The 144,179-nt window shown below is 35.2% G+C and overlaps 1 protein-coding gene across 6 annotated transcripts; it reads left to right on the top strand.

Moving 5' to 3' along the window:
- Nucleotides 1-51,206: 51,206 nt before the first annotated feature.
- LOC149580194 (uncharacterized) lies at nucleotides 51,207-86,438 on the top strand. 6 transcript variants are annotated; one of them, XM_089789973.1, is made up of 5 exons: nucleotides 51,207-51,619; nucleotides 79,396-81,114; nucleotides 81,214-81,799; nucleotides 81,878-83,808; nucleotides 83,908-86,438. In XM_089789973.1, the coding sequence occupies exons 1-5, from the start codon at nucleotides 51,452-51,454 to the stop codon at nucleotides 85,987-85,989; spliced, it is 6,486 nt and encodes a 2,161-aa protein (XP_089646099.1). In that variant the 5' UTR covers nucleotides 51,207-51,451; the 3' UTR covers nucleotides 85,990-86,438. The 6 variants fall into 6 exon arrangements, with proteins under 6 accessions (XP_089646099.1, XP_089646084.1, XP_089646078.1 ...); XM_089789958.1 differs by having other exon boundaries at nucleotides 81,214-83,808; XM_089789952.1 differs by having other exon boundaries at nucleotides 79,396-81,799.
- Nucleotides 86,439-144,179: the final 57,741 nt, after the last annotated feature.

The raw sequence follows: 144,179 nt of genomic DNA, 5'->3' as shown, positions 1-144,179 counted from the left end.
TGTCATTAGGCATATTGGGTAATCCTTGTATTTCCCTTATAAATCCATAGAAGTTTGGTTACCCACCACACATATCTGCATCAGGTGGTACCAAAGAAACAACAAGTAGATCCTTAAGGAGGCATACGAGACAATTTTGAAGATATGATAGGAAAGAACCAAATGAAAATGGAAATAGAAGAATTAAGGGTGACACTTGAACAAAAGGAAAGAGAAAAGAGGGAACTACAAGAAACAAAGGAAAGGGAAGACATGCATATGAGAAGGGAAAGACTTCAAATGTTGGAGAGGATAGAAGCATTGGAAAAGGAGAGGATAAATCCTAAAAAATAAGAGGTTTGTGAAGAAAAAAATGAGGAAGAAGAAGATTACCATACAAGACAAGAGCATGAGAGACATGGAGATGAAGATGATCCTAAAGAAAGGATGTTTATGAGACCGTAGGTAGTATGAAGTACTAGTGGAAAGAGAAATGCTTATTTTCCATTGTATCAAGGAAAAATGAAAATTGAAGAAGTGCTTGGATGGATAGAGCCACTTGAGAACTATTTTGACTTAGAAGATGTGGATGAAGGAAAAAAGTTCAAGTTGGCCAAGGAAAGGCTAAGGGGAACAACCCTTACATGGTGGACTAATATCCAAAATGAGAGGGTAGCAAAGGGATTGAACAAAATCTCAAGTTGGGAGATGATGACTTGCGAAGAGTGAATTTTAACCATCATTTTTGGAAATTAAAATAAAGATGAGAAGTAATTTAAAGCAAAGGGACATTGATTTTATGTCCTATACTTATCAATTTCACACCCTAAGCATTAGGGGAGGAGTGGAAGATAAAGAAGAAAAGGTGGCCAAGTACTTAAGTGGCTTAAGGTACAATATTCAAGATGAGATAGGATTAAATATTCCAAGAACTCTTGGAGAATGCTTTCAACTTGCTATTAGAATGTAGTTGAAGTTGAAAAGGAAGAATGAAAGGAAAGGTAACAATAGCAGAGGAGGTGGATTGATGAGATGCAAAGGTGGAAGAACCAATTTATTTTTTCATAGTACTAATCATAAGGATAAGGGAAAGGACTTCACATCACACCAAAGAGGAGGCCATAGAGGTAAAATATTTGGAGGAGGAAGAGTCACAAGCATCTTTACAGGTAGTTGTTTCCATTGTAATGAAGTAAGGCACCAATCTTTTAGATGTCATAAATGGAATGAATCAGATAGAGGCGAAGATAAGAGATTTCACTTCATACAAGAAGAGGAAAATCAAGAAGAACCAAGGAAACATACAATCATAAAATTGTTGGTGAATTCCTTATGATAAGGCAAGGAGAAAGACTTCATCAAGAACCAAAGGTAACCATTTTCAAGACCAATTTATTAAGCCAAGGCAAATTATTAAAATTTATTATAGATTTAGGAGCACATGACAATTTGGTTTCAATTGATATGGTGACTAAATTAGGGTTAATAATAGTAGATCATCCTAATCCTTACAAGGTCACTTGGGTGAGTCAAATGCAGCATACGAAGGTTAGTCAAAGAACTCTTGTTGGTTTTTCAATTGGCCCCTATCAAGATCAAGTAATGTGTGATGTTATTCCTATGACTTGTGGGCATAGAATTTTGGGGAGACCATGACAACATCTAAGGAGAATAATTCATAATAGATATACAAATAAATACATAGTCCATAAAGATGGTAGAAAATTTGAGTTAAGTTCATTACCTTGTGGTGAACCTAAATATAATATTGTGATATTTTTGGAGATAAAATGCAGATGAATATGAAGGGATTGATGAAGGATGATACATGTTGGATAAAGGATCAAATGAGACAACAAAATCATAATTTTGCAGAGGTAAAGATTAGAAATATGGGGCATCAACAATTGAGTGCAAATAACATCAAAATCGGTGACATAGAGTGCTCTATAATGCTAAAAGTCAAACGTGATGATAAGCCTTCAGTTGAGAAGGGTATGCCAAACCTAAATGATAGAGAGAAGGTAGAAAACAAGAAGGAGAAACAACTTAGAGAAGGAAGTCCCATGAAAGGGATATCAAATCATATTTTTATATCTGATTTTGGTTCTAAGTTTTGTGTAGGTTATAAAATACAACATGTTACATTGGGAGACTTTATCTCCCATGTAAGGGACAAGAAGAAAGGAGGACAATTACAAACCCAAGGCATGACAAATTCTTGGGGCAAGAATTCTTTCATTCATGGGGAGTATGGTGCAAGAGCACCAAGACCTTCAACTAGGATCAAGGAGACAAGGAGAAAGAATATAATGACCTATGGAGTTCATAAAATCAAATGGAGTCTATCGGAGCCAATAACGACCTTTGGAGCAAATTATACCAATTTATAGGTTAATGGTCCTAAGAGTCATGATAAGGACCCTAGGACTAATTGTTGAGTTAAGTGGGGTGAATAGTACCCAAGTGATCTAAAATAGTTTAAGATGATTTAGAATAATGATATAAAGTCATTTATTAAATTTTTATAGGTTAGAAGCCCCTGAAAGTTGATAAAATGTAAGTTACAAACTAAAAAAATCTGAATTATAACAGTTACCTTGATTTAGGAGGGAAAGCCTATTTTATTTTTATTATGTATTTTTTACAACTTATAACCTTTTGGATTGAGTTTGGGAAGTTTAAATTCATTTTTAAATTCCATTTTACATATGGAAAAACCATAATAATGAATATATACATGACTATATGGCTGGAAGTGGAGTTTTTGCGATAAAATCAAAGGTTTTCTCATGAGTTTGAAATGTTGTTGATTCGTATTGATTGATCTTTGCATTTGGATGGATGAATAATAATAATATAGTAATATTTTAAGTCTCTACATGTTTTTTTGATCTGTTAATACATTAGAACCTAATCTATACTAATTGGAGTAAGGAAATCAAGGTTTTAATTAACCAATTTTGGTAGAACTTTGGATTGGGGTCCATTGCTTGAATTAATTTCTGATTATCAAGGGATGTGCCACTAGTAAAATTTACATTAATGTACTAAACTCATTTCATGCAAGAAAAATAATAATTGTAGGGGTACCCTATGAGTTTTGTGGAGTAAAGTGAATGAAACATGAGGCTAGCCTATAGCAGCAAGAGACTTGATTGAAGGAGCCTATATTTTTATGATTGGAGAACTTACAATACATGAAGAAAATTCTGTATGATCAACCAATCGATCCCAAAAGTGATTGGGGCTAGTTGAATGAAGAAATTCTAATTTTGGGGCCAATTTGAGGAGGGTTTTGGAGTTTTCATAGAAAATAAAGTCACATACCAAAATTTACTATAAAATCCTTTAATTGGGACCAAAAATGAGCAATTTGGAGTTTGAGGACAACCAAATACCTAGAAGCCTAAAAATTATTAAAGCACTTAAATTTAGGAAAAAACAAGTGATTAAAGTCATTTGGGGCATTGGGTAAGTGATAGTTTGGTCTTTGACCTCTTGGAGCCATTTAGGTGTCATTAGGCCTATTGTGTATATAAATCCATAGAAGCTTGGTAACCTACCAGACATCTCTACATCATGCATCATGAAAGTAAATTAAAATCATCACAAATAAAATAAAATTCTAAGAAAATTTTTTTGTTGTTGTGATTTTATGTTTATAAAATATAACTACACAAACACAAATGCAATGCATGTAAAGAAAAGATTTAACTACCAAGATCAAAAAAAGGAGGGGTTCATGTTAGGTTCACCAAAATATTTAAGGAGAAAATGACATCAAAATTTTGTTGATGTAAACTAGATGAGTTCATTAGTTAAACACTTTCACCCTAAGCCATTCAATACAAGAGAAAGAGATGCTACTAAACATAACTCTCAATATAACTCAAGTTAGATTGGAAAACTGAAATATTGTGATGGGATACCAATACTAAACCCAAACCATATCAAGGAAGTACATAAGAAAATCCTCTTTCATGTAATGTTTTAATTAATTTCCTTGAATGCTTAATGGAATGATAAAGACAAACAAGATCTAGATCTAATGCATAAGTGATGTATGAACTTAAGAGCATGTAAATGACATATATAATCTATGAAGTGACAAATAAAATGATAATACCATACCTAAAAGTATTGGAGAATAAATCTAACTAAATATGCAATTTTGTAAACAACCTCTATCCAAAATTGAAACTGATTTGAAATAGCAATGAGGGATCTAGAAGAAGAAAAAACCATAAAGCTTAGAGTCCTAGGTACATAATGACCTACTTGACCTATGGAGATACAAGTTGACTTTTAGGGTATAGGTCAAACTATTCAACTTGTATCTGGATCTCAAAACTCAATTTGGATTTGGAAAGTTTCCTAAAAAGGTTATCGAAATCTAATTTCCAATCTTTGCTCCCAAAACTTGCAAATCTATAACAAAGGTATGTGTATGGGAGGCTATGTAGGGGTTTTCCTTAGTCAACTCCCTATTTTGGTGATTTTCACCTCCATGAATAAATGTTAGAAATATTTTTGTGAGTATATGTAGTGTTAGAATGTAAAGACTTGGGATATGCTAAGAATCTGATTCCATTAGTGAAACCCTAGCATGTAAGTGTGCATGAAAATGTATAAAATATGAAGAGATAAAGATATGATCTAAAAATAACATAGAAATAATACCAAGACCACAAGCATAAAGTAATATATCCATCCCCATGATCCCTTTGTAGCTCCATGGTGTTCTTGAAATGCTTGTTGAATGCTTAAATCGAAGAATGTGAAAGAAGACCTTTGGTAATGAATAAATAAGATCAAGCCCTTTTCTTCCACCTTGAAACTTCTTTATGTAACATTGGGATCTCCACACATGCTTGTAACTTACTTACATCCATGCAAAATGAGGCCAATGATGTATTTTTATAGTGGATTTCTAAGATTACCCTTGCAGGAGCTAATTGTAATGAGCGAGAAACCTTTAAAATTTGAAATAGAATTAGGGCCCATAATTCCAAACTCTATTAGTACATGTCACCTTGGTTGAATTATACCCCAAGAAGCTTAAATTATGGTAAAATTCCCCAGGATCTCATAGCTCCAAAAGGTTCAAGTGTAATTATTTCATTGATTGAGAAATCATGATTAGAGTTAGGAAAAGGAACCTCCAAAGAGGAGGATGCATAGAAATTATATCCTACCTTAATTTTTTCATAAGAGGAAAAGGTAAACAAGGATGATGAGTTAGGTCCTACCTCAATTTGACGAGAGAGAGAGAGAGAGAGAGAGAGAGAGAGAGAGAGAGAGAGAGAGAGAGAGAGAGAGAGAGAGAGAGAGAGAGAGAGAGAGCTCCAAGTGCAAGGGTACAATGCAAACACACTAAAGAGGAGCTAAAATACCCTAAATTGAGGTGCTTCCAATTTAGGATGGTATACAAACAAAAATATGTATTGAAAGAAGATTGAGTATAGTTGTTTGTGGAATAAAAAATGCAGATTAAGTAGGGTCTTAGGCCCGTCAATATCAATATTACATCTAAATCTATAAGTAGGAGGAATGTTAAATGCTTGACCTCATTGGAGGGGAGAGTGGAAGTCAATATGGATAGGGTGACCAATGAGAACCCTAGTGATGTCAGCTATGGGTTTATTCTTAGGGATCACCATGGGATGTTAATTTTTTCTATGCACTGAGACATTAGAATAGGTATTAACAATTTTGTGGAGATGATTTCTTTGGAGAGAGCTCTAAATGTATACATGGAAAGAGGGATCAATGTAATTGAAATTGGAAGGGACTCACAAATTGTCACCAACATAGTCAAGAATGAGAGTGTTATTAATTGGAGAATAATTTGACACCTGAAGAATGTGATAAAATACCTAGAAAACATTCCCAATTACACATTGATGTATGTGAAGAATCTAATCAAGTTGTGGATCTACTAGAAAAATAAGAATTCACACAAAGATCAAGGAGAAAATCTTGGAAAAACCTAGAAAAATTGTGAATTCACATACAATACTCAAGGACAATTCCCCTTCATTAGAACACATCAATTGAGTAGGTATCGGTTGAAATGTTTGACATCTCTAAGCATTTTTTTTTTGCCCAAAAGTCTTTGTCTAAAGGTAGGGACTGGATGGATGTTTGTACAACCTAAAAAACATTATGAGTTATTGGGTTTGGAAATATGGTTAAGCATGATTTGATTTGATTTAGAAGAGATCAGACATAAAGTTGGGGAAAGACAACTGATTTTCTCTTGAACAGAATGAAAACATGGGATGACTTTCCTCTTTGAAGGTTCTAAATATTGGTCGTATAAGAAATGGTGTATGAAACATAGATAGTTAGGACTCTTATAGCATTGGGAAATTTGGCTTATATCAAAGCTTGTTTGGATGCACTTCAATGCAATGGAAATTATCCCCTCTTAACAACATTTATCTTTTTAAAAATGCAACTTGTTATAAAATGTATAAAATATAAAATAAAAAATTGAAAATTATTGTATAATAACTCTACATTATATCATTCTAAAATCAATTATACTCATTTTAACTTAATTATTTTTATGGTGAAGATGATTCATTTATGAAATAAGTGGGTTGTTTATTAAAATCCATGGTTGTGAATCATAAAGAAGGGTGCACCATGATATAAATAATCTTTGACCATCCATTTTTTATTTATTCTACTGTAACTACTTGAATGCAACTCAAAACCTACCCAAACATTCTTATAGAAAATAAAAAACATTCAAGTAGACCAAATCAATTAAAATAAGATAGATCTAAACTCTATGCTCAAGTTTCATATTGATACAAACATTTCCCATCCTATACATCACTAAAAGGTGGAGTTGGAATGCATAGAGAAAGTGATTTACTATATTACTAACAATAGTTACCAATAAGCTACATGAGTGATATAGAGTGTCATAAAGAGCAATCAACTAAATGACTAACTATGCACATGAATTTTGGTGAAGGGTGCTTCCCTTAATACCAAAAACACATAACATTAACAAGAAATAATAGAAAATGTGAGAATATGTACACATCATCCATTCTCCATTCTTCTTTGTTGCTAATATGATTGGTACAACACATGGACTTGGACTCTCTCGAATCAACCCCTTCTACAATAACTCATGAACTTGTTTGTTCAACTCTTCACTTTCTACTAGTGTCATTCTGTGTGTTGCTTTGTTTAGAAAAATGGCTTCTGGAACCAAATCCATCTGGTGATTGATCTTCCTCATTCAGAGAAATCCATCAGGTACATTATCTAATGCAATATTAGAAAACTCTCCCAACATATCTACAACTTCTGTCACTACCTCCTCTAATTCTTCTTTACTATCTTTTGGAATTATAGAAAAACACATATGCTCATGCTTCATACCTTTGAGAAACTCTTTTCTATCAACAAAACATATTCTAGCAGCATTGCATACCTTTTTTTCTTTCTCCTTCCATGGCTTCACTTATGTTTCATTCCATCCTTAGTCAGAGTGTAGGTATTTTCTTGTCATCATGTACAACATGCCTAATAGACTGCCATGACCTACCCAACAACATATGACATATGAAATGTCCCTTTTCTTATTTTTTATGATATTCCCAACCCCTAATCAGATCTTTAAGATCAAAGAACTAATATCACAAAGATCCACCAAATTTCTCAAGAAACCCCAAATCGGGTATGCCAGAAATTGTGCCAAAAGCTTCACAGCTTCACCTATTATTAATAAATCTGAAAGTGGACATTTTAAAAAAAATTTCAACAGCACAACAGCCTAAAAAATGACATTTCTAGATCCATATAGCCTTTACACAACATTTTTCAAATGTAGGACAAAAACTATGCTCATCGGGCTCCTGAAATTAACACAAAAATGCCCGGAAACACCACAAAAACACTAATAATCTATCTCAGAAGTTTAATCATGTCCCAATACATATATTCAGCTCTATTTTAACACCTTAAAGTCTGAAATACAGTAGCAACCCAAACTGATATGAAATACTCAACTGAAAACACCAAACTCGTACAAAAAACACACCCAAAAACCCACAAATCTGCATTGTTCAACACAAAGGCAAACTCTGTATGAGCATGCACATGGAATGGCTTCAAACTCCCATTCTTGGGTCTCCCTAGAAACCTAAAAACTCCCGTTCTTGGGTCTCCTTCTCCACAGGTTTGGCAACCTCTGAAGAATAACAAAGAATGAGCAAAAATCAAGTTCTGCAATCAGCCCAATATGCCTCCAAACCCCTTAAAAGAGGGCATAACTGTAACTCACATCCAAGAGAGGTTAATGAAACATATTTTAATAATAATTTTCATTTATTAGTCCAACAGTTTCCAAAGATTAACCCCCTTTTTCTGAAACTTCACTTTCTTGGGCCTGCTTGCCTTAGCAAAGATTATTATTTTTTAATTATTTGAAAAGGGGACATGACAAGTCCTCCCCTCCCAAACATTGCTTGTCCTCAAGCAATGGCTGAATAATAAACCAATCAATCCACCTAGATCCCAAATGTAGTCATGAACTATACTACTACCAATTAACACAGGCTCCTGCAATATCCTCTGCAATATGACCAAGAGGAATCCATAATCAAACTGACAATTATAGCTCAACCAAACTCCAAAATCACAACTTCCACAGTCAGAAACCCATGAGACACAAACTCTTAGAACATCAAAATCCAAGTAAAGTGGACTACCAACACAGTAAATACCATCAATGCATTCCACTAGCCTATACGGAATGTACAATCCAACTCTGCAACAATGGTGAATGCTCCCAAATGAAACTGTACCAAGTATGGAGAATCCACACACTATACAACGCCTGCAGTCAACACAACTCTGTAGATCACCAACCACTATCTCATAACCATAACTACCATGCACCCCTGATGGTGAAAAGCCATCACAAGATAAATAGCAAGAATTGGAACCCAAACCAAATTTTCCTTCCATCAACTCCTCAACAAAAGGATAAAATGCTAACTGATGTACATACCTTGCAATATAAAGTTGATAAAAAAAACCAACCTGAGTCAACAGCTCACCATGAACAAGTGATACAACCCACTATGACTGATCACCAGCTAAGTCAAGAGATGTCATAGCCAAAGGAGTAGAATCAATAACAACACCCACTGAAGCATCACTCTTAAACTCCTGCTCTAAGTCATGTATTATCAAGCTATCAACTATAGAACCTATCACCATGTCATGCCCATCACAACTCTCATCCTGAGATGTCAAACTATCCCATAACTGATGACAAGCACTAGGAACCAAAGTACATCTTTGTATCATCATCTCATCAGTATGGTCATCAAAGGTAAATGGATGAGCGTACCTCATAGTGTAATGCCGATAGAATGTGCCAATCTCAGTCAGTGGCTGAGACTGTAATCCAGATGAAACTAACTGCAATTGATCATTAACCATGTTGGAACTGACTACTACCTCCAAAGATATCACCAAGGGAGTAGTATTACTAGCAGGAACCATGCCAATTGCCAACTCACCAACATCACACATGATCTTTGATACATCTCTAGTCTTCATGCCATCAGTACTAGAGGCCACCACCATGTCAGGCATACAACAATCTGCTACAACACCCAACTCAACTGAACTTGACTCTAGTGGGAATGAACCTGACATGCCAATGTTAGTATCAAAGATGTATGCATCCCCATCTCCACTATCTCTGACAATCTCGGCCATGGACATCCTCGGATCACCAAACACCATAGCTTGTGACTATATAGAATCAGGTAAAGACTGTAGTCGCTCTAACTCCATGGTCACCTTAACCAAATGAAACTGTGACTCCTTGAAAGCCAACTGTGTACTCTCAAGAATCTCAGAAGTCACCTCAAGCTGCTCAGTAAGCTCACTCACCTCATCTTCCTTGGCCAACAATGCATCATATGTTGTACTGCCCCACTCCATAAGATAATCTCTATCGGCTACCAACTGCATATAATTCTGTCTCAAAATTCGAATAGCCTCCCATAAAGAGTGGAACTCTGTCAAGGAAACATAACTGCCTCCCTGCTCATCACTAGTAGGAGAACACCATCCATAAACTGCTAACAACTGACGAGCAGCATCAAAATGCTGGGAAGTGATAGCAATGTCTCGGTCACTAACTCTCAACTGATTAGACACATGATGGCACTGGCTTGACTGTCTCCTACAAACCTCCTCTGATGCATTGTCTAAAGGAGTATCCTCAAAGTTACTAGTCTCTAGAGTATTACCATCCATATCTTGTGAATCAAATCTAAAGCTCATATCAACATATGGAGTATCAAAAACATTAGCATTGCTGTCCAACTCCTCTATACCCAAGGAAACTAAGTCTTCAAAACTGCCCACTGCATCCTCCTGGATGTCATCAATGCCAATATGATCCTGGGACTCATCTATACACACTGCCAAATATGAAATATCATCAACACATTCCAGCAAGTATGGTCGACTGGATATATGAACAAAGCCCAACATTGGTGTATAAAAACTAATACCAACATCAGACAAGATACTGGCACAAGAAAAGACAACACCGTGTAATCTGCTAATCAAAGCCATGATAGCACCCAAACAAACACTACTACCAAAAAGTGTTAAAGATCTCTAGTCAACTGAATCCCAAATGCCAATATAACAATCTCGAGTCCATATCCATAAACTAGAATCAACTGGTAACTCAAGCAAACTCCTCACCTAGTAATATGACCAATACCAACTAACTCCACATACCTGTCATGATGAGATAATGAAGTCACAATACTATCTTTGTTCACCTTCAGCTGGCTGGACAAATCATGTGAAGTACTGCCAACCTCAACCTCATGTGATGAAGCATCTAATTGTGCCTGGTACTCATTCTTAGCAAAGTCATGAATGCTCAATGTCTACTCATCTCTACCACGTATCTCACCATCCTACACAAAAACATCCTCATAATCATCATCTAAACCCACTACACTGTAGTCACTGCTTGTTGTAACTATACCATCCTGAATACCTGTGGCATCACCCTTTGACGACCTGTAAAAAATTGTCTCAATTTGAGTATCAAGTTGACTGTTACTATCAATCTGTATAATATCCTTTCCCACCACCTCCTGTGGCAGAGTAGAATCTGAGACCTCTACCTGGCTATCAGCTAGTTTCTCAAACTCCTCATGCAAGTTCTTGGGAATTGTGTCATTTGTCCTGTGAGAAAATCTACCAAATAGAAATCTAGTCAACTTATCCACCTTAGCTGGGTCGGACAACATGTCATTCATTATACGGTGGTGCTCAACCAACTGTTCAGACATGTCATGGCTTATTTTCATAAGTTTATCTCGAATGTCTAAATAACCATCCTTTCTACTATTTTGACTCTAGATATCAATTGTCCAAGATTGTGTCCTCTGAGACTCTGTACTATACCTATCCATTCTGGATAAAGTAGAGTGTAACCCCAATAGGATATAACTTCTTCAAACACCAAGAACTAACATGCAAATGATTAGAAGTAGCATGCAACCATAGATTTTGACATGCAACTGATTAGAAGCAACATGCAACCACCAGATTCACCAAGAACTAACATGCAAATGATTAGAAGTAACATGCAATCATAAATTTTGACATGCAGCTGATTAGAAGCAACATGCAATCATAAATTATGATATGCAAGATCTGGGTAGTTGTCAAAACTGACATGCAAGATCTGGGTAGTTGTCAAAACTGACATGCAAACTTCTACAACCACTAAATTCACTAAGAACTAACATGAAAATGATTAGAAGTAGCATGCAACCATAAATTTTGACATGCATCTGATTAGAAGCAACATGCAATCATAAATTATGACATGCAAGATCTAGGTAGTTGTCAAAACTGACATGCAAGATCTGGGTAGTTGTCAAAACTGACATGCAAGCTTCTACAAACCCTCAGGCTGGAAAGATCATGGCTCTGATACCACTGAAATGTCCCTTTTTTGATTTTTTATGATATTCCCAACCCCTAATCAGATCTTTAAGATCAAAGAACTAATATCACAAAGATCCACCAAATTTCTCAAGAAACCCCAAATCGGGTATGCCAGAAATTGTGCCAAAAGCTTCACAGCTTCACCTATTATTAATAAATCTGAAAGTGGAAATTTTTACAAAAATTTCAGCAGAACAACAGCCTACAAAATGACATTTCCAGATCCATATAGCCTTTACACAACATTTTTCAAATGTAGGACAAAAACTATGCTCATCGGGCTCCTGAAATTAACACAAAAATGCCCGGAAACACCACAAAAACACTAATAATCTATCTCAGAAGTTTAATCACGTCCCAATACATATATTCAGCTCTATTTTAACACCTTAAAGTCTGAAATACAGCAGCAACCCAAATTGATATGAAATACTCAACTGAAAACACCAAACTCATACAAAAAACACACCCAAAAACTCACAAATCTGCACTGTTCAGCACAAAGGCAAACTCTGTATGAGCATGCACATGGAATGGCTTCAAACTCCCATCCTTAGCCTTCCTATAAACCTAAAAACTCCCGTTCTTGGGTCTCCCTGGAAACCTGCAAACTCCCGTTCTTGGGTCTGCTTCTCCACAGGTTTGGCAACCTCTGAAGAATAACAAAGAATGAGCAAAAATCAAGTTCTGTAATCAGCCCAATATGCCTCCAAACCCCTTAAAAGAGGGCATAACTATAACTCATGTCCAAGAGAGGTTAATGAAACATATTTTAATAATAATTTTCATTTATTAGTCCTACGGTTTCCAAAGATTAACCCCCTTTTTCTGAAACTTCACTTTCTTGGGCCTGCCTGCCTTAGCAAAGATTATTATTTTTTAATTATTTGAAAAGGGGACATGACAAAATATGTCCATAGGTATGATATCACATAGTACCTCATCCTGGTAGCTTCCAATCTTGAACTTCACTAAGCATTTCTCATTGACTATGACCTTATGGTCATCTTGTACCTAGACAATATGGTATGGACACAATTATTTTTGCATCTTCAGCTTCAGCTTTGTGACCATCATTTATGATACCATATTGTTCGTACTTCCACCATCAATAATCACATCACAACACTTATCTTCACATTTTCTCTTGGTGTGAAACAAACCCCTTCTTTGATCAGGTTCATTCTCACCACTTAGCAAGACTTGACTAGGACTTCTCCTTTTTCAACTTCTTCCAAAATGTGATGATCTGACATCTTCATCAAAATGAACAACTCTAGTTTGGCTTTCTATTCTTTCATTTGTCCTTCATTAGCATTGGAAATATTCAAATGCTCTATACCCTTTTTCTCCATAGTGAAAACATTTCCCACTGAAGCCTCCTCTTCCAGATCCTTGTCCTCTACCTCTTCCTCTATGATCTCTATTGTTTTGATCATGGACATGATTAGAATTGTTTCCCTTCTGGTTCTGACTACTACTTCCAGCCTCATCCTTGTTCTTCTAATTATCATTATGGCCTCCATAAGATCATCCACCAGATCTTCCACCATGACCTCTTCCACTATTCTTGTTGTCAAATTTCTTGCTTAGTTTCTCCTCAACTCTTAGGAAAAACTGGTATGCCTCCTCAATGTTGTTCATTCGAACCACACTTAGCTCATCCTAAATACTTGGCCTTAACCCATTAAGATAATGGGCCACTTTCTCCTTATTAGCTTTTGCATGGCTGGTTCTAATGAGAACTCAGTAGAACTCTTTGGTATACTCTTGAAAAAAAATTCCCACTTGCTTCAACCCTTTCATTTTCTTTAACAAATCAAGCTCATAATCTACGAGAATAAGTTATCACTTTAGTTTAGCTATCATATGATCCCATGTGGTGATTTTGTCCTTTCCCTTTCTATTTCGCTCCAACTAAACCTCCTGCCACCATAACTTTGCATGTCCCTTAAATTTCACCTTTGCAAACTTAACCCTATTAGGATCCTCAATATCTTCATACTCAAAGTATTCCTCTAGTTCATTGATCCAATCGATTAGCTCCTTTGGGTTAAGATTTCTTGAAAATGTGGGAACCTCAAACTTAGGTTTTTTTTTACAATCTTGGAAATGGCTTTAAAAAACTTCTTTTCCTCTAGGTTTAGAATTGCCTGTGCTTTGACATTTTCTCCTTCTTCATCCTCATCCTCACTTTCATCTCTTATGGGAAGATTTATTCCTTTGCATATTTTTTCTTCCAATGCTTTCATTTTTCTTTGGCTTTAGAGCCCTCCAAAGACAAATGAAAGCATTGGAAGAAAAAATCCAAAGACAAATGCAAGCATTGGAAGAACAAATGCACAAAGGAATAAATCTTCCCATAAGAGATGAAAGTGAGGATGAGGATGAAGAAGAAGAAAATGTTGAAGCAAAGGCAATTCTAAACCTAGAGGAAGAGAGGCTTTTTAAAGCCATCTCCAAGATTGTAAAAAAACCTAAGTTTGAGTTTCTCACATTTTTTAGAAATCTTAACCCAGAGAAGCTGATTGATTCTAGAACTCTTCCACCACGCTCTCTTCGTGAAGGCATTTTTCGTGCTTTCGCTGAAATCCTAGTGCAAACTGCCTCACAATTGGTGATCTATCTACATGCTTAGCTTAAACCACGGTCCTAGTGCGAATTGCCTCACATTCGAAAATTTGTCCACACACTCAAGAACTCTAGCTCTAATACCACTTGATGAAGGGTGCTCCCCTTAATACCACAAGCACATAAAAGAAACAAGAAACAACAGCAAATGTGAGAACAAAATATGGACTTCTTATTATTGCCACAAATGTGGAATTATAGAATTCAAAAGTACAATACGCTAACCCACATGGGCACCTTCATTACAATAATTTGCAAGGCAATGCTATGAACTACATCTACAGTTGTTCTAGACAATGTTTGGGCCTTTCTTAAATATGCAATTTTATACCACCCGAGAAGGTTCTAGACATCCAAACTTAATACTTAGAGTCGACAGACCCTAATAATACCTATAAAGTTAGCCAAATACATTTTTGACAAGTAGAAATTTTGGGTAGCCCAACTTTGGAAGGCCATAACTCTCGAATTGTTTCTTTGATTGGCTATTATAACCACTTTTCAGAAATGCCAGCTCCTAATCTACAGACTTGAAATTGTACAAGCACCCTTTCACTAAGTTTTCAGACCTCATATAGGGCCTCTAAGGCCTTCAAAACTGAGCTCAAAGATTTTTCTCCAAAATTTTCCACTGAAAATCTATAATAACATCTCTGTTACTTAAGATGGAGTAATGAGATTTTTATGGTAGGCTTATAATTCTAAAATGAACCTTCATATAGAAAATCATAACATTTCGAGCTCGTATGACAAACTTACTAAAAATAGTAAGCTCCTAGAAATACTAATCACCTTGTCTACTAGTCTTTATTCAAATGGAAAAAAGATTGAAAAGAAAATATTTTTGGGTAATGCAAGATTGCTCTTACACCTAGGATGCTCTTGCATCAAATGCTCTGTGTTTGTTTTAATCTAATTACAAGCATCAACTATTCTACCTAGTAATAACTACTCTATGCATCACTAATAAACACAAAAGTTGATGTAATGTTCCTCTTGTTAGCCTATGTAAACTAGTTGAAGGTAAAAGATGATTAAAAATAAGAAAATATTCAATTTTATCTATGTTTTATCTACTAAGATTTGTTTAATCAAGAAACTATAATGAGATCCTCTTAGATGATCATAGAATTTTAAGGACTCATAGAAGAAAATAACTAACATGTTCTAGAAACACACCTTAATAACTTTGTATGGTCATGTAGGATCCTCATCCTTAACTCATCCTAGATGGCTTGGGGTGCAATGTGAACCCTTTACAATAGATTTAATCCTTATTAACCCTTTCAAGCAGATCATATGGCTCATTGTGAGAGATACACTCAATCAGTCTACCACCACTTATATACTTATCTCTTAATTTCCATTTATCTAAGGTGTTGACTATCTCAAATAAGTTAGCATACCATACCCACATAATGACATGTAATACTACATTGTGAGCTTTGTTTTATTTATTAATTACCTATTTCTAGTAGAAATTGTCCTTTACCTATAGTCTCTTAAATAACTAAGCAACAATGGTATCTATCATCAGTATGAAACTAACCCTCCAACCCAAATGCTCCTATACAAATTTGTGGATCATTACCCTAGAACAATGAGGTATCTCTTGCTTCCATGCAACTAACAACATCCATCTACTAACTAGGTGGAATGAATCACAACCCACTGACACAATATGCTCCTTGATTAAATTGTCAATCTTGAGCATTGATGAGCTTATTTATGATTGAGTCATTTATTTTATTTTATGAACATATTAGATAGAGTAAATCAACCATGCTATTTTAGGAATACAATCCTCTATCTATGTCATTATAAGGTCCCATCTCTATCCATTATCATAAAAGTTGATATCAATGCATGACTTAACATTATAAGTTAAAAGAGAATCCTAATATGGAGGTAGGTAGTTTCCAAGCCTACCTAATAAAGGCTAGTATTATAGAACATTCACCAAGAAAATACATGTTACTCATTTTGATATGCTATTATATTGCTACCCTTTGAATGACCTAAAAGAAATCATAATTATTCTATATTTATTTAGAGAATAGGTTGACACCAAAAGTTGTATAGGAGTAGAATATGACTTATCCAAAGATTCTCCCCGTTGAGTTAACCGAGACTTCCTTTATTATTTTTATAGATACACACTCCCATGATAGATTCACATATAACAATATATTAAACCATTGTGATGAAATAACTATTCTCATTACTTACATAGTCTTAAAGTTGATTGTCACACTCCTTAGTGTGCAATTTTCAACTCAACAAGCTTGTATTATTAGTTCATGTAATGTCATAAATTGTACAACCTTACTAAGGTGTCTAATTCCATGCTTACTTGGCACTCATTTTTTGTATGTCTCATTCCTCTATGCGCTTTAGGATCTTTATTGATTTGAATTAACATTATTAGTTCTCTCTTAATTAAATATCTTCATTATCACACTAGGACCCTTAATTATAGGCATGCCTTGTAATTATTTTCTCTTCTCATCAATAACCATAAATTCAAGCTCTCATCTATAATTTTTACATCTAAGGCAATAAATCAATCATTAAGGCATTAAAGATTATGAGTATTTGCAGATCTAAATATCTTGTGTAGGCATCCATGATCTTCCCATCCCAAAGTCGACATCAAGTAAAATTCAATAATTATCATGAGCTCAAAAAGATTTATGGAAGTATAAAAACTTTAGAAATGTCAGATTTCCATAATCTATTATAAAAGTCAGAATTTTTTTCATTTCAATGGTGAAAGAAGAATGTATAAAGAAATTATGAAAAATAATTTCTTTTATTATTTTAAACTTCACCAATGCTTTTAAACCGAACACCTATTAACTTATCCTTGCACCTCCTTGAGTAAAACTAAGAGTAATTCAGGATTGACTTTGGGAAAGGAATAATAAGAATATTTCACTGTGAACTCTTATTCGGTCCCACAAACTTTGCAGTGCTAATTTAGAAAGTTCATTCATTGATAAGTGCTACTCATGAAACATGGGTCATCGAGTTTGACTCAAAATCACACAGTTAAATCTTGATATTCATATCACAAGTTCATTCATTATCATATAAAGAAATTATTAAAAACACTTTCTTTTATTATTTTAAACTTCACCAATGCTTTTAAATCAAACACGTATTAACTTATCCTTGCACCTCCTTGAATAATTTAATTTTAAAAAAAGTTCATTTATTATTAGCCAATAGGCTTTCCCATTGGGATTACCTGCAATCAAAATTTGTCTCACACTGGAAATATGACTGCCGACAAATGATATCAGGGTGGCCGAGAATAGTCTACTATCATTATAAAATCTGCTAAAATCTGCAATGCAATCTGTTCAATCTCATCAACTGAGATACAACTCGATTTTATTTATGGGCGTCATAAGTACCAAATTGCATAACACAATCTTAATTTAAAAACAAAGTGCCACCAAATGCAAATAGGTGCCCACCGGTGAAGAGACTAGCCAGTGTTGCCTGAAAGTAACGCTCATCGGGATGAAAGTCAGTTTGGTTTGTAGATTAAATGGTCGTCGAATTATGATGAAACGGCCGGTGATAATTTATAGTTTCAGTGAGAGGCAATTTTCTATTTATTTATTGTCCTTTTTATAGTGGATTATAGCTACGATCAGCTGGGCATCACGGTTGCAACATTCCATTGCTCTTTCTTCAGCTGAAGCTGAATACTTAGCTCTTTCTGAAGGTGCAAGGGAAATGATTTGGCTTCAGCGGTTACTTGGTGACTTGAAAGTTCGTCAAAATGAATATAATCTATTTTGTGACAGCCATAGTGCGATCTTCATGGCACATAATCAGTCATCCCAACTATGGCTGTCCTTTTTTTGATCGCAGTTGATCGCACTATGTACTTAATATTATACTATGATCAATACATATGCTTTAGACAAATTTGCAACTTCTACATTGACAACTTAAATTATGTGCAATGAGGAAAGATATCCATACCAATATTTGAATTATAGAACTTGAAGAAGTGATGAAGCATTTGGAGTATCACATTATATGTTTAAGCATACCATGCATGCTACTAGACAACCATAAGTAGTTGGAATAACTCTCCCAACTATGTATTATTCTCATCTTGATTATCAAATGGAACTCACACTATTTTTATTTAATCATTAGCATTGGACAAAAACTAGGATAGAGATATAGATAGAGATAAATAGCAATATACAACAATAACAACATAAACATATATGCAAAGGAAAAAAGGATAGATAATATAGAGGAAGAGGAAGAGAGATAAAATAGTAAGATAGAGTGATACCAACATAAGTTGTGTGTGAGAAGAAAGAATTAAATATAATTATTTTTCTTAATAAAATAAATAGTCAAATAAAATCATGTTTATAATAAAAAATTAAAATATATTATATTTTAATTAATGAAACTAAGAATTTAATTTTTATATTAGAACTCACATTTCTATAAGAAAAAATGAAATGTATTGGATTATAAAAATATTTTATAAGTAAAACTAATTGTTTAATTTTAAACAATTAGAGAAGGTTTATTATTTAATGTTTTGTATTTCCAAAATTGTCATAAAATTAAGTAATTTTTAATTATGAAATAATATCTATATAATTTAATATGTCCATTTGTAAATAATAAATAGGTGTAATACATATAAATTTGATGTTGATGAATAAATATGATATAATAAATAAGAAATAAAATATAACTATTTTATTTTAATACATAGTTTATAAAAACCTAATAATAATTTATATATCCTTTAGAATTGAATTATTTCTATTTTGTGGTTATTTCTTTAGTATGTTTTCTGATATAAAATATAATTATTAATTTAATATTAAAATATATATTTAAATTTTAAATGTATTTAAACTAAATGATAAATTGTTTAAATAAAAAATATTAATAATAATAAATAATATAATTTGAAAATTGTAACACTAGACACTATTATAAAATATAATTAAAAAATAATATTGTTTAAATTATTTTTATAAAAGTAAAATAATAGTAATAATTTAACTACTTTTAATAAAAAAGCAAAGTTTTAAAAAAATTAGAAATTCAAATACAAAGATATAGCATATTGAAATTATATTAAAAAGACATATATATATATATATATATATATATATATATATATATATTGAAATTATATTAAAAAGACATATTTATTAGTTTTATATATATATAATTTGAACTTATGCATTACATGAAGTTTTAGGAACAAGTTATATCAAATAGTAAAAAATAAACATCAATGTAAAACTAATAGTAAATATATTTAAAATAACAAATTAAAAATATTTAATAGATTGTGATAATTAATATTGATTAGACATGTTGTGTGAGGTGGAAGATAAAATAATTGAAAAAATAAAATCTTATCAACTTGTCACAAATGTGGAAAAGATAAAGTTATAATTAATACATTTATTAATGCAAGATGAATTTGATAGAAAATATTTGTATTTTTTGTTGAAGAAAATTAATTTTCTCCCCCACCAAAAATAGTATGGACCAATAGAATGGATGAAAAATGTGATTTATAAATTAATGGAAAATTAGAAAAAGATATAAACATTTGAAATCTCATATAATTTTTTAAATTCTTAGATTTGATTGTTGAGTGTTAATGAAATATTTGGATTGATATGAATGCATAAGTATTCCTACCTTGGCAAGAACTAATAATAACTCTTTAGTTACACCAATATCTTCAATAGGGTGAACTCTGCCTCATTGCATGTTCAATGCATTGTGTCCAAAAAAATCAAAAATCAAAAAATTATAAAAATGAACAATTTCACAATTTGTTGTCTAAAGATTTATTTGAATTTTTTTTTGGAATTTTCAGAGGTAAAACTCTTGACGACATCTTTCAACTTTGGGAAGGAGAGTGTGATGTGTTAAAAAGACAACCCAAAATTGAGAGTTGAAATGTATTTTAAAAGAATACAAACATTTGAAGAGCAATGATAAAGTATTTGTCGACTAATTCCTAAGGAATTCTACATGCATGAACACATCGATAACAATTAACCTGGCCATATTTGACTCCCATGTGTTGCTTATAGGAGGACCTAACCCTATTATGATAGAAAAGTTGAAATAAGGCCCATCTTGATGAAGTTATGATTGGGTTCCTACATTTGTCACAATTGTCTGTCCACTGGGTTTTCACTTGTAGATTGGGTGGCACTCATGGTTTGGGAGTTGAGGCTCAAAAGGTTGTAGCACATGAATCATACTGCTTGTCAAAATAGAGTTGTCTTACATGCATAAATATCATGAGATTGCAAAAAATCACCACCCCTGCCAACGTCACGACTCTGTAGTTTACTTAGAAAACTTCAGTCATTTGTGCCTACGCGTATGTATGGAAACAGGATGTTCAGTAAAAATTAAAGAGTTGGCTCTAATATTTTTCTTAATATTCTCTTTGTTTCTCTAATTAACATTTTTTATTCAATATTAAATCTGAATTGATTCTAAGATTATATTTAAATATCTTATGTTTAAATATATTATATATTTTATATTATATAGAATATAAAAGTAAATGATAATATATGTATAAATTAATCAAAGAGTTTGATATAATCTGACTTCTTTGATTTTTACCTGTTGGAGTTGAGGAAAGCCAACTCCGAAGATGCCCAAGATCACCTGCATGCGAGAACCTATCAAAGAGAAGCCAAGAAGAGGAAGAGCATGGAGCAAGGGAAAAACCCTAAACGGACATGAGAGACCACATATGCAAACACAAGAAGAATATGTATTTACAATGAGAAGTGATGTTATGTGATGTTAATACAAAGAGGAAGCCCGCTTATAAAGAGCTCATGGAAGCTTGTAGAACAAGCTGGAAGGTGGTAGAAGATAAGCTTGATAACTAGAAGGGAACAAACTCCTGTGTTGTCAACAACTAACCACTACATGCATTAAATATAAAAGTATTAAATAACTGCATTTACCTAAGTAAGCTTAAGTAAATAGAATAAATAATTAATTATTTAATCTAACACCCCCCTTTAAGGGCAACTTAGGGAAATGCCTTAAGCTCACAAAACTAAGATGAATGCATAATGGGTCCCGGCAACGAGGCCATGTTAGGTACCCAAGTACAATGAAAGAAGAATGCAACCTTTGTAAACGGGGAAAGAGAGAAAACCACGTGGGAAAAACCCTCCCCCAAAAAGAGGTAAGAACCTAGTGAAGCACTAAAGAAGTCTCCAACTAGGAAAATTATCCCCTAAAACAGGAACGAGGAGTGATCATGTAAAGAGCAGCATCACTGAAGCATGAAGAAGCCGCAAATCTGCCAAACTACTGATCTGAAGAACCTCCATGGAAGAAGAAGGCACGAACCGAGCATGTCTATATGGTAGATGATCCATCTCACCGAAATGCATAGGTAACCAGCCACTACAATCGCCTTGTATATGGGATCAACCACTAAATACATAGTTCACACTATTGAACCATCGAACCATGGATGCATTAGAACAACAACATAACCCCCCCTTAATGTAGACGGGGTGTGATGACAGGCAACTGAGAAGGTGAGCCAAAGTCTCCTGCAGACGAACCAAGAACGAGGAGAGAGGAAAAGAGGTAAAAACACCGATAAAGACACGGTCAAATGGACTCTGCATGGGGCTAATGTTGTGGAAGGGACACTCACTTGACAAAGGGAGAATGCCTAAAACATCAAACAATAATCCCCCCATGGTGCTTTATGAAAAAAGTGCATGTACAACTGACTCAAAATAATGTTCATGACTCCCGGAATGCAAAAGTGGCACTTTATCTCAATGCGAAATAAAAAAGTACTTCAAAATAATAGCTACAATGATCAAAACTAAAAACAAGCTACAACAAAGGAAAGTACAGCCGAAAAGAAGAGAATCCATGCCAGAAAAATGATCCTCGGCCCTAAAACACTCAAGATATCTACCATATAGAAAAAATGCTAAAACTATGATAGAAAGAGTAGAGGCCAAAAACAAAGAAAAAGGACTACATTTCTGAAAATTAAACAGAACCATCTTTCCAGAAATATAAAGTTTTCAAAAAATGGGCATGGGACGCAAAAGATATGCATGTCGGAGTCAAAAATAGGACTTCATACTTCAACTGAAAAAAAAGGAATTGAAAAAGAATCAAAACTTAAAAATACCTACACCATAAGCTCCGTCTCGGAACCAGCTTTTTGGCGCTTCTTTCAGATCGGAAAAATACCTCCGTATGCAAAAGTTATGGCCAAAAAACCACAAGTAGGTCCAAAAGCAAATCAGGAGAGGTGCATGCAAGGTCTAGGATGCTGATGACATCAGCAAACTGCTGGTTTAAAATTGATGGCCAAACTGTCATCGCAAAAAAAAAAGGGTGCCACGTGGCATGTACGGATGATGATGTGGCAGGGTCCACGTGGCACCTCTGCCACATGTCTCATGCGGAGGGCAGCTAACTGTACTCCAAAGCTGATGCAGGCTGCTGACGGGGTGGACACCTGTCGACTAGGCAGGTTGAACTATCGCTAATGTGGACTGCAGATGCTGACTAGGCGGTGCAGAGGTGACGAGCGGCGACTTTCGACGGCGGTGGCGAAACTGCAGCGGCACCGCTGCGGTGGGCGGTGTAGGGGCGGCCGGCCGACGGCGGTTCAGCCGACTGTGATGGCCGGCGAGCGGTGCGTGGGTCGCCGCCCGGGGGCGCGCTGGTGACGGCCCGTTTATATAATTTTTTTTTGATTTTTTTCGACCCTACGTCCGTACAGTCCGTACGACAGCGACCTGGAGGCTTCAAAAAATTTTCAAAAATGCCCTGTGTCCAAAATCGACAAGTTTTATATGAATCCTGACTGCAAATGGCTTTTCGGATCCAATGGTGATGTTCGTTTGGGCCCAAAGTGCTCCAAAAAAATTTTGATCCCCTGATTTGAAGAAAAAATGTACAAACAAACTAGGGTTTGTGACTCCAAATCACAACTTCAAAATTTATTCAACGAGGCAGCAGCAGGAAGGCTTTGATACCATGTTGGAGTTGAGGAAAACCAACTCCGAAGACGCCCAAGATCACTTGCATGTGAGAACCTGTCAAAGAGAAGCCATGCGAGAACCTGTCAAAGAGAAGCCAAGAAGAGGAAGAGCATGGAGCAAGGGAAAAACCCTAAACGGACATGAGAGACCACATATGCAAACACAAGAAGAATATGTATTTACAATGAGAAGTGATGTTATGTGATGTTAATACAAAGAGGGAGCCCGCTTATAAAGAGCTCATGGAAGCTTGTAGAACAAGCTAGAAGGTGGTAGAAGATAAGCTTGACAACTAGAAGGGAACAAACTCCCGTGTTGTCAACAACTAACCACTACATGCATTAAATATAAAAGTATTAAATAACTGAATTTACCTAAGTAAGCTTAAGTAAATAGAATAAATAATAAATAATTAATTATTTACTCTAACATTACCTTTTAGATCTTTAATGGCAAACATAACATCGAATTTGGAAATAAATGCATAGTCACTAAGAAAGAAAAGGGGAAATCCCCTTCTATGGGATCTGACTCATCAGAGGAGGCATATATGAATCCTGCCCTTACGTGACTAGGACATTGACCAATTGACCTCATTTACGACAATTTATGGTTCCTTTATTTGTTTTAGAAATCATTGTGTCTGCTGATGGATTTTGGGAGATCACTTGTACAAATTGCCAAAGGTTCAAGGTCACCAAATTCAAAGCGGTGGTAAAAATATACGACACCTATTTAGCTGTAGTCTCGATGTTGTATATGGCAAAAAACAATATGAGCTCTAGAAATTTTTGTTCGTTGAGGTTCATCATCCTATTATGCCCTTTCAATATGATTTGAAGACTCAAATCTTGGTAATGGAAATTCAACTTTATCATTTTTTCCCTTATGATATGTAGGATTGTTGTATTTTTATATTTTTTGAAGAGACACTAATGCCCAACTCATTAGATACCTATCAATGGAGGAAATCTATGTTGTTTTCAGGTACAGGAGCAAGGAAGAATGAGGCTCAACTTATGCCTTAGATATGTGCTTCATAGGGTTTAAATGGTGTTTCCCTTATATTCCTTGCAACAAATTTTCTTGAATTTTTTAACAATACAAAATACAGATCTAAGGCAATTTAAGTTACAAGAACTGTCAAGGTATTTTCAAGAGTTGGGCTAACAAATTATTGTTGGAATTGGAGGGAAGAGTAGGTCGAGAGAATTTGTAGTTTAAGGATTTGTTGATTTTCCTTCATGTTCCAAGAATCAGATGAAGAAACTATTACACCTCGTAATTTTCTTTGCCTATTTTCATTTTTAGATCTTTTTGATGCATGGGAGCATTTTCAAAAGGTATAGAATGGTGGAAAACAAATCCCTGACTACAGTTGCTATCATGGTATCTTCATCATATATTTCTCAACTGATAATATTTCACTAAAGTTTTAGAGATCATATTACTTTGACTGACTATTTTTTATATTTGTAGGACCAGAAAACGAGCTAAAAGCATAACATACTATGAGCAAATCAAAAACTCAATAATCATATGTTAGCACCCACTAGTCTACCATGAAAGCCAAACTAAACAAAAGAAAGCAAACATAATCAAAAACTCCCTTTTCCGTTTGTAGCTCCCATGTCCTTCTTTCTTCTCCAAATGATTGTAGCTCCAAAGTTGCCTATAGTGCACACAAAATTGAAGCAAAAGCCTATGATAGTGATAATGCCATGAGAACACTTGAAGTGTGATTTTATGTGAGAGAGAGAATGCAAAATGCAAATTAGTAGAGACTCAAAAACTCAAAGATTCAAGGACTCAAGACTTAAGCATTCTCCATTCCAAGATTTTAGCATTCAGATTTGAAATGAGAGGAAGGGTGTCCATTTTATAATTTTTATGTAGGGTGAGAGCATTGGATTTGTCACCCATAGACATGTGATGTGGCAAGAGATTCCTATGACGCATATGACAGAATATGCCAAATGTAAGATTCCATGACACGTAAGAGTCAAATTTGGCTAAATGTGGAAGAGAATCTATGACACGTCATAAGATTCCTCAACCCACTTAAAGCCAAGAATCTATGACAAATAAGACAAATAGGGACATGCGTAAGAGGTAATAATAATTCCTATGACGCATATGACAGAATATGCCAAAAGTAAGATTCTATGACACACGAGAGTCAAATTTGGAAGAGAATCTATGACGCGTCATAAGATTCCTCAACCCACTTAAAGCCAAGAATCTATGACGAATAAGCCAAATAGGGACATGCATAAGAGATAAGAATATTTGATTATGACAAATCTCAGCCAAGTGTCAAAGGAGAATCCACGAGGTGTCACATCCAAGTGTCATGATGATGGAATATTTGAATTAAAAATCCTCTTATTCCACAAAATAAGAATTAGTAGAAAATGGAATTAATGATGGAAAATGGAACTTAGGAAATTAAGAATTTCCATGGTTTGCAGATGATAAACCAATTAATTAATAAAATTAATTAATTGAGGATGATAATTAGGAAGAATAATTAGTGAGAATAATAGAATTAAATTATGGGTTATTTAATCCTATAGAGAAAATTAGCAGATGATTGGCCAAATTGATTAAATGAATGCGACCATATCCTTTGATGAAAATGTGACAATGATGGATATCGAATAAGATGATGAAAAGGTAGACCGAAACCATGGTCAAATTAATTGATAGATCGAAATTGATAACATGCCAAGGACACATGACATAAATAAATTGATATGTAACATTTAACCAACATTGTAAATGCTACAGGATTGAAATTGATTGATAAGGTTCAATCATAATAACATCGACGGACATTGTCAATGTTATTAAAATGGTTGATGATGTCATGATTTGATATTGAAAGCCTCAACAGTGTCAAAGATTGAATGACATGAATGATATTTTGACCTAGTATTGAGAGCCATGATAGTACTAAGGTTAGATTGATAAGATTGATAAGTTGATAGGTTTCCAAGACACTGAAAGCCACAACAATGCCTAGGAGCGGATAAATGATGATTGATTTGGGATGTTTGATATGTTTTGGGTTGATTAGGACCGAGTTTGAGTGATTTTGAGTTGATTTGGGGTGATTTCAAGTTGATTTGATATGATTCCGAGTTGATTTGATATGATTCTAAGTTGATATGAAATTGATACGAAAGGGGATACAAATGACAAAATATGGTCAATCTGGCCGAAAGATCGAAGTTAGTAGAATGAGAAAATGGGACAAATTAGCATGAAGAAGTGATGAAGTCATAGATGCGAACCATTTTTTAGCGTCTACATTTTGCCCCTCTTTGATACAATGTGATTTAGAGCGTTGTATCAAAGAATAACTGATGAGAAAGCCACAACATGCCCCAGTAGGGATGATATATATGGGTGCCCCCTCGAAAAATTAACTAAGATAAGCATATGATAAGTCAATTTATCAACAACAAGAAGAAAAAACCATAGCAATTGACGGAATGAAAATCAGAGCTAAAATGTGAAAGTTATGAGGCCTAAAGTGTAGACTCGAAACTGTGCGTGCATGCCCAAAATGATGGAAAGATGTCATAACATGAGGGAAATCACCAAAAATGGTCATAATTGGTCAAATATGATGAGACAAATGTCAGACTGAGGTTGAACCAGGTGGAAAGCCACAGAAAGTTGATTGACAGTGCAGGATGATGCAAGAATGCATGAATGCGAGATGAAGATGATTTGGTGAATCAGAAGACATGATCATGGTGATGAAGAATGAGATGAAAAAGAAAGATGAGATGAGGAGATTTTAGTATGATGGAAAGAATTTTGCTTCTAGAAAGTGCACTATATGTCAAATGGAGCTTTATTTTGATATGGAAAATGGAATGCAACGCATCATGGCATAAAGGGCCAAAGCGCAAATGCAAGCCTTTTGCGTAAACAAGCATAATGCAAACAGAGAATGACCTTGTCCTTCCTGAGGCATATGTGCATTCCCTAGACTCTCAAAGGTACATTGTAATAGACAAAAATGGAAAAAGATGACCACGAACCATCCTGGCCACTCTCATAGATCAATTTATATCATCGAGTAGCATAGGGACATGATCAAAGAAAAAACAAAGCAAAAATAAATCACTCACTAAACAGCGTGAGCCAACAACTATTCTTGTCCATTATTACGTTCTTGTTAATGTTTTAGGTGTGTAGATAGTGTTCAACATGTTGATAATGTGATAGTTCTGGTTGTGGGTTCAGTTGATAAGTTCATAGTGACTGGTTGGATTGATTGTTGGTTCATGTTGCTCAAATATTGTGATTGGCATTGAAGTGTAGTGCTTTGATTTTCAGTCTGCAAAGTGCAAGGGTGAACGCAAAAGGGATGGTTATCCATAGTGAATATGTACAAGGTTTATTGCAAATTTTTGACGAGTTTTGTGATTTTTAGGGTTTTTGAGGATATTTGATTTTTTTGCGTAACTGATTTCTTCAGGTTATTTTATGATTTTTAGGTTTTTTTAGGACATTTTACAATTTTTAGTGATTTTTTTAGGATTGTATTTGAATTTTTAGGATTTTTTCAGGACATTATGTGATTTTTATAGATTTTCTCAGGACATTTTATGATTTTTAGGGATTTTTTCAGGATTGTATAAGCATAAACAAGTGTTAGCTCCAATCTATTATGCGATAGGTCTAATGGATAAAAAACACTTAGAGATATGCCCCTAGTTCAAATTCAAACTGATGCACCATGTAGGTAATATGCCCCCAGACAAGATGCAAGCTATGTACAAAGGCCAATGATAGAGTGTGTGTGCAAACTGGTGATGCTTAGGCAAGGTAACAAAGGACATTAACCAGTTCGTGAGCCATGATAAGGGACCAAGGATGTCTTGCAATATGAAGGATATGGTCAAGGAATGATAGAGGGGGAAAAGACTAGGTGGAATCTTGATAGATGGAGGAGCAATAACTGATTACACATGGCGCCTGTTTGCCAGGTTTTCACCATGGTACTTGCCCAAAGTGCCTGTTTGTCAGGTTTTCACTTTTGGACAAAATTTTTCTCTTGACTCAAATTTTCGTGCCAAGATGCTTGTTTGCCAGGTTTTCATCAAGGCATCCATTTTTTCATGAATTTTTTCACTTTTTTTCTTTTCTTTTTTCATGACTTTTTACTATTTTTTTTGATATTTTTTCAGGACTTTTAGATGAAATCAAGAATGTCACTGACAAATGCTGAGAAGATATCTGTTGTTGGTGCTGCTAGCTAATGAGCTCTGGATCCATGACTGACCATAACTTTGGAGGATTTGTTCAAAGTTTGTACCTAAAATCAAACCACTAGAAAGGCCTTGAGAGATACCATCGCATACCATATGTAAGACAATGTCTATCTCTTGTGAATCAAGGCATCTAAGGATAATTGGGTCAATAGATGTATCATGTGGGATGTCACTGATGATGACATATGCAAAGGCTTGTTGGATAAAGGATTGATTTTGATTATAGGACAAATTAGGTAGCTGGATTGGGGGATAAACAAAGGGATATAAGGGAGGGTTGGGAGGGTTGAGACCAATGACCTTCCACATGAATGTTGATTGAGAGAGCTCCAAAAGACTTTATGGCATGTTGAACACTGGAACACTGATATTCATGGCATCATATTTTTCATTTTGTATCAGTGGGAGCTGCTTAGATTTTGATTTTTGATAGTCTAATGGCGCCTTTTGATTTTCACCAAGAGACCTATGCTTGCTATCTTTTTCTCTTTTTGCTTTGTAACTAAAAGTGGAGTTGGCTCCCCAAAATATGCCCATGTGTTCACTTTAGGAGAAACTGCTTCTTTATGATCTTCAGTCATAATGCCTTCAAAGTCTATTATGAGAGTGTCATCATTGTCGAATCGATCAAAAATTGGTGGTCCACATTGGTCCCAATCCAAAGGTTTAGGATAACTTGAGGAGATGTCATCATCAATGTTGAGTGGGCTTCGGTTGAAGGTAGATATACGGGTAACGGATTCAACTGGGTCATTGGGGTTATGCTTAGAGGCTATGGGATTGTTGGTTTCAAGTGGGATATCCTCATATGCCTTTTCATCATTTGAAACATCCATAGTCTTACATGTAGGTATTGTGGTACTAGGAGGACCTATTTGTAATGGTTTAAATCCAAGCCCCAAACTAGGAGGTTGTCCTTCTGTAGTGATAGGTTCAATGATTCCTTGTTTCTGAGATCCAAGACCAATATAGCCATCATAGCCTTGTTTCTGCATGATGGTAAACCCAAGTCCATACTTGCTAGGAGATATCAAAGTGGGTTCTCATTCTTCTTTTGCTTCCTCAATACATATAGATGTATTCTCATTGATAGAAGTATCATTCTTTGTACTGATGGGAGAAAGTGGTGACTCCCTAATGTGAGAGACTTGAGACATAAAGTACTCTCCACACCCATTGTCTTCAATCTTCATCTTTTCCTTGGCTTTATTGAGCATTATATCGACATCCACATACTTAGAGGGATTTGTGGGTTGTGCTTCATTGTTTGTTGGGATTTGGAATTCAGTAGCATCTCTTAGATTAGCACAAAACAGATCTAGATCACCAGGGATGGTAACCTCTATGTTGTGATAGGAAAACTTCAAACATTGATGATATGTAGAAGGGATTGCTTTCTTAGCATGAAGCCAAGGGCATCCTAGTATCATGTTGCAATTCATTTCAATGTCTAGGACATGGAACAATGTGTCTTCAATAGCTGGACCAACTCTGACAGATAATGTGATGATGCCCTTAGAGAAGCGTTCACCATCATCATAAGCTTTTATTGTGATTCTTCGAGAGGGATCCACATCATCTTCAGAATAACCCAAATTGTTGACAACCTTAAGAGTATAGATGTTCAATCCTGCTCCTCCATCTATTAAGACACATCTGACTTTGGCATTATGGATGAAGACTTCGAGATAAAGGAGATCATTATGGTTAGATTTGTCCTTAGGAATATCTCGGGGTGAAAAAGTGATATGTTATGATGCAGATAGGTTCCCAACCATGGCTTGGAACTGGGCAACATCAATGTTATCTGCGACTACTGATTCTTTAAGGGCTTTCTCAAGATCTTCTGGTGTTGGGGGGATGCATGCAGGAGGTCCAAAATGGATATTTGTGCAGGGGTTTTGCCGAGTTGTTCAACAAGGCTATAATCAGATGAAGTAGGAGTAGTAGGTCTACTTGGAGGTGCAGGTCTAGTAAGAGCAGTAGGTCTAGATGGGGCTCCATGTAGGGTGATCTTGCTATAGTGTGTAGTGATAGCACAACGAGGGTCTTCAGCCTTCAATGTGAATGTGGATATGTGGAAGTCAGACTCATTAAAGCAATTGATGGTGTAGTCATAGCTGGTGTGTGTGTAATTCACATTACCTTCTAAGTTTGAGTTTGAACTTGAGGGTTTCTCTTTGTCATGATTACCCAAGGGATCTTTGAAAATAGTATGATCAGAGTTGGATGCTAATAGTGATGGATCAACTGTGATTACACCATCATCAATAAGGTCTTGTATTGCATGTTTCAATTGGAAGCATGATGAAGTTTTGTGTCCTTTGGTGCGATGGTAATCACAATACTTTTTGTCATCCCACCAATTAGCTTTAGTCAATGGTTCATCTTTGATTGGGGGTAATTGTAGGAAGTTATTACTCAGTAACTATTGCAATGCAGTCTCAAGAGGTATCCCCAATGGTGTGAATTTTCTATCCTTGGTTCTAGGATTTCTTCGAGGTTTATCTTGTGTGGGAGTCTCAGTTTTCTATTGTGGAGCTGATGTTTGATTAGAGGTTTGTGAATTTGTAGGGTTTACACCTTTCAAAGTCAGTTGAGGTTGTGTTGTGCTAATCGTGCGGGCATCCACAATGCCATCATTAGTCACATTCTTGTTTTTGGAGAAAAATTTTGCCTTGTCATTAGACGAGTTGGTGTTTGTGTTTTCTTTGTTTATCTTGAGGATTCCTTTACGGATAAGAGCATCTTCAATACTAGCCCCTTTTTTCATTAGTTTAGAAATGGTGCTTGGACTCTTGATTTTGAGTTCATACATTAAGTCCGAGACTAAGTTTTCAATGCACAAGTTTACTTGTTGTTCCTTAGGAATGTCTAGTGAGCATTGACTAACCAATCTTCTCCAACGCAGTAAGAATGTGATGAATGATTCTCCAGTCTTCTGTTTAGTTGAGCACAAATCAGAAAGTGTCACCTCATTTGTAATGTTAAAGGCAAAGTGGGAGATAAACTTGCCTGCTAGTTCTAACCAAGATTTGATATTACCAGGAAGTTTGGAGTACCATTCAAGTGCGGGCCCACCTAGAGAACGAGGGAACAATCTCATAAGGTAAGTGGGTTCATCACTGAGTTCAGTAAATGAAGCACAAAATTCTCTGATGTGGTCAATAGGGTTGCCTTTTCCTTGGTATTTTTCAAACCTTGGAGCTTCAAAGTGTTTTGGGAATGGAGGCATATATAGACTTTTATCGAATGGATTAGGACGTAGGTCCCTTTCTATATATAGAGCTTGTTTCTTTTGGACTCCCAATGCCTTGACTTGTTTCGAAAGTTGTTTGAATTGTTGTAATAGTTCTTCATTGGGGTTTTGCATGATAAGTCTTTTGTGTCTATGAGTAGATCGTTTGTTGTGGCGAGAACTATGTCTACTTGGTTCTGACATTTCTGTGTCTGATGAGTCTGATGAAGTGTCGTTAGGTGGTGGAGGTATGTTGGCACCTCGAAGACAGAAAGGTCCGTGTTGTTGGGGAACTCATTGTGGTATTTGATGTGGCATTTGTTGTGGGATTGACTATGATTGTTGTACCATGTTTTTTTTTGTGTCGTGTGTTGTGGTTGTTGTTGGGATACCTCTGTTGGTTGTATGTGAGACCATGTGCGTGCTTGTTGTTCTAGAGGTATCCATTGAGGTTGTTGTGGCACATGTTGTTGTTGTAACAAATGTTGCTGGTATGCGATTTGTTGCTCAAGGCATCTTTGGTATTCCAATTGTTGCTTGAGTTGCTCTTGTTGTTTAGCAAACATCATTTGTTGTTGTTGGAATTGTTTTTGATAAATTGTGTGTAAGTCAAGTGGGTCCACATGGGATTGCGTGTTAGGAATGTTGGATGTTTGCCCCACTTGTGGTTGTTGTTGTTGCATTTGATGTTGTTGTTCATATGTGGGATGTGTGTCATGCGGATGTATACTTGGTTGTGCCTTGGAAGTGTTGAGTCCTTGTACCATTGTAGGTTGTTGTTGTCGTGGGGGTTGACTAAGTCCTTGAGAATTGAACGTCATGTTTGTATTGTTGTTTTGGTACCTTTGTATTTTAGATGTTCCTGCTTGCAACACCATATTGACTTGACTATGAGATGCATTTCTATTAGGAATGGGTGTAATATCAATAAGACTTTTCCGTTGTGTGTCCATAGGGATGGTTGCGCTTGATGTTTCACATATTGTATTTATGAGAGGCTCCATAGTGTTTGATGTCGTAGCACTGGGTAAAGTTAGGAGCAAAGGTGTACTTTGTTGATTTGCCTCCAAAGAAGGTATGTCTAGCATCCCTAGAGCATGGGTCCCTTTAGGTGCATCTTGTTGTTGCATCATGTGACTAAAATCAATTCTTAATGTCCTTTTGAGGTGTTTAGGGATTGGTGGTATTTCATCAAACAAGGGGTTGACATTGATGTGTTCAAATGTACTTTGGAGGATTTCAATTGTTGGTTCTTGATGGGATCTTATAGGTGCCATTATTGTGTTTGAAAACTCCAAAGGTTGTTTTCCCTTGTCTAAGTCCAAATTTATCATGGGTTGGATGTTTTCAATTGTTGTGTTGGTTTTATTTTTGGACCTAGGACCTTCCAAGTTTGGGTTAAATTTGACAATTTCTTGAGCTGCCAAATGTTTGAAGTTCTTGTGAAAACTTTTGTCTTGACATGCCCTAGCCATTTCTTCATCAGTGTCAGAGTCATCACTTAAGTGTACAATACCTTGTTGTATGTTTGATGTGTTAGGTTGGCTGAATTCAAATGAACGTGATTGTTCATCTTCAGGTGAGGTTGGTACACTTCTTTCTCCTGGTGGCATTGGCACGAATATAGGTTCAAAGTCAGGACTCCATTGAACCATCCCATGTGTGTGGGAAGTGTTTGGAGGAAATCTCATGGTAGGTGTATTGTTCAAGGTTTGTTGTTCCATAGCTTGAAGATCTTGTGGATACATGTTCAAGGGGTCTGCTAGTAATGGTTGTAATGCCTTGATTTGGTCTTCGTCAAAAGTTTGTTGGATTTTCTTGCTCTTTCTTTGTCTTGGATGAGGTTTTGGTTGTGCTTGTGCCTTAGAAAAAAAAGGTTGATAGAGTTCTTTAGGTCTCTGAGCTGATTGTGTCCTAGTAAGTGCTGGCATGATACCTAAGTGTAATGGACACCCCTGGATGTCCCATAAAACTAAACCAAATTGCTGAAAGGAATTATGTCAAACAGTTTGCATTCAACTTCTTAAAACCCCTTATAACTCCAAAAATCAAACGTTTATTTGTTTGTTGTGTTTCATCCATGGAATTGGTATCATACAACATAAACAAGAAAGAAACTACAATAATATGCAAAGTGGAAATGAACGGATGCTAATAAAATGTTATTTTCAGAATTCATAAAACTAAATACATGACAGATTTATCAACTCACTAATTACTTCAGCAATATTTTCATAATACTCCAGCCCATGCTTATGAACCTGTTGCTACAATACTTTGTCCTCCAATCAGTGCACTACCTTCATAATACCATTCCCTCCAAGCGGCATAAGCGTCGGACAAGTAGTGAAGAAGATATGAGCAAAATATCAAATCTGCCTGTAGTCGGAAATGCAACTAAACTGCCTGATAATGAAGCTGATAACAAAGAATTCCAAAGGCCAAACCCCAAGGGAATGACGTCTAGAATGTTACAAAAGAGGATAAACGTCCTCAAATGCCAAGAACGGAGCTGCAACTCATACACTAATTTCTTCTCATATTCAACCTGTCTAATGAAGCCACAAATGCTTCCTTTTATTCTATTCCCACGGGTCCCCTCAACTCATATGGGCAATGTGGGATAAAAGATGTGTAATATAAAACATATATTAAAATACCCCTTATGTCTCCCTTGGGTACACATCACCATAAAATAAATATTAAAGTAACACTTTAATATTTTACAATTAAATTAGACGTTACTTTAATAAAACTTCAGGCATTAAAATGTATTAGCAATCGGACTCCGAATAATGCGAGTGATAGCTCATCGGAAAGCTCTCACCGAGGAGTATCGAATCCAATCCCCAAAATTGACCTGCACTATGTCCTGCCGACTTACTAAAAATAGTAAGTATGCCTGAAACTGAGTAAATCAACTTCGTTTTGGCCCAAACTGGAAATGACTAGGCCAAAACACTCCAAGATCCCATTAAACCCTTCGTTAGCCCTCGGGACCATGTAGAACAAGGCTAACGTGCACACACTTGGTCAACTGCTAAAATGGGGACATTACAGTCCGCCCCCCTTGAAATTGCTTGTCCTCAAGCAATCTCAGTCCAGCCTGCTGAATAACCTGCTCACTCTCCCATGTAGAATCTTCCTCCGGCAGGTCTTTCCATTTGACCAAATACTCCTTCACTATCCTGTTTCTAAGCTTCCTCTCTCTGGTATCCACAATAGCCTCAGGTACTAACACAAGCTTCCCCTCCTCATCCAAAGGGGGTAAATCTGCAGAAGGCACTACACTCTGACCAATGGCTTTCTTAAGCCTAGACACATGAAACACATTGTGCACTCGATTGCCCTCTGGAAGCTCAAGCTCATAGGCGACTTTGCCCACTTTGCGAATCACCCTGTAGGGACCATAAAATCTAGGTTTCAACTTTTCAGCTCCGCTCTTCTTGAGCGATGACTGTCTATATGGTTGTAGCCTCAAGTAAACCATATCCCCTACCTCGAAGCTACGCTCTATTCGGTGCTGATCAGCATACAATTTCTGTTGATTCTGGGCCTGTTGTATATTCTCTTTGAGCACTTTCAGGATGTCCTGACTATCCTACAATAAGTTTTTGGCTTTGGGCACTCTACTGTCCCCCAAAACTAAATCCATGAAGCTAGGTGCTTCATAACCATAGAGTGCCATGAAAGGAGTCATCTTGATGGACATATGTTAAGTGGTGTTATAACAATACTCTCCCATATGCAACCATCTGATCCAAGCCTTTTGTTGTGTAGTTACATAGTTCCTCAAATATCCTTCCGCCCATTTATTCACAATCTCTGTTTTCCCATCTGTTTGCGGATGATAACTAGTGCTAGGTGTAAGATCTGTACCACACAACCTAAACAACTCTTGCCAAAAAACACTCATAAACTTACTATCCCGGTCGCTGACAATGAATCTGGGCAGCCCATGTAACCTGAATATCTCTTTAAAGAAAAGATCTGCCACCTGTGCTGCTGTGTAAGTGGACGGAATAGGAAAGAAGTGAGCAAACTTCGTCAAGCGGTCCACCACCACATAGATGCAATCCCTTCCCTGCACTCGTGGTAAACCAGTGATAAAGTCCATCGAAATACTTTCCCATTTCCTATCAGGAATGGGCAAGGGCTGTAATAAACCTGCAGGAAATGTGTGTTCTCCCTTATTCTATTGACAAACCATACACTCCCTGACATACCTCTAAACATCATCCTTGAGCCCTTTCCATGAAAACCGCTCTCGGATCTGCCTGTAGGTCTTGAAGACCCCCGGATGTCCTGTTGTGGGTGCATCATGAAATGCCTTCAATATCGCCTCTCTCAAATGTGATGACAGAATCAAATAAACCCTATCCTGAACTCTGATCAATCCATCTATCACCTCATAGCGATCATCCTGTATGGTACCTGAAATCAATCCAGAAGCCCAAGCATCTCTGACATACTCTGCTATAATCCGATCTCTCCAATCTCCTGAAATCTCTGCCAAAGCACATAAGTGAGGTCTCCGAGATAAGGCATCAGCCACCACATTTTTCTTACCTTTGACAAACTCTATGTCAAAGTCATAAGCCTGCAATTTAGTCACCCATTTTTGTTGCCGGTCATTAAGATCACACTGGCTCATGAAGTATTTAATACTGTTGTGATCAGTCTTGATCACAAAACGTCCACGTACCAAATATGATCAAAATTTGGCCAATGCATGCATTATGGCCAACATCTCCCGGTCATAGATAGAATAACTTTTCTCAACTCCTCGGAGCTTCCTACTCTCGAATGCAATGGGATGCTTCTCCTGCATCAATACTACTCCAATCCCATCACCTGATGCATCACAATGAAGCTCAAAAGGCTTTGTGAAATCCGGTAGAGCTAGAACTGGACATGAAGACATTACCTGCTTGAAATGCTCAAAACACCTCTGTGCTGCCCCTGTCCACACAAAGGCTCCTTTCCTGGTAAGATCTGTCAAGGGTGTAGCAATCTGTGAGAATCCCTTAACAAACCTTCTATAAAAACCACATAAACCAAAGAATCCCTTAAGCTGTGTAAGGTTTGTGGGAGTAGGCCACTCTACAATAGCTCTAATCTTTTCGGGATCAACCCGAACGCCATCTGCACTAATGATATTCCCCAGGTAAAGGAGCTCAGTCATGCCAAACTCACATTTAGATTCCTTGGCATACAATGACTCTCTCTCCAGAATAGATAACACCTCCTCCAGATGATGTAAGTGCTCCTCCCAGGTCTTACTGAAGACCAAGATGTCATCAAAGAAGATCAAGACAAATCTCCTCAGCTGCTTCCTGAATACCTGGTTCATACAATTTTGAAATGTAGCAGGTGCATTGGTTAGACCAAATGGCATAACCATGAACTCAAAGTGGCCATAGTGACATCGGAAGGTTGTTTTCTCAATGTCCTTTGCTCTCATCTTGATCTGATGGTATCCGGATCGCAAATCAATTTTGGTGAAGAAGCATGCCCCATGCAACTCATCAATCAGCTCATCAATCCTAGGAATGGGATACCTGTTTTTAATTTTTTTCTTATTCAGTGCCCTGTAATCGATGCACATGCGCATTGTCCCATCCTTCTTCTTTACCAATACTACTGCTGAAGCAAAAGGGCTCTTACTGGGCCTGATATGCCCCATCTCCAACAAATCCTTAATCGCCTTCTCTATCTCATCCTTGTGTTTCTTAGGATGACGATACGGAGTAATCATAACTGGTTTGGCTCCCTCCTCGAGCTCAATAACATGTTCCATCCCTCTGTCAGGAGGAACCCCATGAGGAATATCGCTAAATACTTTAGCGTGTCTATCAAGTATCTTCTGGACATCTAGTGGATGACTCTTTTCTTGTGGCTCTGGTGAAGTTGGCATAATGTGCCACTCTGCTTCCCACTCTATGTCATCATGACGAAAAAGTCTCTGCATTCTCCTCAAGGACACTATTCTGCAACCTCCATCTGAAAGCCCTCTAAGTACCACAGTTCTCCCCTCATGCTGGAATCTCATCTCCAATTTCGCTAGATTGAGTGTGAACTCAACTAGTGAAGCCATCCATGTCATGCCGAGGATGACATCATAATCTCCCATGTCCACAACATAGAACTCATCTTCCAACTCGTAGCCATCTCCAAACCTGATGCGAAGATTAGATATCTTCCGAGTGCATAATAACTTATCACCGTTAGCCACCATGACTCTAAACCCATCATGCTCCTCTGTCTGTAACCCTCTCCTAGCTACCAACTGTGCATCTATGAAGTTATGTGTAGCCCCAGTGTCAATAAGAGATATCACTTTCTGCCCTTGGATAGTACCCCTGACCTTAAATGTGATTGCCTTTTGGGCCCCTGTCAAGCGTGCCAACGATCTATCATCCTTAGGAATGTTGCTCTCCTCTATAGTGTTACCCTCATCTGAATCGGAGTGCTGATCCTCCCCTTCTGACTCTGACTCTTCTGCTGAAAAATACTCCATTTGATTTGCCTTAGCCTTGAGAGAGCATTTATGAGATAAGTCCCAAGCCTCTCTACAATGGAAGCACAGCTTCTTCTTTCGAAGTTCATTCAAGGTTTCATTGTCTAGTCCTTTTGATCCTTCTTTGGGTTTGCTATACTCTTTCTAAAATGATTTTTTGTCTTTGTCCTTGCGGTAGGAAGAATCTGTTGAATGGTTTTTTCCTTTGTATACCGAAGGGGCTAAATCTCGTGCCTTTTTAGTTGCTTCAGCTAACGTGAGTGGATCATGTCCCTTCACCCAACCTCGTAATGGATCAGCAAGACCATCACAAAATAACACCACCAATCTCCTAGGAGAGATATCAGTAACAAGTACAGACAAGCGCTGAAACTCGGCAATGTAAGCATCTACAGAACCTGACTGTTTTAACTGTGCTAGCTCCTTGAAATGTAACTCGGGATCCTTAGTGTCAAATCTCCCAATCAATGTTTCGGTGAATTCCTCATAGGATGTAATCTGATTATGCCCCAAATTCACCATGCCATGATGCCACCATTCATGTGCAACGCCATCCAAGTGCATAGCCACATACTTGATAGCCTCCTCCTCAGGCATAGGATTAAGCTGCAAGTATGTATCTACCTTCTGCACCCAAACTCGTGCAGTCATCTTCCCTGAAGCATCATAATAAGGTAAAGAAAGTTTTCCAACTTTCTTCCTCAGCTCAAAGTTTTGATTCCTCCCTCCTGCTTTAGGCATGTGTCTCATCCTCAAGTCCATATAATCTCTAAGAGAAATATCTGCCTAAAACTCTGGTCCACTAGCCTCCCAGTCCCTCCTGAACTGATCCTGTAACTCGGTAATCTACAGTTCGTTTACTGGATGAACCGGATATCTGGGTGGAAAAGTGGGTAGAAGAGGTCTCGAGCTCACAGTCTGTGCTAGGCGTGCAACGTGTCTAAAGTTATCAGCCTCATTCCCATTGTTGCCGTGTCCATTATTACCATTAATGTTATTCTCAGGACCATTTTTGTTGCCTTGGCCTTCATGGTTATTGTTTCCCCCGTTGTTATTGTTTCCCTCGTTGTTATTGTTTCTATTGTTGGCATCACCTGGATTAATATTGACACCCATCTGTCTAGCCATGAGCTACAACATCATGTCCATTCGCCTATTCTGCTCCTGCTGCATACGCTGCCCCTGCTCTAATGTATCCAGTAACTGTCGGAACAGTACCTCCCCTTGATCTGGACCAGCATTTCTACCTCCGCCTAATCCTGTATTCCTGTCATCTCGATCACCCATATTATTGTCCTGATCACAAAATATCTCCTCTGTGTCTGTATGGTTGAATTCAATGTCCCCCTGCACGGATGTACTAGACTGTTTGCTTTGCAAGTCTGAAATCCTATTTTGTCTTGCTCTGGTATCGCGGAAATTATAAGACCCCTGTCGCATGCTCAAACATAAATGCTTAGCCTGTGTTTTTTTCACTTACTTTTTCCCTCTATCCGGCTGTTCCAAATTCCCTATAAGACCTCCACAGGATGGCAAGACTTATAGCTCTGATACCACTGTAATGGACACCCCTGGATGTCCCATAAAACTAAACCAAATTGCTGAAAGGAATTATGTCAAACAGTTTGCATTCAACTTCTTAAAACCCCTTATAACTCCAAAAATCAAACGTTTATTTGTTTGTTGTGTTTCGTCCATGGAATTGGTATCATACAACATAAACAAGAAAGAAACTACAATAATATGCAAAGTGGAAATGAACGGCTGCTAATAAAATGTTATTTTCAGAATTCATAAAACTAAATACATGACAGATTTATCAACTCACTAATTACTTCAGCAATATTGTCATAATACTCCAGCCCATGCTTATGAACTTGCTGCTACAATACTTTGTCCTCCAATCAGTGCACTACCTTCATAATACCATTCCCTCCAAGCGGCATAAGCGTCGGACAAGTAGTGAAGAAGATATGAGCAAAATATCAAATCTGCCTGTAGTCGGAAATGCAACTAAACTGCCTGATAATGAAGCTGATAACAAAGAATTCCAAAGGCCAAACCCCAAGGGAATGACGTCTAGAATGTTACAAAAGAGGATAAACGTCCTCAAATGCCAAGAATGGAGCTGCAACTCATACACCAATTTCTTCTCATATTCAACCTGTCTAATGAAGCCACAAATGCTTCCTTTTATTCTATTCCCACGGGTCCCCTCAACTCATATGGGCAATGTGGGATAAAAGATGTGTAATATAAAACATATATTAAAATACCCCTTATGTCTCCCTTGGGTACACATCACCATAAAATAAATATTAAAGTAACACTTTAATATTTTACAATTAAATTAGACGTTACTTTAATAAAACTTCAGGCATTAAAATGTATTAGCAATCGGACTCCGAATAATGCGAGTGATAGCTCATCGGAAAGCTCTCACCGAGGAGTATCGAATCCAATCCCCAAAATTGACCTGCACTGTGTCCTGCCGACTTACTAAAAATAGTAAGTATGCCTGAAACTGAGTAAATCAACTTCGTTTTGGCCCAAACTGGAAATGACTAGGCCAAAACACTCCAAGATCCCATTAAACCCTTCGTTAGCCCTCAGGACCATGTAGAACAAGGCTAATGCGCACACACTTGGTCAACTGCTAAAATGGGGACATTACACTAAGAGTGCAAATGCAATGGAATTTTTGAGTGTTTTGGGTGATTTTAGAGTGGTGGGTATGCAAGATATGAGTGTTTTTGGGATTTTTAATTGTTTAGGAATGTTATGAAATGTGAGGAAATGTTAGATGAATTATGGTTTTGATGTGCAAAGTGAAAATGTCCTAGGGATATTATGCAAATGCAAAATGCAAGGTGACGTTTTGAAGTTTGACTACAGGGAATGAAAATGACTCTAAGGTATGCAAAATGACAATTAGAGTTATGTTTTGGACTTGTTAAGGATGCTAAAGGTTGAGGTATGCAAGGCATATCATGCAAAGGATGATGTTCTAGGGTTCGTAATGACGTTTGGGACATGCAAAATGAGGGTAAATGCTCAAGAAGGCAATTTGGTTGATGGACAATTTGATAGGGTTTGGTAGCGAAAATGATGCTAAGGATTTTGATCAATGCAATATTAAGGCGATATACCACTAGGGTAGGTCAAAATGAAATTTTGGGGAGATGATTATACTATGACAAGGGTATATGGAAAGTTTTGAACTTAGATAAAACCTTTTGAAAGTATTTTGCCTAAGAGTTTAACCTTGTGATAAAGGACTTTGGATCTTGACCAAAAACTGATAAAAAATGAAAAGATCAAATTGATAAAAGATGAAAAGGTCAAATATATCAAGACATAGATAAATTTTGACCAAAGAAAATGATAAGCAAAGATAAAAGGACTAGTCAAGATCCATTATCTGTCAACACTAGGAGATACTCTAAGACTTATACTTTTTCTAGATTTTTGACTAAATTCAAAGGTTTTGGGGGTTCAAATTGATGTTTTGAGGACTCAAAATGATGGTGATGCTGAGAGGATACATGATACGAACAATGCCTATGATCCAAAAGGGGATTTTGGGTGCAAGATGCAGTTTTGGGTCAAGTGCAGAACAGGGAGGTCTAGAGGCTCCTAGATGCAGTTTTGGGGTCCTAAAGTGCAGTTCGGAGGCCCAAAATGGTCATGCGGGTACCCAAGTGCACCCTAATAGTGTCAAGTGCACCTTAATAGTACCAACTATGTCATTGACACACTTGGAGCCAGTTTGGGCACAGTTGGTAGTTTCTAGGCATAGTTGGTAAGCTAGGAAGAATGTTTGTTGATTCTGAGGGGTATGGTTATCAAACTGACATGCCAGGAAGCCAGGATGCTAGGGTTGATGTTAGGATGGGTTGGGAGATGAAAAATGAAGGTTATGACATATAGAATGATGTCTTAAGTGAAGGTGATGACGATTAGGTGCTGTAGAATGCAGATCTGGGCAAGCTAGTGCAAGGGGAGCTAACCAGGTACCTAAGGACACTGTTGAAGCCCCAAAATGTTATCTGGAACCCAAAACTAGATCTCAGGACCACCAAGTGCACCCAGACAGTGCAGACTATGTCAATGATGTAGTTGGGGCCCAGTTGGGCACAATTGGTAGTTTTTGGGCGCAGTTGGTAAGCTAGGCTGAAACTGAGGCAATTATGGAAGCTATGGTTTCAAGATTGATGTCACAGACAAGTAGATGGTAGAGGACAATGTTAGGGCCAGTTTGGATGCTCAAAATGATGATTAGGACACCCAAAATGATGGATAAAGTGGTCAAGATGATGGATAAGTATGCAAAGATGCAAGGTGGTGAATGCAAAGTGCTGATTCTAAGATGGGAATGCAAAAACTAAGGAAACTAAAACTGAACCTAAATGGATGCAATATGAAAAGTAATAGATACTAAATGAGGACTAAAAGTTGCAATATGAAGTCTATATGATGCAAGAATGAAGCCTGGACTAGGGTGAATGCAAGTGAAATCTATGCAAATATGAGATCTACGTTTTGCCAAGCACATTTAAGAGCACAAGTCGCCATGTTTTCCAAGGTTCGAGTGTGTTGAATCAATGTTTGCAAAGTTTGATAAGGTTGAAATGTTTTGGCAATGTGTGAGGTTTTGACAAGTTCAAATGATATCCAAGGTGTAAATTTAACAGTTTGGCTTTTATCTTGATTATGTTTTACACACACGCAAGACACATTAAGACAAGAATAGCTGTTGTAAAAGTTAACAAACACACCACAACCTAGGCTTTTAGGACTATATCCATTGAATTTCTACTTGAACCGAAGTTCAGCCGTGCTTATCTAGAGTGGACAACCTAGGATCTTGGCACCACAGGCTCCCCCTTACAGCGCACTCACTTCTCGGGGCTACCAAGATCCGCTTCCCAAGGGGCATGATTTCCCAAGGGACTGTTGCCTCTACTAAGGACCACGAGAATGTAGGATGTCTTCACGAGCATGGGTGACCCCTTGAGCCAGTGGATAGAAAGGATTTTGGCCACTAAAACATGGTTTTTAGTAAGGGCATTCCATTCGGCAAGTTAATGATAAAATTTCGCAGAAGGTCTCCCAGCCCCAAGAACTGGGGTTTGACGCACCACAAGGGTACTGGAGGAGAGCTCTCACGTAGCAATACCACTGACATAGCTTTCACTGTAATCAAATTTTATATAGTGGTTGGAATGTTGACCTAGCTTTGGCCCGTTACAGCTCTAAGGTCGTCCCCTGGCATACCCAATATCGAGTATCTTGGTCCAAGGCAGGCCTCCTATAGAAGTTACACAAATTTCTCTTACACCCAAGATCCACGAATGGCGAGGGGAGAGGATACGTCCAATGCAACTCCTAGGGATCTAACACCATAGACACGCCAGGCATAAAAGAAAAAGGTTCTTTTTAAGCACCAAACAAAATGTTATCTAATCTAGGAAATCCACACACATAGTTTTGAAAGACACACAAAGTCTTTGACAACATCCTACAAACAAAGCATTAGTAGTTTATGATCATGTCTTCATCCCACGATTGTCACATGCTACAAATAGACCATCAATAACACAAAAATCATCTAATTTATGTCCTAGAGAGTGAGAGGAACTTGAAATGCCGATTTTGATTGATGCATGTGCTTACTATGAACCTAGGTGTGTTCCGACAGTGCAAATTGCTCCCCAGAAGGCCAAAATGGCTTTGTACATCCCTAAGTGTGCCCAGACAGTGCAGACTGCATCAATGATGTAGTTGGGGCCCAGTTGGGCACAGATGGTAGTTTTAGAGTGCAGTTGGGAAGTCAGGTGCAAGGTGTGGGGAAATGGGTGCCTAATCAAGACCCAAAAACTGAAATTTTCAGAGGTACACTCCCAAGTGCGCCCAAACAGTGTAGACTGCATCAATGACACAGTTAGGGCCCAGATGGATGCAATTGGTAAGTTGGAAACAACAGAAAGAGGCTTTGGTGTCTTCTGGGCTCCTAAAACTACTCCTAGGGGTCCCAAGTGCACCCTGATAGAGCAGAGTGCGCCCTAGGACAACAAGCTAACAGAATGTATGAAACAACAGCATATAAGCATTTTACTGGACCCCCTAGTTAATCTAGGTGTGAAAAGGAAGAGTAGATAGTCGTTATACCCTTCCAAGTGAGCTCCTTCCTTGCACCTACAAGCACAAACAAGAAAACCCAAGTTAGATATGCATGTTCACGTTGGGTTCACCAAATGTAGGACCAGAAAATGGGCTAAAAGCATAACATACTATGAGCAAATCAAAAACTCAATAATCATACGTTAGCACCCACTAGTCTACCATGAAAGCCAAACTAAACAAAAGAAAGAAAACATAATCAAAAACTCCCTTTTCCGTTTGTAGCTCCCATGTCCTTCTTTCTTCTCCAAATGATTGTAGCTCCAAAGTTGCCTATAGTGCACACAAAATTGAAGCAAAAGCCTACGATAGTGATAATGCCATGAGAATACTTGAAGTGTGATTTTATGTGAGAGAGAGAATGCAAAATGCAAATTAGTAGAGACTCAAAAACTCAAAGATTCAAGGACTCAAGACTTAAGCATTCTCCATTCCAAGATTTCAGCATTCAGATTTGAAATGAGAGGAAGGGTGTCCATTTTATAATTTTCATGTAGGGTGAGAGCATTGGATTTGTCACCCATAGACATGCGATGTGGCAAGAGATTCCTATGACGCATATGACAGAATATGCCAAATGTAAGATTCCATGACACATGAGAGTCAAATTTGGCTAAATGTGGAAGAGAATCTATGACGCGTCATAAGATTTCTCAACCCACTTAAAGCTAAGAATCTATGACGAATAAGCCAAATAGGGACATGCGTAAGAGGTAATAATAATTCCTATGACGCATATGACAGAATATGCCAAAAGCAAGATTCTATGACACACGAGAGTCAAATTTGGAAGAGAATCTATGACGCGTCATAAGATTCCTCAACCCACTTAAAGCCAAGAATCTATGACGAATAAGCCAAATAGGGACATGCATAAGAGATAAGAATATTTGATTATGACAAATCTCAGCCAAGTGTCAAAGGAGAATCCATGAGGTGTCACATCCAAGTGTCATGATGATGGAATAATTTATGGAATATTTGAATTAAAAATCCTCTTATTCCACAAAATAAGAATTAGTAGAAAATGGAATTAATGATGGAAAATGGAACTTAGGAAATTAAGAATTTCCATGGTTTGTAGATGATAAACCAATTAATTAATAAAATTAATTAATTGAGGATGATAATTAGGAAGAATAATTAGTGAGAATAATAGAATTAAATTATGGGTTATTTAATCCTATAGAGAAAATTAGTAGATGATTGGCCAAATTGATTAAATGAATGTGACCGTATCCTTTGATGAAAATGTGACAATGATGGATATTGAATAAGATGATGAAAAGGTAGACCAAAACCATGGTCAAATTAATTGATAGATCGAAATTGATAACATGCCAAGGACACATGACATGAATAAATTGATATGTAACATTTAACCGACATTGTAAATGCTACAGGATTGAAATTGACTGATAAGGTTCGATCATAATAACATCGACGGACATTGTCAATGTTATTAAAATGGTTGATGATGTCATGATTTGACATTGAAAGCCTCAACAATGTCAAAGATTGAATGACATGAATGAATTTTGACCTAGTACTGAGAGCCATGACAGTACTAAGGTGAGATTGATAAGATTGATAGGTTTCCAAGACACTGAAAGCCACAAAAATTCCTAGGAGTAGATAAATGATGATTGATTTGGGATGTTTGATATGTTTTGGGTTGATTAGGACCGATTTTGAGTGATTCCGAGTTGATTTGGGGTGATTTTGAGTTGATTTGATATGATTTCGAGTTGATTTGATATGATTCTGAGTTGATATGAAATTGATATGAAAGGGGATACAAATGACAAAATATGGTCAATTTGGCCAAAAGATCGAAGTTAGTAGAATGAGAAAATGGGACAAATTAGCATGAAGAAGTGATGAAGTCATAGATGTGAACCATTTTTGAGCATCTACAATATTGTACCTGGAGTTTCCTCTAGTTAGTGGACACCTTCTTTAGTAGCAATGTTACTGGACAATATATATTTCTTAAACTAATAATATGCATATTTGTTAGACAATTAGCATTCACGATGCTCTTTGTATTTTGGAAATAAGTATGTTCTTGTCTTCATTATTTTTCACTGCACTTACCAAAAATTATGGCTCATATTCATTTTTAGTCTTGAAGTGATACTAGAGGAGTTTTGCATTTCAAAATGTGTGAGTTCCTAAACCATTTGAAAGAAAAGGGATTTATATATGATCTCCAAAATAGGCATAGGTAACATCTAAGATCACATTTCTTTAGGTGATACATTATTTTCCTAATTTATATACCTACCTATGCTTGTTGTCACCAAATTGTAGATTTTTTTGCTCTATTTTGGCATAGATAGTGAGGATGTAGGCCAAGGTTTCCTATCCTATAATCATGGAATAACTCTTGTAGCTTTGATGGCAATAACTAGACTGTTATTTAAAGGCACATTCTAAAAAAATTAATACAATTTGTAAGATTTTATTGCTCCATATGCCCATATTAAATGTGGATCACGAAGTGGTTCAAATCAAAAATATATTTTTCAAAAAACAACATTTTTTTCTCCAAATTGTTCAATGTTTCACTTGTAAACAAAGATCGTATGATGGGTTGAAATCTAGAGGTTATTTGTATGGACTTAAAGGCTTTTTGAAGTAAATGAGTGATTAAGCTTTAATGTAATTATCAAACTCTTTTAATAAAACAACTAATATTTAGCTTGTAACTTTTGAAAGCTATGTGCTTATATTTTGTAAGTTTATATGATCAATTTTTGTATTCACTATCTCATTTTGGTACTAAACTTGTGTTCTTATATTGGTTTTTTGTTTTATATTTCAAATGTTTTTTTCATGCTAAGCCAACAAGATGTATTACTTCATAGTGAAGTAAGGCATATTAGGATAATAGATGTACTAAAAAATGGTTTATTTACCTCTATATATAAAGATAATCAATACTATTTTTTCTCTTTTTGCATTCTAGATAATGTACTTAAATGTACAAGATTCTAAAAAGTATTTCATCCAAATAATTCCACATGTCTTGTAAAAGAATTTGCATGTACTACGTTCACTATAGAGAAGAAATAAGAGTGTTGTGAAATCCAACACACTCAACACTTAAAAAACACATCCATTGCCTTCCCACTTATACGCTTCTAAACATTCCTCAAATCAGTGAGCCTATAAATCATTCAAATACATCTTCTTGAGTAGAGGCTCAAAATTCCAATTTCGACTACCTTCATGGACACTAATTTTTCCTCTAACATGATAGCTAGATAACTAAGAAATTTAGACCTAGAATAGATGCACTATCAAAGTTAAAAATATTTAGCACATTTAGTGAGCACTACCTTAGTATATGGATTTTTTTTTTAAATTATCAAATAATAGTCTTTCTTGTAGGAGATGGCTTGTTAAGAAAGGAATACAAAACTTCTCTATGGCAAAAAAATTGGACTAATTTGAGCAACCAAATGTGTTGAGGGTTCTCATACAAGTTGAAGGTATAATCATTGTGTAAGTTAATCCAACATTGAAACTAAACCTTGGCTATGGTGAGAAATAAAAATCTAGTGGTCATACAATCAACTTCCCCCAAGATGTAAAAATAATTTTAATTTTTTTTTCTATCTAAGATTGATTATCTCAATGTATTAGTAGTTTGTGGGGGAATCATTATCTATAAACATCTTTGAAAGCTACTCCAATATAAACATTTTTGAGAAATTGACAAATATATAGTCCTAAACAAAGGAAAAATAATTAGTAGTTTGAAGGAACTTGATACACACAAATATAATGTATGGCATAATCATTACATAGACTAAGTTAAAGATGTATTTAAAGAGGATAATGATTTAGGGGAGATGGATAGCTAAAACACCATACAAATGAAAGAGTCAGAGTAGTCTTGAATGGGTCTTGCCAGTAGTATCAACTTAAATTATCTTAAGCATTGCAAAAGCAGGATTTTGACAACAATAATAGACAGTAAGAACACAATCTTCTTTCACATTTTCATGAAGTTGTAGTTAAATTTATAGATAGAAACAATATATTCACCCCACCACCGCAAACTTGTACAACCACAACTATAGGTTATCACCTTAACAATAATTGGCATTTTTCTTATTATAGGCCACCTAAGAAGTATTATTTCAACATATCCTTTCGACATGATCATAGAAGGAACAATAGGAATTTGAAACTTATATCTAATAATATAAACTTCAATGAGATTGACATGTTGGAAAAAACATGATTTTGAAAACAGTAATAGATAGTAATAACACAATGTTCTTTTACATTTGCATGAAGTTCTCCTTCAATTTATACATAGAAATGTGATTTTCACCCTCACAGAACCCAAACTATAGGTTATCAAGTCAACAATAATTGACACTTACTCTAATTAAAAGCCAGTTGAGAGCTATGTTTTGAACACAACCTTTGTGAGATTTCATATAAGGACCAATAAGAACCTAAAAGTTTATTAATTAGTTGGATTAAAAATGAACTTTGAAACTATATACTAGAAAGACAAAATCTAGTTGTTCTTGCTGCAAGAATCACAATTTTTTTTAGTAAAACATCAACCATATGTATAATTAAATTTAAAATCATAGACATCTTCATCATACTTTTCTCTTTAGGTCATCCTAAAAAAATGTGGCATTGAAATGCAAGCTAAAGATGACCTCAAAAAAATATAGCTTATGTGCATGATTACAAGTTTGCATAACATGTCTATGACTTTATATTTTATGATTTTAATGTAATCCTTCTAATCAAAAAACCATAAGGAGAATTCATTTGGACATCTACATAATTCAGTTGGTGGTAAAAAATAAATCTAGTACTATACAATCATTCTAAGAGCATTTTCCATTGATATTCAAAGGGGATGATAAAGATATGTTGTTTTTATGACTCAATAAATCTTTGTGCCACATGGAATCTCTAATCCTAAACTATTTTATACAAGAATTATGTCGGATACAAGATGAAGATGGAATTGATTGAGGTTCGTATAATTCTTGTTTAGGAATTGAAGAGGAAAAGTGTGAAGCCAAAGAGTCCGTACAAGATGGAGTGACTACAGTTGAGGAATTGTGCAATTATATTCAATGAATTTGGAAAGCAAAAACCCTCACATGACTAATTGCATGATATTGCAAATGTTTTATCTAAGAAGAGAATTAGCAATGTTTTATCTACATATTAAGATAATAAAATAATAGTTCAATCAAATATGATTATTCATAATGAATAATAGTTCAATCAACATGGAATTTAATGATCTAACAATTTAGTCATCCAATCAAATCATCATGAAATTCTTAGGTTTGGTATTAAGATTATGTATCTAAGAGAAAATTGACTTTATTAAATTTCTCATATTTAAAAAATAATGGATCAAAATTAGGTATAGGGTTTCCTCTACCCAAATGTGTTTCCATATATAGGTTTTTCTTTCCTATTGAAATACTTTTTTAATTTTTAATTTTTAATTTACTAAATATTTTGAATTAAAATATTCAAAATTATAAATTCACTCCATTATACTATATTTAAAATATATTGCTTACATATTAAACTTTTCTTATTGTTCTTATATCTTATATCGTATACTTATCAGTGCAATTGAATTTTTTTTACAATTTGTGATTAAGTTTAGTTTTCTTCAATTTATGTACTTAAATATGTGTATGTTATTTTATTATTTTATTACGTGTTCTATAAGAAACTTTTTATGTTTTCCGTCAAATTGTTGCATTTCATCTTTCTTGTATTAATTGTTGTTCAAAAAGTAATATTCATTTTGTACTTACTTTATTTTATGTCCATCTCATTTGTGTTTACATATACAACATTTTCTAAAACTAGGATTTAATGTGTCTGTCACAACACAAATAGACTCTAATTATTTTTGTATTTATAGTTTAAAAAAATTCAAAAAATGTATTATTCAAATCAACTCTTGAATTGTGATGTACAATGTTTGAAGCTCTAACGAGATTAGTCATGTGTATATGCGCTATTTTATATAAAAATTTGATTTTATGTTATCAATTTTGAAATCTTTTCATTAATTTTGCATCTCTTAAAATTTTCTTTTCTAATAAAATCTATAGGCATACCCCTTCCACGTCTCTCCTTGCACCTCTCTCTGGTGCAAGTGCTAGTCATATTCCTACTAGATATCTCTTTAGCCTTTTCCATTTGCTACCTTTTAGTGGGACCAAAAAAAAAAATCGAATAGACTCAACCATTGCCTTTATTTACACAGTATGGGAACCGAGGGAAGGAGGTTCTAGCCCATCTCTTTGTTTTCCAATATCAATGGACTCTGAATAAAATAGGACCATTTCAAACAATACCGTGTCATGTTGTTACTTGAATGTCCGTCTCATATATGATCATAATTTCCTTTCTCAGTGAGCATCTATAGCTTTTTCGAAATTCATGCAATTGCTCAACGCAGGCACAATCATATTCATACTCAATGGGGCTGTCTACTTATGCTCCTGTGGCTTCTGGTCCAATTTTACCTGATTCCAACTGGTGGATGCAAAGGGATTTTACAAGAAGATATCATGCACAAGTATTCCAACAGGAGTTGGACTTTAGAGTCAGACTTTCTCATTTATATGCTGCTTCATCAAGACAAGAGGTTCTGTATCTTTTTCTTTATTTTCTAGTGGTCTATTTTCATTAACGCAAAGGGGCTGTTGTGATTAGTGTACTAGTTTTAACCGTTATAAGAAAAGTTCTCAGCGTATTATCTATTCTTCATACTTTTTTTTCACTTATATTCGGTTTTGTATGCTTACAACACCAAAGTTGCAAATCCCACCTTGGTTTTGCAATGGCAGTGAAATTGGGCTATGACGCTTTCTGAAATTTCTCAGCTGTTACTGTTTGGTAGAGTTAGAAGAATCTTGCATTAACACGGCCCTAAGAGACATTTTTAGCTACCATGCATTTTATTATTACCAGAGAAGGGTGCCGTTACACTTACAAATTTCATTAGATGTAAATTTCTTGGAAAATAATCAATATATTTTGCTAATGCGTAGGGGTCAGATCTTAGTCCAAAAGATGGGCTCAGGTAACCGTGGTTCCCCAAGATTACACTCTATTGCAGGAGAAATTTCGAAAGTCAAGTAGTCTTGCATGGGCATACCCAAGAGAAGAATTTTTCCTATTGGATCGAGAGAGGGCTCAAACACGTTAAGAAAACGCTGTGATACTGCATGCCAATGTAACCTCCGATATGCATTTCCCTCTTTCTAGCCACAACAGGGAAATTACCCTCTGAAACATGGGTTCACCTGTTTTTTTAACTGGTAAAGGTTATAGGTTGGCTTTAATTATGGCGTGGTGCAAGTATGAACCGCCACATTAAGATTTATAAAGATTGAATACTCTTTGGATGTAGCCATAATCTATAGGCCACATTATCAGTCCCAATTGAACTACATAATCATTGTTTCCACAACCTCACTGCATGTCTGCTGGAGTGATGGGCTGCTTTAATTGGCGAGGTAGGTTTGAACCTAGGTGACGGGTCCAACTCATACAGATGAATTAGCATTACACTGCAATTGCTTGAGCTGTTAGATTCTATCTTAGCATATTAAAAGATTGCTGTTTCACGCAAAATCACCTACAACTGCATTATTGGAACAGTAGTGCCATTGACGTGACCCCTAGGTGCACAGATATACAGAAAGACACCCAAAGATGATACCAAGAATGTCAGAGGTCTATATTGATTAATTGGTCTCTGTGGCTTGTTACTGCATACCTATTTTATTTTGACAATGTGAGGGGTAATCATGCTGACATATCGTACAGTAAATGATATGTGCAAATGAAACTTCAAGTATGATGAATCTATTGTAATTTTTGAGCCAAAAAGGTATATTGCATAGAATAGAATAAAAGACTTATTGTTCATGAGGTCATGAATAAGCTATGGGACAGTGGATTCCGTTGTTTTAACATTATGAAGTGCCAGCCTTCTGCCATATAGTTTAATAACAAGCTCTTGCATTAGCTTCAGCCATTCTTTGTTACATAGATCTTAAAAAGAAGTTGTTGGTTGAACTATTTCTATAGCTGGCCCTGATGTCATTGTATGGTTTACAGTGTAGAACAAAGTGCCTTTCAGTTTCTACAACCCTGTCAACAAGGTAAAAATCCTCTCTTCCCAAGTTTCTTATGGCTTTCTCCACCTCCCTGTTTCATATTGAAGATGATGTGAGTTACTCCTGAGCTGCTTAATGACAAATTTTGATCTCCACTGGGTTTTGGCCTCTATAAGGTGGTTCGTACTGGGATTACACTCATATGTTTCTTCTTTCTCCCAATATTTTTTACCCTCACTACCTTGTGAAATTTCTTCACAGTGGAAGCCTTAATTTCTTTACTATTCATGGACTACCTAACAAAACTGCTAATAGGCCTCTTTTTGATGTCAGAGAATTGAAATATGGTTTGTGACAGTGAGTTTCTGAAATAAGGTTAAGTCTTAACTAGCCCTGGCTTTTTTTGCACATTTGGGTTATTTACGTGCTATTATATTTTAGTGTGATTACACATTGAAGCAAAATTACTGTTGGTTTTGTTAAATAAATAGCTTGAATCTTAAATTTATTCTTCCTAGTCAACTACACTCTTGTAAACTATCAGTCAGATATAAATCTGTGGATTCACTTCGCAGGGAATAATCCTTTTTAATCCCATACTGTATGTGAATCAGAACCTTATTTTTCACTTTGACAACTCATATGCTCCATTCATAATTCATGGGTGTTCCTCTTTAAATTGACGTGGAAGCTCAGAAGACTTTAAATTTTGCATAATGATATTTTTGTTAATGACACCTCACATGCACTATTGATAATTCATGGATGTTCCTGTTTAAATGGATATTGAAGCACTGAAAGACTTAGGAAGTTTGGAAATGAGTTTTTTGTTGATGAAATATATATTGACTCGGAAGAGTAGTTATAGTGAAGGAGTACAGATATATTAATCTTGCCAACCATTTACAAAATAGTCTATTATAACATAAATACTAATTTTTTAGCAGCTAAGTTTTAGTAATAGCAGAAATAGTTTTTACATTTAAGATGAAGATTTTATAATGTTTCTGGACGTCAAAGGGGAAGTTTTTTGGGAGGAAGATTATGGAACAATTTTCAATAAATATTTTTGATATATTTCAAATTCTAGAAATGATATCATTTTTGAAATCTCACTATATTTTGGAAGTTAGTTAGATTTTTATCTTGGACCAGAATCGGAGACTTATATAAATATTAATTCTAACTTTGGACTCTTATCTTTGGGGAAAGTAGTCGTGATTAGATTCCAGCTTAGTTTATAATGGCCTTTTAACTATTTCTACAATGCCCCTTTCTCGGATCACCTTGAACTTTGCCCTAAATTCACACATCTAAATGAGATAAAGAGCATAACATAGCTAGATATACAATCCTTGTTTAAGAATGAAATTCATGAAATACATTCCTATTCTAGGGTTAAGAAATATATAAATTTGCATAGCAAATCTAAATGATCATGTGTGAGTTCAACTTTAACAAGGGTTGTGCTGGAAGACATGAATAGGTGCCCCAAATATCCTCTATCCTAGGTCCAAGAGGATATTCCTTAACCTCATGTGAGTTCTTAACCATCCTTATGAGGTGGCGAATGTAGTAAGGTCTATAAGCCATTCTCCTCCATCTGTCATTCTCATTACCTCTTATGATTGAGGATTGCTTCTAGTTCACTTCAACAGCGGATCTATAGGTTGAGGGTACCCCTAAAGTGTTCCTCAACCCTAGGCCCGAGAGAAAGACCTTGTCCTCTTTGGCATCATGATCCTTCACCATCTTTATGAGGTGGTATACCTAGTAAGGGATCTTTCGCCATTCCCCCTCATTGCACTCCCTTCCTTCCCTCCTCATGATTAGCCAGTACAGAAATTTATGTTGATAAATATATAGATATTTAGATTTAAGCATTCTTTGATTGCATATAATCTGGCACACATACACACACATATATAACTAACATAAATACATGAGTATAAATACTTCTTTATACCACACTAATTCAAAAGATTGTCACATGCTCTATATACAATTGTTTCTGCTGTTAGCTCAATTGTTTTTGAATGAATTCATTTGATTTGATGACCGTTAAGGGTTTGTCCAAATCTGTGTTCTGTTGGCCACCTTTATAAACTTAGAGAAGCTTTACATTTAGAAACAAACTTATTTATATCATTTTTTTAGCTGAGGTAAAAGAATTTTTTTTCGAAGTATCCACAGAAGCCATTTGAATATACTTCACCATTCAATTTTCCCCTCATAGACCTTGTGGGAATATAAAGTTGGGGTACTTTAAATAGAAGTTCATCTGCCAGTAAGTATTTACTAGAGAATTTGTTTCTTGTTACAGTTGGATTGTTAAGAGCATTTCTAATTTAGCTGGAATAGGGGTCAGTTTCATATTTTGCATTAAGTTCTTCAAGGGACAATTAGGCAATACCTTCTACTTAAATCATTAGACATCATTGTTAGAAGTTGTAATCTTTCCTTGGTGTGTTTATAAACCAAGGTTAGACTTCCTTTATTCATTATTATAATATATTAGGATATAAGCCAAGGTATCCTAATATATATTTTTTTTGTCCTTTTTCCACTACATCTTATTTTGTCATCTAGTGGAACATGTGAGGACAAATATATATTGTAATTTCTAATTTTAGATTATTCCTCCTTAAGAGGAATCTCACACTTGGCCTCACACACTTATGAATGGTGGCATTCATAGACATGGGAGTTACATTCTAACTCCTCTCTCTCATCTCTATTTAAGAGATGACCCTCTTCTCTCATTTAAACAATGAGGTTTCTTCCTCTTCTCAATTATTGTATGAGCATTGCTCTCTATCTCTCTCTCTCTTTCTTCTTAGGCTTTTCATGCCTCATTCATAATGTCACAAGGGGTTTTCTTTGCTTTCCCCTTTCCAAATATCTTGTCTCATGGTGTTGGAACTTGAAGCTTTCTCTCTCCTATTTTATGGTAATATCTTTTCATGCATTTACTCACTTAGATTCTTTCCTGGTATTGCTTATTTACAGATTTCTTTTTCCATTTCTAACAATCATGTTAGTTTTGCTACTCACACACTACAAATTTATAAATTTGTAAAAAGGACACAATTGGCATGCTCATGCGATAATTTAGCTTGACAGTTGATGTATTTGGGTACTTGACTTGTAGCCATCATGATGAATTTATTATGCAATAATTAGTGCCTCCACTGTATAATGTTTGAACGATAGCATACAATTCTTCATCATAAGTACCTTACCTCTTCTTTGTTCATTTAGTTTTTCACTTTAGTAGGCAATTGTGTTGCCTTCTTGACACAACACCCCACCAATGGCTACAGCTAAAGCAACATACTTGATGGTAAATATCTTCTCAAAGTCTAATAAAGCAAGCATTGGAGCATCTGTCATTTCTTTTAAGCTGATCAAAACTTATCTCAACGGTTTGAGTCCAAGAAAAGGACTTTCTTTTGTGCAATCAATTGATAGAACACATCTACTGTAATTTTAAATGAATATCTTATTAAAAAATGGTTAAACTATGAGAACTCCTGGCCTCTGTAATATCTTGAGGGATAGACCATCCAAGCATAGTCTTGATATTATTGACATCCATGCTCACCCTTTTCACTGAAATCATGCTTCCAAGGAAAACCGACTTGTCTCTACCTATATTCCACCAAGATTCTGGGGCGAGGACAACAGGGGCTGGCAGGATATGTTTTCTGGTATGGCGTTACTCTTGGTACACTTGTTAGGAGACAACAGGGGACATTTGTTGAAAACTAGAGAATTTCTAAAAATATAGAGAAATTTCAAATATGCATATCATAATATTGTTAAAGCATTCATCATTGATATTGTAGAAGCTTAATAATTAAAAATGATTTGTCGTTGTAGAATCTCTCATTGTCAATGTGCATACATATTATTCAAATTAAAAAACAAAGATACTCAAAGGCTCCAAGTTTCACCCATGAAATAACATGAATTGTAAACAATAAACATGGAACTACAAAAATATAATAATATATTGCCGTCCATAATATATATTGCAAGTCTAGTAGTCTAAATCAAGTAGATTTGATGTCATAACCTTCTCTTTTAACTGCTGTTCACTCCTTGATTAGCTCTTCCTTTTTCTCTTTCTGCTCTTCTTGCAATGTGAAAATGATTATTTCACTTCTTTCTGGTCATTTTGTGCTTAGGCTAGACTTTGGTATTGTTTAATGTGCTTTGGTGTCCTTGTTGGCACAACCAGTCTTTTTTTCAAATTGAAAAATGCATTTAAAAAAAAAAACTGGCCTACCAAATGTTGTCTGGGCTGTAGGAGACAGGTAGGGGAGGCCTGGGAGTCTCCTAACCATCTTGAAGACTTCTGACCATCCCTACATCCCCGACCATTCTCGGAGCTGTCCTGGAAATGTTTCCTGAATTTTGCACAAGTTGGGGATGGGCAGGTTACTTCAAAATGCTTTCCCTATGTCCTTGTAACATCCTTGGTATGGGAACGGGGGTAAAAGCATAGGAGACACATCCCCATGGAGCCGAGGTCTCTATGAACTTCACTTTTTTTAAAGATTTAAGGACAACTTAAGTTATTGTTTCGGGTTTGAAGAACTGGTTCACCTGTTTGTGGAAAAATTGAAATGGGATTTAGGTTTGTTATTACAAATACATGTAATATATATGTTTGTGTGTGTGCGCGCACGCACGCAAAGCCTATAAGCATTTATTAAGATTATAATGTCACATAGTATCATATAAGCTACAAAAACATTGTAAATTTGTAATCATAGCATCATGATCATATCGTCATAGCATCATATACTTCAAGTTCAACGTCAAAATATTAAAATAATAATATTGAGATCAAATATCATCGTTTCAACTTTCAACAATTGGAACTTTATACTAAATTTCAACCATCTAAGGGATTAGTTGATTAAAAAATAGTGCCAATGCCAATGAGATCAGTTGCAGAAATAATCCTCTCACTGTCCAAGTCCTCAAATGCAGCAACTTCAAGCTAAGAAGTGGTAGCATCCATGCCCGTATGCTGTGGATGTATATCCCACATCTTCCTCTCCTTTGTATTCATTCTACTTGTGTGAAAGAAGATGCAAGTTAGAATGCACTTAGTACTAAGTAACTTTTCTCTTTTTGGTTGGAATCTATTGCACTTTATTGAGTGTATGAAATAATATGTGCTCCAATTTCTTTTTTGCTTCAATTGAACTAGCAACCTATGAAGACGAGAAAGTGAACAATTAAATTATTAAAGTAATAAAATCACTAGCAATCCATGAAGACGAAGTAATTTTTTTTTGGATCAGTAATGCTATTATTTTAGTAATAAAAGATAGAAGATTACATGTCGAAGATGGTAGCACGGCTACAATAGACATCCATACGTTATTTCCTTACAAACAAAAAGTCACCTTATGTCCCCTAAATCCTGAAGACAAAACACCTACACCACAATTGCATACATTATATGACTTAGACAAGAAGAACAATGAAGCCACCACACCCACAACGCTGGAACCACATGGCAGCCTCCTCTCTAGAGAAATTGGGAAAGCCTTCCCCGCTACCAAGCACCACCACTGGTGGTGCACCACTAGAACCAGCACTACTTGAATGCTCTGCTAACAAGGAAGGAGACATCCACCCCCACTACTACTCAACCCCGCTGCTTAGACGCATCTCCACTCCTTCCACGCAGACAAAGGCAACTGACACCTTACCATTGGTCTCCTATCATCCCCAATAGGAGCTGGATAAAGTAAATTAATTTATAAATAAAACTTACGTGGGATATAATTTTGACTGCAAGGGGCCACAACAATTGGCAGCCAACTATGAGCATCCTTCTTATGCGGATGATGAAGAGCATCAATACTTAGACCTTTTGTATACATAAACTCTATGAACTCATCTATAATCAAATCTCACATATCATCATTAGGAAAGAGTGTAAGGACTGTTGCCTTGTTGTAATGTCCCATTTTAAAATTTAAAAAATTTTTTTTTTTTGGGAGGAATTAATTATAAAGTTATCAATTAAAAAATATATATTACAAGGTAACTTTATAAATTAAATAAAAAGGCTTCTAGAGGTTGCTGGAAGAAGCGGAGAAAAATTAAAAAGGGAGGCCGACCTATCAAGGAAAAAAGAATAAATAGGCATTGAGGGCTCATTGTCTATCATCGAGACTTATTATTGATTTTTGCTTATGTGCGTTGTGGAGCCTAGGGTTTCTGCAAATAGTCACAATTGGCTATTAAGAACGAAAACTCTCAATTGGTACGCAATTTTGAGGGTGTGAGAGATCACCTGAATTATTGCAGCTATGGGAAGGATATTTCAGTCCTTTCATTTGTGCTTAATTGATGATTTGGAGTTTCAGTTGGAGTTGCACTTTCACCATATCATCTTCAGTAGTCAGTCTCCTGTATTTGATCAATCCAGGTTCTTCTTTTCAATCTGTAGTTCCAACAAGTTTTCAAATGTATACAGCCAGTTAGGGTTTCTCTGTAATGTGCTATGTCATAATGTTTTGGTGCTGAAATTTGCCATATCATTTGTAAAAACATTTGGTTTTCATTGAATGAATACATTGGCACTATTATTTCTTTTATTTCAGCAATATATTTTAGCAGTGTGTTAAATCTAGAGTTTGTTTAGTGGCCTATTGGTACGGGCCAGTACACTTGTACATATGGCAGAAGCCTTCCCGACTCATTTAGAAACTGTTTGCTATAGTATTTTGGAGTCAATGAATAGACAAGAAGATGTAGTGGAGTGGTCATCTTGTTCCATCTTTCTACAACAATTGCTTGGAAATGTGTGAAGAAAGTCTCCTCAGGGTCTTGCTCTTTTACGTTCATCTTCTTAAACATTGGGTTGATGCCACAATACATGTGCCCTGTTGGCTCCTGATTTAACAGTTTTGAAAATGACCAAGAAACCAGACCAATGCATCTAAGGCTAGTGAATTCCTATGACGGATACACTCGACTACAGTCTTAGACCAACTATAAGGCATAACTCCTTCACTTCAGGCTCTGCAAGACCTAGGCGGGTTAACCTTGAGGTTTTGATATATGGTACCAGTTTAATTAAAATATAAATCTGAACCTATTAATAGCAGATGCAACCCTTTTAATCTTATGATACTTATGCAATGACATAGAAATGAGATAGCTACAAATCATATCCCATGAATCCATAAGCTAAGTGAGGGTTAATTCTTTTCAGCCCACTACAAAACATGAAAAAACTGAATTGATTTTGATTAAAAGGTTTGTGCAAATGAACTTCATATCAGCTTGCATCTCATTTAGTGATCAGTGCCTTATCCATTGAAACATAGAGTCATTACCAATAGGATGATCTAACTTGATTGCCTTACAATTAAGTTGGTCAACTGAAATCTTCAAATCCCATTCTTACGAAATATCCTCTTCATACACCCAGAAACCCTATCAGAACACTGAAGCATTTACTTGACTTTTTGAATCAAAAGCAACAATAGATGTGATACACAACTCATCCAAGATGTCTTAAATCAAATGAACCTTATTCACTCAATCTCAAAGCTAATGGCATATGAAGAATCAAGAGACAGAATAAGAAAACCCAGATAATACGTATAAATCCCCTTGTATATTCATCCATGGAAAGACTGAATACATAAACTGGTAAAACTGAATGTAACTCAAGATACTTCACATAATCTAGCATCAATCTCCATTTATCTTAGAGTAACAACACATGAAAATGAACTGAAAATCTGCACATAAATGGATGTATGGCCTTCACTGCTAGAGCGTAGCTCAATAGACAGCAAGCAAAATCAACTACAACCTTGGTTTCACAGTAGAACACTGGAATTTTGCTGGTATCACAGAGAAAACTGCCAACCCTTTCAATGGATAAAAGAAAGAAAGATATACACCAAGATGAATTCTCGGATCTGATCTTAGAATGACATGTGTCCACTTGGAATTCCATCCCCTGCAACTGAATAACCTCTCTCTTCTTTCTAACCATCTGATATGATATGGTTTTCATCATCATCCTGTAACTAATTTGAAAATATCTCTGCTGAAATGATGAAAACTTTTGTGTCACAAAAAATCTGAACTACATTATAAAATGCTGGTAAAACTCTGGGTTAACTGATTTAAATGTGACCAAATTTGACCCCAACTGCATTTTCACTGTCTTTTACCCACATTCAGGTCATTTCCATGCCAGAAATTAGTTTTGAACTTCGATACCTGAATGTGGTTGCAAGTTGGGAATCTGGGAGAAAACCTTGAATTACTTGAATAGACTGCTTCCTATGCAAAGACTAGCCTTAGAATCGGAAAGTTTGTCTTCTCCCGATTCCGATGATATATAATATTGCTATATTTGCTTACTGGAAACTCTCTAAAAGTCTGTTTGAAAATCACTCCCTTGTTACAAAACTCTAGCTTGCAAACTCATTTTTCAAAAATTTAAAATGTCCTAAAGTATAAACTTTAGCTTTATACCTGTTTGCAATTAAACATATGCACATACCATCCTTAAAAAAGTAATTAATATTCTTCAATCTTTTGCTCTCTCCCTCACTGGGCCTTCTGGGCGCCACCCGAGCTGCCACGTGGCAGCCCCTGATAGGCCGGCCTATGCCACATACCCCCACAAGGCACTACATCATCACCCTTGGCCCCGACTTTTATGCCACCTCGGAAAGTGGCTCGGGCGCACTGCCACGTGGCACCCGGGCGCATTCTTGCATTGTTTAACGGTCGGGCAACTTTCTAGTGTGGGAATGCCTTGACCACAGGATGCACCACCTGGCGCAATCCTGTGTGTCGCTGCCACATCATCATATAAGTGCCTTCGTTTAAAATTCTTCTCCTTATTCGCACTAGCTGGGCGGCCGGTCGGGCTCCACCTTTCAACATGCGGCTTACAAAAGCCCTTGTCTCAACGACATATGACAAGTTAAGCGCTTTTGCATTTAAACAATTTAAAAACCCTGCCCACTCAATGTGGGATTATACTTGTGAATTGTTTTCTTGCTCTACCTGCCACTGACGCCTCCCTTTCATTGCTGGAAGCTCCTCTGTTGCTGAAGTGGCTTTCTTTCTTTGCTAATGCCTATGTTCACCATGGGCTTCCTCCTCTTAGCCGCCTCCTGTGTTCTTTATTCCTATGGCCTCCTTCATTCTTAGCGTGGTCCTTTTCTTAACTATTGCGTGGGTTTATTTGCTTCCCTCCAGTGTGGCCTTTAATCACATGTTGCATCTGAAGGCGTTCTCTTAATTTTGCTTCTCTTATGGAAACAACTTGTCACTTGCATGGTTACGGGTTCTTTCTTAACACTGCCTTGCATTTGCCATTTACATGGAATCATTCTTGCCATGGACACCATTTGCTGCGGCTTTCATCTTGGTAATTCGCAGGATTATTTCTTTGACATCAGCTTTTGATATTGATACTGCCCTCTTCTTTCTTTTCACATGGATCCCCTGAGATTGCCACGGTGAGTGTTAACTGCAGAGGCAGAGAAGCCATGACACCTCCCATGCGCTTTTGATCATATTGTTTCCCATGCCGCCTCCCAAGCACTTTTGATCATATTGTGGATGCCCTTTGTGTAGTTCCTGTTCATAAAAAGATAGGTCATCATTTATAGCTGTCGCAACTTCATTTGAGATGGTATCTTGCTCTTTCTTTCGTCTCCCTTGCTTCAAATTCTGCCCTTGCCGTTGTCCCTGCCTTCTCTGGCCGCTCCATGGTTTTTTGATGTGCGAGATTCCTTGGACTGCGTGGACTGCTCCTTGATATGGTGCTTGCTCTTCAAACGTCTCACATGATCAGCAAATGAAAAGACGTCTCTTCCTTCAATTTCATTTGACGTGGGATTCCCCTTTTACATATTGTGCACATGGATGACCATCTTCTTGCCCATGCCGTGGGCCTGGCTCCCTCTACGTCAAACTCTCCTCTGCCTTAACGTGGGCTCTACCCTTGTTTGCTTACATGTTCTTTAGTGTAATCACGAAAACCTTTCCCTCAATAACAACTTGATCTTTTGGGCTTTTATCTGGCTTGAGTATGTCACATTCAATAGCTATGGCTCTTGCTATAAAGATGTTATCATCAATCACCATGCGAACCTTGACACCAGTGTTTTGACATAAAATTACAGCTTCTCTTACACTTGGTCTACATGGATCCTTTATACCAACTATAGCTAGAAGTGTTAGATTATCTTTAGGAATTTGCCATGATTCAAGCTGAACCTCATCACTAGGAATGCTTTCAAGATCACGTGTTAAGTATTATATTTTCTGGGCAACTCAGATGTGCAAGACATAACACATGAAGATTTGGACATCTATTAATATTCAATTCTTGTAGCATCTTAAAATTGAATATTCCTGACCCACTAATATTACAACTTTTGATTCTTATATTTTTCAGGCAATTCAAATGGCCAAGATTTGGCTTCTCAAACATTGGGCATTCACTAAGGATCAGTTCTTCAAGTTCTGTAAGATTAGATCTTGAAGCAAACTCAATGGGGCTTTAACTGTGATAGATTTTGTGCCATCATTCAACAGAATCTTAAGAGACAAAGACTCTCTGGTAGAAGTTGTAGGGACAAATACTGAAAGTCTTCTTTGTGTCTTTACAATCATTGACTTCAATTTTGATGTGTTGAACATTACTCAATTTCTTTTCAACTTCATTTTCTGTAATGACCCTTTCCAATAGGCCACTAAACAAAACCCTAAATTTAATACATTGCTTAAGTATATTGCTGAAATAAGGAAATAATAGTGCCAATGTATTCATTCAATGAAAACCAAATGTTTTTACAAATGATATGGCAATTTTCAGCACCGAAACATTATGACATGGCACATTACAGACAAACCCTAACTGGCTGTATACAATTGAGAACTTGTTACAACTACAAACTGAAATGAAGAACCTGGATTGATCTGATACTGGAGACTGACTGCTGAAGATGATTTGGTGAAAGTGCAACTCCACTTGAAACTCCAAACCAGCAATTAAGCACAAGTGAAAGGACTGAAATATCCTTCCCATAGCTGCAATAATATCTTTCACACCCTCAAAATTGCGTACCAATTGAGAGTTTTCGTTCTCAATGGCCAATTGTGACTACTTGCAGAAACTCTAGGCTCCACAACGCACATCAGCAAAAAATCAATAGTAAATCTCGTTTGATAGGCAATGAGCCCTCAATGCCTATTTATTCTTTTTTTCTTCGATAGGTTGGCCTCTTTTTTTAATTATTTCTCTGCTCCTTCCAGCAACCTCTAGAACATTATTTTATTTAATGACTTTATAAGATATATCACTTTATTAAATATAAAGTTACCTTGTAATATTTTTTTTTATTGATAACTTTATAAATAATTAACTCCTCCAAAACATGGACATTACATTTTCTACTTTCTTTTTGACATGAGGTAATATTTCTAAAAAATCTGGACACTCTTTTAAAAAGGTTCCAAAAAGCTCCAACTTTTTTCAATTTGGAGGGAGCCTCTACATTATCCTGTCACAATCTATTGTCATGGCATGGAGCTTTTCAATCCATACATAATTCCATCAATCTAATGTAATTAGTCGGGCCCCAAAATGGGTCCGACAAACAAATTTTTCATTTTCGAACAACTGGATTCTTTGATTGATCCATCGATCATCTCGAACTGATTGAAATCAAATTTGATCATTGACTGATCGTTAAAAACTCATTTCACACCTGTCTGCAGATTGTTGATTTTGTGTTAGGAAGGTCCTTTGACTGGCCTTAAAAACTGATCCAAACACCTGACCAGGCTCTCAAAACCGGCACATTGATTCTTTGTTCTGCATACTTGCACCTTGTTGAATCTCGTCTTATGACGAATTCAGGGTCAAAAGATATTGATCGTCAAAGTTGCCCTCTCAGAACTACCTGCATGAAAACATGTTAGAAAACAATAAACTGCATTCGGATTTGGTTTTGAAAATCGGGTAAACGGACAATTGGGATAACGAAAACTGGGGCGTTGATTCTCTGTCATGAGGAGAACATAAATTTGGGATTTGGACTCATGATGAATAATTGGGCGCTTTTGGCGTATGGTCAAAGTGGGCTACTCAGAATTTGTAGATTGAAAACAATGTCAGAAATTGGTTTTTGCAAATGGAATTGACTTGGGAAAGTGTGCAGACGGATTGGTCATGACTTGAAAATTGGCATACTTAAAGTATTTTCAGAGGACAACATAGTGGTACAATCCATTCAATCACACCTATCACGGATTCAGAGTTATGATGTCACGAACAGGGGTTCCGACAAATCTGCACTTGCTGACACCAGTAAAAAGTTAAAAGTTGCATTTGGAATCACGTTTGAAAACTGATCAAATGGATTCGTCATAAGCTCAAAATTGAAAAGTATCATGTCTCTGACCTCTAAAATGCAACGCAATAGGAATTTTAGCATTTCGGTCAATTGGGTCAAAGTTCTAACAAGTTAAATAGGGCTTCCCAGAATTTTGAACATTTCATATCAGCACGACATTGATAAACAACCAACTTTGAGGGATTCAAAACCTAGTCAAACGGATTCGAAACGACTCGAAATCTGAAACATAGGCTCTTTGGTATGGACACTAAATACTCCCAAAGGGGCAAGTCATGAAACATTACTGGGTGCGAGATATTCAGTTGCGAACACAGCCTTCTGTCATTGTTTGACAGTGAAAATGCAGATTTGACAAATGCTCAAAACAGGACTTCACGCAATGATTCGGAATAGCATTTTAACTTCATGAAATGAGTAGGCATATTGAATGGAAGGTGCTAGAAGCATTAAACACCTCATAAACTTCTCAAGTATAGTCGGGTACATGTGCATTAAAAGCGCTCATAGGGGTTGATTTTCTCAATGGTACTCAAAATTGGGGCTTCAATTTTGAGTCCCAACATGTCCAATGCAAGGCTTATCCATGTTAGTGTAGCGAATTATACTTGTAGAGGGCTCACTAAAACTAAGGAGACAAGTCCATATGTTCTCACCATGATTCATTAAATGTCTGTTGCTTAATTCTTGTTGCCTTCTCAGTGTTGCTTTGCTTCCATATAGATCAATTTTGGCTGATCGCCATATTACAAAGTACTACTTTAACTTTCAAAAGTCATCGTAAGATGATTTTGTTAGATTCAAATTGCGACTTTGCAACCTATAATAGCAATTAAAGCCAGAAGGATTAAAAAATAAAGACAAACTTTAAAGAATATACATGTTACACAAACAAACTATGAAATCAATAAATGTAAAATACTAATTTATATAATTAAATTACAACTTCAAGTTCACTTTCCTTCAGTAGCTGCAAACTTGAAAATAATCTGAAAATTCTTTGAGTCGTGTAGTGGTTGGTGATGAAATCTGGATGTCCTCAGCCTTTGGATACACCTCTTTGTTCCCCTCAATTCTATTTCTAATATTTTGTTGCATGAAATTGAGCAAGTGGAAAAGATATGCTGATATTGTTCTTCAACCAACAAACCGACAACTCTACAATTTTTTGCGTTGCCTGTTATGAACAACATTTTCAAGTCCCATTGTCTCAATGGAAGAGATGATGATATTTGCAATAATTTGTCCATGTTTTATTTGCCTCTCACAATTCGTATTACAAGGTAATTGGTAAATACTTGCTTATTAATAACAGAGACCGAAAGGTCAATTTATACAAAAGGAAGAGACGATGTTTCCTTAGGAAACGATCGTAAAGAATAGAAACATTCTATTCCAGAGAAAGCAAAAAACGAAAGCAAACTAAAGCTAAAGATATTTACAAGATAACCATTAACTAATAATAGACGTCTTATCTATTATTGTAATACCCTCCCTTAATGGTTAATCTATCTAACACACCAAGCTGTCCTCTAAATTTGACAAACTTATCAAGACCAAGAGGCTTGGTGAGAATGTCTGCAGTCTGATCTGAGATAGGAACATACTGCAGATCTATAGTCCCGTCTTCAACCAGCTGTCGTATGTAATGACAATGAACATCCACATGCTTGGTTCGTTCATGGAAGACTGGATTCCGTGCTAACTTGATAACGCCTTCGTTATCAACAAACAGAGTAGTCGGTCCTGCTGGTGACATCTGCATATCCCCAAGCATCCGACGAAGCCAGACAACTTCACATCCTGCCTTAACAGTCCCTCTATATTCAGCCTCTGTAGAAGAGAGAGAAACTGCCTGCTGCTTCTTGCTGGTCCATGTGACTGCACCGGATCCCAAACTGAACACATATCCAGATGTTGACTTTTTATCATCAACAGAGCCCGCCCAATCTGAATCTGTGAACCCACTGAGTTTAGGATTAGAACTCCGAGAATACAGAAGTCCATAATCAGAAGTGCCCTTCACATAACGAAGCACACGCTTTGCTGCCATCCAATGATCAGCCTTAGGAGCTGTCATAAAGCGTGAAATATAGCTGACTGCGAAGCTGATATCAGGCCTAGTAGCAGATAGGTAGATGAGGCTGCCTACTAGTTGCCTATACGTAGTATCATCAACGGAAGGAGAATCAGACTTGGCTGATAACTTGAGACCTTTCTCCATAGGTGTAGATGCAGGTTTGCAATCCTGCATTCGGAATTTGTCTAACAAGGCTCTGGCATATTTGGACTGAGAGATGAATATACCAGAAGACTGTTGCCAAACTTCAACACCTAAGCAATAATGCATGAGCCCAAGGTCAGTCATATCAAAAGACTGGCATAAGTGTTGTTTGATTCCCTGAATCAAAGATGCCGAACTGCCAGTGATGATCAGATCATCCACATAGATAACCAGAAGGATGATGTCACTGTCAGTAGTCTTGATGTACAGATTTGAGTCTGAAGAACTCCTCTTGAAGCCTTGATCACTGAGGTACGTATCAATCTTGATGTACCATGCCCGAGGGGCCTGCTTCAAACCATAGAGAGCTTTTACCAATCTGAGAACCTGATGGTCTTTACCAGCAACCTTGAAACCAGGAGGCTGCGTCATGTAGACCTCTTCATGGAGATCACCATTCAGGAAAGCACTCTTTACGTCCATCTGATGGACCTTCTAGCCAAACTGTGCTGCCATAGCTAGGACTAATCTGATGGTGCTCATCTTTGCGGTAGGAGCAAAGGTCTCCTCATAATCAATGCCCTGACGCTGAGAAAAGCCCTTTGCCACTAAACGAGCTTTGTACTTATCCAAAGTACCATCTGATTTGTATTTGATTTTGTAGACCCATTTGCAGCTAATGGGTTTCTTCCCTGGGGGAAGATCAGAAAGGACCCAAGTGTTGTTCTTCAGCAGGCTCTGGTGTTCAGATTGCATGGCCTGTTCCCACTCTGGAATTCCTTTAGCCTCGGAATATGTTTGAGGTTCAAACACACTGTGAATGTTGGCCACAAGAGCAAAGTTGACAGAATCTATAGTTTTGCTTTTTTTTCGAGTAGTTCTCCCATCAATGAGCTCATCATCATGAAGATCAGCAAGTGTCTTAGCCCACCACTTAGGCCGGAGAGGAGAATGACCAACAGTAGTACTAGGAGATGCTTGATCAGCAGGATCCTGATCAGAAGAATTTGGATCAAACTCAGGTGAAGCATCTTCAAAACGAGCTGATCCTGCAGGAGAAGCCGGAGGTGGCTGTACAGGTATCACTGGCAGGACTGGAGCTGTAGGAGCTACTGGAGCCCTCCCATCAGGTGGACCTAATGGAAGCCGAACTCCCAAATCATGAACCTACATAGGCTGGTCTGCTGGATCAGGAATAGGAGAAACAGGCATGAATGGTCCTCGCTGCTCATCAAAGACTACATCGCGGCTGTATATGAGACGAGATGTCTCAACATCAATAAGGCGGTAGGCTTTGTGAAGACTGCTATATCCAGCAAGCATCAGTTTCTGACTCTTGGCATCCAACTTGGTGCGTGAAGCATCAGGGATCCAAACAAAAGCAAGAGAGCCAAAAACCTTCAGGTGACTGATTCTGGCTTGCGACCTGACCAGGCCTCTTCCGGAGTTTTACCTTTGACCGCCACTGTGGGTGACCGGTTCAACAGATAAACTGCAGTGTTAACTGCTTCTGCCCAAAAACGCTTCGGAACATGTCTGTGTTCGAGCATGGAACGAGCCATCTCGGTGATTGTCCTGTTCCGACGTTCAACTACACTGTTCTGTTGTGGCGTGTGGGGTGTGGTGAACTGGCGTTGGATGCCATGTGTATCCAAGAAGCTGGAGAAAACATTAGAACAAAATTCCCCCCCATTGTCTGATCTAAGAGTAATAATAGATTTCCCAGGCTCTTTTTCAACTAAGGGTTTAAACTTCTGAAATACAATAAATGCATCGGATTTCTTTTTAAGGAAATACACCCACATTTTTCTACTGAAATCATCTACAAACAACAGAAAATACCTGTATCCAAGAACAGAAGGAGTGGCCATAGGGCCGCAGATATCAGCATGAACAAGCTGAAGTACTTGAGAAGCTCGCCAAGAATCGCCACTGGGGAAAGGTGTGCGATGTTGCTTCCCAGCCTGACATGCGTCACAAACTCCAAGGTGTTGGGTTTGAATCTCTGGCAAACCAAGAACAAGCTCATCCCGAGCAAGTTGTGAGAGATAATGCACATTTAAGTGCCCATATCACTGATGCCAAAGTGTGCTGATGGAAGATCGCCGAGCAGCCATAGCTAAGTCCTGAGAATCACCAGAATCAGTAAGTCTGAAAAGACCATGATCCTCAAGACCAACTGCAACAGTAGACTTAGTCGCCCGATCAGTGATGGTGCACTGATGTGAACTAAAGGTGACTGCCAAGTGTGGAGAATGTCGCAGCAACTGACTGACCGAGAGTAGATTTAGTTCCATCCCTGGAACGTAGTACACATCAAGGAATATGAGCTTCCTCCCAACAGACTGAATTTGAATGTTGCCTTTACCAACAACTGTGTACTCTTCTCCACCACCAAAGATAACAGAATCTGAATAAGGCTGGTAGTCAGTAAACCAGTCTCTGCGGTGAGTGAAATGTCGAGAGGCACCTGAATCAATGTACCAGGCAGATGACTGTACATGATCTGCGGATCTTTTAGCCATGAAGGCATAAAAGGCAGATTCCACCTGCTCAGTGTGCTCTGCACTGTTCGCTTTGGGTTGCGAACCTGATTGCTTAGACTGGGCAGCTAAGCGTTTCCGACATGCAACCTTCATGTGACCATACTTGTGGCAATAGTTGCATTGAATGTTCTTCTTTTTGGTACCATTGGATGCTGGAGCAGAAGACTTCTGCTGAGATGGTTGCTGAAACTTGCCCTTATCCTTCTGAAAGGATTTTGCAGCAAAGGCTTGCTCAGTGGAGGTGGAACTGGAGCTGCTACCGAACTGTTGTTTCCACCGATCTTGCTGAAGTAGCAGGGTGTAGAGATCAGTGAACTTTAGATCAACACTAGTAGATGTGATGTTGAGAGTCTCGATAAAATGCTCATAGGAATTTGGTAAACTCTGAAGAGTGATTACCACAATATCCTCTTCCTCCATCTTGCGACCGATGGCAAGTAACTAATCACGGATTTCCTGAATCCGATTCAGGTGTGCCTGGAGCGAGGTGCGCTCATCCATGACAATAGAAAACAGAGTGTTTTTCAAAAAGAAGGCTCTGCTCTTGTCGGAAGTCTCATGAAGACCTTTTAGATGTGTCCAGATTTCGGCCGCTGTCTTGCCGAATGGAATCTGAGAAAGCTGGTCATAAGCTACGGAGAGTTTGAGAAGCATTACTGCCTCTCGATTGTTCAGATCCCATGTATCTTGATCAGGACCCGGAGAAGTCGGACGCTGCTTAACACCCAGAACAAGTTGATCGGTGTTTCGATATTCGAAGATTGCGATGATGCGTTGCTTCCAGGTTCCATAATTGTGACCATTGAATTTGGAATTATGCTCGAGCAGAATATTTGTCAGAGATGCCATGGCACGTTTTTCAATGAAAAACTGTGAAAATCTGTGAAGGCACGTTCTTCGAGGCAAAAATACGGAAGACCCAGAAGAATCAGAGAATGACCCAAAAGAGAGCTCGAAAAACCCAGAAGGAATCTGCTGTCGTTTTTTGAATCCGCTGGCTCGAAAATCGAGGCACAAAAATCGAGGCACCCAGAAAAAACGGATGACAACCCAGTTGAGCTCTCGAAAAACCCACCAAGAATCTGCAAACAGAAAAAATTTTTGACCCCAAAAATTAGGGTTTCGAAAAAAACGGCCCTAGCTGAAAAAAGCTTGAAAAAACTTCAGATTTCTTGATGAAAAAATGGTCGAATCTGCTTCCCAAAGCACGATAATAGACTGAGACGGCTAAGAGCATGAAGATTTGATATAGAAACATGCAGATTTTCACCCCAAAAATGCGAGTCTTCAAAAAATGACCACGATTTCCACGCGATTTGCAGACCCGTAATTCGAAAATTTCTCCAAGCAGAAAAACCCTAGGTGGGTTTTGGAGAAATTAGCTGAAATAATTTTGGAAAAATTTAAACAAATAATTTCAAGAAGAAATTATAAATTTTTCCAAAAAAATTTAAGTATTTAGCTCTGATACCATATTACAAGGTAATTGGTAAATACTTGCTTATTAATAACAGAGACCGAAAGGTCAATTTATACAAAAGGAAGAGACGATGTTTCCTTAGGAAACGATCGTAAAGAATAGAAACATTCTATTCCAGAGAAAGCAAAAAACGAAAGCAAACTAAAGCTAAAGATATTTACAAGATAACCATTAACTAATAATAGACGTCTTATCTATTATTGTAATAATTTGTAGATTTAAAAAAAAATTCTCTCTTTAAGACACACCACCATGATGTGAATCAAGGGACGATTTCTTGCATCCTTCCTTTTATGGTAAAATAATGAATGTTATCAAACAAAGATCATAAATGATCTATATATACAAGTATACACAAGAATGTTTCTATAACGAACAAAGAGAGAGAAATAGAAACATTCTGAAGAGAGAGAAAGTTGCCATCATGAACAGAGAGAGAATATGGAAACATAGAAGAAGAGTGACCATTAGAAATAGAAGTAAATCTACAGAACAGAGAGAAACAAAATTAGAGAGATTTTACTCTAATACCCTTACTTAATGGTCAATCTAATTTTAAAACAAAAAAGTTGTAGGAGAATCCTTAAAAGGTGTAAAAGGCAGACTCAAGCTAATCTGTGAGCCCTGCATGTTTTGCAATTTTTGCCTGCGGTTGAGACCCTCCTTGCTTCCGTTGTTTAGAAGCAATGAGAGTCCTGCATTGTGGGATTACAGACCAAATTTATGGCAATGAGACTGAGATGGGCCTTTATCCTTGTGAAAGGATTGGACTGAATATGCTTGTTCAAAGGAGGTTGAAGGAGCACTGCTTCCAAACTGTTGTTTCCAATGGTCCTGCTATAGAAGTTTGGTGCACAAATCCTAAAATTTGAGGTCAACATTAGTTGCAATAATGTTGATCGTCTTAATAAAGTGCTCATAGGATGGTGGTAGACTTTTTAGAGTAATAACCACCATATCCTCTTCCTCCATTGTACGACCAATGGCCTCAAGCTAATCTCTAATGTCTTTAATCTTTAAAAGATGTTCTTGTAAGTACATTTGCTTATCCATAATAATAGAGAATAGCTAATTCTTTAGAGAGAAGGTTATGCTTTTATTTGTTGTCTCATGGAGATCCTTCATTGTTTTCTAGATCTCTGCAGCTGATCATTAGTAACTGAAAGCTTAGTAAGCTTAATTGCTTCACGATTACGCTCATCAAACTTCTTGAGTAGCATCGACTTTGATAGGACAAGTCTCAGTACGTAGAACAAGTGCCTCAAGGTGACGGTACTTGAAATCGTCATCATTCTCTGCTTCTAGGTGTTGTAGTTCTTTCTGTTGAATCACTAACTGCCTTCCAAGATAAGATTGGTGAGAGATGCCATGACATGTTTTAAAAGAAAACGTGAATATCTAAAAAGGCACAAACTTCGAGGCAAATTGACAAAAGACCTAGAAAAAATTAAAGGACACCTAGAAGAGAGCTTGAAAAACCAAGAAAGAATCTGAGATTAGATTCTTTATTTGCTGGCTTGAAAATCGAGGAACAGAAAATGATGCGCTTAGAAAAACAAACACTGACCCAGTTGAGATATGCAAAAACCCATCAAGAATCTGCAAAAGGTTTTTAAAAATGGCACAAAAAGGAGAGTTTTGAAAGAAACCTTAGCCATTTATGAGAAAACCCCAAAAAAAAGCCAGATGTGATTGTAAAAAAGGTGGGGAAATGCAGGCCTTTGTTGCGAATCAGTTTAAAAAACCTTGGACGACAACAAAAATGGTTGCTTCTAGATAAGAAAGATGCCCAGAAAGCCACAAATTTGTAGAAAAAATAGAAAACTGTTCAGAACAATGAATGCACAAAAGAAAAAAAGGTGCCAAATACAAAATAGATTCCCTTCCAAAAAAAAAACGCTGCTAAGAAACCCTTTTGGGGTTCAAGGAAAAAACAAATTCTTGCAAAAAGAACAAAGAAAAAACAAAATGAACACACCCAAGCAAAGATTTTCAAAAATCTAGTCTAAAAATTTCAAGAAGAAATTAAAGATTTTTAAAACCTAGTTCAAAAAATAACTCAAGAAATTTCAATAATAAAATTATTATTTTTTGAAAAAAATAGCTCTGATACCATACTATGGTAAAATAATGAAGGTGTTATTAAATAGAGATCATAAATGATCTATATATGCAATTATACACAAGAATGTTTCTATAATGAACAAAGAGAGAGAAAACCATTTTGAAGAGAGAAAGAGAAAGTTTCCATAATGAACAAAGAGAATATGGAAACATAGACGAAGAGTTGACCATTAGAAATAGAAGTAAATCTATGAAAGAGAAACAAAATAAGAGCAATTTTACTCTAATATTTCCACCCAACTGAAACAATGGATATACTTGTCTCAGTCCATGAATTCCTTATGGGCAAAAAGACGACTTCAACCCCCTTGATGTCTCTTTTCAATAAGGTGCTGCATACCTTCTCATAACCTGGGCCCTTATACCTTCTTGGAGATTTATTGACACTTTTAAACATCTTCTTGCAATATGGGGAGCAAACAACATTGAAAGACAACCCATTTTCATATATGCATCTTTGTCGGCAATGTCTCGACTCTCATTTTGAAATGATGTTTCTGAAGGCCCCTTTCTTTAGTGTGCAATGGGTGCTTCACTTTTTGTCTTAGACTCAGCTGTAGTAGTAAGAAATGGGTGCTCTTCTATTAGAATATTCAATGGTGGGGGCTGTAATTGCCTTTGAATTTTTTTAGGGGGGGAATTTTTGTCTACATGCTTCTCTCTTCAGCTTCTTTATGCTCCACAATAAATTTTAAGACTCTGTTAGTTACTATAGGAGCTTTACTTTTTCTTGGGCTTTTTTTACTCTTTCTAGGAATCCACATTGTTAGTGTAAATAATTCATTATTATTAAACTTTACTTAAGTTTACTATGGTTAATGCTTTAGCATATTAGTTGTCATGTAGACACCTAGGAATATGCATAGACATATTAGTTGTCTTGTTGACAACACAAGAGTTAGCAACTTATTTGATCACATGGTGTCTACAACATCTCTTTATGAGATACACCTATGTAAACTTATCCTCTCATTATCGCACAAACTCCTGTGCTTAATGGAGGATAATCCACGCTTGGTGGACATGTGCTTAGTTGTGATGTTTATCTCTTTGCTGACTCCTAGTCATTCTAGTTGCCCTTATATACAAGGCACTTCTAGTGTGTATTCATCTCATATCCAATCATGTGATATCCATTCTCATTTGATCATCATTTGTCTCTCTTGTGCTATCTATTGAGCTTCTTGATCTTGGCATTGAATTATTGCCTTAGGAAAATTCTTACATGGTATCAGAGCTATACCAAATTCTTACACACACAAATGGCCTATTGCCCAAAAATATGAACTATTAGTTCTACATGATGTCCCTTGCAATTTCAACGCAACCCTTGATCTTTTGGAAGCAGTGTTACAATAACAACATATTTCCACAAAGGAGTATCAGGATTCAGATCTATTTTCTGTTGTTCATTTGTGCCTAGGAGGAAGAGGTAGATGGGGTAACTACCATGCTAATTCCCATGGCAAGAAATTTATAAACACTTAAAACACAAACAAAAAACAATAGACCTTGTGGACAATTAAAAAGAAATGAAAAAAACCTAAACAGTAACAAAATAAAATAAAAAAGTTACATCTTTCAGCCAATGGAAGCTTGCAAAGGAGTAGGACTGAAACTCAAATACTTGATCAAGCTTCAAAAATCAATCTTTCAACTCCTCCTTGCTCAATCAAACTTTTTCTCAACCATCTATGTAAACCAAATGTTTGCTCCGCCTCGAGGAAACAAACTATTTGCACAAAAAAATGAACCAAGAAAACCAAATTAAGTCTTTTAGAAAGAAATGGAAAAAACTAAAACAATAACAAAATAAAATTAAAAAAATTACATCTTTCAGCTAATGGAAGCCTGTAAAAGAGTAAGAATGAAACTCAAACACTTGATTAAGCTTCAAAAATCAATCTTCCAACTCTGTGCTCAATCAAACTTTTGCTCAACCACCTATGAAAACCAAATGTTTGCTCCGTCTCAAGCGAAAACAAGCTGTTTGCACAAAAAATGAGCTAAGAAAACCAACTGAAGTCTTTTAGAAACATCTTTGTAGGATTGTGGAGTTCAAAAAACAATTAATTTTGAAAAAAAAAAAAAAAACATTTCCATCACGTTTTGCCCCGGTGTTCTCTGTCTAGACAAATTCACTCAATTTTGCTAAGCTACCGATGCATCATGGATGCTGCTAGGAATCTTGCTTCCCTCCTATGGATGCACGCAGGATGCTTGGGAGAGCATCTAGAGAGAATTTGTTGAGCATCCGGGCGCACCACGTGAGCATCCAGCCATTTTGAGTGCCTAGTCACTTAAGTGTCTTATTAAAACATGTATTTACTAGGTTTTTTTATTATATTTTTTCTCCTATTTTCCTCACAACCCTAAAGTGGCCCTAAAAGAGGCCATTCGTTGCCATATTATTGTTATTTCAATTTGATTATGCTAATTGCTACAGAATGATTTATTTTTATATATTTCTTGTATTTCTTTGAATACATAAATTATGTTATATATATATATATTTAAAAAAATATATATTTATTTATGGACGCACCCAAACGCATCCAAAATGCCCCAAAAAATACCCGTGCATCAGTATCCCGCACCTACATCAGCATCAGAACCAGCATCGGTAACTTAGCAATTTTGACTTAGGTTTGAACCTGGTCTGACCTGTTCATGTTGACCACCCTAGGAATGGACCTTGTCCTATTCTACAAGTGGCCGGGCTGGCACCAAGACTGGGATCCAATTCGAACCGGATTGGTACCAGGGGTTGGGAGCCACAACATTGGAACATAGCAAACTTTTTCCTTCTAAGTATATCAAACACAGTTTGCAACTGTATCAAATGTTCTTCCATATTTAAGCTAAAAATTAAAATGTCATCCAAAAAGATTATGATCAATTTTCCAATGTAGAAAATTTGTGGGCAGTTCTGTGAGAAAGATTTGATCATGGCACCAAATCAATATGGTGTGTGATACCTTGCAAAGGAGGTAAACGAGCTGGTAGCTCTGCTAGAGTTATATCAAAGTTCTCTTTGAAAATTCTTGCACTTTCAATGGGGGTTGGATCCTGCCAATTTTCCTTGCTTAAAGTCTTGCTCCTTTTGAGCAGGGTAGATAACAAGCTACTCTCTCAATTTCTGTTCATTTTTTTTAAGTAGCTTATTGGTACAAGTGACAAAGTTGACATTGTAGATAACTATTTTGCTTTCCATGGTTTTTAGAGATGGCCCCGTCCTTCATGTTGTCCTTTATAAAGTATTCTCTCTTTGATGTTGGGTCACAACTTGGTAATATCGCTAAGGTCTACCTAATTGCAAATGATGCATAACACTTAATTTACAAAAGGGCCCAATTTTAAAATCAGCAAGGCAAAGTTTCACCACAAGTACATGATTCTTTTCAACCAAGAAATATTAGAAGGGTTAGACTTTGTGATACAAGCATGCTGCCATTTATTAATCATTTTTGGACATTCAACATCTATGATCAGCTTGCACTCTTTGTCCTTACACTTGCATTCCATTCAGAAGTCCAATCAGCCTCTGAAGTTTCCTTGTCTTTGGATGTCAAATTTTCTCGCTACGTCAATTTCTCCCTAACTCATTTTCGACTACCTTTGTTAGGGTTTCTTCTTCTTCTTCTTGGTACCATTGCCCTTTAGGGGTTTTTGAGGACAGTCTATGGACTTATAGGCTTTTTTAAATATAAAACATCTTAGGGCCCTCAAATCTCTAGAATATTGTCATCCTCACCTCCTACCTCTAATGCCTCTCCTTTCTTGGAAGTTAGCTTTCACGTCTTTTTTCTTCTCTTTCGTCACTAATGACAAGTACACAGAAATTTGCTTTTCTTTTATTATAGTTGGTACCCCTCTCTCTACTGAACATTTTTGCTTTTACAGTTCAGTTTGTTTTTCGCCTTTAAGGCGTATAATATGCCTCATAAACAGTAGGTAATGTCACTAAGGTAAGCTCATCTTGGAGTTGAAACTTAGGGCCATTGACATATGTGGGCAGCTTCTAGCCCTTCATTATTATTTTGTATAGTAGTCAGAATCCAAATCTTCATTCATTTCTCAGTATAAATTTGCACCTACCTATCTTTATGTTTTTTAAGTTTTGAAATCCTTTAAATAATTATTGTTTTGCAATCAGAAGGTAAGAATCAAACTCGTAGATGTTTCAACATCTTAGATCTTAGTCTGATTTATCCCTTTCTCGTCTTCCTCTGGAACTAAGGTTTCCTCATTATAGAGCAACATGAGACTTCAATTTGGATTGCACAATTTTCTCTCTTTAGGATCATTTTCATCAGTGTTTTCCATATTGAAATACTTTTAACTTTTCTAGACTTAGGATAGGAATGAATTTGGGTTGATTTCACTTTTGAAGTATAAATATCAAAATTCACCTTGTAGCCTTGTTTGGTGACAATTTCAATGAGCTTCTCGATGGGGTGTACTGCGCAGGCTGCATTTATTGGGTCTGCCTGTTCCTCTTGTACTCATCTAGATGTAATTTGGCCTCAATGTATTTAAATCTTGAGAGCAATTTATCAACATTTTTTCAAGAGCCTGTATTCCTCTTAGCTCTTATTTTTCAGTTCATGTGGATTCCCCTTAAGGCAATTGCAGATTGCTTTGATACTAAAATGGTGCAAATGAACCTAAGATCCTGCAGATTTAGCATGCATAGTTACATTCTTTGATCCTGCAACTCATGTTTTTCAGATTGGAATGTAGAACCATAGGATAGAACTATGGGTATTCACTAAGTCAGATTTGCTCAGAATAAACAGATCACATACAGTCGCACAGACATATGATTGCACAAACAAATCAGTGGTTTTTGACCGGAGGTGAGGGATGGGTTGGTTAGCAGAGCAGTGTTGATCCCCACCAAGAAGTGCAGAGAATTCCAAGCAGAGAGCCAACTGGGCACCAGCCAATGATAAAGTAGGGAGAGATGCAGGGAAATATATCCAATAGAACATGCAGCTCAGAATGGTAAGGTCCAAAAGTTAGTAGCTAATTTGCAGAAAAGAGTACATTTCCTTTATCAGAGATAAGATAGGATAAATTTATTAATGTCCAACAAGAGACCATGAGGATCTAAGGGACTGAAAACCATCCTTATGGAATGCAGATTGGTGGGAGTTTCTGTATTTAAAGAGTGGTAAAATCAGATTTAATACAATTTTATATTCTCGTAAGGTAGGTCTGGTAATCTGGCATTTTCAGATTTAGAAGTGTTCTAACAATAACTGAGATTCCATGAAATCTGAAGAAATATTCATTGTTATGTTTTTGAAGTCAATGACTACAATTTTGGATGTCTTTCAAAATACTGAAAGCCCTTTTAATGTCAAATTTATGTTGTAGTTCACTTAATTATTTTCAAATGTCAGACATTGAAGCTTAAATTTACGGCTAAACCTTGTTCAACTCAAAATGAAGTATTAATTTGTTGTTTTATGTATTGCGTCAGCTACTGAATCAAGAATTTGGTAAGAACCCAAACCAGATATTTCAGCAAGAGAATAGTAAGAATCTGCAGCAGAATAGTTCAAAGTCTCCTGATTCAGTATTGCTTAAGCAACCAGGATGGTCTTCTTTCTGTGAAGTTGATTCCAAAACAGACGTTTATGAGAAATGCAAGTTTATAGACAAGGAAGGGTTGATATCAAAAGAACCGAAAGAAGACTCAGATAATGGAAGGGAAGAGAAGTCAGAACAACGGAAAACAGAAACAACGCAGCAGCAACAAGAGAGTGACATTAGTAATGATCCTGAGGAACAAGAAAAACCAATGAAAATTGATAACATACCCTTCAATGAATGTCAAAGATTATCAAACTCAAACCAATTAAGTACTCATGAATGTCTTACATGCAATAAGATATTCAAATCTCTGAAAGATTTTGAATCACATCTTGCTGGAAGAAAACATGCCAAGCAGTTGTCACGAAGATTAGTACGTTTTAAAGATTCATCAGAAGTCAAAGACAGTGGTAAGAAATGTGAAAATGGTGGTGATTCTAGATTGCACAAGTATGGTAAGTATCTGCAGCAGAATAGTTCAAAGTCTCCTGATTCAGTATTACCCAAGCAACCAGTATGGTCATCATTCTGTGAGGTTGACTCCAGAACAGAAGCCCTTGAGAATAGCAATTTCATAGACAAGGAAGTGTTGATGTCAAAAGAGCAGAAAGAAGTTTCAGATAATGAAAGTGAAGAGAAGTCAGAGCAACAGAAAACACAAACAGAGCAGCAGCAACGAGAGAGAGACATTAATGACAATCTAAAGAAACAAGAAAAATCAATGAAAAATGATAGTATACCTTTCAGTGAATGTCAAAGATCATTGAACTCAAACCAATTAACAACTGACGTATGTCTCACATGCAATAAGGTATTCAAGTCTCAGAAAGATTTTCAATCACATCTTCCTGGAAGAAAACATATCAAGCAGTCGTCGCAAAGATTAATATGTTTTGAAGATTTATCAGAATCCAAAGATGGTAGCCGGAAATGTGAAAATACTGGTGGCTTTAGATTACAAGAGTATGGTAAGAAGCTGCAGCAGAATATTCCAAAGTTTCCCGATTCAGTATTGCCCATGCAACCAGGATGGTCTTCATTCTGTGAGGTTGACTCCAAAATAGAAGCTCTTGACAAATGCAATTTCATAGACAAGGAAGTGTTGATGTCAAAAGAACTGAAAGAAGGCTCAGATAATGCAAGTGAAGAGAAGTCAGAACATCAGATGACACAAATAGAGCAGCAGCAACAAGACAGAGACATTAGTGACGATCTTGAGAAACAAGAAAAATCAATGAAAAATGATAGAATACCTTTCAGTAAATGTCAAAGATCATCGAATTCAAACCAATTAACTGACGAATGTCTCACATGCAATAAGGTTTTCGAATCTCAGAAAGATTTTGAATCACATCTTGCTGGAGGAAAACATGCCAAGCTGTTGTCACAAAGATTAATACATTTTGAAGATTTATCAGAATTCAAAGATGGTAGTAAGAACTGTGAAAATGCTGGTGACTCTAGATTTCTGATCAACGATAATGTGGAGAAAAGTTTGGAAAAAGAACTTATCGAGATGGTTAAATATGATGGGGATTTGGTTGCTAAAGATGCGAAGGTTTGTCTGGAAGAAAATAGGCAACTGAATGAGCAACAGCAGATGATGGTAGGTGGCATGCTATCCAAGCTATGTAAAAAATCACCGAATTTGAGTGAATTGAGTATTATAAATTGTAAGTTATCTAATATTAAAGGTGACGTGCAGAAAAGTTCAGAAAGCAAACCTGTTTGGAAGGCCAAAGATGATCAGGATCTGGGTGCTAAAATTGAAGAGATTTACATGAAGGAAAATACAGGGCTGATTGATCAACATCATATGAAGGAAGGAAATTTGAAGCAACAGGAAGTGCGAACTGAGCAGCAGATAACAGAAGGTAATTCAAATGAGCAGAGTACACAAATGGAACAGCAGATGGTAGAAGGGGGAGCACTTTCATTGATATCAAACCAATTACAATCTAAGCAATGCATTGCATGCAATAAATTATTCAACTCTCAGGCTGGTTTTGAATCACATCTTGCTGGAAGAAAACATGCCAAGCAGTTATTGAAAAGAATAACACATATTAAAATTCAATCAGATGTTAAAGATGATAGTATGAAATGTGAAAATGCCAGTGAGAAGATATTGAGTGTTGACTCTGGATTAGTTGTCAAGGATAATATGGAGAAAAGATTGGAAAAAGAGCTTGTTGAGAAGGTTAAATATAATGAGGATTTGGCATCTAAAGAGCAGAAAATTGGTATGCAAGAAAATGCAGAACTGAATGAGCAACAACACATAATGATAGGTGCTATACCATTAAAGCTATGTAACAAGTCATCAAATTTGAGCAAATTAAGTATTAAAAATTGTTCTTATGTTACAGGTGATGAGCAGAAAAGTTTTGAAAACAAACCGGCTTGGAAGGACGAAGATGGTAAGGATTGGGGTGTTACAATCAATCAAGTTAACATTGAAGAAATTGCAGACATGATTGATCAACATCAGATGGAGGGAAATTCAAAGCAGCAAAAAGTGCAAATTGAGCAGCAGATGCCAGAAGGTAATTCAAAGAAGCAGAATCCACGAATGGAGCAGCAGATGATGGAAGGGGGAATACCCTCATTGAAATCAAACCAATCAAGAATTGAGAAATGTGTTGCATGCAATACAGTTATCAACTCTCAGGATGCTTTTAAATCACATCTTGCTGGAAGAAAATATGCCAAGTCATCGTTGCAAAGAATAACACACGCTAAAGTTCTATCAGAAGTCAGAGATGGTAGTAATCACTGTGAAAATGCTGGTGAGAAGATATTGATAAGTATTGACTCTGGATTACTGGTCAAGGATAATGTGGAGAAAAGAATGGAAAAAGAACTTGTTGAGAAGGTTAAATATAATGGGGATTTGGTTGGTAAAGAAGATGAGGTTGGTATGAAAGGAAATGCAGAACTGAGTGAGCAACAAGAGATAATGGTAGGTGCTATGCCATTCAAGCCATGTAAATGGTCATCAAATTTGAGTGAATTAAGTATCAAAAAGTGTAAGATATCTTATGTTAAATGTGATGAGCAAAAATGTTCTGAAAACAAACATGTTTGGAAGGCCAAAGTTGATGAGGATTTGGGTGCTAAAATCAATGAGGTTGATATGAAGGGGAAATTAGAGCTGATTGATCAACATCAAATGAAGGAAGGAAACTCAAAGCAGCAAAAAGAGCAAATTGAACAGCAGATAGCAGACAGTGATTCAGAGCAGCAGATGATGGAAAAGAGAACACCCTCATTGAAATCACACCAATTAAGAACTGAGGAATTTCTTACATGCAAAAAGGAATCCAATTCTCAGAAAGATTTTGAATCATATCTTTCTGGAAGAAAACATTCCAAGCAGTTTCTGCAAAGAATAACATGCTGTAAAGCTCAATCAGAAGTCAAAGATGATAGTAAGAAATGTGAAAATGCTTGTGAGAAGTTATTGCTAAGCGTTGACTCTGGGTTAATGGTCATGGATAATCTGGAGAATAGACTGGAAAAAGAACTTGATGAGAAGGTCAAATATTATGGGGATTTGGTTGCTAAAGAGGACAGGGTTGGTATGAAAGGAAATATGGTACTGAATGAACAACAACACATGATGGTAGGTGCCATGCCAGCCAAGGTATGTAAAAAGTCATCAAATTTTAGCAACTTAAGCATTAAAAATTGTTATGTTAAAGGTGATGAGCAGAAAACTGCTGAAAACAAACCTGTTTGGAACCCCAAAGATGATAAGTATTTGGGTGCTAAAATTAAAAAGATTGACATGAAGGAAAATGTAGAACTGATTGATCAAGATCAGATGAAGGAAGGACATTCAAAGCAGAAGAAAGTGCAAATTGAGCAGCAGATGATAGAAGGTAACTCCAAGAAGAAGAATCCACAAATGGATCAGCAGATGATGCAAGGGGGAACATCCTTATTGCAATCAAACCAATTAAGAACTAAGGAATGTGTCTCATGCAATAAAGTATTCAACTCTCAGGGTGATTTTGAATCACATCTTGCTGGAAGAGAAAAAGCCAAGCAGTTGTTGCAAACAATAGATTGTGTTAAAGCTCTATCAGAAGTCAAAGATGATAGTATGAGATGTGAAAATGCTGGTGAGAAGATATTGATTAGCACCAACTCTGGATTACCGGTCAAGGATAATATCGAGAAAAGATTGGAAAAAGAACTTGTTGAGAAGGTTATTTATGATGGGGTTTTGTTTGCTAAAGAGGAGAAGGCTGGTTTAAAAGAAAATGCAGAATTGAATGAGCAACAACAGATAATGGTAGGTTCTTTTCCATCCAAGTTATGTTAAAGTTCATCAAATTTAAATGAATTCAATATTAAGTATTGTAAGATATCTTATTTTAAATGTGATGAACAGAAAAGTTATGAAAACAGACATGTCTGGAAGGCCAAACACGACAAGGATTTGGGTGCTAAACTGAATGAGGTTGATATGAAGGAAAATGCAGAGGTGATTGATCAACATCAGATGAAGGCAGGCAATTCAAAGCAGCAGAATGTGCAAATTGAACAGCAGATGACAGAAGATAATTTAAGGCAGCAGTATCCACATAAGGAGCAGCAGATGATGGAAGGAGGAACACCCTCATTGAAATCAAACCAATTAAGAACTGAGGATTGTGTCACATGCAATAATGTATTCAACTCTCAGAATGATTTTGAAATGCATCTTGCTGGAAGAAAACATGCCAAGGAGTTGTTGCAGACAATAAAATGTGTTGAAGCTCTATCAGAAGTCAAAGATAATAGTAAGAAAAGTGAAAATGCTGGTGAGAAGATATTGATAAGCACTGACTCTGGATTACTGCTCATGGAGAATATGGAGAAAAGATTGGAAAAAGAACTTGTTGAGAAGGTTAAATATGATGGGGTTTTGGTCGATAAAGAGGAGATGGTTGGTGTGAAAGAAACTGGGGAACCAAATGAGCAACCACAGATAATGGTAGGTTCTTTGCCATCCAAGCTATGTAAAAGGTCATCAAATTTAAACAAATTAAGTATTAATAATTGTAAGATATCTTATATCAAATGTGATGAACAGAGAAGTTATGAAAACAAATCTGTCTGGAAGGCGAAAGATGACAAGGATTTGGGTGCGAAAATTAGCAAGGTTGATCTGAAGGAAAGCACAGAGTTCATTGATCAGCATCAGATGAAGGAAGGAAATTCAAAGGAGAAGAAAGTGCAAATTGAGCAGCAACTGATAGAAGGTAATTCAAAGCAGCAAAAACCACAAATGGAGCAGCAAATGATGGAAGAGGGAACACCATTCGAGGAATATAGAGGATCATCGAATTCAAACCCATTAAGACTTAAGGAATGTATGACATACAATATAGCATTAAATATTCAGGGTGTTTGGGAAGCACATCTTTGTGGAAGAAAACAAGAACAATTGAAAGAAATGAAAACAAAAGTTGTTCGGAAACTTGCAGATGACAGTGATTTCAATACTAAAAGTAACAAGGATGGTACGAAAGAAATGGATGAGCATGAGCTAGAGCAGATGAACACTAGGGGAGTGTCATCCGAGGTGTCTAAAATGACGTCAAATGCAAGGCAATTAAACATTGAAGAAAGTAGTATATCTAAAGAAAATGATGATGTTAACAGAAGTGATAAAAACAAACTAGTTTGGAAGGTTAAAGATGACAGGAAATTGGATACTAAAAGAAACAGGGTTGATATGAAGGAAAGTACAGAGCTAAATGAGCAATGCCTGATCAAGGAAGGAGATTCACGGCAGCAGAATCTTCAATCTGAGCAGAAGATGAAAGAAGGAAAATCAAAACAGCAGAAATTGCAAATGGAGCAGCAGACGAAAGGAGTTTCAAAGACACAGAAATTGCAAATGAAGCAAGAGATAATGGAAAATGGTTTAAAGAACAAGCAACATGAAAGTTTTTCAGAACAATTAAAAATAAAAGTTAATGATTATGCAATATGCAATACAGTGTTAAGCTTTCATGGGGATTCTGAAGTAGAACTTGCCAGAAGAAAACAAGTTAAGCAGTTGAAAAATATGGAAAACAAAACTGTTTGGAAGGTTACAGATAAAAGACATTTGTGTTCTAAATCTGACATGTTCCTTCTGAACAAAACAACAAAGCCGAGTGAGAAACAGCATATGAAGGATATGAGGGAAACAGCAGAGCTGAGTGATAAACACCACATGGAGGGTATGAAGGAAACAGCAGAACTGAGTGAGAAACAGAATATGAAGGAAGGTTGTATACCTTCCAAGATCTGTAAAAACTCATCAAATGCAAGCCAATTGAGCAGTAATGAATTTAAGATACCTATAATTAAAGATAAGGTGGACAAGGGTGCCATGAACCATTCTGTTCGGAGGGTGAATGAGCAACAGTGGATGAGGAGAACAAATACAAAGCAACGGAAACTGCAAACAGAGCACCAGCTACAAGAGAAACATAATTGACAATTTTTAGGGAAAAGCAAATTTTCCACGGAATATGAAAAATTAAATAAGTCAAACTAATGAACAATCAAGGGGTGTATGATATGGAAAGTTTCAGATAAATATTGAATTATTCTTTTAGCTAAAAAAACATTTTAAGCAGTTTAAAAATATGGAAAGTAAAACTGTATGGTAGCATAAAGTCAACTGATGTGGGCACGAGAAGCAAGGATGCTGACATGAAATATAACACAGAGATGACTGATGATTCATATTCTCTTTTTATGGATAACTCAAGCAAGACACCTGCTCCACTTTTGATACTGACCGAAGGCAGAACTCAGTATTTCGTATTTCTTAAGTGCCATTTATCATGGTCAAATTAGTTAGTTCGTGGTTCTATATCTAGTCAAAAGCATGAAAGTAACAAATTATTTTTGCTAATCGCCAATTGTCTATAATTTTTCAAATTGTTTCTTTCGGAACATTTTACATGCTTGTTGTTGCTTAGCGTTTGGATTTGTAGATTTGATGACATCTAGAGGATGCTTACTATTGAAAAGATACTTTTGACTGTCAAGATGGATGTCTAAGTAGGAAATTTTTTCTGGCTTTCTTCGGGAATATCTTTTGAAATTGTTGAAAATTGAAGTTATATGCTGGGGGTATTTAGTTTTGGTATATATCATGATAACATCATAGTAATGGAATATATGTAGTGTTATGTCTTGCATTCAAATGTAAAATTGTATGCATTTGGAGCACATGAATTGTTTAAACATTAATCTTTATTAATTAGCAATGACTCATAAGTTAAGCAATCCCCAATGTTGGATTATAAGTTAATCCCCAATTGATAGAAGAGCTATGCATTGAGAATTTGTTGGTGTATCAAATTATTTATAGCTGAAATTGTTAAGGTTCATAGTAATGAGTATATTTATTCCTTTTGTTTGCAGATTGTTTCTACAGATCATGTTATTTTGTTTTTGGGAGTATTTATTGGTTTGATAAGAAGACTTAGAAATCTTTAGAACGATCAGTACAAAATATTATATTGTTTTGTTTATGAGAGAAAATTTAGCCATTCTTATAGGACCTTTATCACCTTTGCCACATGAAACAATGAGCACCCCCGTGGGTTCAAAACAAAATTCACACACAGAAATAATATTGACACGAACTGAATGGTTGAATAGATAAATATTGTGAAGATTTTGAATATAACAATGCAAAGAATGATTCAATCCCATATTTAGCGATGCAAGTATGGGCACTAGGAGGATACCCCAGTAATCATTACAAGTAGGGGCTCATAAATGTGGGAATACAATGATAAATCATTGAAAATTGAAAATTAGGCCTTTTAATTTCCTATTTAGATTCTGAAAGGCCTTCCCAGTTATTATCTTGATTACTGGGCATAATTCTAATTAACTCTTGTTTAACCACTAGATTTGCAAGTAGGTTAGCAGGTTTGTTCCCTTACCTGAAAATGTGAATCAAAGAAATTTTATGCACTATGCAACGGTAGGGCCATAGTCAACTCAAATTTGAGCTTCAAATCACAGCCCTTCTCTATACACTATTTTGTTTTGATTCATCACATTGACAAGCTTTGAGATGCCAATATTTTTTCCATTCTCAGCCTCTCATCCAGGGCAGGAATCTTCACTTCATTGTTATTGTATGCGGGAAGGAATTATGGAGTGAACCTCAACCAAAATCCTAATTTCTCATGAACCAATTGGCCAGCCACAACATTACCCAAGTTACCATGTGAGGTGCCATTAAAATTTAATTTTACTGAGCCATGGGTAGGTTTCCATTAATGAGCTTGCAGTCCATGCTTATTCAGGTCCTTATGTTTTTAATCATACCATTGTTAGGATAAAGAACTTTGCTTCTTTCTTCAGGTCCTTAATGTTCTATTAACACCTTTGTGTGTGGGAGGAAAAGAGAAAAATGTGCATCAATTTTGCAAACCTTATTCATACAATTTTAAAGGAAACCTGCACCAATGATGTGGTACATTTGTGCATCTTATATCTAAATATGTGGGTGAACAAGAGCCAAGTTTAATGTTTCTATCAAACCATTTACAGGACACGCGGCATCATTTCTGAGGTATCTGATTTATTATGGTTCGCATAATCCCAGTCTCACCTTCATATGCTCGATTCGTCAAATTTTCAATTCATAGGCATTATGTATTCCATTATCCCTTTTATAAGAGGTTCGATTGTTTCAAAACTCAAGTGGTTTTAACTCTGGCAGAAAAATTCAATCCAACAAAAGTACTAAGTTGAGATGATAAATGTAATGTTGCAATCTTTTTGTCATTACCACATCCTTTGGTTCTCTATTTTTAAGTCTAGCTTAGAAAACAGTAATTTCAATATGGATAAATGCTTCCTCATTACAGTTAAATTGATTTGCAGGAATATGGAATCATATGTATAAAGGTTTCCTGGTATTCAATTTTACATTTTAAGGGGAACAGAACAGACTCCTCATTTTGGGACTAAGATTATTTATCAAAACCAAAGCAAGCGGTCAATTCATATATGAAACCACGTATATTCTGTTTGAAACCATATCCTTGCTCAGATTTAATTTCCACGTTCCTTAAATTTTTTCCCTTTTCAAATTTTGATAAGCAAACGAAATTCTATATGTAGGAACTGATCTCAGAAGATACCAATATACCATGGGTTCCTTAAGTAGTATACCTTCTAGAGTATAAAGTCTATTTTAAATAAAATCCACAAACTTCCAAATACCAGAAAGTTGCCTAGAGATTACACTTTAGATTCCATTACATGGCAAAAGTTGACTGATTGCTTCAAACTATTCAGGACTAACATCCGCTAAATTAGGGGGAAAATCATAAAATTACGAAAGCTAAAATATTTAAAAAACATTTTGTATTTTTCAAAAAGCTGCTAGCACTATTCTAGCTTAAATTAAACAACGCTTAGAATAATAAACAACCCGCATACATAAAACAGTCTCGTCTTTAGTAAAAAGCACTATTGATGACTTCTCATGTTGCCTTTTTGACTCTTCCTGATTAGAAAGAACCACCTGCAGAATTTACTAATTCAAATATGTGACATACAAACTATGCTATTTTAAATGAACAGGACAAATAAAATTTCTCTTAAAATAATATGCTTATGCATCATAACAGAAATAACAGCATTTGATTTCCTATGGACATGAATATCATTAACTAACTGGAAAGAAGTTAGTAACTAATTTCACATGAATATGATTTAAACTAATATTTTCTATAGAGGTTCAATAAGAAAGGAAATAATAACTTCCATTTAAAAGAAAGAAAAATAATATTACTAAGAAATCTAATATTAAAATTAATCTTTAAAGTAAAATGCATGGAATCTGAACTTGGTTTAATTTGGTTGCGCTTGGTTGCGCTCCCATAGCTTCTGAACATGGCTTCAATTTTCTTGCTATCCAAAACTTGGTGTAGAACCCACAACTATCATAACTAGTCAACCTATAGACATCTTCGCTTTAGAGTGACATTCCTAGCTAAACATTGTCCTACTGATTCTAGCGACTCAGTGCACCTCCTTGGTAAACAGTCTCGTCAAATTCACCACCTGACTCGTTGAGGGTCATAAAGACCTCTACTCAGATTTTAATATCTTGATGGACTCGTTGTCCACAAGTAATCGCGTTTTCTTAAAATCTTTGCCATTACACATTACACATTAACCTACCTAATAGGTTGACCCAAATCTGTTTTTATGTTTTCAAGACGACAAATAACCATTTGGTAGTTGCTGTCTTGAAAACTTGCAGCCTAAGGATTCCGCCCAATCAAATAAGCTCTAAGGGCAAAGAATGGAATATTGCCCATAGTATTATGATCAAATATCACAGTTATGAAGATATGACCAAATTTCTCTAAATCAGATTAAGAAGGGTTTTCTATCTTGCCAAAACTCTATGGTTCTCCTATGCTATTCATTCTGTGATTCGATGAAAGAGGAAAGATTTTCTTGACGGATTTCAGTCAATTGCAGATATAATCAGTCATAGCAGTTACAGTTTCAGTCATATAGCATATAAAAGGATTTGTAAAAGCATCACACAACAAGCATGTATCTATATTCTTATTCTCTTAAATGCACAAAAAACGTATTCATGCAAACACGTAGAAATTATTGATTCAAACTGATGGAAGTAAGGACCTGATTATGAACTTTTCAGCTAAATGCATATGATGCGCACTCCAAAGTAGATCGAATATGAAATCAGTACTTCTTTCTACACATGAATGAATAGACTTTTTAATGATATAAACTTAGTATATAAGCAGTAGTATTCTACAAACTTTTGGCCATAACTAAATATTGTTAATTACTTTATAGCTTGCATATGAAAGTAAACCAACAATGCTGAACAGTAAATATAACTATACACATAGAGAACTCATAACACTATTATTTGTTAATTAGAGAAACCTTTGCCAAAGAAAAACTATGGTGGGGATGATACCCACTAGATGATCTACTAAACAAAAGAATCCTGTCAAAGTCTATGAAGTACATATAGTGTCTCAAGTTCTTGTTAGTGGACTAGGCCTTGTTAGAGGCCTCAACTCTATTAGGAGTTGCTTCAACCTTGTTAGTGTTGGACTAAATGTTCCAATAGTAGTCAATAATAATTATTGCACACGTAGAAAACCTTGTTGAGTTGCTGCCAACACAAGTTTAGTTTAGGTATGATTCAAAAAGTTCTAGTTTGAATTAAGTTCTTATTGTAGATGTGTTTGAGTTAGGTGTCCATAAGTTTCAGTTAGCTATTAAGTTTGTGTATTGTTGATCATAAAGTAGTTTGTTGTCAATCTACTTAGTATTCATTTAGGAATGTTATTGGGTCAAACTATTGTATAAATTTGCATCTATTATTCAATAAAATTAAGTTGGAAGATCTTTCTTTCTCTGTTTTATTTCTGCTATTCTATTTTTCCAATATGGTATGAGAGCTATCTTTCTATTAAGTTTTGTCTGTTAGAGAAGAAGTTGTTAAGAAGATGAGGCCTGGAGAAGAATCACTAGATGATTATGTTTTCACTGAAAATTAATTTGATTTTAAAGAGATCAATGCTTTGAAAAATAAGAAAAGATGTGGTAGAGGCTAAATGTATGCTCAAATAGTTTGAGGTGCTATAGGATCGGAGAAGCTATACTTTTACGAGGGTTATGAAAGCTCGACATCGTACTTTTACGAGGGTTATGAGACATTTCATGTGGAGATGGTGTGTCCAATGGTCTTTTGAAGCTGGATGATAGCTGCATAACTATGAGAAAGTCTTACGCCTCTATGACATATTTTCAAAGTATAATTTCTACATAATGTTTCTTTTAGTTGTCACATTAAGTGAGGGTGTTGGAGTTAATGTTCCAACAATAATCAATAATAATTGTTGCACATGTGACAAACCTTGTTGAGTTGCTGCCAACACAAGTTTAGTTTAGGTATGAGTCAAAGAGTTTTAGTTTGAATCAAGTTCTTATTGTAGATGTGTTTGAGTCAGGTGTCCATAAGTTTCAGTTAGCTGTCAAGTTTGTGTGTGTTGTCAAGCATGAAGTAGTTTGTTCTCAATCTAATTAGCAGTCATTAAGGATTAGTGTTGTTGGGTCAAGTTATTGTATATATTTGCATCGATTATTCATTAAAATTAAGTTGAAAGATCTTTCTTTCTCTGTTTTATTTTTGCTGCTCCATTTTTCCAATAGTTAGAAGTTGGTAGAACAAATACAATGTATGCAAGAAGAGCCCACTGCCCTAACATGCAATTATACAATAAAGTTCTTCACAAGAATAGATATACATACAATACTTTCTCACTGCTGTAATTCACACTTTCTCTGATCATACATCAAGTCTTGCATCACATAAGGCTCATATATCTTTCAAGTTGTTCGTACAATAGTTCGCATATCATATTTCTTCATATTAACTTCACACTCTTTGCACAAGATAAGATCTTTACTTATACCTCGCAAATTAATAGTTCTCCACTTAGTCGGCTTTCATGTCTTCACACACTTGACATAATATAAAATATCTTACCGATTAATATTTATAAAGTCAACTCATCATGACTTAGTAATTATTTTGTTACCAAAAAAATTCCTTAAGCCATTCTGTTATGCTCTGTTGAATACCCGCATTGGTAATTTGACTATAACTTGCACTGTACTAACCATATACATCTATGCACTGAACCACATCATTATGACATTGTCATAAAGCTATCCTCAATTGCACATAAGCTAACTCAAAGTGTGTCATCCGTACACATCATATCCATCTCTGTATTGCTGCAAATTGTTTAACACTTAGACATTTTTCTATCTATGAATGCATAAATGAAATGCTAAATACATGTCATAAATAACAACTCACTAGATATCTAACTAACCATATTGCCAACAACTCGATGATCCTTTCTATATCCTCATCATAAAATGCATGAAACTGAAAGATCCATTCTCTGTTATGAATATATAAATGCATTTAAATATCATGATCAATGCATATGATTGATTGATCATAAAATGTAAATGTATGCAATTAAGTGAACCTTCATTGTTTAGAAGTAAAGGTGCATATGGTCGATCAATACTTTCTCTGGTATAAAGCATGAATGCATCTGTTAGGTAAATGACAATTAGAAGTAAGTTTCATGCCTCCAATCCCATTGAAAGAAAAAAGGGTCATAGGTTGCAGGTTTAACTCCTTGCCTATAGTGGCAAAGAGGACTTACTGTGGCCACCTCATCCAACAACTATCCATAATTCCAACATGACCTAATGGTTGGCAAAGATACAATATATAAACTATTAAAGCATTAGTTCGATTTATGTTTGTGTGTAATACCATGTGTAGAGTCAATTTCTAGCTTCTCAGTAATTGTGGATTCATCCATCTTGCTGTCTTCAAGCACAACGTTATGCACAGATCCTCACATGATTATTTTGTTAGCATTCATTTGTTGATGGTCGTTGAGACATATGTCTATATTTGATTACGTTTTTAAACACTTGATATATATTATTTATTTATTTATATAGATATAGATATACATGTTCAATAATCTAATTTATCTAAATTATAGTTTGAAAGAAAAGATAAAAGTGATCACCAAGGTTTAACCTTTAAATCAACAAGAATGGCTTAAGTGTTGATTTTAATAATGAGAGCAAAAGTAAAGGCAACCATTTAGACATCTAAGACATTTATGCTCCTAGACCTGATTATGGTAAACAATTGTTGTTCCAATTCAGATGGCATTCTTGACCTTCATTGTGTATTAACATCCTTTATGTTGATGATACTATTCCCTAGCTTGCGAGATGAATCTTCTTTATTTTTTGACAAAGATGGATTAGATACCATCACCATTAGAATAATAATTCATTAATATAATTAAATACACATTAATTATTCATTAATAAATCCAACATAATTCTTTCTCAATTTCCCATAAATGAAATTTAAATCCTCATTATTATACTTTATGAAGTCAAATAAATAAATATATTCCATAATCGTCTAACATGTTACTTCATAAGAAATACCTATTATAGTTTGTATGTGTTGAAATCCTACCTGGGGAGATTAAAGTGAAACATGCAAACATTACAAATCTATAAATTTCAAACTACACTAAGCATGTTATCAAAACTTGAACTAACTAGAAAGCTTCCATCAAGAAACCTCATATGAGCTTGAACAACAACACCCAAGTTTTGTCAATTTTCTTTTAAGGAGTGTTGTGGGTGTGCTCTCTCAACACAAGTAATTATCCCATTATGAAAAGAATGATAAGCACAACTAGATGAAGATTAAATGACTCAAGGAGTAGTTATGATACAACTACCCTCAAGCAATAAATGCAAGTGAGATAAGATACATATGAATCTAAGAGTAATGAAATTAGTAGTAAATGTAGCTACCAACTGGATAACCATTAAGCTATGAATGAATGTAATCAACAAAGCAAGAATTAGTAAAATTAAATTCTTTCTTAGCGCGTGACATTTGAGGGTACCATAAAATCATTGTGAATGCTCAAAAAATAAACTAGCATAATAACTCTAATGCAAATGAGAGAGATGATTTACTTGAGACACTAATCCTATTTATAGGATTTTTTAGAGGCCCTTGGGAGGTGGCATCTATGTGGCATCCACATAGGTATCATAAGGGAGACACATACATAAGCCATGCGAATTCCAACTTTTCTCACTAGTGTGACGCATGTGTGAGCAACTTGGGGTGTGATGGGTCAATGTGTACTTCATGTACACATGTAAGAGTGTGTCATAGATCTTGACAAATGAGACATTTTTAGGAATGTGTAAGAAGATGTCATCAAGGTTATAAGAAACTTTGTTTAGACAATTTCAACAATATTTGAAAAGATAGTTCTAAAAAATTTGCTCACACATGTGAGAAACTATATAGGATGAAAATTTGTAGGAATTCAAAAATTAACTTGATTAACCTTTGTTAATTAGTGAGTAGGCTTATTAGCTAGAAAGTGATGGGTGTCAGCTAGGATCTATGTCTTGATTAAAATGAAATTAAATAACATTTAATTGAATTGGGTTTAATAGAATATAAGTATGTGGAGGGAATAAATAAATAAAATTTATCTAAAAGTGATTAATGGAGAAACATGCATTAAATTAAATTTAATACATTAGAGAAAAATATTTATATTATATTTAAATACATTAGGAAGTGAATGTATTTAATTTAATAGGTAGTTGAACATAACAAATATAATTAATTAATAATTAGCTATCTTGTTACAAGAGATATTAACTAAATTAATATAAGTGTCAAGGGAGGATTTTGAGTGTCTACATTTTGCCGCTCTTTGATGCAGTGTCAAAATCATAGTTGTGTCAAATAAAAGAAAATGTAAGATGTCCCAAAGGGGAAATAAATATCTAGGAGTCATGTTGTAGCGACAATAATAGAGGAAGATGCCCCCTCAACAAAATAGGAGGAAAAAATAAATTTTGCGACCATGTCTTTGGGGGCCAAGGAGGGGTCATTTTCACATAGTGCAAAAAAGAGAGTAGAGAAATGGAGGATCCTTGAGATAGATTGCAATTAGGTGAGTGACTACAAACCTTCCAGTTGGCAGTAGACATCAGACCACAAGTGAGTACTCGATCTTCACTTTGTGAATTTAATTAATTTTGTCACATTCTTTTAATGCATTTATTAGGGTAAACAAGGGGAAATGATACAACGCACAAAGGACAATTGATGCAAGATCATTTGTGGAGATGACAATCTTTGTCTACAAAAATGACGATTGCTAAATCATCATCTATGGGATGACAAGTGGAAGGGGCATAAATGGCAATAAAACATGGTCATATGTGTAGACAAAGGTCAATAAAATTTGACCAAGCTAGGAGATGAGAATGAGAGACACAATTATAGATTGTCATGTCTAAGTATTGGCATCTTCAACCAAGATTGGGAGTTTGCGTCAGTTCATCTAGAAAATGTAGTCAATAAACTAACTAGGGGTAAGGACTAATACAAGAGAGGACATGGGTCATGATGTCCCATATTGGGTAGGATTAAAGGACCTAGACTTGGAAGAAAGACTGATATGATTGTGGTTGACTACAGGTGGATATTCTATCTTTTCAGACATGGGAGGTGAACTCAAAGACTATTAGGTTGGAAGATACACTCTTGAGCTTGGAGCACATACACAAGTGGTACAGATTGAGAGTGCATAATGCAATCATGATCTCTCTAGTGGAGAGATGCCACAACACAACCTCTACTTTTCATTTATTGATAGGAGAGACCACCATCACACTTTATGATGTGTGGATGATCTACAAGGTTCCAGTCTAGGTCTTATTCCTGAGTACATACAGAAGGGTTTTGGGCCTTACCTCGAGGCCAATGAATTGCATGGCCAATGACAATGGAAAAGAGACAACAACTAACATAGTTATTGCTCTATTTGGATGTGTTGATCAATGATCACATGATGCTAGATCTTGTAGGGAGAGGATTTCCTATAGGTTGGACTTGAGTCCTAATCATAATGCTACAGAAGGGAGGAGAGAGGTAGTGCTAGGCCTATACCATTATGGGACAACTTTATTATAATTTACATATGTGTGCATACTAGAAGGGCAAGACACTAGGTCTAGGATTGACACTTCTTCTCATATGATCATGAGAGTATATTGTTGTGACCCATCCTATCAGATATCTAGAGACCAAGAAGTTCCATGAGCTATATGTTTATCAATACAAAACATCAATTATATACACATTGATATAATCGGTTGGATTTTGGAGGAGAGTCTTGGATGAGAGGATCAATTTTGACTAGACTCCTTCACAACCTATGAGAGGTGAGGAAATCAGAATCCTATCCAGCAGGAATACTAGGAAGATGGCAGAGAGGATTTTTACTACCTTTTGATGACAAATTGAATGTTAGTTGATTAGTAGGACAACCTACATGATTACCATCTATATTCCTTCGAGGGTCTAGCAACAATTCAGATAGGTATAGTGTCACAATTCATTTCTGCTCATGCCAAATAAATCGACAATTTTATTGCCATATGGAATTTTAGTAAAGTTTTTTTTAAATTAACAAATTTGATGAGAATGAAAATAATATATATTTAAACTTGATTAAATAGAGAATATTGGTTACAATTGTAAATGGGGAAGTAGAAATTAAAAAGATAAGTTACAAATCTAGTTAAAAACTAATCACTACTATTTAACGCTCTTTTGACACCATTTATGTTCTGGTGTTATTTGCTGCGAGGGGGATTTTTTAGTTTGAGTTTTCTAGAAAATTGTCTGTAATAGAACAGTTTTAGGTGTCAAGATGTTGTTCATATCTTTAGTAACCCCAAAGAAAGAAAAACCTCATGTCTTTGCTATTTGGTCATCTTCTAAATTCAGGAAAGAGTCCTATTTTTATTATACAATATACAAAATCTTTCTTGAAGTTTAGCTTCTAAAATCCCCAAGCAACAAAAACATTATAAATTTATACAATGCATGGTTGGATGGGAGGGAAATAGACCTAGGTGGCTAGAGTGGAGAAAGGGGTTTAGGGAAGTGAGTTATGCAAGAAAATTTACAACAACATTTAACACCAAGTTCCTTTCAATGCATTTAAAAATAATAATACGAAAGTCTCTTGCTAGAGTCTGAACAATCTTTTGTTTTATTCATGTTAATTTTAGTGTATTGAACAAAGCATTGTATTAATATGCCGAGCTATCGAGAACATGGCATTTAGGGTGAACTTGCGTACAACTAAATAGTGAACATAGGGCTTGTTGAATAAACGTATCTTGAAATCAAAATTTGGAATACTCATTACATTCAATAATTACTTAGGGTTGAATCGATTAATTGCTTGGAAGAGCGCAAGATTTTAAACACACAACACCCCATGGTTTGTTGTGTATATTCTATTATGGTCTTAGTTGAATTCTTGTTGCCAATCCCACAAAATGTTCATCTATTTTGTTACCTTGTTGGTAGCAAAATACAATCTGACCACGTCAGACCGTAATATCACCTCTTTCTCTCAAACTGGTTGTGGAAATAAATTTTTACATTAGGTGTGACTGGATAGGGATTATTCCATACCTCACTATCCAAGATAGACTTGGAATATTAAAGGGGTGAAGTTAAACACATTAGGGAAGGGATCATAGACGTTGTTGAGTCCAATACTTTATAGCTTTAGAATTCACTACAAAATATACTGGAGGAAGTAGACTTAAACAAATCATATGTCAAATTGTAAGATTTTACTTGATTGTGTACACCACAACTCAAATTAAGTAACTCATATTATGATGTCTGGTTAAAATTAATTTGTATGAAATGCATATAAAAGATGCTAGACTTTTGATTTCATGAAATATAGCACTAACAATTAGTTGATTTCATTCTTCTTCCTTACTATCATGTAAACTAAGATCTAAATGTAACTTTCCAAACTCGCACTACGACTTAATTGGAATATGTGATGTTGGGTCTCTATTTTAGCTAGGAAGTAGGAATATGAACGAACCTTAACATTTTATTTTGGAATATTAGCTATAATATGATTTTGTTACCTTGTGGAATCAGAATGAAATTTCTAAATTTTTGTACTTTACATGTACAATTTATGGAATCTTTGAATACATTGGTTGCAGCATTGGATTCATAGTAAAGATGATTTTCTTATGTGTAGGAAGTACATGTGTATAACATATCTTTTGGTTATAGAAATTAAGTTGTATCAAAATAATGTCTGGTCATTTTTTGACATGCTAGTCCATGTTTGTGTTTATGTTGCTTCTTTGTAATAAGGAAAGTGTTCTAAATGGTAATGATTATTTGCCAAATTTTTTTATTTTGGGATAGTAGGGGAAATTGACCATATGTGGATTTGAGTGCCCATGCACATGTTATGAATGAGGCCAGGATTATTCCCTGGGGCGAATTTGGAAAAATGAATACCCCTCAGTCCTTGGTTCTTAACCAAAGAGACTAGATGAAAATTGTTGAACCTCCATAAAAAATAAATAAAATAATTCATATAGTTAGTTATGCAAGTTTTCATTTAGCCACACATTCTAGTGCTTTTCTATTTTTTCTTGTTTAGACTATCTCATTGTTAGGCTAGGTATCTTTCATGTTAGGAAAGATTCCAAGGAATCTTAACAACTTCGTGGTAGGGTGGTAAAGAACTCCTATAATATTCTCGCACTTGTGTTCTTAGACAGGTTCTAGAGCCTCTCTTAGATTGATCGACATGTTTAGAACATCTGGTATATGGTATGTTTACTTCTTTTAAATTTACTGATAACTAATCAATTCATGTTGACTGGTCAATATTCAATTGACCTTAACACTCTTTGACTTTCACATTTTATGGAGATTGCTGATGTGGCATTGGTTTTGTAGGGGCAGTCTTTAAATATGGTATCATAGCTCTTGGTTCCACACTTGGGCCTTGAGTTCACTATGCTAGACATAAAACTTTAAGTCAACTAGCTTAATTTATGTTGTATGAGTTGGTGACATGGGTTGCATGTTGTATCTCCCAGTTATGATTACTTTGATGTAGAAGGGTAGGATGCTCCTTAGGTGTGTCATGATTTTGGGTTGACCTTGTATTCTTTTAAGATTGTCAAAATGATTTTTTTTTTTGAAATGATTGGAAATCTGCATACCTTATATGGTTATGATTATATTTGATTGAAATTTGTATAATACACACACTAATGTATTACATGTGAAGTACTTAATTATTTGCATGTGTGATGCAAGAAGGGTGTGATCTTCTATTAACTGTTGAGATAGTCAAATGTTGGTTAAATTTTGCACTAGGCTATGAGTGCCTACCAAATCATGACTTGGCTTGTGGTGACAATGATCAATATCTTTTATTGTGTAAATGACATGTGATGCATATGTGGTGCGAGATTTTTTTTAATGCTAGATTCACGTGGTTATTTGAGTAACCTTGTATGGTATCTAGAAAGAACATGGATTTTTTTTGCAAAAGTATAGCATGTTGCATTTTGGATTTAGAAATGTGTGAGATTACAAAAAGAAAAAGAAAGAAATGATTAACAAGATGTATTGCATGTGATGCATGTTGGAGTTTGGTTACATTCTTATCACTCCTTGGGTGCAAGGTGTCATGAAAAATCTACTCCCTCTTGGTGATTAGTGAGAGTCATTGTGCTTTATGTGAATTGGTTTTCATTGATTATGTTTAGTTTTCATGAACTTTGACATGATGAATGACTAGTGTGAAATTTTTATGTTCTTTGAGACCACCTAGCCATGTATTTTCTTGGTGACCTATCTATTGTGAATATTGTTCACTTTTATTTTAATTGGTTTTCTTCACTGTTTTGGACTTTGATTTGAGAGTTATGAATATTTATTTCATAAATTCTTTGATCTTGAGGCAACTAGGGTGTGTGAGTATTTATTTATGATGATAGTCCTATAAGTTGAAAGTGATGAAATCTATCATGTTAGTGTGCAACCTTGATAGGATGTTTAAGGGTTTAGATTGTGAAGAACATGCCATTCTTCCTCTCGCATTAATTTAAAAAAAAATAAATTATGCATATATTTTGGAAAACTCACCTTTCGATGTGGGTGCCAAACGTTGATAGACAAGGAGGGGTAGAAGTGATGAGTTCCTTTTTCATTCTACATGCTAGTGTAATGCTGGTACTTAAAAAGCTTTGGTCAAAGCTATGCACATATGTTTATTTGATATGCTTTCACATGTTTCAACTCCCTACCACATCCATGATTAGGACTACTTGGACATGTGTGGGAAGTAGTATGTTTCATGGTTACCTTTTTCATTTTTGGGACATTTCTTGGTTGGGAATTCTACATGTTAGGTAGGATCCCAAAGAAAATACTTTTTGTATTGTTTGAGCATTTCCAAGTTGGGAATTCTGCAAGTTAGGTAGGATCCCAAGGAAGTGCATTTTGTATTATTTGGGCATTGCATGGTGGTGTATTCTATGTGTTAGGTAGTATCCCAAGAAAGCGTAAGGCTTCATGGTTGGGCAAGAAAGCACCTCAATCATATTTAATGTGATGATTAAATGAAGAGAAGGCCATACATCACAACTTGTGCTTATATGTTGGTTCAACAAACTATGGTGATGAGATGAGATTGAGGGCTTAGGTCAAACAAATGAAAAAAAAGTGGGTCTACTAATATTTACAAGTGGTTGGGGAGTACACCTAGATGGCTTAATTGTGTAGATCATAAGGTAGATGTTATTTTACTTTTATGATATTCTTATTGCTCCATATCTGACATGCAGGTCAACATTTTATATGATGCTCATTGAGGTATGATACTTTAGATTATACTTGATGTATTTATTAAAGAATGCATTTTGATGGATGGATGACATGTAGGTCAGAAGCCTTGAATAATGTCATATGTTACATTCTTAAATGGACAATAATTTGTTAATCCTTGATTAAGATTAATGGAATAATTGTTGATTATTCAAAACTAGGGTTTTTCTTGACTATTTCCATATTTATTGCAATTGATGATGTGCTAATTGCTTAGTAGGACATGGTTCTTACATATGATGAAATAAAGTTTGACATGTAGGTCAACTTCTTGAGTATATTCATTTATGGTATATTCACCTGTTGACAAATTGTGTTTGACAATTGGTCAAAAATTGACTTATGAAATGTAATTATTATTGTATCTATCATATCGACATGTAGGTAGAAAACTAGAATAAAGTTAAATAATTGGAAGGTATTTTATTTATTTCTTGATTTGACCATGTAGTCAACTTTTGAATTTGACTTGACTTTTTGGCCTATGTGGCAAGTGTATGGAAATGTAATCTTTCTATAAGAATGCGAAAAGAGTATGCATAGATTCTTCTTGTATCTAATATTGAGTATATGTTGCATTGATGCTATGTATATGTCATGATCCACCTTGTCCAACTCCTTTATAGGAATTTGTTGACACATTTGACTCAACCAACCTCGTCAATGAATGTCGACCAAAGATTTGGTCATCTTGAGTTGTTTGTTGGACTCCTAGTTGATATGTTGTTTGACATAGGATTAGTGATTTTGTATTTGACTTAGACTTTTGATCAATGTTTCTTTGATACATATGACTATGTGGCCTTTATATCATCCATTTACTTATCATATTGATTAGATGTATGCCATTAATTCTGAGCTATATGATGCATTATGATGTAATTACACTGTATGTCAACTTTTGCAAGCATTTGTATGCATAATGATCAAATTTTGATGAGTACATTGATGATTTTATATGTAGATGTCTTTATATTTCATGATGATTTAAATGATGATGAATTAGATGTAATGTGATTGCATTACTTGATTATGTTTCATGGACATTGACCTATTGATGTGGACACTGACTCACTTAGCGAGTACCACATTTTATATGGTACATATAGTATGTGTGGTTGATTATTTTTATTATTCATGATCAAGGTGTGATTAAAGATGACTTTAAGGGACAACATTGACTCTTGATATTTATAATTAAATACTTATCTTCTTGCACTATTGACATTGGGAATGAGCTAAAAGTATTGTGAGTGTATATGTGTAAGTGTGATAGGAAGTGGGCATGAAGTATGCATACTAGTGGGGTCAAATCCATGTAAGGCCTAGGTATGACAACCAAGCACAAGTATGTGTTTGATATCATGTGATTTTAAGGTAACATGTTACTTAATTTTGAGAATCAATGAGATAAGGAAGTATTTGATTTGATATTCATTGAATATTAAATATTCAATGAATATCAATCAAATACTTCTAGAATATCAAATCAAATCAAATAGAATTTCCATTAATTAATAATTTCCAAAATATTTCTATGTAAGAATTTGAATTCCATTACCATTCTAGACTACCTCTCTTCGACAATATTCTCCCTTTCTTAGAGAGGTAGTCTAGAATGGTAATGGAATTCACACACTTACATAAAAATATTTTGGAAATGATTGATTAATGGAAATGCTTACTTCAAGTGTGTGTTTATCTCTTTTAATAGTGTTACTAGAAAATATGTGACTTTAGTCTTTGAAAGTTGTTTGTTGATTTTAATAGAATGCATTGAAATGAGAAATGTGACTTTATTAAGTATATAGAAGTTAGTACTATCAATTCTTGTGAATAATAGAAGTTAATATTAAAAAATTATGGCATTGTGAGACTCTTGGATATGATTTTATATACCACTGCATCAGGACAATGTGTTTTCTAGGAGGGGAAGGATGTCACAATTCATTTATGCTCATGCCGAATAAATCAACAATTTTATTGCCACATAGAATTTTAGTTAAGTTTTCTTTAATTAATGAATTTGATGAGAATGCAAATAATATATATTTAAACTTGATTAAATAGAGAATATTGGTTACAATTGCAAATGGGGAAGTAGGAAATTAAAAAAATCAGTTACAAATTTGGTTAATAACTAATCACCACTATCTAACACTTTTCTGGCACCATTTATGTTTTGGTATTATTTTGCTACGAGGGGGATTTTTTCAGTTTGAGTTTTCTAGAAAATCATCTGTGGTGGAACAAATATATGAGTCAATATGTTTTTCATATGTTCAGTAAACTCGAAGAAAGAAAAACCTCGTATCTTTGCTATTTGTTCATCTTTAGAATTCAGGGAAGAATTCTAAATTATAGAAAAGATCTTTGCGAAACTTTAGATTTAGAAAGCCCTTAGAAAAAAAACATTATAACTTTCTACAATTCACAGATAGATAGGAGGGAAACAAACCTAGGTGGATGGAGTAAAGAAAGGGGTTAGGGAAGCGAGCTATGCAAGAAAATCTACAACAACATTTAACACCAGGTTCTTTTCAATGCATTAACAAAATATATTCTAAAACTCTCCTACTAGAGTTTGAACAATCTTTTGTTTTATTCATGTTAATTTTAGTGAATTAAGCAAAAGCATTGAATTAATATGTCGAGCTGTTAGGAACATGACATTTAGGGTGAAATACCATACAAGTGAATAGTGAACATAGGCGTTGTTGAATGAATGTATTTTGAAATCAAAATTTTGAATAGTCACTTTTAGTAAACTTGGAATACTCATTACTTTCAATAATTACTTAGGGTTGAATTGATTAATTTCTTGGAAGAGCACAAGCCTTTAAATACACAACACCCCATATTTTGTTGTATATATTCTATTATGGCCTATAATTGAATTTTTGTTACCAACCCCACAAAATGTTCATCTATTTTGTTACCTTGTTGGTAAAAAAGTACAATATAACCACATTAGACCTACAATATCACCTTTCATACAAAATGGTTGTGAAAATAAAATTGTATATTAGGTGTAACTGGATAGGGATTATTTTATACCTTACTATCCAAGATAGACCTAAAATATTAAATGGATGAAGTTAAACACATAAGGGAAGGGATCATATGTTGGACTAACTACTAATGTTCCCCTTCAGGATTCATGACATGGCTTAACCACATCCTGTGTTCTATAAGTCTATTGGTTGTATCTGGCATTGTTAGGTCGATCTTTTGGTTCAACGATAACTCTAGCTTGTAACAAGTGGTATTAGAGCTTGGTCATAGGTTCGAATCTCCTTGGGTAATGTTGAGGGTGGGGGGGATTGTTGGACTAATTGCCAGTGGTCCCCTTTGGGATTTGTGACATGGCTTAACCACCTCCTATGTTCTATAAGTCTATTATGTGTATCAGGCATTGGCAAGTTGATCTTTTGGTGCAACAACAACTCTAGCTTGTAACATCATAGATGTTGTTGAGTCCAATAATTTTGATGAAGGAAACACATTATATTGACAATGAACATTATAACTTTAGACTTTTTTACGAAATCTATTGTAGGAAGTATACTTAAACAAATTATATGACAAATTGTACATTTTTTCTTAATTCTATCACTACCAAATTTGGACCTATTTTTTGACGCGGGTTGGTCAATTTTTCGAGACCAAATGGTTGAAAAATCTTGTCATTAAAATTTTATCAAAATTTTGATGAACATCTATATTGTCTATTTATTGATGAAGGACATCGTCAAAAAAGAGCACAAACTTTGGTAGGCAGAAATGTTGAACATGATTTGATTCGACAAGCATCTACCTCACAAACATTGAAAAATCTATCAAATGACGTCGAAACTTCAATGAAGTCCTAGTTGTTTTTTGATGAGGTTTCCATGTCATCAAAAATAGGATCCATCGAAACATCTACCTAATGACTTCAAAACTTTGACAAAATCTGAGGAGTTTTTTGATGAGGTTGCAGTGTCATCGACGACAAACATCATTGAAAGATCTAAAATAGGATGTCAAACCTTGATTGATCGCATTGCTTGCTTGATCAAAAGTAACAAGAACATTCCTGAAAAACCTTGATTTGCCTACAAATGTATTGTACGAATGCAAGTTTGAAGTAATTAAAACAATGATTTTTTTGTCAACAATACACCCTCCTTTCTAAATGAATTAGCATAACCAATTATGACTGCAACTTGCACTATCCCTATGATAGTTGGAGAGTGATATCCAAGATAAATGCTCTAATAGCCATAATCATTCCATATGATTTTTTGTTTGTGTTTTTAAGATTGCAATTGAATTCCTTATAGCATTTTTGGACTCAAATACACATCACAACTGTTCAAAACCATACTATTGGCTATTTAGCAAGATAGAAGTTTGAAACATAATACCTTTCACTATTTTGACTATTACACAGTTATTCATAACTTTTGAAACAATAAATATTAAGTTGATTTCTCTGATCTAGTTATATATGATCATATGATCTAATAAAATTTTTGTTTTCACAATTTGTAGCTAGATCGAATGATATAATACAAAGTTATTCATTTTTTCCCAAAACTGGTAACTAGAAATCAATTAAATACGTAGTAAATAATTATATGGCATTAAATATCCTTCCTAAAGCACAACTATTTGTTCTCAAACCAAAAGAATCTAAAAGAGACTTCAATACACCATTGATATGCATAACTTAATGAAAATTTAGGGGTAAATTTAGAAGAAATGAGAAAATCTTTTTAAACCCTTAGCTGTGAGTGTTTTACTCACAATTTCAAAAGAAATACTTCAATCCCCTTCTTTGGTCACAGTTGACCTTAAGAACATATTTACATTAAAGCTGATTCAATGCATTTTGATTTCCAGTTTATTGTAGACTAAGTCCTAATATGAATAATAATTCACACGCTAAAACAACTTCACTAAATCTGAAAAAGCAATGTAACAACACCAAAAATTCCATTTGGAGTGCTATTTCTCTTATCAACAATCTTCTTTATTAGAGGTCCAAAAACTACTTATTACATCATAATAAAGAGGCTCTACTCACAACTCTGAGAATTCAACAAAACCTCCAACACACAAAGATTAAACGTTCAAATTTCTCCGAATTCAGAAGCATTAAAAAGTTTCTCAAAACCATATGTTTAGTTTTAGCTTACTATCAAATCTGGATAGCTGATTCTATAAATACATCTTGAACTTTCCAATGTTCATTACATATTCTTACTGTGCTAAAGTCCACTATCTTGCCACTCGCATGAACTTCACTCTGCATTTTGTGAAAAAGTTCTTCATCAACCGCTTGTAAAACTTAGTCAATTTGCAATGTCTTAATATTGATAGACTACCAAATTCTGATTCCATCAATACTGTGAATTTCAAAATGAGAACCTGATACCATCACTTCCCAAACTAATATCACTTTCAAACAATGAAAGAAGTTGATTCTTAAAAATCAGTTTCATTCTACCTGATTTCTTTATCCAAATCAATAGAAATGCAATGCCAACAAATTACACCTATTTCTAATTTACTCCAACACTCAGACCCATTCGTAAGAATCAATCAATTTAATAACCCAACTTAGCACACTTTCACAACCAATGAAACCAATATTATATAATAAAAAAGGGAATCGGTTTCGCAGACCCATATTATGCAATTTGTTTTGGCTTATTTAGAACTGATTCTTACAACCAAAGAAACAACTTCAGGGTCCGTTTGGTTATGGGAATAGGAATAGCTATTCTAGAATAGAAAATGGGGGTATGTATTCCTATTCTTTGTTTGGTTGAGCTAGAATTTGATGGGGAATTCGTGGACCCCAAAATTTAAGTTTTCTAAAATAAATAAAACTAGAATAGGAATACGTATTCCAATTCCACCTATTTGGGTGGAATTGCAAAACCTCATTTTTGGGCCAAAATTGGAATACATATTCCTATTTTATTTTGTATTCCAATTCTGATTTGGTGCATCCAAACAAAGAATTCAAAACTTTAAGAATTTACATATGCCTATTCCGCTTGTATTCGCGTTTCCAAATGGACCCTTAAAGAACAAGAAGTATCTAATTCCATGCAAAATCATGCAGCCCAAAAATATTTATAATGAATTAGTTCAATAGAAAATCTTCTCTATGGTTTCTTAAACTAATATACATTTTCAGCCCACCAAGATTTATTTCTTACATCATATTTTCTAGCCTCTATTAGAAATCAAAACTTCCACTCTAAAACTACTCTGAATTATCTTATCCAACCAATTCCATGGAATAAGACCAAACAAATCTATGGTAAATGCCAAACTACTAAAACTAATACATACTTCCTTCATCAGTCCATTACATTGGGATGCCTTTCTTATTTATTTATTTATTATTTTCATATTTTTCCCAATCCCATATTTTGTAATTCATAATTCATAATAATGCCCAACTTGAAAACTTTTAGATAATCGACAATTTTTCACATTTTTGATCTTCAAATGTTTCCTTATGATTCTTATTGTTCTGATATTTTTTGAGGCGCTCCTGCACCAACTACTTATCAATGGTGAGGATAAATGTGGAATTGATCAACAAAGTAACGAAGTTTCACATTATAAAACCATGTTTTTATTTATCATTCCTCTTCAAGCTTACGCCATGGCTTACCCTCTTCATTCCTCATTCGATTCCTAGCTACTCCAGTACATCCTACCACACCCCATCTATATCCTATAGATGAACACCCTTGACCTATTGATTGAATGAGTTTGCAAACCTTACCATTGAACAAAACAAACCCAATCACTATTAAAACAACAAGCTATTAAATTTATAATGCATAGTAATATTGCTTAATTAAAACGTATTAACAAAATATAAAGTTATAGAAAAAGAATCATAAACTCATAATAATCGCATAATTTAATTTATTTATGTTGGATGTGAGAAAATGAATCTAAATCCTTGATAAGAACATACAAGACTTACTTCCTTGTAAGATCTAGCTACCTCAAGAACACATCACCCTATTTGATCATGCTATATTGAACATATTGTGTTATATTGTTTGCACTAATCCATCTTACTTTAATCTGACCACAAAGCAAAGCTAAATACTTCAAATATAATTTTTTAAGGAAATTGATAAGTTCCACATAAAACTATGCTACTTTTCTGATTCTACCCTATGCTCAATATATGAGGGAAAATTCTTAACTTCTATACTTAGGTGATTGTGAGACTAATAGGATTTTGAAATTTGTAGGGAAGACAATTATTTTTATTTCTCTACAAAATATTTATATTCATGTGGATACGTATGATAAAATATAACAAAAAAAGGTTTCAGACTTGCAAGGTGACATTATTTTCCCATCTTCTAGTGCATGTCCTTTATGTCTTTGGCTTTTCTCCCTCTCATCCAAAATAAGATTCAGCCACACTAAATCGAGAATGCATGTGCAACTGCATTCCATATGCATGGACAACAAGTGGAGCTAAAAAAATGCACCACATTTACATTATTTAAATAGGTTGATAAGTTTTTTTAATTTATAGACCATCGTAAACGTTAGAACTCTAGCTGCTATGGCCAAGAGAATGTCCTCAACAAGGAAACAAATAAAAAGTCATGATTTTCTTGCATACTAAGGACATTACCCTCACATATAAGGGTCACAATTATAATGTTCATGATGGTCTATAACTTAGAATACCTAGTTAATGACCTCCAACAAAAATTTAAACTTGTTCCATTTTTCAGCTCCACCTAATGTTCTATGCATATCAATTGAGATTGCATATTGAACTAGGGCCTCCTTCTGCATTGCTTGAAACCAAGAGATTGACATAATTAACATATAAAACTAGCACCATATTTACTACTACATTCATAATGAAATACAAGTAAGAAAAACCCTTCAATTTACCCTACTCCAAATATTTACCATTAAAAATTTAATGTTGTCAATTTATTTACTACTACATTCCTATTGAAATCACATAGGCAAGACATGTGAATTGTTTTATAGAATGCCTCAAAGAAATGTGGACTCATGACACGTTGTGAGTGTGGGATATGCACAAAATTAATTTGTTGAAAACACTCACACAAGTATATGCACATGCTTGCAAATATATATACATTAGAGGTGAACATGCATGTAAATATAGGTGAAGTTAGAAAGTTGTGATGCCCAAAATTAAGGTGTCAAGGTGTGAACAAACAAGTATTTTATTGTAGGGTTAGGTGTTTTAGACAAGATGATAGTCCTAGACGAATGGCCTACAATAATTAGATTCCTAGGCAGAGTTACAAAGTTGTCATGCAATCATAGGTTAATATTGAGCTTCACTTGGTTTCAAGAATACTTTAATATTCTCTATGAATTAGGTTCAACCACGTGAAGGTGGAACTTAGTTAATGTTGAGATTCACCTAGTTTTGAGCATATGGCTAGTTATGAACAAGCATAAAAGTTGAGGAGATGAACTTCAAAGCAACAATTGAATTTGGTTCAGTGGCCTAATATTCCTTGGTGGAGTGAGAAATAAATTAAGTTGAAGAAAGTTGGATTGGGGACAAAAATAAGACTAACATTTCTAGTTTAGACCAACATGAGCAATGGAGAATTTCAAAAAAGACTGAATGAGTTCCTTTTCTAGTAACATAGATCAATGTAGAGGAATGAAAAATGAAGACCCACCTAGAGAGTTGTGGTTAATAAGTATAACAATGATATCTCTTTGGGTAGGTGCTAATTGGTTTAGTTTGAGCTTCACTTGGTTTCGAGAATCCTTTAATATTCTCTACTTAACAAGGCCAACCACATGAAAGTGGAAGCTCATTTGGCCTCTCCCCCCTATAATAATTTTAATTCCCCATTAACATCTAATTAAATATTTTATTCATTTAAGAACTATAACATTGAATCATTATAATCACATAACATTCATTAACACACCATAAATTCATTAATACGTAACATTCATCAATAATTCATGAACACATCAATCATTATAATCACATAACAATATTCAATAACATGACATAAAATTTATTAATAAGCAACATTCATAAAAAATCATCAACACATTCATCATTAAAAAAGGTTTTTAACAATCATTTCTTCTTTCATTTTTTCTTTGATGTTTGTCGAAGGTAAAGGCTAATAGGCACATCATGACTATCTTTGACATTCTCCTCTAGCTCTTTTGGTTCTGATCTTATGACATGACACTTTCTCTTCTTTTTTGAGCACAAGGCTGATGCACCCCTACAATATCAAATAAATGGGTTTAATTCTAAACATTTTAAAAAAATGTTATAATTATTTCATAAATCAAATGAACACAACAAGGATTTTTCTTTACCTGATAGTGCCACATCATCTACTATCACATTTTTTTCAGCCCCAACCTCAACATGCTCAACTCTAACATCAAACTTGACTCCATCACCATGATGTTTTGCATACTCAAAAATTTTCACAAAAAAGGTTACACCAATTGTGATTTACAATGTTAAATTTTATTAATAATTACATAATTAATTTTCAATAAAAAATAAATATATACCTCTATCACTATAATGCACATCAGGGCCTTCATCATGTGTAGGTCTATGCTAGGATTAGAAGGTCGCAGTGAAATGTCATGCACATTGTTATCATTGTTCAAAATTAACATCAAATAGATTATTTTTTGTGGAGTTCTGAATTTGAGTTATTATTCATTAGGTCTATTTACCTGTGTGTGAACCGATGCACCAAAATATCCTCTTTGGCCACTAGAATCTATGCAGTGGAGGGAACTACTACTTTATAGCCTTGCTTGAAGCCAATTTGTTTGTCATTTTTTGTGGGCCCTAGATTAAACTCAAAGCCCATCATTTTTTGCATAATATCATTAATATTGAATGTATTTCTTGTTTGTAATTTTATATAAAAAATTTGATACAAAATTTCATTTACTACTACTTACAAGTTATGCATGAAGTTTCATATATACACCAGAGCCAAGATGGTGTTGGCCAACCTTATCTTTTCTAGCCTGTGTAGCCTTTGATGTGTCCTGCAGCGTATATATGTAAAGTTGGAAATATGTTGGATTATATAAATATAAAGATCACTAATTTGTGCATAATTACATTAATACTACCACATACCTATTTTTTTTGGGTGGTGGTTTAATCCCTTTATCTTTTAGTCTTGTCTCTTTTGCATCTTCAATGATTCCATTCCACTCCATCTCTATAACCATAACAAGGTGCTCGTACTTTGGGTTGACCTTTCGATCCCTTATGTATTGGTCTCTCACAATATTTAGATGCTTGCAAGCTTTTTGAAGAATTTTGGCTATGTTAAATTTTTTTTTGACCAAAGAGATCCTCTAGAGATTTTATTAGTTGATCTTTTAATTTAGGACCTTGCTCATTCCACCTTTTAACAAAAAAAAAAATTGTTAGATAAAAAACTTAGCTCAAGCTATGTACCTTGAATATATTACAAAAAATGGATGAATGAAAAAATATTCTACCAATTATATGAAGCTACACACCTTTTATGTAGTGTGGTCTCAACTAGCTTCAATGGTAAATCATAAAGAGTTTCATAAAAAACCATTATTTCTTGCAAAATCATGATGGAATCATTAGTCAAAATGAGTTATGAATAAGAAAACTACAATTACACTCTAAACAGTTACATTTTTAAAGTACTCAAAATATTAGGCAATTTTAAAGGAATTATATCTTTTTCGACTGTCAATAATGATGCCTCCAACAATCTAGTAGAACTAACACAGGATGCTTCAGGAAAGGATGGTAAATTATCACCAATATTAGCATCTATTCTATCATGAGAAGGTGTACCTATCACTACAAAAAGTTAATCAATGACATATTATGATCAAATGAACAAGAAAGTACAAGTCAAATCATATTTAACACATAACAAAATATGGAAAAACAAGGATTTACCATCTCTAGTTGCACTAGACGTGGATTTTTGCATGCTCCTTGTTTCCAATTGCATAGTCCACAATCTTAGAGTGGTGGTCAGCCTTAGGGAGGCATATGCACATCATTAGGACCTAAAAAAAATCATATATACAATGTATTGTCTTTTAAAAATATATATTGCAAAAACATGACAACAATAATATACTCCACCTTTCTTATAAAACTGTCAAAAATAATCATGAAGGAAATAATGGTGCATTTTTTACTATTAATGGACTATAATAGATGAGCATGGTATATGGTGATTTTGATGATGTCTCTTGTGGCAGCTAAAAATGAAAATCACATACTTGTAGGAACTGCATTAGTATCCTCATCATCTCCAACAACTCGGTGAGGTCTCAAAAAATTCTATAAGAACACATACATATTTTATTTCATGATCCATAAATTAATATAAAACATAAACCTTTATTGAATTATTGTACTATCTAAAGATTCATTGCTTCTTACTTCTAGACAATGTGCTCTCTAACACAATACATTTCTTGTTGCCTCTATCTCCTTGGTTATATTAGGATCCACCACAAGCAAAATAATTTGTAGATTGATATTTTTTAGGTTGTTTCTACACATACTTATAGGATTAGTAGTATACGTGATGTTATCATCACATAATACTATGTCCTCCATATCAACAACTTTTTTTTCTCTTGTAACTGGTGCTTTCCCCTTTCCCCAAGCATCAAACTATGTCAAAAACATTAGTAAAACAATCAAAACAAGTCCAAAACCTTAAGGAAAATAACATAATAACATGAAATTTTATAAAATTATAATTACAACAATTTTTATACAAAAGGTTTACCTTTGTTGAAGAAAGGGTGGGAGCAACACCCTTGCCTCTATGACTCGATGGATCCATGTCATCTTGCGATAAAGAATATATATAAAAGTATCAGCACAATGAAAGAAATATGACTTAGCAAAAAAATATATTAATAAAATGGCATATTGTATATTGGAGTTATTAATTGGAAGTAATTTGTTTAAATATTACATATATAGTACTTACAAGTCCCATGATAGTAATTTTGTTTGTAACTATGATTCAAATTGTAATCTATTAGTACCTCTTTCCCTGCAATTATTGATTTTATCGTACATACAAAAATATGATTTCCCTCACGTGCCTAAAAAATGCAATTGGGTTGCTTATTAGTTGACCTAGGATGCTTACTATTTATAAAACCTTTAATGTTCCCTATTTCTTTTGGCCTTCCATCAATGTACACATCGAGTCTTTTACTTTGATCATTTTCTTTCCATTGTAGATAATTTTTTGACAGTGCATACCTACACATGCTTTTTAATACCGAACTATCTGCATCAAATTATTGTAATTTTAACAAGGCCCTATACATACTCCATCAATTCATTTTTTTTATAACTTACCTTTATGCCATCCATGGAAAATAGGCCCAAACCATGTAATGATGATGAGGCTATGGGATATATCCTCTCATTAACACAAAAATTAGTTTTAATTAGAGGTAATTCCTTGGGTACCCATTCTTTCTAAAGATGTTTGTACCTTAAGGGAACCTTGATGTCGCCTTTTGTCTCATCATCATAAGAAAATGACCCCCTTTGAGAAAGGAAATGCATACATTTATTGAATTGTATTGTAATCTTTTTATATCTAGTTCATCTCTCTTTGATAGACCTACTACACCTCTCACTATCCTTCTATTCCTTCATTTCTCTCACTCGAGGAAGACAAATCTGAGAGATACCTTTTTGGTGGTACCTATAGCCTAGCAAATGAGAGATACACTTGGAGGAGAAAAATATTTTTCTATAAAATAAGGCTAATATTGATGAAGTTGACCTAAAGTTAATGTTGAAGAAAAGAGAAAGCAAGCATGCAATAAACTTATACCTCTCGATCCATGTCACTATGTAGGATCATCATCAAAGGGGTATAGTTTCTTGCATATGCAAATCATTTATCTAAGTTAGTTACAAATTACATGATACTTATGCTACAAATTAAATAGAACATAACATGAACAATATTCATACATCATAATCATTGCATATTTTTAATTCATTACCTTTACTTTATTTGTGCTAGCTTCACAAGATCCTCAACAAAAGGGATAACAATGTTTGAAGTCCTTATCCTATTTCTACAAAGAGTGACAATTGTAACGCCCTGACAAGGGATCCAAAAGAATTAACCTAAAGTTTTACTAAATTTTTCAAACAAATTTTTTTTTTAAACATGAAAGATAAAACATTCACATCAAACCCATAATAGTAGAAGCAATAACATACATTCATTTAAAAGCATACATAACAGGTTACATTCCTTAATGATCCGAAGATGTTGAGTCACATTTAATCTAATTAAAACTAAGTCTAACAACTACCACATCCACATGAAAGAATAAATGGAAAGTCCAATGTCCATATTACACATTTGTTCTGAATGCCTCTTGGCAATTACATGCAAGATGCTTAGTCATCCACTGTACATGACACAGGGTATGAAAGGCTTAAAATATTAAACATATGTAAAAATAGAGATACATCATCCTCATTGAATCCATGATAAAAATATGATAAAATAAATGAAACCAATAACATACATGATACATCCATCCATAAAGATATAACAACCATCGTAAAAGATAACCATCCATCATAAAACACAATTAACTAAGTGCGCGGTTCCTCCCAACCGTCAATAGCATCATTAGACCATCGTGGGTCCTAGCCATCCCTCTGTGTGTAACATACCAAGTCACCGAAGAGATCATCGATATTATCATAGTAGGAATGTCACTCCTAAGACATACTACAACTTATGTAGAAAGAAATCTAACATACTACAACATATGCATAAAGAAATCTAACATGCAAAAGTTAAGCATAAGATGATCTTACAAATTAGATAAAATCATTTATCACATGCTAATCATCAATATAAAGAAACATACCAGTAAATAACATCCATCATAAGATCCAAGAACTGAATGAAGATAAATACCAACAAAGAATGCTCCAGCCATGGTGTCTTAGATGAATCTCAAATGGTAAGAGTGAAAAAAGCACTACCACCTAACCATGTGGAACCTAAATGGCCCACTCCCACCACGCTGAGGAGATAGTCTCAAGTCCCAAACAAGATATCAAATCACATAACACAAGATAACAAATCACATAACACAAGTACTCTCTAGGTCCAGGAATCCTAGAAGTATACTAACTCAAAGGTTCCAACATATAGATCAACATCTACACCCAAAGGCACAACAATGACATGTAGGAAACCTACTATGTAAGCAGGAAAGTGTCATCGCATGAATCACACTAGAGTTACCCTGGTAGTCTCTCAATAGACTCCGGCCTCCTAGTGATCCCTATGCGGCCACTAGTATCCTCTCATACTGACGAGGCATACTACGGAATTCAAGGTCGCAACCAAGCATTCTCTCTACTCCCATCCTAGTCTATACTAGCACTCAAGGCATGGGCGAGAACATACAATTATCTTATTAGGTTTATTTTAATCCCCATTTAGTGTAAATATTTTCACTTATTAAATAACTTACAATGAGTTACCCTGACAACCACTTAGGGCCTTGGCCCCCATTGAAAGCCACTTCCCAACACTACAAGTAGATAAGCTACCCTAGGCTCATGAAATCACAAATCACAAAATCATCTCAGTCCTATACAAGTGACTGGAAAGCATCATAAAGATAATCTACAATAATCACATCAGTTCTCCACGAGTAATTGAAAAGCATCCAATGATAAATCACAATATCCAACAGTTCTCAACAAGCAACTAGAATAAATCACAATACCCATCGGTTCTCAACGAGCAATTGGAGGGTATATCAAAGTAGTACTAATCAAAGACTCCAAAATGGTCAAGTCAAAACATGTCACAAAATAACATCATCAAGATCAAAATAAACACTTCAGTCCCATCAAGGCGATTGGAAAGTAACCCAATTATAACTGATCGATGAATAAAAAATTGTTAAGTCAAGTATCTCAAATACATACACCTCAACTTCACACAAGAAGACTAGAAAGCAATAACAATAAATGATTTGCACACATCATAGAGCATGCCATCGCATTACCATGGTTGGGTTTAAATAGATCGAGATCAAATAACATCAACATGCCATCACATTCACATAACTCCCAAGCTTTTGGTAGACATCCTAACTGGTCAACACTCTAGGACCACCCAAACCCCAAGCATGGATAGCATAAAGAAAAAGATACAAACACATATTTTAATTTGCTTTCGCAATCACATGGTTAAGCCAAATATGAGGTTTCAGCTTTTGTTTCAAGTATACTTCAAGTGTATAAGATTCTTCGTTTAATCTGCAAGTCAACCCATTCATCTTTTTGAATAAAACATAGAATTATCCCTCCATTATTTTAAAACAATTTTCTAAAATAGTCAGAAGATATTTATTTACTTGTATAAATCATTAAACTAATTCCCATTGACTTTTAATAAAATTATTGCATTATTTTACTAAAATCAATGTTACTAATAATTAAATGAAACTCCATTAATTCCAAGAGCATCTCCCATTATTCAAATCATAAGAATAATACTTATCAAATTTCAAATAATTAGTTTACAATTTCCTTAAAACACTTCAAGGACATTCATTTATTTAAAATAATCTTCATTGATTTTAAGTAAAATCAATCTCATTAATAATTCAATTATTTAATTCCACTAAACACTTATTAATATCTTTTTTCTTTTAATTTGCCCTCGTTAAAAAATCCATTTACTTAAATTGACTAATAATTAATTACACTTCTTCTACTATTAGCTAATCTTAATTAAATTAAATTAAATTAAATTAGATTAGTTAGTAAATCATATAAAAATAATGCATAATAATAAGATTCTATTTTAATTCAAACCCAAACCCGAATCAATTTCCAAATCTTGATTCTACCAAGGAAAGATTGCAATAATATTTTAATTCCCATGACTGGATGAAGCAATATGCATGCCTGAATTCCAAATTACAAAATTGAAGATTCATTCATAGAGAGTTATTCAGACACACATAATAGACACGATGAAGACAGGAATAGAAAGAGCGTAATAAAATATGTAAAATAATCATGAGTACCTACTTGGACAGTGATGCTAATTCGCTATGCCTCAGAAATTTTTAGAGAAGCTCCTCCTCTTAGAACCTTCTCCTTTCTGAAAATTCCTTCCTTCTCCAACATTCACAATTCCTCCAAGAACTGAACCCCCCCAAGTGACTAGGAGTGCTTGTAGAAGCATATGAGGATGTAGAAGCATACTAGGAGAGCCTATATATAAAGGCCTCTAAGATGCATCTAGAATGTGTCTAGAAGGAACTAAGAGATAAGCAGGACAAATAAGCACATATCTTCCACGATAAGAAGATAAACTTGATGAGGTGTCTAGAATGTTGTAGATACCATGTGCTCAAATAATGTGCTAACTCCTAAGTGTAGAAAACACGTGCATAATTAGAGTGCAAACTCCTATGTTGTCAACATGACAACTCATGAGAGTTCACATACTCCTATGTAAATAAATATTAAAATAATGCACATTATTTAATTAATTAAATTTCTTTATTTAATATTCACTTGACTCCTTTTTAAATTAATTTATTAATTTTAAATCTCATGCACTCACTTTATTAAATCCACTTGTTTTATCTTAATATATTTTAATCACATGCGTGCATCATGTGATCTAGAATCTTTTAGTAATTTTAATATCTTTTCCACTTTTAAATTTATTTTTGAAACTTAATTGATAAAAATATTTATTAACTTAAATAATAATATTATTTAGTCATTTATTAAAAAATAACTGTAAATATACTATTAAATTAAATAAATATTGTTACGTTCCAAATTTAAACTTATAACTTTTATCTTCAAATTCAATTCTTTTTATTTAATTAATTGCCCAATTAATTAAATAAAATTAAATATTAAAATATCATAATAATTTTCCATTAAATTAAATCATTAATTAAATCTTTTAATTAGACTTAATTAATAAAAAAAACACCAAAGACTCATAAAGTAAAATACAAAAAACCCATCATAGCAAAACACATACGAAATCAAACCAAAATGGTTAATATCACAAATTACATCATTTGACGCATTCAGAGGGTACTCGACTTAGATACTTGTCCTAATTTTCAATTAGGACAAATGGCTTAAAGGGTTGGGATTTGGACTTGAGAATTTATCTCCCCTCTCTTACCATTGAGATAATGCGATAGGGTACGCTCATCCTAGCAATTCAAGAAAGTCAATACCCGGTACTTGCAACCTGCATAAAATTCACACATGTACATACACAATATATACTAAGCTAAACAGGCAATGGCAGGAAGTGGTGCATCGTGTAGATCCCGACTAGCAGGTGACTATGACTCCCTTCCTTAACCACATCAAAAATGCCATACATAAAGAAAACAAACATGCACACCATACACATGCAAGTATGGGGTAAGTATCCATAAGAAAAGACACAGAATAAACCATCTATCTAATCATCATTAATAACTGAAATCACATGAATAATCATAATGCATACATGAAATATAGAGTACCAAATGATCTCATCATATAATAAACTGAATCTAAAACAATATTTGATAATTTCAAAATAATGTTAGTAATAATCATCAACATAAAACTATCCTAAAAGAGTTCAGCAACAATAGAAAAATGCAAACTAGGGTAGGCACTACAACAATCATGCACAAAAAATATATTAATTAATCAACACGAAGAATTGAGCATCACAACATATATTTGGAACATGTGTATCATAAATCACCAATGCTGTTATCATTAGAATTGAACACAATGAAATAATTATACAATGACATTACACCTAAATACAAAATATATTAATCATGATAACTTATAACAATTTGAACAAATTTTCAATGAATATATCAATACCTCTTACATTTTATTGATCACACCTCATAAATTTTCATTGATCATCTTCTTCATCCATCTCATTATCATGAACATCATCATTATCACCATCATCATCATGATCATCACTATGACCATCATCATCATCATGATTGTCACTATGACCATCATCATCATCGTCGTTGTCATCATCACCATCACCATCACAACCACCATCATCATCACCATCACCGCCATCATCATCATCGTCATCACCACCACCACCACCACCACCACCACCACCGCTACCACCATCATCATCACCACCACCATCATCAATGGCATCACCGTCATCATGAACACCTTTACTATCATCATCATCATCATCCACTAATTGTTGTTCACGATCATCATCTACTTCATCTTCCACTTCTTTGGTATCTTCTTCTTGAATCACATTATACTTTACCCATCTTCCTCTTGGAACGTGTCTAATAAAAAATGCCCAACCTAGTTTATGTGGAATGCCAAAGTAAAACAATTACTCACATTGTCTTGGAAGAACATAGGGCTTATTTTCAACTAGATCTAATGAACTTGTATTAATTATTGTAAATTAATTATCATGTTCAATAAAAATTTTATCAAGATCATTTTGATTCACTCAGAGGCTACACCATTTGACAATGAATATAACTATTTTGAAGGAATTAAGGTCACACTCAATTATATAATCTGAAATGCTGTAGTATCTATTTTCAAAATTTTGAGGATGCATGTCATTTCTAGACAAAATATTAGTGACCTCAAAGACTGCAGTTATCCTAGAATCACAAGTTCTCTTTGTGTCATCCAACTCTTTTAAACAAAATTTGTGTTAATAACCAAGGAATGCCACTCATATTAATCCAATTTTTATTTCTATTTGATTCAATGAAAAAATTCAATGCATGATTGGATTCATGAATGTCATTACAAATTTTGACTATTTTTTCTTTGTCACACCTTCCATCTAATATTTTCCATAGTGTCTCTATTACATTCTTTCCAATATGTATAACATTAAACAAATACACGATTGGGAGGTGCTCATAGTATGAAAACCTACTAAATTATCTATGATAGCTTTTTATTCCTTTTGGAAGTTGCTCATCAATGCCTTGATGACCTTTATGAACATCAAATACATCATTACTAAATAAAAGATAATATCCAAATTTAAATTTCATACAAAAACCTGCATCAGATGGAATAACATTACCTCAATGATTCATTCTTTTTGGTTTCAATGTTGTCTCTTCTTTTGCATTGGAAGATATTTTTTTGGTAATTCGATACTTATGATTTTTTTGGACAAAGTGCCTATGCTCATCAAACACCTTCTTTCTTAAAATTTTTGAATGATGAGATTTCATCTTTGGACCACAAATTGGACATGCAAATTTTTCCTTTTTCTAAAGATGTACAAGATGGTGTATAATTGGATGCCATGTGTTAATTTTGATATTTACAATAATCATGCACAACTTAAACATACAATGGAAATACATTAACACTATTACATACCAAAAATATGCATTAACAATTTTACATACCACAAAAATGTGTTAGCCTAGGAGAATCATGTATTGTCCATACAAGAATTGCATGAAATTGAAATTATCTTTGATCTATTGATCTAGAAATGTCATGCATAGTGACCTCATTCGGTAAATCTATAAAACTCATCAATAAGGGGCTCAATATATATATTCATCTATTTCACTTGGTACTTACCTAGTTGAATGGACATAAACAAAACATAATTATTATGGTCACTTTGATTCGGTGTTTATAAATTAAATTAGATGACTATTAAATAGAAAAATACTTGGTACAATCATTGCCAAACTTATGTGCTCCCTCTTTATGGACATCCAAGGATGAATGTTATTGTTAATAAAAAAAAATAGGCTAGACCGAGTAAACATATCTCATCTCTCGAAATGGATTGACATCGTTTTCTGCTAATAAAAGTTTTAGATTACGAGGTTCTTCTTTAAATAGTGACCACCTATCTTCTATGTCCTTAAATGCATAACCATCCACAAACATTCACATAATTTCATCTTGACTTCTATTGCATGCATGGTAATTCATAAATTATGCCAAGCTAGTGCACCTAAATAATCATTGCAAACACGAAATAATGGGTATGTATTGAAGAACCTTGCAAGGCACTTTTTTTGTTATTTGATCTAATTGATATCTACTAATGTGACAATCTAGGCATTATTTTGCAAATCCATGTTGTTTATGATATATAATATGGTCATTGGGACATGCATGTATCATTTGATACTCCATTCTAATATCTTTCATAATGAATAATAATTCTTGGTAAGAGCGATGTAGAATGTTTGACGGTGGTAAAAAACACTCACCTATCAACCTATGATCTTTTTTTGTTAATATAAAGAACATTAATGGTACACTAACATATAAGATGACAACAATGACAATATACATTAGCATACATGAGATTTCTACATTGGATATACCATTCATAACCTTGAAGTTTTCCAATAACAATACAATGGAGAGAAATGTTGTTTGGGAGTCTTGGTACAGGGGATCATATGCCTGTTCAATTATAGGTATATTGAGGTTCTCTTTGTTAGGAATAAGGTGTCTCAACCTTGTATAATTCCTATTCTTATTATTTGTTTTGTAAAATGTATTTCTTGCAAATAATGTTGATGTGTCGACATCTTGAATTGTGTGTAAGGAGATCATGACTAAAACGGTTATGACGGATTCCTATGACACGTAAGAGCTATGTTAGGAAGATTCAATGACAGGTGAAGACATGTGGAAACTAAGATATTTGAGTACTGTACACTCTACCCCAATAGTGGGGTTCGAGGTTTTGGGGTTCCTATTTTCTCGGAGAATGGTAAAACCCTAATACGGTTTACCTTTGGGAGTAGCCCTAAAGTGAAGCACATGTTATAAGAATTTTTAGGGTTGCAAAGATATACGATGCAAAAAAGGTGTATTGTTGGTACTGCGAGTAGCTACTGGAGTCTTTTGTTGTTGATGTTGAACTTGCATTGCAAGTGTATTGTAACCTTGTGTTGAAGATAATACATTGTGCAAGTTTTGAAGGGGTGGGGTTGTTTTACCGAAAGGTTTTTCCCCACCGAAAAATCCTTGTGTTATGTGTTCCTTTCTCTATCTATTTTCTGTATGCATGTTTGGCTGCAATATTGTTGTTTACATGATATTGAATCTGTAAGTGTAGAAGATTTTAATAGGATTTGCATCATACTTTCCTTATGAGATTAGTGTAGGAAGCTATTTTTGCACCTGAGTTTCCTTACAAGTGGTATCAGAGCTTGATCAACTTTTGATCCTAGTTGTTGGGTAGGGTTTTTTGAGCTAATCTCAAGTTGAGTGGGAGTCTTGTGTAGAGCATCTTGAATCTTATTTGCAAATTGAGATGGCGAGTTCATCATATGGAAGAATGGAGGTGGAAAAATTTAATGGCACTAATTTTGAGTTGTAGAAACTCAAGATGGAAGACATGTTGGAAGATCGTGACCTATGGGAAGTGACTAAAAGCGCTATAAGACCAACAACTATAGCTCAAGCAGATTGGGATATCAAAGACCGTAAAGCTAAGGGTCTCATAAGACTCTATTTAACTGATGCAGTCCTTCTTAATGTTCTAGATGAGAAAACTACATATAGTTTGTGGGAGAGAATTGGGGCCGTGTATCAGGCCAAATATTTGGTGAACAAGTTGTTCATGAGGAAGAAGTTGTATTCTCTATGAATGGAGGAAGGTGGATCCTTAACAGATCATTTAAATGCATTTAATCTACTAGCTGCATAGTTGACATCAGCTGGTGTCAAGTTAGAGGAGGAGGATCGTTGCTACACACTTTTGTGTACTTTACCGGATTCATGGGACCATCTTGTGATGGCTCTCGGAAGCACATTAGTCACCTTCAAAATGGATGATGTTGTGTCTTCGCTACTATCAGAGGAGATGTGGAGAAAGGCTTCCATTTCGAGAAAAGAAGCCCTTGCTGTTCGTGGGAGATCCATGGAAAGAGGAAAGAAAAATGAAAATAAGTTTGACAATAAGGGTAGATTTAAATCCCGTGGGAAGTCAAAGACTTCCAATAAGTCCAAGGAAAAATGTTGGAACTGTGATAAGACTGGGCACTTCTGTAAAGACTATAAAGAGCCGAAGAAGAAGAAGAAAGCCTCAGATTCTGGTTCTGAAAAATCTCAAGAAGATGGCGATGCATTCATCGTAGCTTTGGCAGCTCATGAATCTGATGATGTGTGGTTGGTTAACTTGGGTGCATCTTTTCACATAACCTCTCATCGAAACTAGTTCTCAAGATATGAAGAGTTTGATGGTGGAAAGGTGTACTTGGGTGATGATTCTCACCTAAAGATAGTTGGACGCGGAAGGGTCACTATCAAATTTCTTGATGGACGAGTAAAGGGAATCAATGGAGTTATGCACATTCCAGGTTTGGCACGAAACCTATTATCTATAAGTATGCTGAATGATGTAGGTGTGCAAGTTATTTTTTCTAAAGATGGATGTAAGATGATGAGAGGAGCTATGGTGCTTGCTAAGGGTACTAGGAGAGGTACTTTGTTTTAACTTGATGCACACATTTCTTAGTGTAATAGTTCTCTGTTTCAAAGAAGAGAGTAGCTATCACTTCATCCCCACCATCTGAACGAGCAGTAAAGAAGACTGTGGTTATTGGTTCTGATGGCAATCAAAACACTTTGGAAGGTAAGCTTCTTGCAGAAAAGACAATGTTGTGGCATTTGAGATTTGGTCACATTGGTGAGAAGGGTCTTAGAACCCTGAAAAATAAAAATCTCGTTGAGGGGTTAAATGATTGCAATCTCGAGTTTGACTTCTGTGAACACTGTGTATATGGTAAACAAAATCGTGTTCAATTTTACTCTAGTTCTCACAAATCTTCTGATGTTTTGGATCTTATTCATTCTAATGTATTTGGTCTTGTAAAAGTTCCTTCAATCTCCAAGTCTGTATTTTTTGTATCTTTCATAGATGATTGTAGTAGAAGGACATGGATTTATTTCCTTAAATGTAAGACGCAAGTCTTTAGTCGATTCAAGGAATTTAAAGCTCTTGTAGAGAATCAAACTAGTAAGAAGATTAAGTGTGTGAGAACTGATAATGGTGGTGAGTTTTGCTCAGTAGAGTTTGAACAATTCTGTAAAGAACAAGGTATCGAGAGGCATAAGACAACTCTGTATACCCCACAACAAAATGGAGTTGTAGAAAGAATGATCAGGACACTGATGGAGAATGCTAGGAGTATGCTTAGTGGAGTTGGTTTAGAACAAAGGTTTTGGGCCAAAGCTGTGGCCACTGCTTGCTATCTGGTTAACAGATCTCCTACATAAGCCCTTGTTGGTAAGACACCCATGGAGGTGTGGTTTGGTAAGAAGCCTTCAATTAGAAATCTTCATGTTTTTGGTTGTGAAGCTTATGCACATGTTCCAATGGAGAAAAGATCTAAGTTGGAAAACAAAGCTATTAAATGTATTTTCATTGGGTATAGTGCTGGTGTGAAAGGATACAAGCTTTGAGATCCTGTGACTAGTAAGGTGTTGTATAGTAGAAATGTTATTTTTAGAGAGCTAACATCTTCTCCTATTGTGCTATAACTAGATGAAAAAGAAATGGAAAAAGATGTTGTTCAGGTGCCTCCTACCCCTGAGAAGACTGAACAGAGAGACCATGTTGGGTCTAATGATGAGGAGAGCTCTAGCAGCTCTAATAGTTCAAAAGAAGAGGAAGAAGAACCTCAACCTCAGCCCTTGAGGAGATCCAAGAGAGAAAGAAAGCAACCAGGAAGGTTTGGTTATTCTATGTTAGATTCTAGTTGTTTTTTTGCTTTGATTACTAACACTGATGAGCCTAGATCTATGAAAGAGGCTTTGGGCATGGAAGATGCAGGTTCTTGGATTGAGGCTATGGATGATGAGATGGCTTCATTAGAGAAAAACAAAACATGGGACCTTGTACCTTTTCCTAAAGGGAGAAAATTTGTTGGCTATAAATGGGTGTTCAAGAAGAAATTCTATGCAGATGGTTGTGTTGAAAGGTACAAAGCTGGATTGGTTGCAAAGGGGTATTCATAGGTAGAGGGAATAGATTATGGTGAAATATTCTCTCCTATTGCAAAGTTGACATCCATTAGATTTTTGTTATCTCTTGCTGCATCATATGATTTAGAGATAGAACAGATGGATGTGAAGACAACTTTCCTTCATGGTGATTTGGAGGAAGAGATTTATATGTCATAGCCTGAGCACTACATTGTTAAAGGTAAAGAATCCTTAGTTTGCAGATTAAAGAAATCTCTATATGGTTTGAAGCAATCTCCTAGGATGTGGTACCTTAAATGCCTTTGTGTTGTCAATTGGATTTCTAAGATCGAAATCAGATCATTGCGTTTATTTCAGAATTAAAAATGATCGCCTTCTTATTGTTGCATTATATGTTGATAATATTTTGCTGTTTGGGAAGGGTAAGGGTATGATTTCTGATTTTAAATCTTAGTTATCAGCATAGTTTGAGATGAAAGATCTTGGGGCAGCTAGGTACATCTTGGGTATGGAAATCAGTAGAGACAGGTCTAATAGAAAACTTTGGTTGAGTCAAAGTAAGTATGTGAAGTCTGTGTTGGATAAGTTCAACATGGTAGATTGTAGACCACTATGTATTCCTATTCCTGTGGGAACAAAGTTATCTGTAGATGATTGTCCAAAATCTCCTAGTGAGGTGGAGGACATGAGTAGAGTACCTTATGCTAGTGCAGTTGGCAGTCTTATGTATGCTATGGTCTATACTAGATCAGACATTGCCTAAGCAGTGGGAGTCCTGAGTTGATTTATGGCTAATCCTGGGCGGATAAATTGGGATGCAGTTAAGCAAGTATTCAGATATTTGAGGGGTACATCAGATTACTCCTTATGTTATCATGGTAACTCTTCTGGATCTCTGCATTCAGTTTGTATTCATGGGTTTGTGGATTCAGATTTTGCAGGTGATATTGACTGTAGCAGATCCACTAGTGCTTATGTGTTCACTATGTTTGGTGGTGCCTTCATTTGGATGAGCAAGTGACAACCCGTGGTTGCTTTGTCCACTATAGAAGCTGAGTACATGGCTGCTACTCATGCTTGTAAGGAAGCCATTTGGCTTAAGAGATTGTGTTCTGATGTTGGTGTTGATGCAGAACAAATTACTATTTGGTGTGACAGTTAGAGTGCTATTTGTCTTGCAAAAAATCCAACTTTCCATGCTAGAACGAAGCACATTGATGTGCAGTATCACTTTGTGAGAGATATGGTGGAAGATGGAAAGGTAAATTTGGAAAAGGAAGATATTGTGAAGAATGTTGCAGATGCATTAACGAAACCAGTGGGCATTGAGAAGTTTAGATGGTGTTCAGAGTCTATGGGCCTTTCGGCCTATAGCGATTAGTTCCTATTATGTTCCTCTTGCTCTTACAAGGTGTTCGACAAGTGGGAGAATGTTAGGAATAAGGTGTCTCAACCTTGTATAATTCCTATTCTTATTATTTATTTTGTAAAATGTATTTCTTGAAAATAATGTTGATGTGTCGACATCTTGAATTGTGTGTAAGGAGATCATGACTAAAACGGTTATGACGGATTCCTATGACACTTAAGAGCTATGTTAGGAAGATTCAATGACAGGTGAAGACATGTGGCAACTAAGATATTTGAGTACTATACACTCTACCCCAATAGTGGGGTTCAGGGTTTTGGGGTTCCCATTTTCTCAGAGAATGGTAAAACCCTAATACGGTTTACCTTTGGGAGTAGCCCTAAAGTGAAGTGCATGTTATAAGCATTTTTAGGGTTGCGAAGAGATGCGATGCAAAAAAGGTGTATTGTTGGTACTATGAGTAGCTACTAGAGTCTTCTGTTGTTGATGTTGAACTTGCATTGCAAGTGTATTGTAACCTCGTGTTGAAGATAATACATTGTGCAGGTTCTGAAGGGGTGGGGTTGTTTTACCAAAAGGTTTTTCCCCACTGAAAAATCCTTGTGTTATGTGTTCCTTTCTCTGTCTATTTTTTGTATGCATGTTTGGCTGCAATATTGTTGTTTACATGATATTGAATTTGTAAGTGTAGAAGATTTTAATAGGATTTGCATCATACTTTCCTTATGAGATTAGTGTAGGAGGCTATTTTCGCACCTGAGTTTCCTTACACTCTTCACCATCATCATTAGATGAACTACTATCATCATCTTCATCATCTTGTTTAGTTGTACCAGTAACATCTTCTTCAATCTTGTTCTCTAGCACATTATTAGTTATGCTAATACCAACAACTTCAATTGTGTTCTCTGTCTCAAGATCATCTTCTTCCATGGGAGCATTACCTTTTGATTTTATATTCACCCATCCATGTTCTCCTAGTTGAAAATCCACATTCACCAAACGATAATTTCCCCCCCCCTTTAATGTTATCATGTTTCCTACAATGTCTCCGAGCTATTGAGATTAGAATTCTTCAATTCCTTAAGCCCTTACATTTTTTGAATGGACAATAACATTTTCCATCACATTTTATTTTGAACTATAAGACCTCACCCCGACCCGTCATAGCATAGACATGTTACTAGCATTTTGATATTGGAGACTTAGATGGACAGTGGATCATTTTACCCATTGATTTTGATATTTTAGTGGTGTTTTACATTTATGATTTGTACTATGAACCTAATATTGTGAATGGAATGTTTGAACACATATGGATGCAACTTTATGACTTGATAGTATTAGATTTTAATGCAATGTGAAATGTTTAATTGATTATGATGATTTATGATATGCAAATGGATGTTAAATTGGTTATGATGGTTTATGATATGCAAACAAATGTTTAATTTATTATGATGATTTATGATGTAATAAAGTAATCTAGGATTAGTGTTAGTTTATTATATGGAATTTAGTTTAGATGTAAATTAGTGTCTCTGGATATGGATGCACATGATTCTGAAAATTAATTAGTTATGAATAAAATTTAAAAGTAAAAATTAATATAATAAATAAATAAATAAATAAATAAATAAATAAATATATAAAATGTGAGGATAATGTAGAATACATATGTTATTAGTAAATGATGATGTTAGTAGATAGAGAGGCACCTAAGTGATTAGTATTGAGGTGTTTATTAGTAGTCATGATGTCACAAAGTAGAAGTTAGAAATTTTAACTCATGTATTAAAGAACTTGGAACTTAATCACATTTAAGTTATTAAATTTTGTTAAATCATATTTAAGTTATTGAATCATATTTAATTTAATAAAGCATGCAATAAAGAATTAGTGCGTGATAAAGAGGAATAATTTAAATATAGGGTTTAAGTTATTCCATGGTATTTATTTAGTGTAAACATCACTCTATCATAGTAGAATAGTAAAGTAAGATGAAAGAAGTAAAGTATAAAGGAAAAATATTATTGTAAGATAAAATAGAATAATAATAATAAAATTAAAGTAGAGGTAATCATTTGGGCTAAACATGTTAGGTATCATCATGTAGAAACATAGAAGATAAGCAATTAAGAAATTTGATAAATAGTAATAAATTATTGGAATTGGATCAACAAATCAAAATACATTGTTGTAAACATTCAGCTGGCTGAAGATGGGAAAGAACATAGTGCAAAATTTTCATCAAACTAGTCCTACTATAATAATTAAGGATCATATAGGACATCAAAGGGAACAAGATTTAGTCCTTGACCTAGGACAATTCATAAGCATACCTCACAAAGACAACTACGAAAAACAATAAAAACACTGATGCTTAAATTGTGTTTCATAATCACATAAGTATTGAATCACTTCAAGGATAGGAGGTGGATCTTGGTATACCTAACCATTATGCCCCACAATTAGATAGAACACTTAGACAAGTAAAGATAAATACATCATATTTCTAGTTCACCTTTCAAAAGAATAAAAAGAAAAAAAATTGTTGTTTTGACTAGTTAAATTTAGGGCATGACATTATGGTATCAGAGCAATTGGTTACAACACTAGAGCCTAACCCATTATGCTTAATTCATTAAAACTAAAAATTGTGTGTGTAGGATGCCTGCCATTACCCATAGTGGTTTTTGAAGGGCTAGAGGCCCTAGAGGTGCGTGAGTGGCATTTGGAGGGGCAAGACATGGAATTGTTGAACCTCCACCTGAGTAGCCTCAAGATCTTAATCAACTCTTTACAACCATTCAAAATCTTATTGGTGTAGTGCAAGAGAGGATGCCACCTATAATTCCACAGCTTGAACAACAAGGATTAGGGGAGCAGAGAGCTAATAATAGGGAAAGAAGTAGGAGTCCCCCACCTAGAGATGTAGAAGGACCAGGTGATTAGGAAGTGGCTTCAGTTCATCAGGTTGATCCACCACCACTCTTGGAACCACCAGTAGTAGTTAGAGAACCTAGAGACATAGGGAATGAAGTTATGGATTTGATCTGATTCAAACCACCTCTTTTCACCAGAACCACAGATGGTGCACAGATAGAGGCATAGTTATAGAGTTTAGAGAGGTGCTTTGGGTTGCTGCCATATGAAAGCAATATGAAGGCATGACTTGGCATCCACTTACTATGATACAATGCTTCCAATTGGTGGAAGCAAGAGGAGACCATAGGCAGAGTCAAAGTAGACACACTTACCTAGGAGACATTTTTGGCCAGATTCAGGGACAGGTATCTCTTAGAGCATTTCAGATAGAGTTAGATTGAGGAATTCCATCACCTCCAATAGAGGGGCCTTACTATAGCATAGTATGAGGGCAGGTTCTTAGAGCCCCTTCCTTATGTCGATACATGAAGGATGAGAAACTATGGATCTATAGATTTAGCAAGGGTCTTAACTTGTCTCTTCAGAACTTAGTATGTTTGGCCTTTCCTAACACCTTTAGAGAGGTAGTTGAGGTAGCTTTGGTTGCTAAAGATGTTTGTAATAAAAAAGAGTTTTGAGGATGGACTCATAATCGAGATCCTTCCCAATAGTCAGGAGATTAGAGGCTCCCTTGGAAGGGAAACCCCAACCACACAGGTGGATCTTCTAAGGTCCCACATACACAGTAGGGGTTCCAATGGATAGTAGCCTACATTGGAAGAGTGTACACTGACTCCTTATGAACAACTAGCTTGGATTCAATCACCATCTAGAAGCAGTTATAGTGGACCCATTAAGATGAGGGGGTAGCGACAAGAAAGATCATAGGAAGTTTAGATTCATACTCAGGGGTTGTGTTACACTTGTGTTAATATGGGTTACCTAGAAAGAGAGTGCCCATAGGTTCTGACAGGAGCTAGCCGGTATGGGGCCACTTCAAAGCCCACAATAGGAGACCTGGACAAGGTCCACATGATCTTTGTAGTAAGTGATGACCATCAGATAGTGCACTGAGCTATAGATTTTGAGACTGCAATAAGGGATAGACAAATAGCTAACACGAGAATTCAATCACTTTTTGTTTCAAAAAACCCTCAAACTTCCAGGCAAAGAGCTGAACTAGGTTAGAATCTAGTGTGATTGCATGATGAGGTCATGACTTTATGGCATGATGCAACATAGATGAAATATCAGTACCCATACCCCTTTCGATGAACTCCAGGAGGAGGTTCATGTCTGGGGGGGAGGATGTGAGGCCTCACCCCAACCTATCATAACATAGACATGTTACTAGCATTTTGATATTCAAGACTTAGATGGATAGTGGATTTTTTTACCCATTGATTTTGATATTTTAGTAGTGTTTTACATTTATGATTTGTACTATGAACTTGATATTGTGAACGAAATGTTTGAGTACATATGGATGCAACTTTATGACTAGATAGTATTAGATTTTAATGTGATGCAAAATGTTTAATTGATTATGATGATTTATGATATGTAGATGGATGTTAAATTGGTTATGATGGTTTATGATATGCAGACAAATGTTTAATTGATTATGATGATTTATGATATGCAGATGGATGTTAAATTAGTTATGGTGGTTTATGATATGTAGACAAACGTTTAATTGATTATGATGATTTATGATATATAAATGGATGTTAAATTGATTATGATGGTTTATGATATACAAATTTGATATTCTGAAATCTTGAATGGTTTATTTGAACCGATTAGGAAAGGAAATTTAATTTGAATTATGCTAATAGGGATTTTGTAAATTTTGAAATCTTATGCATTTATGACTTATATTTTATGACCTCCTTGGACTACTGATGCTCAAGTTTAATGTATAGGAAGTGGAACCATGGAAATTTCAAGGGGGAAACAAGTCCAAATCTATGTGAACACAATTTAACCAAATAAAATCTTTGGAAGATTCAAAAGCCTTGTGTATTTTGTTTCATAATGTAAGTTTGCTTGTATGAGGAAATGTTTAATCATAAAGATGCATTAGGGACATGTCATGGTGAAGTGTAATGTATTTTAATGTGTCACTTGACACTTGTAATGGTCCATGTGTTGATGACATGTCACCTAGGGTGTTGGTCATAAGGTCACTTAATCTTAGTTTTTTTCTTTTCTTTCAATAAGAGTTTAAGTACACCCACTTGGGAGAGAGTGTTAGGATGGGTCACCATCAAATTGATTTTCGAATTCAAACTTGTCAAGGATTTTAGGGGGCCTAAATGTGACCCTAAAATGTCATTTTATTGAAATTAGGCCACCCGTATGGTAGTATAACATGTTAGGGGCCTATATTCAACTATTTTAATGCTTATGTAACTTAGGGGACCCCTTAAACAATGCACTCTTGAACAATTTCGAAATTTGGGGTTTCCCGATGAGTGTACCCTCACAATCCCACTTGGTCAACTTTCTTATTTTGAAGGGACAAAAATGTAAGAAATGGGGGGCTTGATGTTCTTACTAAAAAAAGGTTAGTAAAGAGTCTTTTAGAGAGGGTGGTGACAAATTAGTGGGTTGTTTGCTAACTCTCTAAGTTTAGAGATAGTTGGTTTTGGAGGGAGATTAAGGGAGTTCTACTACAACTATCATTGCCTTTAGCTTGGACCAAGGTTGGTGTTTCAAATCATGTTTCATTTTCTTTCTTTTAGTATTGCAAAATAAATCTACAAGTATGGAAAAATTTGTCAATGGAGTATGTATTGTATTGTGAGTCTTTGCTTTGTGTATTTTGGTATTGTGTTGTGGCAATGTGAATGTGTATTGTGTTCTTGAAGATTTCTTGGTTTTCCTTCTTGATTTTTATTGTTTGGATTAGAATGTTGAATGTGATCATGGGTGTGAAGGCTTCACTCACCCTTTTGGGAAGGGAAGAGAAGTCCAGGGTGAAGGGCACAGTTGGGCTTGAAATATAGTTGAGGACCTTGGAGTATGGGCTCCATTGGATGCCATTTTCATTCATATCTTGCTTTGGGGGTGATAAGGGAAAAATGGTGAAGAAAGGAAGTTAATGAAGTACGGGTATCAAGGAAGATATAGTTGTTGGTAGTGTTTTTTGTAGGATGTTTGTGGAAGCCCCGAAAGGGCATGGTATTTTGTTGATTTAAGAAAAACCCTGAAAGGGCATGAAAGTACATCTATAATAATTAAGGATCAGATAGGACATTAGAGGGAACGAGATGTAGTCCTTGACCTAGGAAAATTCATAAGCATACCTCACAAAGACAACTATGGAAACCATTAACAACACCAATGCTGAAATTGTGTTTCACAATCACATAGGTATTGACTCACTTCAAGGATAGGAGGCTGATCTTGGTATACCTAACCGTTATGCCCCATAGTTCGATAGAAAACTTAAACAAGTAAAGATCAATATATCATATTTCTATTCCACCTTTGAAAAGAAAAAGAAGAAGAAGTGTTTTGACGAGTTAAATTTAGGGCATGAAATGAACTAAGACCACAATCTAGCAATTGTCTCTTTATTTTTTTCTGGGTTCATATTGTTAGGTGTGGGATTTCTTCATAGACAAATATTTGAGCTATAAAATTATATCAAATATAAACATACAAGAATTTGTAGTATCTTATATATAATAAAATATAATAAAATAATAAAATATTACAATAAAATCAGTAAGGGTGGAATCTAAACAAATTAAATAAATTATACAGTTTAAATATATATAATAATAAGAAAAGATTTAATTAAAAAAGATTAATTTAGAGACATAGATCACAAGGGCGCAACAAGAGACAAAATAAATATTTATTTTGAATCCTAAATGAATGGATGACTAGAAAATCTAGGTGGAAGCATAGTTTATAACTTGATCAATTAAAATATAATAACTTTTAGTTTCCCTTATATTCCCCCAACTCAATAAAAGCTTCCATTATGTAGCCCTTTAGTTTCTATTTATCATTGATTTATGTGTACGTAAAGAGGAGAGAGTGAAGAGTCTATGGTCAGAACACCACATCAACTTTGAATGGCACTTTAGTAATAACCCTTCCTATATAAATGTTATGTAAAACCTTTCTCATGAGATCTTCATCAGTGGGATGGAACTTGAATCTAGGAGGCAATTGTGCATCACCCTTATCATTATTGTCACCAAAGTTAAGAGCCTCCATTATTGAATTATCCTCCCACATAGGTTAAAGAAACCTTACTATTGTGGTTTCACAATGCATAGCCCATTTTGTGACTCAAAATGGGAACCCCCTAGTTTTTAATTCCCCTACTAGGCATCTAGTCCAAAGCCCTAGTCATTTCCGACCCTCCATGGGGTCTAGGTCAAAACTAGCTTTCAATCAGGCACAATCAAGATGGAGCAAGAAGATAAAAAGTTGTAAAAGGAAGGGGGAAATGTTCATCTTTAAGAGGTGCATAGATGCACACCCTCTGGAGGTGCACACTTTCACACCCTTTTAGGTACGTACATGTGCACCTCACCTAGGTGTACATCTCCCTAGGGCCTATAAAAGACCCTGACCTACCCACCCACCCATTTCTCGCGTTTCTCTTGCCTCCTCATTGAATGATTCCTTTGCAACTCTAGACTCTGCAACACTTTGCTAGTCTAGTCGCCCTACAAGGAAAACAACCAAGGTTAGACATATCATGAGGTATGCGCATGCACACCCCTTATAAGTGTGCATGTGTGCACCTTTAAAAAAATCAAAACCTAAAAAGCATAAAAGAAAAAAAACCTTAAAAAAATGACTAAGGAAACCAAGAGAGGTGCACACATGTGCAACCCCATGAGGTGTGCATGTGCACACCTCTACACACAAAACTTAACATAAATAGCTCCCCCTAGCTTTTTCACACAAGCCTACTACACACCTTGCTAGGGTGCATTGGTGTGTTGGTGTGCAACCTGCACACTTAGCCATTATAAGGGATAATTAAGCACACTAGAAAACCTATAAGGGTGTGCTAGGTGTGATAAATGGCACACCAAGCTATTTGGTTGAAAGTAACTGCATTTTGGTATATTTTGACTAATTTTGACCTATTCTCAAGTCAATCTAGGTTCTTTTTAGGTGTCATTTTTTCCTTTTGATATCTGTAAGACTAATGTTTGCCTCTTTTATGAAAATAAAATATCATCATCATCATCCTCCATGGTTGAGAAAATGACACAATGCCTGTTAATTTCAAGTACCAAGAAGTGTCAAAGAAATCAAGGTTCCAGGATGGGCACGTTGAGATCCAAGACACATAACTAGGCCACATCAATTGGAATGCCTTTCTAAAAATCTACAAAAAACCCAAGGAAAGGTTGGTGATAACATCTACATTGATCCAGTGTAGGCTAGTGAACACAACATATCACCCCACATTAGTTCAATCTATTAAAATAATAATGACCTTGGTAGAGCATTATGTGACTAAGGAGAAGGTAGTGAAAAGCATGACAAAAGACATAGTCCTAGAGCTTCACCCCTAAAACATAGAGAAAGTGTTTCACCTTCCAAGGATGATCAATAACTTCACATCTCATATGATGGATCAAATAGGTGGTGCAAAGAGAATGAGAAAGAATCTAAGGAGTTGGTGCATACCTCATTTTTGATTGATAGGACACCTCTAGGCTGAAGAGTAGGCAATGTGGATATGACTAGAGGGTATATGAAAGATGACATTAGATACTCAATCATCCTCCTTAGAAGAGTAATGTTCCTTCCTATAGTGGGTCACCTTCAAACATGGATGGTTTAGTTCATTAAAACCATAAGGACTACAAAGATGCCAATTGATTGGACCACCATTCTAAGTGATAACTTGGATGAGAAGCTAGTCGCCGTCAAGATTGATCCTCATTTATACATGACATCATACATGGTGTACTTATTAGTAGCTAGAACCAGTGACTACCTAGTTCTGTATAGAAAGGGAAGCATGCAATATGCAAATGCTTGACCCTATGTGGTATACCCACAATTGGTGAAAAAGATACTCCTATTGGAGAGTGTGGAATATAGGGTGATCAATGATGGATTCATTTTTTTCCATTATTTGATTTGTTGAAGGAGATTATGTAAAAAGAATGTTAGTAGAGGCAAAAGAAAAAAAAAAAAAAAAAGAGCCTACTACATTCAATTCAAGACATTCACATATCTTTGGGTAGCTGGTACTCTTCTGTGCCCTAAAAATCTCCCAAGATATCCTTCAAATTAGCTGATACTCTTGGAGATAGCCTACCAACTCACTTCTTCTTATGACAGAGTGATATTTAAAACATTCATCTTCTCTAAATAGACTTAACCATTCAAGCAACGTAAACAAAAACCATAATAAGATGCACATAGAAAATTACACCAGATATGTTAACTAGGGAAACCCTTGATTAGAGGGAAAACCCTGGTGGGAATGATGCCCACAAGATGATGTACTAATATAAATATTCCTTGTTAGAGGATGGACCCTGTTAGGGGTCTATTACAATATTTAGTACATAGAGTCCCTATTAGGAGAATTTGAATCTCTATTAGGAGATTCCAACCTTATTAGGAGTTGTGCCAACCCTATTAGGAGTTTTAGTACAATATATGCAAGAAGAGCCCACTGCCCAAACATGCAATTTCAACTACAAGAAGAGCTCACTGCTTAAACATGCAGTTTACTATTATGTTCTTCTTTCCTTTATTCTGTCAACCAAACCAATCACTGTCAAAACTTGTAGAATAGGTCAAAAACCTTAGATCCAAATATCAAACCTTGGATCACTCAACAAAACCTTGACAATGAAGTTTCCTTCACTTCTGCACTGCTTTTCTCAACTTTGCATTCTACTCTTATTGCTTCTTACAATCTCTATGCATCAATTCAATTCATATCATGCTTGATAAAGGAAAATGTCCTTCCTTTACATTAAGTCCTCAAAATAATTCCCTGAGTTAGCTGTTAGACCTTCTCTATTAATTATTATAGGACCATATTAAGAACACATTACACTTAGCGATAACATTAATCTTCTGCCTTGCAACTTGCATAAATTTTTGTACATGCGATATTATGATAAGAAAACTTAGCCACATCATCATCAACATGTCTTCTTCATGTCCTCAACCTTGAGCATCAGAATATTAATTTTCCTAAGAGATATAACAAGTTTACTAGAACATGCATTTATAAACTCTATCTCAAAATAAACATCACCAAAAGTTACATAATTTCTTCTAGACTTATCATTTATTCTTTTGACATTAACTACATACAATAGATACATAGAAGTATCTCCCATAGCCTTAAATAGTTATAATACTCAACTAGCCATCCACACCAACTTGATCTTTCCATTATTCTTCTATCAGATACTAAAGAAAACTGCTAAGTTGACATTAATGACAAACTTAGTCATGAATGTAACATATCATCATAGTAACATATCTACAATACTCCCCCATAGGAATATCATCAACATTCATGCTTGAAACAATCTCCCCCTTTGGCATTGATGGCAACATACATGAAAAACATCTAGTTCTAAGAGTACCAACAAAAGACTATTCATCTTTTCAAATCCTCTTCATCAATCATTCTCCCCCATTGATATATCTCAATGTACTTTCTTTCAACCTATCATTCCATGTTGTACTTATGCCAAAATTATCCAAATGTTATGCTATACATGTTATTTTTCCATTCTATTTTTCATGTTGAACACCTCCCCCATTGACATCAATGTCAAAGGTTTCAACAGCCAACTTTACTGCATCACACTCTGCAACAACTAATTCTTACTTAGCTCAAGTGTCCAAAGAAACTATTCAAAATAACATTCAACAAGAGTCCTAGATGACTCTGTCCATCTCAGATACTCCCTCATACATGAAGCATCAACATTCAGTCTAGACAACAATTGTGTTCTACTACACTAGACTGCTGCACTCTTGCATCTTTTACTCTAATGTAGGAATGGGGATAACCCCAAGCATACCTCACAAATACTCAAAAGTCTCTTTGGGAAGAGGCTTAGTGAATATATCTATAATTTTCTCTTTAGTGCTCACATACTCCAATCTAATTTTCTTTTTTGCAACTTTCTCTCTCAACATATGATATTTAATAGAAATATGCTTAACCTTAGAATGCAACACTAGATTCTTAAACACATTTACCATGCTTGTGTTTTCACAATGTATGAAAATAGGTTCATTGATTTATATCTTTACATCATTTACCATTTGCTTCATCCAAATGACTTGATTGCAATTTTTTGTTGTTGCAACATACTCTTCTTCCACTACACTTTGTGATGTAAAATACTATTTCTTGCATAGCCAAGAAACCAATCTTCCTCCAAGAAAGAAGGATCAACCACTAGTGCTCTTTCTATCATCCATACTAACTACCCAATCTGCATTAGTATAGGCACTTCGTGTAAATTCATTAGATCTATCATACCACAATCTAAACTTAGATGTTCCCTTTACTACATAGTGTGCTCCTCTGGGATTAGCTTGGAATCTTGCAACAATTCCAACTGCATTTGCTATATCTAGCCTTGTGTGAGTCAGATATTGAAATCCTCCAATCATAGATCTGTACTTTTTTTCTTAATAGTAGATGTCTCATCCTTTGTAGATAACTTGTGTCTAGATACCATAGGTGTTCCAATGGGTTTGCATGTTTCCAAACCAAACCTTTTTAGTAAATCCTTCAAGTACTTAGTTTGAGAAATAAAGATTTCTTCTTTATTCTGTACAATCTACAATTCTAAAAAAGATTTCATTTCTCCTATCATACTCATTTCAAATTCTTTCTTCATCTCCTCAATAAACTTCTCACTTTATTCATCATTTCCTCCAAATATGATATCATCAAAGAATATTACCAAAATCATCAAACCATCATCAGTTTCTTTCTAATATAGATTATCGTCTGCCATACCTTTTCTATATCCAAGCCTTGTCAACTATTTGTCCAACCTTGCATACCAGGTTTTGGGTGCTTGCTTCAAGCCATATAATGCTTTCCTAAATCTACATACTATGTCTTGTCATTTGTCAAAGGACATCCTTCAGGCTTTTGAATGTACACTTCTTTGTCAAGTTCTCCATTCAGAAATACTAACTTGGCATCCATCTAATACACTTTGAATGTTTTCTATGCAACATAGGCTAAGAATAATCTTATTGCTTCTATTCTAGCCACTGGAGCATAAGTCTCCTCATAATCTATCCCTTCTTGCTATGAGTAACTTTTACATAACAATCTTTCTTTGTTTCTTACAACTTCTCCTTGTTCATTCATGTTGTTTTTGAATACCCATTTAGTTCCTACCACATTCCTCTCTGCTAGTTTGGGGACCAATTCCCATGTCTCATTCTTTATTATCTGATCTAATTCCTCATTCATGGCTTATTTCCAATAATTATCTTTACATGACTCATCTACATTCTTAGGCTCAACTTGAGATATCAAACATGGTTCTTCATTTACTCCATTTCTTGTCATCACACCTTTGTCTTTACTTTTGATGATATGCTCAGACAGGTGATTCTTTATCATATTCTTTCCTGAAGTAGGATTTGCTATCTCAACTCTTGGCTCTATTGAAGGTTCGATCTTTGTTCTTGCCTTGGCTCTCCTTCATTCTAAAAATCATTGTTACTCTCGTAGAAGACCTCATCATTCATTGGCTTAGTAAAAAAATCATCATCTAAATTGTAATAAAATATTCTCTCTTGTATCTTGAACTTCTCATCAATTCTCACATTTGCACTTTTCACAATAGTCTTAATTCTCTAATTATAACATCTATAATCCTTACTTTTCAATGAATAACCAAGAAACGTACCTTCATCACTTCTAGCATCAAACATACCAATATCATCATCTCTTTTGATATAACACCTACTACTAAAAATTTTAAAATAATTAATTGTAGGTGAGTGACCAAACCATAGTTCATAAGAGGTCTTTTTTGTGTCTTTCCTAACTTACACTCTATTCATAGTGTAGAATTCTTTATTCACATCTTCTCTCCAAAACATCTTGGATACATCATTCTCTACTAACATAGCTCTTGCAGCTTCTATAACTGACTTGTTCCTTCTCTCTACAATGCCATTATGCTTAGGGGTTCTCAGAGTTGATAACTGTATTTTAATTCTATTTTCTTCACAAAATATGTTAAACTGATTTGAAGTAAATTATCCTCCTATATCTAATCATAAACATTTAATCTTCACACCAAATTCATTCTCAACTCTATTCTTGAATATCTTAAACTTATCAAATGCCTTAGATTTCTCTTTAAGAAATGCAACCCACATCATTGTAAAAAAGTCATCAACTAGAATCATAAAATACCTTTCACCATAGAATCCTTTAGTCTTTGTAGGACCACTAAGATCTATGTGTACAATCTCCAACTTTTCTTTAGTGGTGAAGTTTTGTTATGCTTTTCCAAAACACACTCCTTGCAAATGTGTTAGTAGGCTTTACAATCTTTGGCAAATCTCTAATTGCAAACATTCTATTAGTCTTCACAATACTATCAAATTTTATATGACAAAATATTTTATTCCATAACCAACTATTATTTACCTTTGTAACCAAACATGTCATTTCAGTAGGATTCAATTGAAATACATTACCTCTAGATATGGTTCCTATTCCAATTACCTTTCCTTCTTTGTCTTTGATCATGCATGCCTTCTCTATGAACTGCAACTAATAACCATTGTCCACTAGTTGTCCAATAGTCAAAAGATTATGCGTTAAATCATCAAAAAAGTATACATCCTCAATGTTAGTTTTACCATCAAGAGTTATAGATCCAATACCTTTAATATGGCATGTTGCATTGTTTCCAACTCTAACAATGCCTCCATCATGACTTTTGAAGTTAACAAACTTGTTCATATCAGTAGTCATATGATATGAACAACCACTTTCAATTATCCAATCATATTTCTTCTCAACCTGTGACACCAAAGCTACTTTCTTTGGACTTTTTTCTTTAATTGCCACAAATCCAATTTCATCATCACTAGCACTTACTACTTGTTCATTAGAATCATTGTCTTCATTTGCATACAAACACTCTTTGTCTTTTCTAGATTTGTAATTTCTCTTATATTTTTTTCTTTCTTTTAGGACACTTAGATGCATAATGACCATATTCATCACATGTCCAACACTTAAAGATTTTATTATCTCCTTTTTATCTTTTTATGAGAAGGGCTACTCCTTCAATCTTTTTGTCCTCCTCAGATCTATTTCTAAAAGAAAAATCTCCTCTAGCACTTGTGCTCCTTGGTAGACTAGGTCAAATATTTAGGATACTGAAAGGTATTTCTATTCTGGTCAATTCTCTAGACTATTTGAGCTCATTCTCAATTGCTTCAATCTTCCAAGAAATAACTCCTTTGTAAAATCTTTGGTACAAGATATCAACAATTGTATCATCTAAACTGCTAACTTAAATGGTGGTGTTAGAGTCTTCAATATCTTCCATATAACCTCATCATCTTCTTTACTTCCTCTATGAGATTTGATACATGCAGTTATTTCTGATATCCTTCCAATATATGTTCTTACAAATTCATCTTCCATTATTTTAGCATCTTCAAATGCACAAATCCAACTTTGTATCCTCAACTTCTTAGAATGTGCATCACCTTCAAAACTCTTTTCCAAAGCTTTCCAAATCAAATATGAAGTAGTAATTTATTTTACTTGATTGTACTCAATTTCAGGAAGTGCAATGAATAGTGCTTCTCTCACTCTCATGTTGCACATAAAAATATCTCTTTCTACCTCAGTACAGGTTTCCAAATCCTTTTCAACAATGATTCTCTTCACCAATTTTGTCAAGATCCAATATCCTGGAACCATACAAAACAAATGTGTCTTAATATTTTCCTTCCAGTTGTCATAATTAGTTCTATCAAACTTTGGACTATCTTTCCTGAACATATTCACCATGGATCTCCCAAAATTGTTAAAATTCAAGATAATTGGGGTGGGGGGGAGGGTGAATCAGTTATTTGATATTTAAAACATTCATCTTCTTTAAACAAACTTAACCATTCAACCAAAGTAAACAACAACCATAATAAGGTGCACATAGACAATTACACTAGATATGTTAACTAGAGAAACCCTTGACCAGAGGGAAAACCCTAGTGGGAATGATGCCCATAAGATGATGTACTAATATAAATATTCCTTGCTAGAGGATGGACCTTTTTAGGAGTCTATTACAAAATTAAGTACATAGAGTCCTTATTAGGAGACTTTGAATCCCTATTAGGAGATTCCAACCATGTTAGGAGTTGTGCAAACCCTGTTAGGAGTTTTACTACAATGTATGCAAGAAGAGCCTACTACCCAAACATGCAATTTCAACTACAAGAAGAGCTCACTACTCAAACATGTAGTTTACTATTATACTCTTATTTCATTTTTTTTGTCAACTAAACCAATCACTATCAGACCTTGTAAACTAGGTCATGAACCTCGACAATGAAGTTTCCTTCACTTCTGCATTGCTCTACTCAACTTTGCATTCCAATCTCACCTTTTCTTACAATCTCTTCACATCAATACAATTCATATCATGCTTGATAAAAGAAAATGTCCTTCCTTTATACCGAGTCCTCAAAAAAATTCCTTGAGTTGGCTGTTAGACCTTCTCAATTAATTATTATAGGAGCACACTAAGAACATGTTACACTTAGCGATAACATTAATATTCTAGCCTTGCAACTTGAATAACATTTTGTACATGAAATATTATGATAAGTGAACTTAGCCATATCATCATCAACATGTCTTCTTCATGTCTTTAACCTTGATCCTCAGAATATCAACTCTGCTAGGAGATATAACAAGTTTACCAGAACATGCCTCTGTAAACTCTATCTTAGAATAGACATCAACAAAACTTACATAACTTCTTTTAGACTTATCATTTCTTCTTCTGACATTAACTACATAAACTAGATACATAAAAGAATCTCCCATAACCTTAGATAGTTATAATACTCAACTAGCCATCTGTACCAACTTGATCTTTCCACTATTCTTCTATCGGATACCACAAAAAATTGCTATGTTGACATCAATGACAAACTCAATCATGAATGTAACATATCTACAATATGCCCCATAAGAATATCATCATAATTCATTCTTAAAACATATTCAAGGTAAAGAAAAAGAAGGACATTGCTATCTTTGACTCTGAATGAGATCAATATCCCTTGGAAGAATACAACTCCCCTCACCCATTTTTTGACAACATTGGGATGGTGTAACATCTAGTAGGGAAATAGTTTGTAAATGGAAATGCCCTAGAAGATCATTGGATAAACACAAAATATGACTATGATGTCTAGATAAGGGACTATTATAGGTGAGTCTATATCTAGAAGATAATTTTTTAAAAATGAAGATTCCTTTGAAGGCCATAGAAAAGGATGCCCCAGTTAAGATCTATGAAAGGCCAATCATGAATGCTGAAATAGGGTGAGAGGAGAGTGATGAAATAAATCATTGGGCTAGACATATAGTAGATTTAACAAGGGAATGTGTATAGAAACCATTTTAAATGGATCCATTTCTACATGCCATACCTATACAAGCCATGACTAGGCCTCAGAAAGGTACAGGTGCTAAGGTCACCATACCAACCTACCACACTCAATCCCTAGTAAGGCCAAAAATGGTACATCAAAATGAATATGAGGTTAAGTACTTCATGGTAGATAAGGGTAGAAAGAAGAAGAGGGAGGGAACCCACCACTGAGAACTTCAGAGGAAGAAGCCTCCCCCTCAGCTCCAAAGAGGGAGAGAAAAACAACAACTATGGTAGGTGCTTAGAGGAGGAGATTAAAGAAGAAGAATAATCTCCCATAGGTTCTAGAGACCATCCCAAAATTAGAGGATGAGAAAGAAAGAGAACAAATAGAGTTTTTCCCCTTAAGCTAAAGAACCCATTCAACCAAAGCCATAGAGGAAGAGAGAAGGATCTCTACTCAGACACCTCCATCTTCTCCAAGAGAGCCTATCCAAGTAGAAACTCTAGATAATGAACAAAAAAATTGGATAAAACATATGGAGGGTGAAGGGAAATATGTCTTTGACCTCTCAAACTTTAATTTTATTCCAATGGGAACTGAGATGGTGGGAGAAAAGATATGAGATACTCCCATGATCAATCCATTAGAGAGGATTGGAATCAATTACTTGCTTTACCTCAAGGACGTCTGGGTATTCCATAACCACCCCCATAAGATATGACCACCATTTTGAATAAAGGGTTAGTAGCTCCATCTCTTGTAATAATACAAGAAAAATTAGAAAAATCAAGAGACTTAGGAGAGAGAATACCAATAACTTCATGTCGATGAAGTATCTAAAGAAGGGTAGATACAAGAAACTCAAAAAACTCTCCCAGATACAAAGGCTAGATCCTTAGTCCAACAAAGCACATAAACTCCTTTTGAAGATCTTCCTTGACATGAGAAGACTCCAAAAAGAAGTAATAAGGGAAAGGATCCTACTTTAGGACCAACCCCTTCATCTAAATACATGTCACCTATGGGGACCACAACTTCATGGCTAAAGAGGGAGGTCATGTTTGGATAGAAGAAGCAATTGGAGCTAACCAAAGAGGAGGGAATGAAGGAATTTATTAAAGAAATAAAGAAGCCTAAGTCACCAAAGGATGATGCTATAAAACTTGCCTTCATCATGAAGAA

The sequence above is a fragment of the Cupressus sempervirens genome, chromosome 1, assembly GCF_028749045.1.
Source record: "Cupressus sempervirens isolate cs-2001-9-10 chromosome 1, ASM2874904v1, whole genome shotgun sequence".
Lineage (NCBI taxonomy): Eukaryota > Viridiplantae > Streptophyta > Pinopsida > Cupressales > Cupressaceae > Cupressus > Cupressus sempervirens.
The sequence above is the reverse complement of the archived record's forward strand: the minus strand, read 5'-3'. Positions and strand labels throughout refer to the sequence as shown.

What these genes read in the sequence shown, in the direction of transcription:
- LOC149580194 (XM_089789951.1), top strand. Translation starts at nt 51,452, where the DNA reads ATGGGGCTGTCTACTTATGCTCCTGTGGCTTCTGGTCCAATTTTACCT. An exon ending in CTGCTTCATCAAGACAAGAG is followed by an intron (nt 51,620 to 79,395) that starts GTTCTGTATCTT and finishes GTATTGCGTCAG; the next exon opens with CTACTGAATCAAGAATTTGG. An exon ending in ATGAGCAACAACAGATAATG is followed by an intron (nt 83,809 to 83,907) that starts GTAGGTTCTTTT and finishes TGTGATGAACAG; the next exon opens with AAAAGTTATGAAAACAGACA.